Below are 140,430 nucleotides of genomic sequence, written 5' to 3' on the forward strand. Positions count from 1 at the left end.
CTCCATTTTTTCCCCAACATCTCGTTTCATTTTAAGGAGAAGTGCTGTTGATAAAGGAGTGGGACTTTAAAAATTATTTACAGCGCAGTACAACCGGTACTGTGGACTTTAATGCGGGATCAGTGCTGTGAGCCAGCGGTGGCTCTCAATCACGCTGTCCCCCTGGAGAAACATCCATCAGCTGGTGGACAGTGAGTGATGGATTTACTCTGGGCTTGGACTGTTTAGAGAGACAGTCAGGCCCAGATTTATTGAGTGTTATGACAAAAGTTTGAGAGAGGAGATATATAAATATATATATAAACAAGTGCCCCCCTTCTTCATTTAAGCTGAATTAAGGCATCAACAGTCAATTTGTCCCCATTTCCATCTCATCTCATGTAAATTATACCTTCCCTCTGTAGCGAGGCAGGCATTTCAGTTTAGTTCATTATTCTGTTCAGTCAAAAAGTCTCCTCTTTCCCTGATTTACCTACATGTACCTGTGCAGGTGTAGGAGGAAAGGGAAGCAGGAGCCTATCAGTTCCTGCTGATAACATGGGATGGACCAAGTTCTGCTTTGTAAGTTGTAAGTACATTTAATATGAGGCACATGCATTCAAAAAATATATATATTTTTTTTACCCATTAAGAGGACACAGAGTAACATTTTGATTTGATTGAAGGAATGTTTGACTCCACATGATGAATGTAAGTCCAGTATTCTAATTTTACCTCTTGTTTCTAATTACTTGTCTCTTTAGCTGTTGGATGTTCCACCTTCTTTATCAAGGAGCCACTAAATTTGTCTTTCTGTCGTTTGGCCGTGGCCTAGTAGAGTTTGTTTTGCTGAAAACAGCCACCTACTGCTGCTGTAAACTGGGTTAATGAGCTCTGAGACTGAACCATTAAGTGCAGTAAACCCAACCATGGGCAGTAATTCTTTGAGGGTTTGTCGCGCCTGGAAAGCTTTAAGCTTTATCAATACACATTATATCCACAGATGCATTCAGCTAATTAGGTATAAAAAAAGAAGCTCAAAATCAATGTGTTCCTTTGTCTAACATTGTTGTGATCTACACCTACACACATAGCAAGTCTACGGATATTTTGGCAAGACGGGTGCAATATCAAACACTGTTCTGGGAGGCTTGAATGTGTGAGAGTATGAATGTAAAGGAGGGTGTTTTCCTGGAAATCAAGAGTCTCTATGCCCAATGAGCTTTTCTCTGAGATGAAAACATTGCAAACAGTGTAAGTCAAGTTTCACGAATAAGAATAAAAATTAAAACAAATAATAAAATAAAATAAGAATTAGAATGAGTTACAAGTAAAAAATTACAAAAAAGTCTGTCTCTGCTGAGGATTCCTCAGTGTTTAGACATTCAGATCTACCTAAAATGCAACAAGAGTGCTTGTGAGTAGTGGACTTCAAGGATTTTTTTTTATTCTCTTCTTTGCTGAATTTACATGCACACTTGTATTCCACCAAAAGGATTAAAAATATCTCACGTAGCCACTTCAGTTAGAACATACTGTCCAGAAATAACTGATCAAATTGAGAGGGGTGATGTTATATATTAGAAAATATTAGAACCTAATAGCCATGAAAACACTTAATCTTACACCAATCAGGCATAACATTATGACCACTGACATTGTGTAGGTCTCTACACACCTGTGGTATCTGGAGACAGGATGTTGTTAGTGGGGGTCTTTGGGAACTATGGGTTGAGGGGAGGGGCCTCTGTGGATCATCCCACAGAAACTTCTGTTGCTCCTATATTGTTTTTTGTGTGCCAGTGTCAGGCTGTGTCTTGCTCTGGATGGCTGCTGCCATCAAGGAGTGTCATTACTATGACGACAGGGGGGTCTGGTCTGGTCTAGGTGGGTGGTACATGTCTAAGTAACATCCACATGAATGCCAGATTCAAAGGTTTCCCTGCAACACATTGTTTTGTGAGAAGGTAGTCAGTGATATTTATATCTCCTGTCAATGGTTTTAATGTTGTGGCTGATCGGTGTATTGTGTCTCTTTGGTTGGAAGAAATTCATTCTTTTCTGAAGACCCCCATATAGGATAAGAATCAGGTGTTTTCAGGAGAAACGGTAGAACGGGGCTAGCAAAACATCCAGTTGTTCAACAAATGTTAAATTAAAGAGAAATTACGCTACAATCGATGTGAGCAGTAACGTTGACAGCAAGGTTTCCCTGATGAATGAATTCTTCTGTATATTGTCAGTTAAATTGGAAAAACACATCCTTTCTCCTCCTCACATTTCCATCAGATTTGACGCCTCACACCAGACAGAACCAGCTTGTCAAAATAACGTCTGCTCTGATTGACACACATACAAACACACATACCCTATCAGATTGTTTTATTAGGTCCATGTTGACTGCTGGGTTGAATAAGTTCTTCCTGTGTAAACACAGCCACCATTTGGCAACGCAGCTCAGACGTTAACTCAAACCAGAAAACAGATCTGTAATTGAACTGATCGAACACCACTGATAACAGACTTCAGTTAGTGATGTTGTGCTTCATTTTATTAGTATGTGATCTTTTTCAGTACACTTGAATAGTTTGAAAGTATTGAGCCACATCATCTCCACAGTAGCCCTCATATCTACTGATCTCGGTGCAGTGAGGAGTCAAAGTGAAGTCATTCAGATCTGACCCAACCACATCATACAGCCATTCGTTTACAAGTTTCGAAGAGAAGCTTTTTCAAAAAACATTTGGAACTTTTTAAACTGAGTTTGAGTTGAATTCTGATTCAACGCCTGAGGGAATAAACAATCTGTCTCTTCAGCTGCTAAATGCTCCACAGTGTTTGCCAGCTAGCCATTAACAATTTCTTTCTGTTGTTTGGTGCTGGACTGGTAGCACAGTGTGGACTCATCAGAGCCTTCTCATTGAAATCCAAAACACAGAGCTGAAGTTGGTACACAAACATGTTGGAAACTGCAATTTTGGACGACACTAGTTATTTCATCTGTGAGATATTTTTGTAGATTATATAACTTTTTTCTTTGTAAGTTTTTATCATATATTTTTTAGTTCTTATTGAAAGATACATTTTCTTTGTGTGTGTTTTTTTTGTGTGCATTTTTCAGTGCACTACACAGGATTTGCTGTCAAAATAATCATCACCCTGGTTGCTAGATGATCAGATGGACGGCATTTGTTCAGCTCGCAGGTTGAACAGTTCACCTTTTGGATCCGACTCTGGGGTTGTGTGTGTTTGTTTTGCAGACAGGAAACACTGTTGAATTTTATTAATGATGTCCCTTTCCCAGACCCACTCTGCTAGACTGATCTCTGCTAGATCCTAATTTTGTTCCTGCTGTGGAAATGCTTGTTTTCATTGGAGGTAGATTATATGCATGAGAGCCACTAAGTGAAATCCTAGTGAACGTTTTCAGAGTGGATGGCAGCAGCCTCTCAGTGGCTCTCTGCAGCTCTGCTCTTTAGTCCTGTCAGCCCCCCAGTGAGTTTCAGGACCAAAAAAAGTCCTCATGAAGGGTTGAGTAATTACTCCTCTTAATATAAATGTTTTAATGGGATTAAAATGATCCCACATCCTCCGCTTATGAGCTCCTAGTTGAACCCTCAGTGGAAGTCACCCTCTTTCTGCTCACACGTCTGTCCACACTCACTCGAGGGCCAGACCGACAGACAATACATTTACCACGTGACTGTATTTGAATGTTTGCATGTGTGCTGCGTTCGCTGCACACATGCAAACATGTGTGTATGTGTGTGCACCATGGTGCGCGCACACTCCGAGCAGCATGTGACCAAACAACTGAAAGTGGACATGACAGCTGCCATGCCACACAAACTCCCACGCCTTAGATGAAACCCACACACACACACACACACACACACACACACATACACATGCACTTATACTGTTGCTCTTTTGAAGACCTCCCTTAGACCCTTATCCTTAAAATGAACCGTGTTCAAACTGATAGACAGAATGAGTTTATTGAGAGCAAAACTATTCAGAGGTGGATTTAGGTACGGCAGCATATTATCAGGGGGCGCTGAAAAGAGAAAAAAAAAAGAATCTGGACATTTGTTACGTCTGTGTGATCAGTTTTCCGTCACCCTGCAGAAGCGTGATTTGATTTTTACTTTGTGGGTTGCAGTGGGTGCAGCTTCTGTCCCCTCACCCCCTCGGTCACAGACATAGAGGGGGACACAGATGGGGGAGGGCTGGTTTCAGGTCGCCACACTGGGGTGGGGAGCAGGTGACAACAAGGATCTATCAAAGATCAACCTTATCAAAGTTCCCTCAGAGCACTAAACAGGCTCCAACCCCCTCTGGAACTATCACAAGGGATTTTCATAATAGGCAAATTGCCCTAGATATTCATCACAGAAATATACCCCCATCTTACTTCCATACTGTTATAAATCTCTGGCTTGTTGAATGCCAACCTTCCACAGAACAAAATAAAATCATCTTTGAATTTCAGTTTATTAATTCATCCATAAACAACAGATTCATTGATTCAGATACATTGATCAAGTAACTTAATTAGTTAGCTAAGTTTGCTGTTTGCTGTTCAGCTGTTGAAAATAATCATTTTTGATAACTGATTAATTGTTCTTAACTTCTGATGTGTGAGGATGCATTGCTTTCTTTGGCTTATGGGACAATAAATATAATATTCTTTTATTTTGTGTTGGAAACAGACAAACAGTCGAAACAGTAGGTGAGGAGATCATAATAATATTTAATTACGGCCCTGCTTCTACGTTTATGGACTGGTCTTTCAGTATCTCTGAGGCTGATAGTGTACAATGTAGATAAGTGCACATGAATTTTTTTTACCTATATGTTTTTAATCACCATTTCAAATATGCATCATGATAAACGAGAGGAACAGGTTGTCCAGTCTCAGCTGACAGGTCCCCACATAGGAGCTGGGTTCTGCCCAACGTGTCTTCCTTGTAAATGGAAAATATTTTAGAACAACGTTGTTTTTATTGTCATTGCACGTCACCATACAACGAGATAGATATGTTTCATCCATTTCATTGGTGGGAGACCTGGCATTGGTGACAAAAGGGCTAGGGAACAGTAGTCTGTGGGGATTTTTCCTCAGGCGAAGGCAGACGCCAGCCCGGCTTCCACGCTTTTGCCTGTGCTCTCTCTGTCGCCTGCAGCCTGAGGTGATAATCCACAGAGATCCCAGCGGTCTGGTAATCTCTGCTCAGCCCAGGTGTACTGGTTAGCTCCTGAACCGAGCTGATGTGGGGCCGTCCTGATACGGATGACAGCCTGTCGAGAGTGCTGAAATGGGTTTGATGTATCCAAGTGGAGTTTGCAGATTGTAATCCACAACAAAAGCCACAAAAATAGATGTTGACACCAAAATAGACATTGCTTATGAGGGCTCTCAGCTGCTGCTCCTTCCGTCATCTTCTTGCCACCATGGAGTTAGTGCTATGCTCTGGGGATCTCAGGCTCTGGGTTCTGTTAAGTGTCTTTAGACAGCTTGGATTGTTATTGACGCTCTATAAATAAACTTGAATTAAATGCGGAGGTTGTTGAGATTTGGTAAGTGTCCATGTCGGCTCCTCTGCAAGCGTCCGTGGTTGCCCGTGACGCCTTTCTCTGCAGATGAGAAACATTCACTTGCAACGGCACAGCTCTGCAGTGAGGGACTGTAGCATTCTATGATGTAGTCATTTTCTGAAAATGTAATAATGCACATCTGATGGATCTAAACTGGCAGTTTGGGAGTGGTCGCAGTCATTTGTATAAAATCTAAACAGAAAGCAATGTGGGTCCTTTACTGAAAGGATAAATTTCCACGTTCTTGCTGAGGCGTAGATGTCTGTCTGCCATATATAACGATACAAACAAGAGCCACTTAGCTTATGTTAGTGTAAATATATCTGTAAAACCACTACCTGTCATGTTTACACTATGGAGACCGTGTTCCCTGATCGTGTTCTCCCTTGCAGGCCCTCTAGTGGCCAGGATGCAAATTAATTAGCATATCAAAAGCATAATTTTTCTAACGATACTTGTGGCTGTATAATGGAAAATGCGATATAAACATGTTACTGACATTACCAGACATTACCACGGCAATAAAACGAGATTTAAATGGACATAAGACCTTTTTAAGTGGTTACTTTCACCACAAAAATTTTTTACTATCATAGAAACAACATACAACTTCAGAAACTCTGTACAAACCCCAAAAAGGAGTTTGAAAAATAACCATGTCAGTTGTCAGCAAGTTTTGTAATTTTGATGCTGACTGTCAGTATGACAGCATGTCAGATGACCATTATGACACTTGACATACAGTAAGATGTCAGTTTGACCTTGAAAGCTATATAATCACCATTTATGAGTGGATGTGTGGGCCTATGTTTACGTCAGGTGTCATGTAATATGTTTGCAGGTGTTGTGAATGCTTATATATACTCTCTTCAAATGAAGTGTTACTGGAAGGTGATTTGTTGGTTTGTGGTTGTTTTCATGAGGTAGTGATTTGTTGGAAATCTATAGAGTGAAGAGGTTAGTTTAGGGAAGAGTTACCTTATCTGAGCTGGAATTCTGGTCTAGTCCATCACCCACTCGGTAGGACCAGGATGTAGTTGCATGTCCCTGAGTATTTGCACATATGCATATGGCTGTACGGCACTCAAGGTCTGCAGTTTAACCCGATAGTCATTCTGTTGTTTCAAATCCAGTGTATATAACATTCTTAAATTCTCAAAACAAAAATGTAGAACTCTGGACTGAAAATGAACATATATATGACGTTATTTGTCAAATATTACATTCTTAGTCTTAGAGGGTGGTACAGGGACTAAATGAAGTCACACACACGCATTCAGAGGTGTTTATGTCATACTGACTTGTGAGGACACTGCTGTGCTGCACATTGAGCTTGCCTAACCCTGCATGTCTAACCTTAACATTAACACTGCGTTACTGGGCTTTCTGTTCTTCTCTCATCTCCAGTCGACCATAATGAGCAGTGAAAGACTGCTGCTGTCGCTTTGCTGAAAAAAAAAGAAAAATAAAAAGAGCTGGAGATAACTGTCCCTAGAGCAGACATCTACATTGTTATGATGCTGAATCTCGTCACAGCCTTGAGTTTAATAAAAATAACTTTCTGGTGAAACAGAATCTCATCATCGTTATTAGGATTTATAGTCAGTCTCTGTATCTATCTGTCTTCTCAGTCTCGAAGACTGTCTTCACACTTCACACGTTGTTTGCTGTGTCTTTCCGTGTTGCTTCAGCCACCTACAGCCCTCTGCTGTGAGAAATCATATTTATAACTTTGTTAAAAATGAAACGCTGTTGTGTGACAAGGAACTTTGGAGATTACAGCAGTAGTCCACATTTTGATTTGACTTATTTATTTTTAAAATGAGGCAGTTTGTATTAATGAACGTTTACTCGTAAATACGAGAGATTGTAGCCATACGGCCAATTTCCATCTCGATTAAAACTGGCAGATGAGAAAAAAAAATTGCAATTAACATAATAACATAACTGAACAAAAACATACAAACAAATGAGCATGCAGCAATGAATAGTGCACAGACACAGACATTAATTAATGCATTAGTTAATTAAAGCTTGTAGGTTGGTAAGTGGTGATTCTAAATTGACTGTAGGTGTGAGTGTGAATGTTGGTGTCTCTGTGTTTCCTGTCCAGGGTGTACCCCACTCAGTGACAGCTGGGACAAGCTCCACCCTCTCCACAACCGCTTACAGAAAATGAATTAATGTTTTTTTTTTTTTTTTTTTTATTAAATCTTAAACAGTTAGTTAATTGATTATTTTTTTATATATATTTTTATTTGACTGAAAAAAATATGCTCCAATCTCTATCTAATCTATTCCTACAAGGACACACACCTTGTCTTTAGAACATACAGTATATGATATGATAAACTCTCCAAAGAACCTTGCCTGCTTCGTTTATTAGGCGCATGACAGAAAAGGAGTAAATAATTGTGACGAGGACGCGGAGGGCTTCAGTCAGCTCAGTTTGAGGCTCCCTGATGAGGAGGCAGAAAAGCCCGGGGATGGATTTATGAGGGCGAATGGAGTTAAGCTAGCTGATGAGGCCAAGCTAATGGACAGCACTCCACTCAGCAGTTTATACAGCGTTCACATACTGCTGCCTCCTCAACTCAAAAAATGGTGGCGAGCGCTGGTTGGACAAGACAAAACAATGAATGTTCCACTTGTGCTTCAAAGAATAAATTTAAAGAATAGATCACGATGAACAGCTGCTTCATGAAGTGATGTAAAGCTGATGATTCTGATCACTGGCAATTGAGAAACAGAAATACTAGTTCAGACGTATTTCCATTGGATGGGAATTCCCTGAATGGGTGCAGTCAAGCTGCAACATCCCTGCTGAAAATTGAAGGGTAAAGATTTCTGCAGCTCGGAGTGGTCTCTCCATCCACTGCTGTCTTGGCACTGTCTGACTCCTCCTGACTCTCAGCTAATTAAAAAATGGACACGGCGATGATGTTTGAGAGGAGCTGAAGCGGGCGAGCGAGGCCAAGACAGCTGTGAGGACACAGTGAAGTTGTCATAATTTGAGAAATTAGCTTAAGAAACCAGAACCGTTTGTTGTGCCGGGATGTAAACACTTCTGTCTCTGCTGACACGTCTATCACAACACAACAGAATCCACAACCAGTCGAACACTCACCAGCAGGTTCAGGGCTCCACAGCTGCAGGTAAGTTCCCAATCTCAGGAGCCAGGCAGACTGGGAAACTGGGAAACGTGTGGACCTGGCATTCACTTAGACATGTAGCACCCACCTAGACCAGACCAGACACCCCCACCTCATAGCAATGACACTCATTGATGGCAGCAGTGATCGTCAGCAGGATGCAGAATGTCCTGTCTGATCGGGGTATTTTCTCCTTAAATAAAAACTTATTCAGCAAGATGTACTAAGTTTAGGAGGGTGGTAGAAAACTCACAATAATCTTCCACCTCTCTTATCGTGTTGTAGTTAGTAGAACCATTAAGTCAGGACAGACTCGCATAACATTACTGTCTATGGGAAGTTTATCCGGGAAATCTCAGGAAATCTGCATGTGCCCTCAGACGATAGCGTTATAGATTATTTCCCCATCTTTGCTAAGGCACCATTTGACTTGATTTGATGTGATCGGTTTGAAATTTTTCCCACAAACCCTAGAGGCATCCAAACACACCCAACCGATGATGGGATTTCAAACATCCGTGGTTAAAAATACAAAAAGAAGAGATTTTGTGAGAAAGCTGGCATTTTGGGATAGCAGAGGATTTCTCAGATCAGTGAGTACTCGGCAGGCTCCGTGTAATTCTCCATGTAATAAATCACTTTGAAGAACTGACTTTCATAGACTTCCCTTTTCCTCCAGTGACTCTGAGGGAGTTTCTGTTTTGTCTTAATTGTCCGACTGATGTTGAAAGTGCGGGCTGCAGGCTCTTCTGCATGCTTATCTGAACATAAACTCAGGCCAATCAGCCGTGTGCTTATTTAATATGCGCCGTCTCTGTCGGGCTTTCCTTCTTTCTCTGCCATTATACGCTCAATGTCTGTGTCGACTTCTTTTTAGGTTACATTATGTTACAATGTTTTAACAGTGTTTTGAGTTGCGTTTTGAGCTTTTGATCTTTTTAGCTTTTATTCAAGATACTCTATTCTTTTTTTAGCTTGCTTTCTTCCAAGTGTTCTTTCCATCTTTTTTTTCAATTATTTTCCAGCTTGAATGAATTCAGTGTTTCTGTGAACACACTTTAACTTTGATATTTTACTTTCTTTACATGGTTCATACATGCCTCGCTGTAGTTAACATTATGCTTTGTTTGTGACCTTTTTTCGTTGACAAGGTTATGTATGTGTAAGAGTATGATTTTTTTTTTTTAAAAAAGGAGGCGAAAAGGTTTGAATAATACAGTTTGAGCTGAAACAGGAAATGTTGCCATCACAAGGCAAACAACACAAGTAAATGAATATACGGTATAATTAGTAGGTCTGGGTTTAATAAATAGATTTTCTGATTGGAATCTAATATTGTTTCATAAAATCCTTGGATGGATATTTTAAATAAATGTCTTTTGCCAGCCTCTTTGGAAATCTTGGAGAGGTGTCACATGACTAGTCTGACATGCGAGGGGGATCCAAAACAAGACAAAAGCTCCAACGCTGAGAGCACCATCAGGCCTGAAAAGCTGATGCGTTCCAGCATTTTGGATGATAATGGAGAAGAGCTGGACAAAAGCAAAGCCATATGCAACTAGAGGTCGGAACAGACGTCGCCCCAAAACACTCAGCAAATCAACCAAGATGTCCAACCAAACACATGAGAAAGCATTTGCAGTGAATTTTCTGCCAAAAATAAATAAATAAATAAGTACATAAATAACTGAAGCTGTAGAGACGTTCTTATTGGATTTATTTACCTCTTGAGAGTTGTTTTCTCTCTTCAGGCTGCTGGTCAGGCTGCTTTGCCCTTTCAATTTTTGTACAGTTTTCAGAAAAAGAAATAAATAACCGAGGTTGAATGGAATGGAATCGGGACCTTGTACATCACGATCAAATTGTTTCAAGAAATCAGTAGCAATTCCCAGTCCAAATAGCTATATTTGAATTAGGAGATATATTTACACCCATCAGGCATAGTATTATGTAGGTCTCCCTTGTGCTTTGTAAACAGTTGTGACTCATCAGAGAATGGACATGGTCCTGCTGAGGGCGTCCTGTGGTGTCTGGTAGCAGGATGTTGTTAGAGTCTTTGGATCCTATGAGTTGAGGGGAGGGAACTCTGAATGCCTCTAAACATCCTCATGAAAGCCAGGTCCAAAAGTTTCCCAGACGAACATTGCATTGTCACGAGATGATTGACGCAGTGCAGTAAAACCCGTATACACAGATCAGAGGCTTCAGTTAATGTTCACATCAAACATCAGAATGGAGAAAACAGGCTGGTTTGAGTGTTTCTGAAAGTGCAGATCGGTTTTGGATTTTCCGAGAGCACTCTACAACAACTCATCCAGTGAGTTATGTTGATTGCCACATTTCATCCTTCCTTTAATGGTTACCTCCAGCATGGCAATGCACCCTATCACAAAACAAAAGGCAATTCAGTATATTTCAGGCACACTGTACACATATCCAGTAAATGACTAGAATATTTTACATTGTACAGAAGGTTATATCGTCCTTTCAAGACTGCAACATCCTTTCATATGGTGGATATGAGTGTCTTTGGTGGATAACTGATGACAAACTCATCCAATAACTCCTGCTTTATTTGACCAAGAAAACTACGGCAAAACATCATAAATCATTAAAATATTCTTCATTGAGCTCTGTGAGGAATATGTTGGTGAGAGCTCAAAAGTGCCGTTGAAGGACAAGCTTGTTGAATTACCTTGATTATCTGACTCTGCTATCTTTCCTGTCACTCTTCACTGACAATTACAAGCGAATCAAAATGGAAAAAATCATTATTTTAAAACAGTGTTGGACTGGCACAGATGTTTCAGACTCCCTCTGAAGCTCGGAGTCTGCTCGTATTCACCAGAGTGTATCGCTGCAGCGGCACCACTGATCTGAAACCCCTAATTAGCTCCCTGTGCTCTGAAACTCATAATGACCCTCATTTGTCAGGAAATGTACAGCGTGTGAGTGATGCACGGGCAGAACGCGGGTTAAGGTGGAAGAAAAATATGACTCCCGGGAGAGCACTTTGTCGGCCCCGTTGTTTATTTGCAGTTGGTGGTGAGGGCGCCGTGACAAAAGATCAGGCATTTCATTCAACCAGGTCTGATTTATGTGATAATTCATCTTTTATTTTTAGGTTTTAGAACTATGTTTAGACACTGTACATTAGTCTGGTGTAAACTGTATGATATTGAAACGTAAAGATTTCAAACTTAAAGCGATTTATTAAACACTACTTATTGCATTTTAAAATGTAAATATTCTAAGTGGCTCTGCCCGTGCGATAAAAGCTAAGCTCACCCAGTGTGGACCTAAAACTCAGTCACCTTGATCATGTACCAGTTTAAATCACAGGGCTGGTGTTGGAGTCAACCGTTTCCTATTTGCTCAATACAACAACAACAACAACAAAAAAAAAAACTGGCTACCATTGCGGTGGCTTTTTCTTGTTGGAGATCTTGCTGGAAGATGAGAAAGAGCTGAGTGTAGACACAGATGCCTTCGCTTACTGCTTTTAGTTTGGTATTTGTGAAATATTCAGAGCTGCAGCGTTTACTCTGCCTACATGATGGATTATTGTTTTAGAACTGTAGAAGTTTTTTGTTTCTCAACTTTCTTCGGGTTAGAGTTCTATTTAAGTTTTCCTTTCAGAGGTTTCTACATCTTTCTTCCAAACACTCTATCCACCCCTTCATTAATGCTTTATTTCCCAGATTTCCGCGAGCCAGGACCCTTCCAGAGATACTGCTGTTGTGTAGTGTTGGTCCTTGCTTCTGGTTGTGTCTTCTGTGCAACGTTTCACTTTAACCTGCGGTATCAGAAACCTCTCTTCGACACCTCCTTAACTTATTGAACCAAAAGTCCGGTGTGCTCCTAGCTGCTCTAGTCTACTATGCTGCTAAAACAGATGGCTGAAAAAGCTCTGGTATACCGTGAAGTATGGGGAGATTTACCTCCCATAATGGCCTTAATGAGCACTGTGTGAACTGTAAATGCAAGAAATGTTCATTTATGTGTGAAAAACGTCCGCTGTGTACCTTTAAAGAAGCAGAAGCTACACCTTTGGGGCTTAGCTGTTTATGTGGCTTGCTGACAAAACAGTCATTGTTTCACATCTGTTATAATGGGAGGTGTTTAAATCATGTTTTCCTGAACAGAAGCAGCAAAATGTTTGTCTTGAAATATGCGTAGAAAATCCCCACATGCATTAGAAAGTAGAAATGAATGACGAAAAGCAAAAGGCGGCCTTATTTTATTTTCTAATGCTTCCAGTGTTTCCGTCCATAAATGGCCTGTGTTGGAGCTGAGTGGTAAATGGCTGCATTTATATCCAAAGCATGCCTTACCGTTTGACTCTCATTCACATGCTGCTAAATGGCAGCTCCCATACAAGGTGCAATCTGTCTGGTTCAATTTGTGGTTCAGTGTCTTGCACACGGACACTCTGACATGTGGACATGAGGCGCTGGGGATCGAACCGTCTGTGGCTAATGGACGACCCACTCTTCCTCCTGAGCCACAGACACTCAGGTAATTGTTTGTGTTTTTTATTACGAGACAATACGATGTGTCCTTAACAATCAATAATCCTAATACACAGGACTTGCTCTGCATGTGTACTCTGGCCAGTTTTGTCAGCAGTGCTGGACGGACATGCCTTCAACTAGAGATCAGGTGGAAACGTCAAGATATGAAAATGTAATCTCTGTGAGACTGTGGCTTGTATGTCTGTGTCCGACAGGCAGGTTTCTGAGTCTGACGCTCTCCTGACACATCACCACTGTGTCTGGAGTTCATTAAGAACGGTGAAAAACAAAAACCATCTAGTGTCAGCTCTCCAGACAGAAACATCTTGATGATGAGAAAGGTCAGAGTTTGAAGCTGACAGAAAGGATACGGTAGCTTGGATAACCTGTTTACAACCATGCTCAGTGGAACAGCATCTCAGACTCACAGCAGTCTTGAGGCGGATTGGCTGCAGCAGTAGAAGAACGTGTCTGGTTCTGCCCCAGTCAGCGCAGTGGGCACAGGCTCAGCAGTGGACATTTTCAGATGTAATCCCACGGCCTGCTCTGATAAATCCCTTTAGAAATAACCCACCTGGTGTGGTGAACGGTTTCTAGGAAGATTTTTGGACTCTGCTGCCTGGTATTCTGATCTGGATTAACCAGTCAAAGCAGTCCCAGCCACACAAGACCCACTAGAGCCCCAGAGTCAGCTGCATAATTGTTACTGAATGTGACCAACTATAGTAGACAATCAACTAATAAAGGCTTCAGAAGATGGGAGTTTTGGGCCATTTTGTTCCCAGATACACCCCTCCAGAAAATCTCTGGAGGAATACAGCCCAGTCCTCACTCTGTAATGAGATTTGCCCGTTGGGTTTGCTTAATAGTTGTGGGTTTAACCTCTGGGTGACCACATCAGTTCTTTCCCAACAACTGCTAAGAGAAACAAGTCCGCAAGGGCGCGGAGCAGCAGATGGTGTTGGCAAGCAGCAGTAAATGTTGTTAGTTATAGTACTGCAGACAGATATTAAAACAGACTGTTAAAATATTAACCTTTAGCCATTTAGAGCAGTCCTGGTTTCTGAGGTCTTGTGAGGAGATTAATTTAATTCCTTTTGATTTGGAACAAGGATCTTAGTGTTATCCTAAAATGTGTGTTGCATTATTATTTAGAAATAGTGGTCCCATGGCAATTTCTACAGAAACTCTCTGACGGATGAATTGGGCCAGGATAAGGAGCTGTGCCTGGCCTTGTGGCGCTTCACATTTTAGAGGCTAAAGCTTCATCTGAGCTTAAAGGCGATGCTCTATTTGCAGCAGTTAGGTATTTTTGTGATTGTAGAACTATTCATTTTTATAGTTCTCCTTCTGCCATAAAAGCAAGGACTTCGTAACTTAAAGATTTCTTTAAAGATGAGTAGACTAATACATTCTATTTTAAGTGTTTGCCTAGACTTCATGGGAAACTTTATGCATAAAACTTTTAATTTTGGTGCTGTGCTAAGAATGTTTGCTGAGTGTTTTCTCTTCCCTCCAGAAACTCAGCTGTGTTTTGCTAAAGTGTGTCAGAGTCGGAGCCGTGATGATGTGGGATCTCTAATTAGCTCCCCTTAGTCTCAAACTCATAATGGGCATCATTTATCAAAAAAAAAAATATTCAGAGAAATCTGTGTATCTCTAAGATGTGCTGCGAAACAAAGGCCACTGAATTATACTGCACTGAGCCGTTAAAACCATCTGGGTATCTGGTACTTCGTTTACCAAATACTGTATGTTTTACTCTTTGTCAGCCAGACAGTTTGAATGTCTGAAACACGTGGTTGCACAGATTCTATGCTGTTGTCCAAATAGTAACTGAAGCAATGCTCAGCGGAAGTCTGTTTTATTTTTGTTTTGTTTTTTGAGTGGTAGTGAGCCAAAAGAACAAACAGTTCAACTGTTAATATATCTCAAATTCAATTTTGAGCAGAGTTCCTAAATAAAATTTCCATAAAAACCTCAGAAGACCTTTTGAGATTTAGGAAGTGGCGCTCAGAGCTCATCGTGCAGCTTTAGTCAGATCAGTTTAGTCTCCTTAGGGCCAAACAGGCTCAGAACCCACCAATGACTGCAGATGTGACTGCTGTTCAGTTGGTTTGTGAGTGGAGCCGTAGCTTCACATGGACTGAATCTGGGCTTCATATCTTGATCTGCAGATGTTCTGTGATGACCCCGGCTCCGTTAAGCCCCTCCCCGGTCCGAATGTGGAAGCACGGCGGCTGATTTGTTTATCGATGCCGGTGAAGCTCGGAGCAGTAATTCACCAAAGAGTTTTATTGCCTATTCTGCTCCAAGTTTATGGGATCTTTTCAATTAGCATGGTCACTGCTGTAAACAGACCACTTGCTCTGTGTCATGTCAGCTTTATGCTTCACTGCCTTGTTACAATCAGACAAATGCACCTTAATGCCCCTGATACTAAAACAGAGCCAGATTGTGAGGTTAGAGTAGCTGCTGGTCTGGGACCGATTGAGGAAATTAGGAATGGGTAAAACGTTCTTTAACAACCGATGCTGGTAAACACTTCCATGACAAACAAGGTCAGTCTTCATGAAAGCACAATCTGTGTTTGTACACTGCCAGAAATAGTTCCCATTTTCTTCCTGTTTGTGTAATGTCCACTAAAATATTTTTGATATTTATTTATTTACCCCAGACACCAGCCTGGGGGTAACTTATAATAAGAATAAGCACTGTGATAGGGTAAGGTTTGGATCAGAACCCTTTAAATTGGCACGTAGCCAATGCTGGTACGAGCAATTTATACTTGTGCGTTCATCAGTCTGGCTCGCTCTGTTAAAATTTTTACCAGTCACGTTAATTTTTGTTTCGTCTTCCTGCGAAATTTCATACACATGTTCGTTTGTGACCTTATCCTGGATGTGTTCCAAACAGTCAATTCTAAAGTTGCGGACATGGAGCAGCAGCCATAAATACTGACCAATCACAGCCCTGGTCTGCGTTAACGTGGCCCGTAATCACATGTCAGTCTGAAGCTATGGCAACAACTTGGCACAGAAGCCTAAACCTCTTATCAGTGGGATATCCAAGTCTGTCTATATCAAAGGTTCTAGGTCCATATAAAGGTTCTAGACAGATGCTTCATTTAGTCCACGGCAAATTCGGTAAAGACCAAACAAGTCCAAACCTAGACTCACGACTACTTTCAAAGCAAAATAGGAGCCTCTGCATCCATCTGTGTGAAAGGCAGCAAGCAAAAAAAAAAAAAGAAAAGAAAGGAAAAGGAAAGAACAGCTTGCAACTGTGACTCTGCGTCCATCCTTCACACTAAAGAGCCTGTCAATACGTTTGTTTCGTTTGCGAACGTCACATTTCTAATCCACAGATGAGGTGGAGACGTTACGCTGCCCCCACACATACAGACGTGGGGTAATGGACAGTAGTCTCCGGTACTTTGTAATCAGTAGCTGTGTGAGTTTTTGCTCTGAATATGTATTCAACATGATCCATTATGACTGGACAGTTGTTTCTGACACAGCTTCCGTGGCTAGAAAATGGTTCATTTCCTTTTGCACAGTCTGTTCCCTGAGTATAGAAGAGCCTCATCCTTGCTGTTTTATTAATTTGCAGTACGAGCTGTTCATCACATTTTCATACTTTCATACACAAAACCGATGCCCGAATGAGCATGACTTCAGAAACCTCGTGCATGTGTTTGACACAGAGTGATGCATTACAACTCTTCACTGCCATTTGTTTTAGAGGAAACGCTTGTGTGGATCAATTTTCAGAGCTCGCAGGAAATGCAGCAACGCTTTGTTTTGGTCTGAGGCTGCTTTGAAAGACCTCACCAAGCTCAGAACTAGACCAGAAACAAGATAATCTCATTTGTCAACGACATTCTCTAAAACTGAGATCTGCTTCTGTCTGTCTAGGTCTACAGGCGGCATCATTTCAGTCAAGGTGCTTTGAGATCACTGAGATCACTCTGAACAGACATCAACGTGCAGTCTCCAGCTTATTCCCGAGGAGGACAAAAACTGCACAGCATTACCCTGTAACCTTTGAGCCAGCAGAGGTTTTACTCACTGGAATGTATATCTCTGTCTGAATGTGAAGAACAAAATAGTCTCAATCTTTTTGTGGGTGAAACCTGAAAACGTCACTGCCCGCTTTAGTAAAGACCGCCTTGCATTGTCTCCCAGCCTCTTAACGATTAAAGGGTCCGGATTGTGAGTGAACGCACAGGACATTTCACATTGACTGCCTGGAGGCGGATCCATTGTGCAGCATTCACGGTGAAATGACGGGTCCCTTCACTGACACTAACTGGTGTGTAGGAGCTGTATAGAAAAACACCACAAAATGAGTTAACAACAGACTCATCGTCTGCGCTGCCGCTGCCGCCGCCGCTGCGGAGATGGGATAATGAAAGAGGGATAGGTTTAATGATGGGATTAAAATACACAACCCTGCAGGTGTTTGCAGAATTGTCTGCCTGCACGCTGGATGTCCTGAAAACATCATACTGGTGTCATGGTGTTAAAAGCGCTGTTAGTAATGGTGCCTCACAATTAATTGGCTGATGATGAGGCTAGTTATGATGTAATCTCTTGCACTCCCTCTCTCACTCTCTCTCTCTCCCCTGCACAGCCAGCCCCCTCCCATTTCTCTCTTTCCCTCTCTCTCCTGTTTCCCCACCTCTTTCTCTGTCTTTCTCTCCTATCCTAACCAACATGGCCGCTAAGTCGGATGGAGCAGCGGTGTCTGTGGAAGATGACAACACGCCCAGGAGCCTCTCGGAGACGGGGAACCCCGCCGCCCGGCCCCGCTGCACCGCCGCCGGCGGGAAACCCTACACCCTGCTGGACTGCTGCTGGGTGCTATGCGCCCTGCTCGTCTTTTTCTCCGACGGCGCGACCGACCTGTGGCTGGCCGCCGACTACTACGTGAAAGGCGACTACTGGTGGTTCGGCTTGACGCTCGTCTTTGTCGTGGTGCCCTCCGCCGTCGTCCAGGTGTTGAGTTTCAGGTGGTTCGTGTACGACTACTCGGAGCTGAGCGGCGGGGAAGGAGGAGGAGGAGGAGCAGCGAGCGGCAGCGGGACCGGCTCGGCGGCTGCGGCGGCGTCAGGCGCGGCAGGAGGAGCAGCCCCGGCAGGCGACAACACTTTAAGCACCAAGGACAGCGACCAGCGCGGTGAGAGCGCGGCGACGGGGAACGCTGCGAACGCTACCCCGGTGTACACGTCCAATGCCTCGGCTGCGACTGCTGGGAGAGTCGTGGCCCCACGGAGGTGCTGCACCGTCTGCATGTGGGTCTTTCAAACCGTGCTCCACGTCCTGCAGCTGGGGCAAGTCTGGAGGTAGGACTGGGAGCGGGTGAGGGGGGGCGGCGGGGGCTGTGTGACACAAGAGGGGTGTGCTCGCGTGCATGTGTGTCTGTGCGTGTGCAATGTGCGTGTTTTACATGTGAGCATCGCACTGCCAACTCTCAACCTGCTCTGGAGATTGTGTGTGCGTGCACGTGCTGGCAGTGTGTGTCTGCGCGTGCGTGCGTGGCCGTTCATGTGCACGTGTTTTCTCCTTTCTTTTTTTTTTTTTTTTTCATTTTCTACACTGACAGAAATGTGCGGAAAGCGACCAGGAAACAGGGAGATTGTATTCTCCAGAGCTGAGCTGATTGTAGTATCCACTTACAGACAGAACTTGTAGCACTAAAAATATGAACAACTCCTAAACTGAGCCTTTTTGTCCACCTGCACTCTTGGTCCTGGTTGTGGCGGATGCATTCGGTTGCCTGAGCTCTACATGTAGCTCCTTTCCCTGATGCCTCCATCTGTCATATGCTGACAGGGATATTAGAAAGACTGTGTGGTCGCTGCTCCTCTCCTTTGGCTGTTTGTCATTTGCTGATTTTTTCCCCCCCTCTCCTAACGTAGTGTCATTTTGGGTGAGAGTAGGAGCAAGACAGATGAAATGTAAGATGAGAGGACGCACCCACCCACACCACATTCAAAGGAATGTCCTACCCCGTGCTTTTAAGTGTGCGCTCTTTGCTCTCTCTGCTTTATTAAAATTCCTCCAGAGCCACATTCGCTTTATGAAAGAAGACTGGTTGACATGAATATGAGCAATTCACTGCGCCCTAAGTCTCAAGAAGGTAATGCTATTTTTAGACATGGTGAAGCTTAATTAACATTTTGATACCTCAGGGTCTCATCAAGTTGTCAGCTGTTAAACAGGCAGAGGGTGATGATGATGATCTGGTGGAGGTACAGTCCACATAGGATGAATCCGGCAAGAGCATGAAACAGAGCAGATTGAGATTCAGTGTCATGACAAAGTCCAAATAAATATGTAAATCAAGAATGAGACAACAGGAAACCGTAGATTTGCCTAAATGTTTGAGCAAAAACTTTTTAACAAATGTTTATTTATATAATATAATATATATATAATTATGTTCATTCTACACTACACTTCTACTCCACAAAAACTCGTAAAAAGATATAGTTACTGGCGCTAAAAACGTTCGGTGTCTAGTTTGGATTCTGTGCGAAGTTAATTGTATGTCTGTGTGTCTAAAGAAAAGTCCTAAAAAGATGGAGCATTTGTACAGCAGAACTTTTTCTTCTGATTATTTCCATCACTACAAACTGTAAAATGATATCTTCCTGTCAAATAAATTGCCCCGATACAATCTTTAACATCAAATTTGGTTCCACTGAAGGGTTTATTTCTTCATTTAATTTTATGAATATTTGTATAACCTAAAGAATACAGCATGGATTGTTATTTATTGATTACATCCTGAGGCAGCTAAGTAGTTTGCAAGCTCTGACTTTTGAAAAATAAAATAAAATAAAATATATATGAGATACAAACAGTGATGTAATAAAAGTACCATTTCTTGAAATAGCACCTCTGCCGTTGGCTGGACACAGCTATAGCCATTTTACTGATTTACTGTAGGCACAGACAAAAACCAGTAAACAAAACTGAGAAGCTCTGGTTAGTATATCCAGTACAGCCAGTGTAGAAATGGTTAATGTAGAGTAATTCTTCACTCATATATGGATCAGATTCGAAGGAAACATTGGCTTTCAAAGAGGAGTCTTCCGTGTTAAACTGAAATGTTTTGTTGACCCATCCCTCCACCCCAAAGCCCCCGCTTTCCTCTGTAATTGCATTACCTCACTTCGCTCTGTGCTCTCATCCTAATAACTGCTGCCACTAGAGTCTGCTGTCACACTAAAATGCAACTTTGCTCATTATAACCTGCTTGTCTGAATAAGCGTTTGGGTTGTTTCTTATTGGGGGACAGTCTACTGACGGCGGAGCTTTGTGTTGTAAGTGAGCAGGAAAGCTAAAAAATGGGCTACATGACTGAAAGAAGCGACGAGACTTCAGGCTCGAAAAAAGATCCTAGACTTGAATAATGCAGTACAAACGTTGTGCAAACATTTCTGAACTACATTTTTTTTTTTTTTTTGTTACAAGGAAAGAAACAAGAGACCAGGAATGAGAAAACGTTTTTACTGAAAGTGATATTTTTCCAGTACGGCTGCCAGTTCAACAGAGAGGTTGCTTTTCTGTTTGTTGCTGTGACATTTAATTCAATGTTTAGGGGAAACTGTCCTGTGCACAAATATGCACAGAACAGTCTGGTGCTTCCAAGTGACTCTGTGCCATTTGACAAAAAAAGATTAAAGCCTGAACGCAGGAGAAAGAAATGCTTTGCTCTCGAGCTTGTTACGTTTTCTTGGGAGGAACACTTGAAAGGACATCCCAGGTTTTCAAAGGTCTGCAGAGACGCCGCTCCACACACGTGGCTGCGTCTGACCTCGGCCCCTGTGCGAAGGCAGAAGACGGGAATTAAATGAAGATCCACGCTACGTCAACTAATTTTCAAATAGAGGATGTGGGAATTCACACATGAGCATAATTACATGCAGGCTCGGTAATGAACTGCATTAATGAAAAACAAGAAGATGCTGAGAGCAGGAGAATGAGAATTAGTTGGTTTTAATGGGGTAGTTGGAGCCGGGAGAGTTGGACAGAACTCCATGTGCGGTTTATAGAGTGGTCTCCTTTTCTCAAGTCACATCTGGAGAAGTCAGATCTTGCAGGCTGAGACCTTCTGCACGTGTGAATTGAATGAAATCTTTAGTGAAATCAATTGAATCACATTCCCAAATAGCTAAATAGGTGAGTAGGTTGGAGGTAGTTGCAGATACCTGCCCTAATCACAAAAATACACACAATAGTCTTTTGCTTTCAGCAGCAAGGTTTAGTATATTGACCTAACTAATACTGATTTGAGACTCTTTTTTTTGACAGTATGGGTGTGCCTGCTGTGGAGTGTCAAATCTGACGGATTTTGGAAGAGCTTCTTTTTTTTCTTTTTTGATCTCCAATCTTATTAACACTGAATTCAATCAAAAGAAGAAGATGGCCAAGATGTAGTCACATTTTCAGCGTTGCTATCTATATGGATTCTGACTTTGTTCATCTCTTCAAACACTTGTTTGAAATACCAGTTGTTTTGCTCACATACGAGAAAAACACATATTTATTCTAAGCGGAGAGAAGATCAGTGTCAGATCGAGGGTTTACACAGATATTAGGAGCTAATGTGTTCAATTAAAACGATTAAGAAGGGTTTACACTATCCCTCTCAGTTGGATTGAAAACACCTTCTGTTTGGACCAGTCTGCTCTGATTTAGCGGAGTTCGAGTCTCTGTGCAAGTACAGCCCTCTGTGTGTGTATTTTTCCAAAACTAATAAGAATTTAGGCATGAAGGTGAAACATCAGAACTTGTCTGTGTTCGTCTATTTTCGGTCGTTCATACGGGCGGAAGGCAGACTGGTGAGGCTCTGCGTTGATGTGTTTGTTGGAAACGTCGTTATCCTTGATCTGATATGTGACCAGGAGGCGTGTCCTCATACTGTTCACCATGTAGCGTATGCAGGTAGTAAGTTCACTCCTCATACAGTACGCTGCAGTCATTGCTACCAAAAAGCTTCCAGTTGTGGATGACTGATTTTGTGACTGATTAAGCTCAGGATTAATTTTTTAGACTAAAAAAAAAATAATTTAAAAAGAAAATAATTGACACACAAAAAAGACTTCTGACTATTCGCTCTCCTGAGTCTCTGCATTATAAATCAGATTTAGCAAAGATGATAGATAGTGAGAAATATTAAATGCATCTTTAATTTCAATTTAATCTTTCACACCTTGTGCCTCTGTCTGTCTGCGTGCTGCTTTCTGCTGGCTAAGCACTTTTTTCCTCTTTTTTTATTAAATGATGTCTGATAAAGAAAAGTAAACTAGAGTGAAATGAAATTACTTTCATCCACTGTGCTCTTATTTTGTCAGCGTTTCATATCACGGGATTAAATCAAAAGCCCAGTCTTTGCTGACTTTTATCTTCCTCCGTGGTGTTATGTTGGATTTCCCTGTCACTCATCAAAGGATAAACCCTTCTAAATCAGCGCAAACAGTGATGGAGGAACAGATCAGCTAATGGTGATTACATGTGTCTGTCTGGATATTACTGCTACTTAAAATGACTCTTCAGCAGTGGCTTGGGAGCAAATTATTTTTACGGATCTAAGACATGAGGTGCAGGTCAATCTGTCATTTTGCCGTAGTGTCCAAGAACCACAGAACCACTCTTTGGAGATACAGACAAGCATTCACTGCCACTGGTGCTGGGACATATCCCATAATGCCTTGCAGCATCAAGACCAGTTGTTGTGTTGAATGAAGGTCGTCTCACCTTTTCTCAAGTGGAAACTCTCGCTGCGCTGTTTATCAGTGTTTTCCATCTACATTTAAAATCCAGCAGCAAGGTCACATTTCTTTATCTGGCTTTTTTTTGAAAGGCATCTTGGGAAGCACTTTTAGACAACGTGGGCTCACACGGGAAGTGATTTCAATGCTTTATCTTGATTTTGTTTGTCTTGCTTGGAGCATTAAAATGAGGATGAACAGTGTTTACCATTAATTGATATTTTCCTTTCAAAACTGTCACTGACGTCACCATCAAATCTGCATCATTGCTTCAAATGTAATTCAGTTGCTGTTTGATAAATGTGAACAGATTACACAAATAATCTTTGTTTCCCTCTCAACAGTCATTGCAAATGTTTTTTGTCTCACACTGCTGTCAGGCCAAAATTTTTCCAAAAGTGATTGTCACTGTGAGCATGTTAGCATTATCGCTAACATTAGCGTTTAGCTTTTTCTTTTTCTTTGTAACGGTTGACGTGTTCCACAAGGTGAGGCCTTCTCTAATATTTCTGCATCCTCTCATTATGAGAAAAACGTGTCAGCGGATGTCGTGCACGCAGTAAGCACGCAGGCGTTGTGCTAACTACATGGTACCGCATTTTCCTTTTGTCGTTTCCTTAAACATTTCAATAATTGCAGAATAACTGCTGACCTCTTAATTAGAAAGTATTGTCTGCTGTGCAGATAATCCCAGATTTTGGATTATATAGCTACAGGATCTTTACAACACAGCAGCTATTTACAGATTGGGCTGTGGTAAAGCGTGAGGTTCTGCTTTCTGCAGATTCTGTAATGATTCCTCATTGGGAAATGTATACACTCAGGATGGAGTGTTGGTCATAGACCCGTCACCAAGACACATGGCGTGCAAGATGTTTGTAAGGTTTTGACCGTTTCCAAAGGTACAGTTACACACTTGGACACTCTGACAGGCAAACAGAGAGGCTGGTAGACACTGAATCATGGACAGATGGGAAGACAGGTGGACAGACTGATCCAAGAATCAGCGTCAATCCTGCCTGGACTTCAGTGGTCTGCAAGCCTCGCAGTTTTTAGGACGATCCGGTTGGTTCCTGTCGGATCAATCAGGCTCATAGAGTGATTGAATCCGTTCCAAATGGACACTCAGCTCAGGTGGCCTGAGCGTTGGCCACAGCTAATAATCAGCCCAAGTGGCTAACTGGCAGCCTCAGTGTAGCTCAATACGCTGAATCATTCAAATCTATGTTTGGGTGTGTATGAGTGTGCGTGTGCTTATAAGGAGGGCTAGGCTCTCTGTTCATTCACAAATGAAGTGACTCAGGGTGATTATCGCTCTTACTTTTCATTTTAATTTCCGGACCTGTCACTCAGACACTCCCCCACAAGTGCTGGGGGTAATGAGTGATCGGAAGAGGGTCAATAAAGCAAAAGCATATGCACGTCAACAAGTCAGATCTTGCGCATAAAGGATATAAAAGGTAAATCCGCCTTTTCAGACCTGGAAACGTTTCAATTTTTGTTCATTCAGTTAGATTGGAAAGGATTGGCTCAGGCCAAACACAAACATTGAGTCTTCCTTATTTCTACATGTCAGCGTTTTTTTTTTTTTTTTACCTCTTCTGACAGAATCAGGGACCGACTGCAGTGTTTCCTATGGTGAATTGAATTGATCTTTCAGAATCCTGAACCACAGCGGTAGTTCTTGTTCTTCTGTTTGAATCATTGCATCTGATTAGAGTAACTCCTGCTGCACACCGTTGCTTATTTTAGACAAATTCTGATTCTAAGCAGGTTTTGATTTCCAAAATAAAGCATGCTTGGACGAATCGGTGTGTAAAACATTTTAAGCAGTTTTGTTTTAATGGTTGTGTTGAGCACAATGCAATCTTGGTCACAGTAAGACCACCTGCTCTTTCGTATTCGTTCATTCTCTAAAAAACATACAACCTCTATTTACAATGAATGTAAGTGATGAGAGCCTTTTAAACAATTCTGTCCTAATAATAGACTAATCTAAGCATAAACCATTAGATCAAATTTCCCAGGTCCCCCACGGTGTGAACGAGGCAGAAAAAAATCATCATTACAGTCATGATAGATCTAAATAAAGTTGCTGTGTTTTCAAACATGAATCAACCTGTCAGTAACTTCCTACCTTTATTCTAACCTGAGAGAAGAACCTCCTACCTGGAAAGATAATATGTTTCAGCTGACTGTCAGATTGAAGGTTTGGGTTTGTGTCATGAGCTGGTATCATGAGGTTTCTGCTGGGGCAGAGACAGAAGACAAAATGTTATCATATAAATAACTCTGTGCTACCATGAATTACAAATGCCTTGGATGTACTTTTCCATCCTTCAGGTTTCTGCTGTGATTGTTCAGGGTTTCCTTGGTAGAGTCATTTGCTCTGACAGAGCTGGGGAGCTTACATACATATATATATTTCCTCCCCTGTTTCTCTGCAGTTTCTTTTGCCCTTAAGGTATGATCCTGCAGCATCCAGTGGCCTGCAGGGAAAGGAATGAGAGATTCATCAAAGTTGGACAGAAATTTGGACTCACGGGCATGTAAAAAGCCAATCTCAAAACCTTCACTGATGCGTTCGAGAAACTTTGGAGCAGAAACATTTTGTGTGATATAATATTTAACCCCAGAAGCTGGAAATTTAAAAATGCAAGCAAAAACGAGCAACAGTTGTACTTCAGTAAAACATATTGATGTTTGACGTGGACAGGAAACCGTATCCATCTAATATTTATTTTTCATGTGGTTTGAACCTGAATTGGGGACCAGACTAGTCGGTAGCCAAACATTTGTTTTGGCTATTGAGTAGCAGTTTTAGTCTTTTTTCAAAAGCCAGTTGAGTTGAATGTGCTTTGTGGTCGGCATCAATTTAAGTTTGTCTCTGTGGGCTCCATCAGGAATCACTGAGTGAACAATGCAGATGTGAAAATGCCCTAAAACAATGTTTTGCAGCAGCAGTGAGACGGCTCCAGCTTTGTTTGTTATTGATTGTGATGCGTTAAACTACGGGCTGGTGATGGTTGATGTTTGCATGTCAGAAACTTTCCCTTGAGCTGGCCAGCAAGCAGCTGAAAGAACACATCGCATTTCAAAACGTGCCTCTTTAAGAATTTAAAATCCCTGGATGGTAAGTGTACATAGGTTTATGTAAAATTTAATAGACGTATTGATTATGAATAAAAATATGCCTGGAGGGAGGTTTTGATGATCCACAGCCTGCCTGTCTCACCGTCCGCGTCTCCCTCTCAGTCTCACTCCATGCTCTCCTGTCTGTTGGTCCGTCACACCGTGCTGAATAATTCACTACAGTCCTTGAGGGAGTTGTCAATCACATTCCTGGTTCCTGCGTATGTATGTGTGAAGAGATCTAGCATCTCCTGCTAGATGCCCCCGTCATCCCGTCTCTCTCCGTGACTCACGCTTTATCTTTCCCTGTTTACACTTACATCCCTGCTTTCACTTTTAGTTGTGACCCTGAAATCGTCAGAGGGGCAGGTGGACAGGACTGGTTGGTGGGGGCAGTGGACAGATGCAAGTAAAGTTTGAGAAGTCTCCTCTCGGCGCGTAGCTACGCATGCATGTGGGACAGCACATGACGTCTGCTCAGTTAGTGTGCTGCAGGGGATGGATGCTATTAGTGTGTCCCCTGCAGGTGTGTGCATGCACACACTCACATATTGAAGAATGTGACTATGTATAGATATAGCTCACATATTTCTGCAACCAGCTACCATCAGCTTACTTCCCCAGCGCAGCCTGCACACGTTAAGCAGACAGATCCTGTTTTTCCTGGAGCATTAATTAAATACAGATTGAATTCTTGCATACAGAGCCCTTAATTAATTTGTTGATTGATCATTTCAACTTGTTCGCTCTCATTTCATAATGTAGCATCAATTATTTGTTTAGTCATTGGAACACGAAGCGTTGCTTTTCGGCTCAACGTTTCGGCTGTTTTCAGCTGTTAAAAGAGAAACGACAGTCAAACCCAAATTTGCACTGATCTATAAAGCGTACCGAGTGTTGCTTTCATCCACGTTCTTTCAGGAACAAAAAGGTTTTTGCTGTATCTGTTTTATTATTATTATCTTTTTTTTTACCACTTTCCGTCACCCACTACAAAGGACTGTTAACAATAAAGGCCAACGTCGCCTCACGTTGGCCGCGTTCAGACCAAAAAGTTGCATTTTAACACGCCACAAAGATCACAGCCAACAGCCAGCTCACACTTCAGTGCTGCACCTGATTGAGAGGAGAGGAATGTTAATGCCAGCAGGTGCCATTAGTCTGTGTTTGTCGATGAAAACTAAAGAGCTACTCTTAGCTGGGACCTCTCCTGAATTATGCTGATCAGTTGATCTACAGTTTATACACTCTGGATAAGGTGCCCAATCAGCTGAACAGCGGTGGTGATGACACCCTGCTGTTCAACACGCGTTCATAGATGCCCCAACACATGCACGATTATTAAAAATGAAGTAAGAAAAACTTTTTTTTTACACGTTTCTCTAACTTTTATCATTTGGACTAACATAGTACTGATACAGCTCATATTAAATCCACATTATTCCAACTCCTCCAGTGTGTGAGAGCTCGGTGTATAAACCTCCTCGCCATGGTTCTAGCTTCCTGATCAGTGCTGCTCGCCGCTCACTCTGAGCCTCAGAGCTGCTGTAATGACCCAGTTTCTCCTCAGGGATGGAGGAAGTTCATCTCTTTTACAGCCCTTTGCTCTGAATTAACTGCTCAGTCAGAATATCTCCACTTCACTCCTTATCTGCTGATGGAGCCAGGCTGCAAGTATATTTTGAAACCTTTGTTTTTTGAAAACCTTTGCTGTGCCTTGCTCCAGAGGTTTGTCTTTGTTGCTGATTGGTTCTTTTTTTTTTTTTTTAATCTTCTGGCACTCGTGTAGTTCTTTCCGATTTTGTTGTGAATAGTTATATACATACGACATATTTCCCATAGTTCATTCCTCATAACCTTGACTTGCGTTGAACATTAGCAAAAGTCCTTTGCAAGTGCATATATATATATTTATATATAAAAAAAATTTAGCTGTTCATTGGACTGCTCTCTTTTGGACTGAAGCTTCAGGTGTTGTTCCTGTTGGAGCCACTCTCCCACCTGCTACCACGAGGGTTTTCCAGCCATTGGTAGATTTTCTTGATATCAGCCACTTCTTCAATTTGACGGTGGATGTACTCTTGGCTTTTCAATGTTTCATCCTGGACTGTGGCCTTGATGCTCACTAGTCCTAGTCCTACACATATATATACTGTATGTAGGATTTTGGGATTCACATCACCACTATATTTTATATATCTAGATATCTAGATAGATAGATAGATAGATAGATAGATAGATAGATAGATAGATAGATAGATAGATAGATAGATAGTAATCTGGGACAGAACATGGACTCAGGCTTCCACAGGGTTTGTTAGTTTATCTCCATGTGCGCTTCAGTGGTGCATGTTATTAGCGTGTACCCTGCAGGTGCGCACACACACACACACACACACACACACACACACACACACACACACACACACACACACACACACACACACTCTCTCTCTCTCTCTTTTGGCCTCTCTCCTTCTTGTGTTCATACAAACGCATTCAGACACGCTCTCCTCGAGTGTGTGAACTTTATGTTCAAAGCCCAGAGGAACTGTTGTATCGCTGTGGATTCTGGTTTTCTCTCTCTGAGCTCTCTGAACTCACACACTCTCTGATCTGTCTCTCTGGATTTTTCCTCTGTACAAGGGTGCGTGTGTCCGTCCATTCAGGTTTTTATAAATTTTTGGGGTCTTAAAAAACTACCACCCCATTACGTATCACCAGATTGGTGGACTATAGGTTTGGTGAACTTCGTATTCAAGTCATTAAATGTGGAATGTTGGAACTAAACATGTGGATTCTCCTGTATTTGTTGTAGACGATGTTGAGCGTATATTTCAAACTATGGGTAGTAGAATAAGCCAAACACTCAGTACTGCTTTGGCACCTTTTAAATCTTTTTGTGGCAGACAAGTTAGGGGCTTTGGGTCCTATGAGTTGAGTGGAGGGGCCTCTGTGGATCATCCCACAGATACTTGATCAGTTTGGGATCTAGTGAATTTAGAGGCCAGGTCAACACCTTGTGCTGTTCTTCGCAGTTCCTAACGCATTATTGTGTGTGCGTCTGTGTCAGGCTGCATCCTGCTGGGGATGGCTGCTGCCAACAAGTAGTGTCATTGCTATGAGGTGGGGGTGTCTGGTCTGGTCTAGGTGGGTGCTACATGTCTAAGTAACATTCCCATGAACACCAGGTCCAGACGTTTCCCAGCAGAACACTGAGTATCTCTGGCTGTTCACCAGCTAAATCCATTATAATTAAAACAGCTGTCTAATTTCTGCAAACAAGTGACAAGCTTTCCAACTATAAAACAAACAAACAAGCAAAAAAGAATCATAGTTGTTTAGTCAGCTACTGACATGTACATTATTTCCGTAAAAATAACTGCAATCACTCTAATCAGAAATTCCAGCTAAACTCTTTACGTGGACATTAAACAAATTGATCTAAAATCGTTTGATCTTTATCCCATATGGAGCAAATAATTAATCGGATCAGTCGTTTATGTGGTTTTTACAAGCTTTACTACTGAACACATATCAAATGTTTACACGGCCCTCCTTAATCTGATTGACTACTCCTGCCTGATCTGATTGAGGCATTTTAATTCTGATTACTGATGGAATAGTAGCGTCTATGTAAATGTAACATTGTTGATAATATAATATGAACAACACTAACACAATCCCAGTGGATGCTGTAGTGCATTAACGTGGCATATGCATTAAGCTTTAAGCAGCATTTTAGTGATGATAATTTTAACTATTTCATGCACTGGCGGTTATTGATTGCTTGTCCTGTCTCAGTGCCTTAACACAATTCAAGTTTTTTCATATGCTTTGTCGTATAAATGTGTTGCATAATGTGTCCCTTTTCAAACAAAGTTAAGTGACCAGATATTCTCCCTGACAGTGCAGTTATTGATGCAACACACGCAGATGCAGTTCATTTAATTGTTGTGAAGGACGCCCAACATGGACAGGTATCATCTCCCCATGTGATGGGCCTATAACTGCAGCAGCTTGAAATCCCAGTTTCAACCATTGTGTTGCATTTTCTGGCTAATTTCACATCTTTTTCACAGCTCTCGGCCTGCTGTATCCTTCTTTGTGTTCAATAGTGCAGCAGACCGAGAAATAACAGAGGTCTGCAGCCGGCAAAGTCAAACCTGTGGAACCCAGAACCATCTATTAGACCAGATAAGCTCACACTTTCCAAATAAAACATGAAAGGCATCTGATGTTACTTTAACAGCACGACTCAACAGTCTTCTTGTGCACACAGCCTGAAATTCTGACTGGAGTGTTTCGCCCCAGGTCTCTGAGCATATTCAAGACAGTCTAGACAAGCTCGCTTCACAGAGGAACAGTTGTATAAAGAGCTGATCTAATTTTGCATGTCATGTGCACTATAGGGAAGAAGTAATGATGCGGAGTATATCTGACCTCAGTCTCCTGACAAAACTGTTGTGTCTCGCCTCAGATGGAGTCTCCACGCAGATGTCAAGGTTTTATTGGAGTTCACTTGCTTGGATAGGAATATAACTGACTCACAAAGTGAGATGGTAAATAAAATACAATGATCTCATATAAAAGAGGTTGTATCTAGGAATCGGAAAGATATCAAGGAAGAAAAATGTTGGCCAACTGGTTCTTAACTGTACTGTACCTCAGCAGTGATAGGATGTATTAGTATGAAACGTGATACAAACGTTCATGGTCCACAGAAGATGACAGTTAGTCTCGCACCAGCTGCCCTTTTTCCATTGTTCCACTGAAATATTCTAACTTACCAGTTCATTAGTAACACCATGGGAAACAAAGCCAATAGGGCAGTGCTGCGCTATCCTGTTCCCATGAATATTATAATCTTAATCCTAAATTATGTTGAATTACGTGAGAAAGATGGAAACTCAGCTGTATCATAATTTTGGAGTATGTAGTTTGTGTTGCCATTAAATCAAATTGAATTAAACATCAGTCAACACAACACGGTGCAATTCAGTCGTGCTGCAAACTACAACCTCCAGAATGCTGAGTTCTGACCATCATGAAGCTGAGCTTTAGTGCAGGACTGCTACATTGGAATGCATTTATTTTCACTGGTGTACCTAATGAACTGGCTTGTCAGAACTGCTAGATGATTGACAACTTGAAAGACATTCATGTTCTCCATGTGTTCTTGACTGTAATTGAAACCAAATATTAAAACTATAATAATATGCCACTCTATGCTGACCGATAATATTGTCATTTTAAGGCTGATTGTGCTATTTTTAACAAAATTCGAGGGAGCATGCAATATTTGTTGTTTATAGTTTGGCTTGGAACGTTGTGGTGTTTTCTTCTGTCTTGTTTCTGTGCTCAAATCTAGGTGCATAACTTTATGGCTTTCCCAGTGTTAGTGTAAAAGAACTGGCTTTGCCAGGGCCCTGACCTTAATATCTTTGAACTGGCCTTGTCTTATCATCCAGCATGAGCATTGTTGTTGAGGCTCAGTGGTGACAAATCCCTGAAATAAGCAGTCAAAATCTGATGGAAAGCCCGATACCAAGTTAGTTAGTTGCAGACTTAGACTTAGACAGACTTTAAAGATCCACAAGGGAAATGAACTGGTCATAGTAGCTTTGTTGTGAGCTCTTGTAGTATACAAAAAGTTCTGTAGCATTCATTATGGCAGCGGAGCTGAATCTGTTGGAGAATGAGCTCCATGTCCCTCTAGTGTTTGGTGTAGTGGATGCGATGGATTGTCCATAATGGAGAGCAGTTTATCCAATGTCCTCCTGTCCCTCACTGAGACAAATGTGTCCAACTCCCAACCAAACACATCTCCAGCCTTTCGTATCAATTTGTTGATCCTACTGATCTTTTTTACTGGTAGTACTTCCCCAAACCATAGCAAAGAACAGCTCGCTACGACAGACTGGTAGAAAGACTCTAGTAACTCACTGCACACATTGAAAGACCTGAGCTTCCTGAGAAAGTGGAGTCATCTCAGGCCCTTCTTGTATACAGCATCACTGTTGTCCCTCCAGTCCAGTCTGTTTTTCATTTGGACTCCCAGGTACTTATAGCGGTCCACTACTTCCACCTCCGTCCTCTTCCCCCTGAAGTCATTGACCAGCTCCTCTGTCTTTTCCATGTTCAGGTGGTTTTCTTGTACTGCACCTCATCTCTGATACACCCTACCTTCAGAGTCACCAAAGAACTTCTGCAGGTTGCAGGACACAGAACTGTATCGGAAATCAGAGGTGTAAAGAGATCGATACCAGTGACTTTGGAAAGTGATCCGACACTCAAATGGCTGTTCCGTTCAGGTGTTTTCATAGTTATAGTGACCCTCCGTTGAACATTTTAAGATCTAATGCACGGATGCAGATTAGCAGAATTTTGTGGACCGTGGCGTCTCGGTGGAGGTTGAGCTCCCTGCTTTGTAGTTTCTTTTGTTCTGGCTGTTAAACAACAAGCCTAACCCTCCGCTCCTGTCACTCAAGCTGGCTGTAGATTGGAAATCCTGACAAGCAGACAATAACATCAAATCTGACATTTTCATTCTGCCTTGTTTTCCACCGCCTCTCTGCATGTCCATCTGTCTCCCTCTCTTTCTCTCCCTCACCCCTTCCTCCTTCTCTCAGCTTTTCTTTTTGTTCCCTCGTGTTTGGTAGTTGGCTGGGCGAAAGAGGGAGAGGAGACGTGTCTGCAAAAAGAGAGACAAAATACTTCTGCTGACACGTCCTCTTGAAGGAGGCTGCGATCTGAGACACCCTTTCATTTAACGGAGAGAAAGAAGCAATAGTGTGTGAATGTCCCTCTAATGAAGACTTGCGCTGACGCTTTGTAGATGAGGCCGAACAAAAACTGGGGGAAAATGCTCATAATCATCAACGTGAATGACTGTAGAGGAATGAAAAGAGGGCGATATAACGAGAAGAAAGCAGAGAGAAGGCGCAGCAAAAGTGTGTTTTAATACCTGAGCGGAGAGACAGAGCAGGTAAAGGAAGAAGGGGAACAGAGGAACTGAGATGAAGGAGTAAGGAGACAGCAAGAAAGAGGAGAATATGCCTTAACTGAAAGCTTAACCTCTCTGTGACTCTTCCCATGAATTTTCAACTCCACTTCATTCTCTCTCTGTGGATTTAAGGAATGAGGATAGAGGTGAGGTTATAAAGAGGGGAAATATGAGGCTGTCCAAGTCTCATTCTGCCTTTTTATGAGTATATATCCATACACCTTTTTGTCTTTTTTATTCTACCATTTTCGGCTTGTCCATTTGTCTTCTGAAGGTGAAACTTTGAATAAATTCGCCTTATTTTGCATAGAAAGTTTGCTGTGCTTCCCTTGCTGCCATAGAGACTATTGAGAGCAGATAAAGTACAGTCAGAAAACAACAAATGATGTCTAGGCAGTTTTACTCATAAATTAATCATTTTGCAAAGTTTCTGATGTTAATTAACACTATTTACTCATTATGTTAATGTGAAAACAAAATGTAAATATCAAAGCGGCATTGCCATTCCTTCAAAATGTATTTATTGTTGCATGTTGGTTGGGTGGAATTAGTTTCACTGTGCCGGGGCTGCTCCTTGTTGTTTCCACTCTGTCTGCCTAAAACAAGCTTCTGTGCCAGACGCAAGGAATGCAAACTGTTTTGAGTCACTGAAAAGAAAACAGTGGCTGCAGATGTGTTTCTAACAAATAATCAGCTGTTCTGTCATCTCCATGTTTCTGTTTCTCCCGAAAACTTGTTACCTGATGTTTACTCCATGTGTGTCCAACGGAGCGAATATAAACCGATCAGCCACAACATTAAAACCACTGCAGGAGAAGTAAATGACATTGACCATCTTGTGACAATTCAGTGTTCTCCTGAGAAATCTTTGGACCTGGTATTCATGTGGATGTTACTTAAACATGTAACACCCACCTAGAGCAGACCAGACACCCCCACCCTATAGCAGTGACACTCCTTGATGGCAGCAGATTGGGCCAGATTTGTTAGTTGTTCTGATTCATAGAGACCATATGTTTTATTCTAGTGAACCAGTCAGTCAAACTAAAAAACTATAAAATGAATTATTGTTCCTCCTTCCTCTATTTCCTCCTCTCCACCTGCGTGCGTCTACTCAGGCAGGTTTTTTTTTGCCCTTTTCCCTTCATTTCTCTTTTCGTTTTGTCATTTCACTTTTTTCCTTTCCTCTCCCTTCAGGGATACAAGACGAGGCTCTTCTCACCTCCCCTCCTCCTGTTACATCAATATTTCATATCGGGTCATCTTTCCTTTCTTTTGCCTTGATGAGTTTAAGTCTCGTTGTACCTCTTTTTGTTTTTGTTAACCTCTGTCCGTGTGCAGGGAAGCTCCAAATGAAAATAGCAAACACGTTTCAGTGACGCTGGTGTTACACAACGTGTGGCCAGTCCACTGTTTACACACACTGAGACAGGCAAACGGTTACAATGAAGTACACCTGCACGAATGGGGGCTCAGTGATCCATGCGGTGACGGGAAACTCACACAGGTTAATGCAAACCTGCTGACCTGTAACGCCGAGAGTCTCATAAATACAGACTTCCGAACAAACGCTCCTGAAATATCCCCGAAATCCAATTATTTCTAACATCAACAGTCACAGGTGCTTAATGAATTAAAGGCTCAATTCTTCATTCAAACAGACAAACAAGCATCGTCTGTCCAACAAACCTGAGAACAGCAGGAACTGACAATAAGACAGGAAAATACAAAGAAAGGCAATGAAACAAATAACGTTGTAAAAAATAGACAAAAAAGAAAGCGGGAGACGGAGAAAATGAAATAAGGCGGAATGGAAAATATCAACAACAGATTATTTTGGGGAAAAATAAAGCCGTGCAGCTGAGGTTTATCTCCAGTGCTGCAAACAATTACAGCTGAAATCACAAACAGAATAATCAATAAAAACTTAAATTAAGTGTGACGCAACGAGTTCATTGACGGCGGAGCAAAACATCTTCCGTCATATTAAAATCAGAGGTGCAGCAGTCTGTTAAAGAACATGTCTGCTTCACAACCAAAGGGTTCTTCCACGACTGATTAATGTATAGGTACTTTTCTTATGCCTATGCTGTTGCTTTATTTATAAGAGACTGACAAAGTCCTTAGAGTTTTTCATGTTACAAACACGATCTCTTTCCAATCATATAAAACAAATGTGTTAAATATTCCACTAAATCAAAGCAGAAAGAGAACGGCCTGATCAGAAAGAGTCAACCTCCACCTCTGTCACCCTAGTTTATGATCCATAAACTGATCAACAACTAGTTAATCTTTTTTTGTGTTGTGTTAATTATCCAGTTGAGTCCAGTTGAGTATTTCAGTTTTCTGCATGGTCACAGTGTGGAGTTTAAGTCAAGTCACGACAATGTCGCCCTCCAGCAGCATAAAGGCATTAGTCACTTATTTATACATCCAGCAAAGCCACATCCCCATGTCAGACCGTTGTATTTAGCCTCCATGTAAACGGTTAGGTTGGAATCTGTGATCAGAATGACGTCGGCCACCGCTGGAGCAGCTGCAGAGGCTCACGGCGGCGGCACACGTGACTCGACACATTGGGAGTGATGCGTCTTTTGAGCCAACGTAAAGACAGAAGATTGTTGCTTTTCTGGAGTGTCAACATTCATCATGTCGTGGAAGTAGGACATTGGCATGTCTTGACCCAGCAGCGAGCGTCAGTCTGTCGTGACATGTGATTTGACACCAGAGCGGTGGAACGGTGCGTAGGAAGCAATGGGAGTGGGTGCTGCATGTAAGAGAGAGCTGTACGTTGTCTTGCATTGCCTGACACCCTTTGCCATCAAAACTTCATTAGTCTTTGTGTCTCATAATCAAAGTTTCACCAAACGTCCCTCACCTGCTGCTTTCAGGAGTTGAATTAGTCGCATTGTTTAAATGAGAGCGTCCAAAACAAGAGGCGTTAAACACGGTTTCTTTGATTTCCTCCCTGTGGTAGCTGCTGGTATGAATGAATCCTGCTGAGATGGAATGCTGAGAGGGGACAATAGTGTCTACTGTTGACTCTTTTTATGCTACTGCTCTGTTCTGTCCTTATATACACTTCTTACAATAAAATTGGTGCTCACAATACAGCCGGCGGGGAGTCCAGCCTGACAGTGTCCTCCTGTGGGTAGAGCAATTAAGATAGAAGGCGAGGGATGATTGTGATGGAGCGGAGGGGAGAGAAACAGATGAAGGGAGAAAGGAAGACAGAGAGAAGTAGGAATGGGAAAACAATTAAAAATTGGGATGAAGGACGCATCGGAGACAGGAAGAGGAGCGCAAATAAAACTGCAGTAAAGGTAGGAGATGAGAGAGATTAGAGACAAAGAGAAAACGAGCGTGAGGACAGGAGTGGGGACGAGGAAGGCGGAGAGATAAAGAGACGATCGGAGCAGAAACAATAAAATGGCCACTTTTCCCATAATCCCTTTCAGTTGTAAGTGAGTGCCCACAGAGCAATACGAGCCGGTAAGACTTTGGTCTGCGCTGTGGGTCACAGTGTTCCCATTTCTTCTTTTTCTTCCACAGTTCACTCAGAGCGGAGATAACAGAGCTACATTCAGCCTGAGCCCGCAGCCTGGAACGGAGGGAAAAGGCTGTCCATAGGTCAAGGTCACTGGTTCAAATCCTCAGAGCAGTGCTGAGAACACGAATGACTAATGCTGGAAAACTGCCCTACAGAAACATATTAAGTGATGTGAGGTTGAACAGCTTCATGGATGTGCGATCTAACCCAAATATTGCCAGTGTGGGATTAATGATCCCACTGTTTAAGGAAACGTGTCCTAACATAAAGGTGTGCATGTGAGTAAAAGAATAAGTGGCTTCGTTTTACACTCGGCTGGAGCGCAGACATTCTTCTTTCAATACCACAATTTAGCTTAAATTATTATTTTACATCACCTCGGAGAGAAACTACTCGAATATTCAACAAGCGTCTATGATCTACTTCTCAGAGTTTGTCTTGTTGACACCTTATAGCACCGTGGCAGCAGTTTGAATGTTTATTTAATACTTCAAGGTCCATTTAGTATAGATTGTGGAAAATGGAACAATCACATTATCTTCCCGAGCAAATGGATTTTGCACAGTTGTCACAGCAAATATACTGTAAATGTTCATAGTTCTGTTTTTGCTTTGGTTTCTGTTTGACAGACATAATATGCTCAGAACTGTGTGTCTGTACACACCTATAAATGACAGGGAAAACCGAAGAAAAGTTTAATAAAAGAAAAAAATACCAACATGTCACTTCTACACGCTCAAACATTATGATATGTGGGCTACAAACTAATTTTCCACTTCCCTTTCCCTGTGTGAAATATTCATTCTACTTCTTCCTTTTTTGTCTACCACCAGACCAAAATCCAAAAACAACTATTTGACATTAACCGAAAAGGATTCATGTCATAATCAGAATAGTTGCAGATTCATTTCCCGCTGATCAACCAATCTTTGCAGCTCTAGTTTGGTTCTAAACATAAACATGGTGGCATGTTTACACATCATGTTGGCATGCTGACGTTGGCTCGAACCACAGCTGAGCCTCAGTGCCGTCTGACAAAGTCTAGGTCAGGCGCATGAAAGTCTACTCACATCTGACAGTGTGTAAATGACCCTGTCAGTGGCTCATTTCATATGCGCCAAAATGTGCAGACATGTTTGTTTCATTTAGTGCCTCCAACAGGGCAAACTTTGTGTCGTTTGTGTCAGTCCCCATACAAATATAGAAGGTTCCCTACACGCACACACACACACACCGTGTGCGTGTAGCCGTTGGCGACGTCACAGTATTCCCAGTGCAGCTCTCTCCACCCTGGGCGCTTTGCTGTTTAAGCAGTTCTGTATCTCTGGCACATACATACACACAAACATGCACAACCACACGTATATTCGCTGCTTTTCTTGTTTTTACTCAGTGCTCACACACATGGTCACTTGTCCTGACAACACACACGCAATCAGCGATTCAGGAAGCGTGTATTCCACCATCACTAAGATGTCAAAGATTGCGTCTCACCATGTCTGCTTCCTTTCTCCTTTTCTCTCGCCTTTGCCTCCTCACACACTGGTCCTGTATTGGCCAGAAGGCAGATGAGTACAGCAGCACTGCTGGGCGGCCTAGGTGACCCTAGTGGAAACAGTCTAGTCTATTGTAGCACTGAACATCTATGAGTAATTTTAGAAACACTTGTAAGAAGTTAGCTTTTATTGAAAGTTTCATTTTTTAGATTTGTGAATCTCCACTTTCCACTGACAATGTTAACAATAAAACACATACTGTGCGAAACTCCAACGTTGTCCTGTAGCAACATCAACTTTTTATATAAAACAACCCCAAAACAAATTCAGATTCCAATAGAGCTGTTTAGAACATGGCTGAATATTAAAGATAATCTGGATCACACTGACTGTTTGGATCTGGTGAACCAGGACAAGCTGTTCTTGGAGGATCCAGATATTTCTCTAGTTTGACATTGCTGTCAAGCTGATGAATGAATTTAGATCAGATCCCTGCTGGTTCTGTGTGATGATAATATAAATGTCTTAAGTTTCTGTTCTGAGTTGACATTTGGATTCAGTCATACTTTCTGCAGACTTTGGAATTTCATTTGTATTACCAAACATCACTGCCATACATGGAACATATGAATGAAACCAGTCTTTGGCAATTGTAACTAACCCTTCATCAACAGTGTTTATACACTGTAACCACAAAATGTGTTGCTATAGCGTGCATATCAGACATCAGGATGTGGTGTGTCAGGTTCATGGTAAATATTTCTTTCCGTTTGCATAGCTCTGTGTCCGTGCAAAGCGACTCATTTCAACAAATTAGACAGATTTGGAGCTTTTGTTCCAACAGCGCATCACCCCTGGGTCAACTTCTGATTGGTTCAAAGGTTGCCTTGAGTTTACGTAGAAATTTTTTTTTAAAAAAACAGGTTGACGCAACTACGTTCAGTACAAAGGTGGAGCTTTTACTGATGCCATGCTGAAGTATGACAGTGATGCAGGACGATACAAATCTGACTTATCCCAGTAATTTCATTCATCATCTGATCCTCCTTTATCACTTGTCTGTCTCACTTGTCTGTGTATGTGATGAAAGTGCAACAGGATCAGATAAACTGTGACGTCTTTAGTAATTATTTGGTCAAAACAGTTGATGTGATGGTGTGATGTTAGAGGAGTGACTTTTCTGTTTGGGCAGAAGCAGAGAGAGGAGCCCAGGGAAACCCCTTTGATTCTGACCTGAGGCTTTATTAAAGCTAGTATTGTCATGTTCGCTCTGAAGCCCAATTTCCCTGCAGAAACACAACCTGACATTTACATTTCCCTCATCAAACCCAGCTGTCTGCTCGCTGATGAGGGGGAGACGGAGACGGACAGGACAAGACGATGAAGAACAAAATAACAGTCAAAAAGACGGAGGGGGAGGGGGCATGAGGTGGGTGGGGTGGGGGAAGATGTAGAGTAAGAGAGAGATGGAGAGATCGAAGAGGAGATGTGTAGAATACAAAGCAGGAGATCAAACGGGACGACGAATAAAAAGACAGCGAGGAAGCGGGACGGGAAACGAGCGTACGTGATCCACCACATGACATGAAAAAAGAGGAAGTGAGGAGATAGACGAGTGATGAGAGAGATGGAGAGATGAAGTGAGGGAGGAAAATAGAGGGCTATAAAGAAGATGAGAGATGAATGTACAGAGGAGTGTGTGGGAGAATATAAAAAAGATGGAGGCTGATAAAAGACATGGTCAATAGTAGAGTGAAAGAGGAAGAGCGTGATATACTGCATGTTAAATGTTTTGAGTATGTGACTGTGTGAAGAAGAGTTGTGTGGTCTTTTCTTTGTGCAGATGGATTTTTCATGGAATGCTAATGTTATGGGGCCACATTGTTGTTGCGGAGCCCTTTTTGCTGCTAAAACATTGAGGGTCACTTTGTTGTGAGGAATACGATGTGTCAATGTAAGGTCCTCGCACAGATAGAAACACAAGTTTACGTAGGTTTGCAAGTGTGTGTGTGTTTCAGGGTCAAACTCTGACATTTTCAGTGAGGATATGACTCCTAGCTGCAGATACTCTACTGTCAGCAGTATCATACACACACACACACACACACACACACAAACACACTCACACACATGCACACATATCCCTGTACTGTCTTTGTGGGGTCTGTACCCCCTCTGGCTGTAGGTGGTGTTGCAACTACTCTGAGCCTTGTCAGCAGCTTTTCATACTATTTATCAGAGATTTTGTCTTCATCTAGACTAAATAAACTATAGACTAACTGATCAGCGCAATACAAAACACTGTGCCATGGTTTGTAGCTCTTCCTAGTTTCATAGCCTCCCGTTTAATAGTTAATTCTGGCTTCTTTTTTTTATCCCTCTGGCTTCTCTTTTTGAATGAAGAATACAGACTACTGCCACCTGCTGGTGTGAGGAGACATTTCCTTTCATTTAGGCAAAGAACTTAAGTGCCAGCTAGTGTACTTCTTGGGATACTTCTTGCTGAGTGTTTAAGTGCACCGTTTTGGTCCAGACACAGGTGATTTTAGACCTTTGCTGCTGGTAGTTCTGTGATGCAAATTTGTTGTGTCATACTTTTACACTGTAAAGTATATTTTCCCGTAAATATGCAACAATTTTAGTTTTGAAATTAAATGATGATCTGCATTTGATATGTGATGTCTTACCTATCTGCAGCATTTTTTTTCAAAATGGACCTTTAGAAGAAAGTCTAAAAACTGATTTGATTCTTTTATCAACAACTGACCAAAAGACAAGAAGAAATGTGAAAGGTGCCACTAGTATTGACGAATGTGCATAGTTATAATCTAGCAGCAGTTCCTTTAAGCTCTAGACAGCATTTGGATCTTTTTGGATCACTGCTTTAATTTTCATTTCCAGCAGCAGCAGATGCTGTATTATGTTAAAAAGATCTAAAAACAAAGGATGGCTACTGGTGAAGAAAGTGGGGCACTTTTTAGCTAAAAGAGGCCAATTTCTACAGAGCCCTGGAGGTGTCATTTATGTAATTTGTCTTGTTTTGCATGCATCCTTCTCTTTCGCTATGGGTCACTTGAATTTAATTTGTATATATTTTATTATAATATTATTTTATATTTTTGTTTTACTTATCTGTGAGTGAGGTATGTGGACATAATCCTGAGAATATGAGATCCATGATTGTTTTTCGTGTTTGTTTTTTCCTCATAAAACTTTGATGATACTGTGGTCGCGCTGAAGTTCTGGAAAACTCAGCTTCAGGCTTTGGGAGCGCTTCATAAATGTCCTCGTTGTCGTCTTCCTCAGGCTTCCACATGACTAACTGCAATGCACCACAGGCATCGAGTGCCTTCTATAAATATATAAACAGTAGTGTCTCAAGGTCTGATACCACAAGAGAAGCTCATTCTATTTTGTATTTGTTGAGTTGAAAACATTCTGATTGTACAAATGAAAATAATAACTCAACAGTTTGAGTGATGAGTTGTATCACTAAAAAATATCTGTGAATTCCAGGGTATCTTTATATTTGTTTGCCTTCTTTCGCTGTAATGACAGTGGCATCAAGCTGCATAAACTCCATATGTTAATGCACATCTGATGTTTTACAGCATGTGCTGACAATGATTTAGAGACATTTTGTGATGCCAGGAAAGTCAAACTCCATAAATCTTCAGTGGGGTTGATATCAAGTGTACATATAGTTTATCTCATCTCATCTCATCTTCTAATACCGCTTATCCTTACTACGGTCGTGGGGGGCTGGAGCCTATCCCAACTGTCATACTGTATATAGTCACATGTAGTGACCATAAATAAGGAAAGCACAAACAAATCAGCATACTTGCATATACCTTTACTCACATGTACACATGTACCCATATTTACATATTAACAGTGGCGATTTTGACTTTTTGGAGGGGCCATGCAGGAGAATCTTATAATGCAATCCATTATCATATCAGTAGCGCCACCAAACGGCAGTTGTCAAGATCTCACTAGATGAGATACTCAAGATTGAAACATGACAACAATAAAGACAATACACAGCAATCAATGTACGAAGTCACCACACATAATAAACCAAAGCCAAACAACCATTTCAGTCCCATTTGTAGCCCATGACTGGATGGAATGAAATGTGAATTAGCTACCGGTATGTTATGATACTACGTTAACCAAACTAGTGATACCTGTGCAGTCCCAGCCCCCGGCTTCACATTAGCCAATGACAAGCGCTCTGGGGCCCTGAACTTCAGGCCCCACCTCCCAAACTGAAGTGTGCACTTTACCACACTCTATCTCAGCTGTGTCCCACCAAGACGCGCCAGGCACAACAAACTATTCACACACAACTACACTTCAAGAAGTGTATACAGAGGAAATTGTGTTCATCAAATTAGGGTTTAGCACTGCTGTCTGGATGCTTTCAGGTCGGAAAGGCAGTGAGGCTGTTTACAAAGCAGGCGTGTTATTGGACTTCTGTTTAAAAAGTCTCCACATTTTTGATGGGCTTCTGTCTTGGTACATTTTCAGCCAGCAATACATGACAAAAGAACTGACCTTTTATCAATGTACCCAGTACAGTATATTTACAGGAGTCAGTTTCTTAGCAGTACGCAGTGAGTGTGAGACTGTCAAAACGAAGATGCGTTTCACCAGGCAATAAGTATCATCAGAAATGCCGGCGTACTTCCTGGTGTCAAGACCACATAAAGCTGGCACTTTCAGATTAATGGCGGCAAAGCTTCACTAGTTTGTTGGCAGTATGGCGTGAGGATGAGGTAATACAAGAACCAGATGGTATGTTCAGACACAGACTCAGCGACAGACATGACCAGATGATGTGGCCTCTTTGTTGCATGTCTCAATAAGAGTAGGTGCCATGTTTTTTTTTTTTTTTAGTCATGTATTGGTTTAGGTGAGGAAGAGCACAACGCATCTGTTCCTTTAGTCACAAAATGCTCTACTTTCTTTGCCAGCTAGATTTCAAATGTCTGCACCTTCCTGTTGGGTAGGCAGCAGTGAGTTGAAAATGTAGCTGATGATGCAAATCTGCCAGAAACCTGTAGAGCAGATAATGAGAATCTTAAAAAAATAAACCTCCTTTGATATTAAAAGATGGCATTGACTCATTGTTTAGGATAAAACAGTATTGATTTGTGAAATGTTATCTTCCTTTCTGTATGATCAACATTGTTCCATTTCGCCACATTATAGACAAGGTTATTCAGATTAAACTGTAGCATTTAGTCAAGAAGCAGCTCCGCACACGCACACACACACACACACACACACACACACACACACACACACACACACACTTACACACACACACACACACACACCAACCCACCCGTCAAACTGTCAGCTATCACAAAGAAATTCATCCCACTTCACTGTGTTAAAAATGTCTGCAGAGAACTCTGAACAAACAGGACGCCTCAGATATACAAATGTACTCACACACACTCTCTCGCTCTCTCTCTCTCTCTCTCACACACACACACGCACACATGCACGCACACACACTCAAGGGAGTTGAGTCATAGAAGGGGAGGAGTGACTGTCAGAGAGATGGATGGATGAAACAATGAAAATCAATGAACTGTGTGTGTATTTGTGTGCCTGTGTGTACAAGAGAGAGACATGTTGCATCCATACAAGTGTGTATGACAGATGGAGAACTGCAAAGCGAGGCAGAAGTGTGTGTGTGAGAGAGAGCCTGAAATGTGGTGGGTGCGTCTCGCTCTTAACGAGTTTTTCTTTTTAATTACCTTCATTTGACCGCAGTTTGTTTCCTGGGAACACAGCCAGAACAACCCTTAACACACAAACACACATACACTCATAGAGGAATCACATGTTCAGTGTTGGTGGATTGTGGGTTTCCTCTGATCTAAGCGGGCAAAAGCCACTTCCCCTCATGTGTTCACCACAGAGCGTTTCCTGTTCTTCACTATTATTTTATCCGTTCTTGTGTGTATTCTTTCTCATGGTTTACATCATCCGGCTGGTAGCTCATAGGTGTCAGTCTTCTTCCCCAGGGTTCTCTGGGATGCTGTCAACCAGGTGAAAGTAAAACCACACATTAACACAGGGAGCAACCTGATAATGAAGGCAGTGTGAGTCTATTTGCTTCCTAAAATGCAAAACAAAGGAAACTCTGCAAATGTGAAGGCTCGAAAGAGGCATCCACGGCAGAATTTTTCACAAACATTGGTTTTTAGAAGACATTTCTGCGAGGAATTCACTTTTATACGGTGCTGCCAAAGTAGAGCAACGCACAGGCAACATAGATGTGAAGTACTCAAAGAGGATGCATCCCAAACTCAACAAATTCGAAGTAAAGAGCAAACATCGACTCTAGTTACAGAAGCAGGATTATCAGTGGAAGTCTGTGTTGTGCTGCATATTGAAGTTCTATGGACGTTTTAATACATGTTTTTGCCTTGACTCTGAGTTGCAGATGGAATTCATTATTACCGCTTTGATTTCAATCTGACTATGGCTGCAGCTCAATGTAAAAGAGCAGGATTTAAACTTTTCAGAGCCACCGTGTCTGTGGGTGGAGAATGGCTGCAGTCAGCTTGGATTTGTGAGAATTTTTGTATGCGTCAAGTTCATTACAGACTACAGCTATAGAATGGGAAAGCCTTTGGGAGGACAGAGAAACTATCCAACTGATTCAGACTGAAACCTAAGAAAACTCAGAGGTACACTATTGTGGAGAATGAAATTGTTGAATCATTGTTGAATCATGGTTGGATGACTTTGCGTGGCCTTATATGATAATTTAAGAACCTGTTTGTTGCCCGAGTTCTTAATATCAGCACCCACATTTGTGTCAAAATATACTGGACCAGTGTTGAACTAGGAGTCTGCATTTAGCAGCCTCCATAAATTTCCAACACCAGCAGACTGATCCATTTTACCCACCAGTTGGCTATATAGACCACATGATTTACCCATCTCTCTGAAGCCCTAATGTGCCATTCGTCTACTGTGAATGACTTCTAGGAAATACGTGCCACTGTCAGCATTTTTTAATGATTTTGGTGTCACATCCTTTTCTAATACATGTGTCCATTGGAAGGAGCGATGAAGTCTGGATTGGATCCTGTCTCCAACTGCAACTGTCGAATCATGTATTACTCTAAAAAATAGATATTAGCCATGAAAGAAAAGACCTTTAATGCAGGGTGACATCTCTGAACTCTCTCACTTCCCAAAGTTAGCCCCTATATGCACATGCATGTGTTGCCTACACTGCAAATGTGCACTCACATGTTTAGAAAAAGTAAAAAAGTTTTAGGTTATGGTTGGTGCAGTTGAAACAACAGGTACGATCAACACAAGTTGGCAGAATTCACTAAACAAGACAAGAAAGAAACAATCTTGTTGCACACTCAGGTCCAGTCCAGTATAGCCAATGGTAAATTATTTAGTCATAACTAGAGTTAGCATGTTAGCACACTGACCTTTCAATTGACACTTGACCCAGTTGGACTTCCGTGTCCTTCCCACAGTCTACAATATCCAGCAAGAGTCAGAGTTGTAAGGAAGCTCTGGTTTTTCAGCGAAATGATCGAGTCAGTTGGAACCACTGGACCGATCAGTGCTTGTTCAGAAGCAGCTGAACAAAAGAGTTGGAGGGTATTATGGATAGGGGGAAAACAGCAATTAGCTGACTTGTGTGCTACCGTACAAAAGTCTAATGGCACCTCATATCAGGTGGCATAGCTGATTGCGTCTGGTCTCGTGTTATTCATATTGAGTTTTGAGCATTAAGGCCACATATAAATGATTTCACTCTGCGTTCATAACCATGTACCTGATATTTGGTCGTTAGGGGATTTTCCAGGCTCTGGTTGCCTAGGTAACTCTCACATATTTCCTAATGTTTCCAGGTGGAAAAAAAAAAAAAAAAATATGTCTAGTATATGGACGAAGGTAGGTTTTCTTGTCACTAAGCTGCTCCACCTGGATTTAGTTGGTGAAAAGACACCAAAGTAGTAGATGGCACTTTGCTTGCATGTCATGCCAGTCAATAACATTAGATGCCCTCAATCACATGGCCTCAAAGTTTTAATAAGTTTAACTTGCTGACCGCCTACTGTGTGTCCTAAAGGTTTCCATCACTTCAACTCACTGACTTTCATTAACATCAGATGCTCTCTCATCTCCACATTGCTTCTAGTTGCTTTTTGTGTACACGCCCCTTTAGAAGCTCATCCAATATTGGCTGGTAACCTAGTGGGGATGTCAGGAGTTCAGCGCTCTGTTTAAGTGAATGAGGAGGCGTTTCAGCACTGTGCCAGGGTCAGTTTGAATGGAGCCTAGTGAGTACATGAAATACACTGCATCCTGTAGCATCAGAGGACGACAGCTGGTGGACGGATGCGATATTTTATTAAGTTTTGAAATTGGTTGCGTAACACGGGAGGCAAGAACTTCAGCAGCTGGTTAATGAGTCTTTCTCGCGATCGTTACGGCAGCGAGGAATCAGACTCACTTGTTTTCTCATTTTTCTCCCTTTTTGATTATTCATATTCGCAGCTTTAAATTGGTCCCTTACATAACAGGTCGATAAATTATTTTCAGCTTTCGAGTCAATAAGTATTTCAGGTTTTTTTTTTTTTCTTCATAGGTGAAATAGATTTCCTGTGAAGTTAATTTCAGAATCATTCATTTTCTCTGCTGCTCCTCTTTTAGTTACACACTCCCTCTCTCTTCCCCTGATTAGTTATTGTGTTTGCATGCACAGGAAAACACATACGGCGACACACACTACAGCGTTCCACCCTGGCCTTTTTTATTTTGTGCACTACTTATTATACATGCTTAAGCACACACACACACACACACACACATATGCTGAGTGTCATCCTAAGCTATTCATGGTGTGTATTCCTCATTAGCGTCATTCAGAGTTATTATAATGATATGAATGGACTGGCAGCTGCTCCAGCGATAAGGGCTCATTTCCCAGGCCAGTGTGTCTGTGTGTGCATTTTAGGCGTTGTGCTTCAACAAGAGATGGATGAGTTTTTGGGGGGTATTTGTGCACAAGTGTGTGAAGGTGAGGAAAATGTGCGTGGACCTGCAAAGGAAAATCCAGGGTGTGTGCATAAAAGTGAGAAGAGGGAGCGAACGATGCAGACGGTGTTCATGCATATGGCTCATTCTCGCATTCCTCCACATCTGCCGCCTGTCTCTTTTTTTCCCACCGAGTCATCGTTGCATTTCTTCACCTGTTTCCCTTCACGACCCTTTCCCGTTCGTTTCACCTCTCAAATTAGAACCCCCCCTCCCCCACGTCCTCCTCCTCGCTCAACCCTTCTTCCCTTCCTCTGTTCCATCCATCCTGCACTCATCCATCCTTGTAAAAATCTTTCAGTCTGTATTCTTTCAGAGAGAGAACGTTTACCTCCAGCTGTGATCTGGCCGTGGTGATTTCAGCTGGAGCACAGCTCATGGTTCTGTAGAAACACGAATTAGTGTTTTCCAGAAGAGGGGGGGGTCTAAGGGTTGCCTAGCAACACAACTTTAATTATGGCTTCCCTGTCCTCCAATGTGTTTTTTGTTTTTAAAAATGTTTTCTTATATCTACAAATGTTGTATGTTGGTGGAAGTCGAACTTTCAAGGCGAGTTTTCAAGAGGATGCCCAACTAAAATTTAAATTAGATTAAATCCCGGAGAATTAATGGGCATATTTCACCATATTTTAAGAAGAAACTGGATGAATTGGATTATCAATTGATTAAAAAGACAGAGGTACATTTGTGGCGTTGAGGTGAGGTGTGTACAAAGATCACTGCACCCCCGATAAGTTGATCGATCTGTTGCTATTACCCAACGCCAGTGCAGCAGAATATACAGGAACACTGGACTCGGCAGACAAATACACAGCTGACACAAACACAAACAAACAGTTAGACCGGAACAAAAACAACGGAGGAGATGAGCAGAGATAATCAGCGGGCTGTTAATGGTTTAATGACATCTTATATCACTGGACTGTGTTTAGTGCTGGAGCAGAGGGAGCTGATTATAGTGTGGGAGAGTGGGATTTAACTACAGAGAAATGTGTTTGAAAATAGGTGGGTGTCATAAAGATTTAAAACTGTGTTCTCACAAATATGCTGCTTCTGATTCCATGTGCCAGTTGAGCTTTTCATCAGCCTTTGGTTTAGCTCAGTTTTCTTCTTCTTCTTCTTTAATGTGCAGTACAAACCACCCGGTGAATCCACTAAAATGCCACCGCAAATCCTGGCTGAACATTTCATGATTTCACTTCCAAAATTAAAACCACGCCGTTTAAAAAGATGCTGAAACCTCTGCTGGAAGGAGCAAATGTTAGAATATTAGAATAAACGTTCGAAGCGCGTTTTGAAAATACAATAATAACGAAGATAAAATAAAAACCGACGCCGTGGATGAAAAAAAGGGTAAAGAAAAAAAAACAGGTGGAATATAAAGCTGACAGGATGAAAATATAAAGCCGTGGAAACATTAATATTAAAGCTTTCCTTTAAGAAGGGTGTTCAAAGAGAATAAAGATGTAGCCTGCACAGCCTGGAATAACAAGTAGAGCCAGGTAAAGAACGAGAGGGAACTTCTATATTAACATTAGAAACTAACCCAAACAAAGGCTTTACATGGACTTTGCAGTTGTATGACATCTTTCAGAGGTCTGGTTTCATTTTGTCATTGAGAGGTATTTCTGTTGGTCAGAATCAGAAATGAAATCTACTTTGAGTCACTGTGGTGAAATGAAAAAAACATGATAAAAGGGGCGGGTGTATTTCGTAGGTTTCATATGGAAACCCAAAATTTTTTAAAAAGGGTAACAACAAGTCTGTTCTGGTTAGTGATTTCTGTGAACTGAAAAACAGACAAACAAACAAACAAACAAAAAAACATGAAGAACAACGCAAGGTGTTGAAGGGTTGCGGGATGATCCACAGAGGCCCCTCCCCTCAACCCATAGGACATTTGCTCAAGGCTCATTAAAATCCCATTAAAATCTTTACTTCATATCCATTATGTTTGACCCTCAGCTTTAATATAAAATGAAGCCATTCAGGCCTTCAGTCTGTATGCAGCATGCACACAAACCTCTTCTGCAGAAATCATTGATCCGTATCAGGCCTTAAGCAACAAGCCTGAGCAAAAATAAATAAATAAAATGAGTTCCATTTTAAAAACTCCTGAAATAAGGTAATTTCTAACACAAGATTTCAAATGAAAAAAAAAACAACAAAAAAAAAAGATATCTTCACTCATGAGACACGATGAAAAGGTCTTTTTCAATGTGCTGACAAACATTTCAGACTCTCTGATTCGTCTCCAAAGCCCAGACACTGCAGGTTCATGGCTTGCGGATTCGTTTTAGGTGAATGTAAATGAGAAGCAGATCTCCTGGAATGTGGGTCAGTATCCATAGCGACTGTTTGAGGGAACCTAATCGACATTTCGCGATACTTAAAGCATTACACGGTGAACGGTGGGTGTAAGTGTGGTCTTCGATACGTGAGCAGCTCATTTCATTTCAGAGGGCTGTGTGTGTGTCTATGTGTGTGTGTGTGTGTGTGTGTCACAGCCTGAGCTTATTTCAGATATCTTCAGCAGAGACTTATGTCTGCAAGAGATTTATGTTTCTGTCGATGAACAAAATGTGAATGTGTTTTGAGGCAGGAAATATGACTAGTGCTTGAATACTACAGACTTCCCGAGAGTACACTTACATATTTAACTCGTCATTTATCTGCTTTCAAACTGCCTCCCTCTGGTGCTGCCAAGCTCTCGGCTTCAGAACGGTAAATTCACACTTTCCTCTTCTTCTGAGGTGTCTTTACAACCCCATTTAAGAGCAGCGTTTTCAACTTTTATCCCTTTTGAAAAGCGTGCCGCAGGCAGGTTGTGTGATTGTAACTGACACCTGCTCTGTGGTGCATTCGGGGGCTGTTGGAGTGTAGAAGTGCCGTCAGATTTGTCCAAAGGTGTCATGTGATGCTTTTCATAGGGACCTGGTTGCAAAGTTTACTGCAGAGCGCAATGTTTCCTTCTGAGGTTTGGACATCCAGAGATTCCTAAGAGCACATGGAGCCGCCACACACAATGCACAATTGCAAAATAATAATAATAATAATAATATTTCAAGCAGCACCAGTCTGATCAGGATGGAGACGCTTAAAGGGTGGTTCAACCGAAACACAGAAGCCTTAACTAATATAGAGCTGCTCAGAGCATTTACACCAAAAAAAAAAAAAAAAATCAATTTGAAGAAAAGGTTGTTTTTTGTTAGAACCCTACTGCAACTTCTGGGCCTCAGTAATGAAGCCAGTGGGGAAAGCTGCAGTTCCTCAGATGTCTTCAAAAGTGAGTCAATCCAAGTAGATTTCCAGGTTAAAATGTCTGACTTTACAACAGAAATCAACATGTTTATGATATAAATAATTTCTCCGTTCATGCCAGCTGTATGGTTTACACGACTTACATGTTCATACATGATATCAAGGCTTACAGACTCCACCTCCTGGACAATTTTGAATACGTGTTAGGTGGAGCCAAGATGGTAACGATCAGAGACGCCACACTAAGCTCTAAAACAGCCTACAGGTATTCTACAGGTCACATCACAGCTGTGATGGTGTCATCAGCAAATATTTGTGATTTAAAATGAAAGGGTCATCTGCATAATATACATACGTGATTCATTTGGATCAATTTTAAATGAAGTAAATACTAGAAATGAGTCCAGTATACTAGTGGCGAAACAGTTCAGAATGGTAGGAGAGTAGATGTTGCCTGATTTGCTATGTGACTCCAAACAATTATGATAAATTGCTCTTAATAGTTCTGCCATGAAGCATCATTTTAAAACTCCTGAGTTCCTCAGCTTCTCTGTTAAATGACATATACTCAGTATATTAACAAACACACAATACTACTAGTATTCCCTACTAGCATTCCAGTTCAATATGAATAATGTAAACTCACTCTGTTTCATGTGACAAGTCACTGTGGATTTGACTCGTTTCACCACAGCCACAATTTTTCCCTTGAACCAAAGGAAGACATGGTGTCTTTCAAGTTTTTAAAATGAATTTCCACTTATGCTATGTTTCTGTCTGAATGTACTTGCTGCAGATTAGCACCATACAAGCATAAAGAGACAGCGATGTAATGTAGTGGGTTGTAATATCTGACAGTTTCTCATTCTTCCCATCAGCAGATTTCTGTCTTTGGATCTCAGGTGAAGAGAAAATGGTAGAGTGCAGAGCCTCTCTGAAATACGACCTGGAGCCTTGCCATGAGGTGAATTAAAAGTAATCAATAAGACTTAAAGACCAGTTCTAAACAGGCAACCAATGCAGAGGTGGTTAAAGTGAAGATCTAAAGATCTCTTTAACTGGTTTTAATTAAACAGTAGCAGCAGCATTTTGTGCTACATGTGGCCGGTTGTCTAGGTATGCCTTAAGGATGACAAGACCTCATTAACAATTTTTTATTATTATATTTGTCATCAGACTCTAAATAACAAGGTTTGTTGTTTGGTTAATGGATTTAATACTATCAGTTTTAATACTAAAACTGTTGCTTTTGTTGACTCCATTTTACCTGAGAACTCACTTCAAAGCTCTGACTGCAGAACACGATGCAGATCTGTCCTCTACGTGCAAGACCTGAGGATGCCACAGAGGCTGCCAAGGAGCTGGATATGAGAGAGGTACACAACAAGACCACTGACAAGGAGGAAAAAATAACATTCATCATCTTGTGACAATTCAGTGTTCTGCTGGGAACCGTTACTTAGACATGTAGCACCCAGCTAGACCACACCAGACACTCTGACACAGACACACACATACAAACTCATCAAGTATCTGTAGGATGATCCACAGAGGCTCCTCCCCTCAACCCACAGGACCCAAAGACTCCCACTAACAACATCCTGTTTCCAGACACCACAGGACGCCCTCAGAAGACCCATGTCCATTCACAACTGATTTGGAAACACAAAGGAGACCTACACAATATTTTGCAGGCGGTCATAATGTTGTGCTTGTTTGGTGTTGGTGACACCAAATCTGAAACCAAACTTCAAAATTTCAGATTAAAATAAAGTTACAGAACTCTTTATTAAACCACTATATAAGCTACAGATGTTTTTAATGTATTTAGCAAAAGACACAAAGAAAAATGCAGGCTTCTACTAGAACAGGCTTCTTCCTGGTAAAATGTAATATTTTTTGCGTTAGTTGCTTGCTCTGGAGGTTTCAGACTCTAGGTTTTGTAAAACTTCTTGAGATGATTTTAACTGCTACGGGTGATATAAACAAACTCAGACTGAATTATGAACTGCACTGAATTTGCTAGGAGGTGATATGGGTAGATGGTGGGCGCACAAAACACCTGTTCACATCTGGACTTTGGTCTGTGGCAACATAAAGTCGCTGGTTAAGGAGGTGGAAAGATGTAGTTTTACTTAAATGTTAATGCCTCATCCCCCATAGACATTTTCTGTTAGTAGATACCAGACCAGGTATTTCCCAGTGTCTAAAAATAACAGCACCGGACAAGTCAAATAAACCTGTAATCAGTGCGAGTGGATTTTGTTCCACGGGACTGGATATTTTAGCGGAAAATAAATACACTGAGCATTTGATGCACGATGTGATTTTGATGTTATTTTAGTTTGGAAACATAATCCTGTTGGCGTTGTGTTTTCTGCATCGTTCTATACAGCTGTATATCAATGTCATTTCTGATAAACTAGACCGCTCAGTGTGCACTAATCCCCTGGTGGAAATTGACAACAACAGATTCATTATTTCCCCTCTTCAGTTACTTTTGTGTAACATATCTGTATGGCAGCACTCTGCTGTTAGGAAACCACTAAGCCCTTTCTTCTTCAAATGAAAAAATATTTACTGTTATTTTTAAAATATTCATATATGAAGTGGAAAAAGAAATGCCTACAAGCAGTGGAGCTGTGTTAGAGATTAGAGAGGTCTCTCAACACACATTGTTGATTTTTGTCTTTTCATTTTATGAAAAAAAAAATGAATACAATTAACAAAACACCAATCAGAATCAAAGTCCCCAGTAAAAAGACTTGCTCTGAAACACCAGAGAATCGTTTTTTAATTATTATTTATTTTTTCAGTAATAGTAGGATATTTTTTCTCTGCTATGTGGGCTTAAATCTCCAGCGAGTGATGGTATTTTTTTTTTTTTTTTTTTTTGCCTGCAGTGGCGCCACAGTCCTTTGTTTAACTGCCGTTACGTCAAGCAGTTTATCTCAAACTTCAGCCTCGTTCTGACTTCCTGCTGGCTTTCCTAAAGCTCCACTTGCTGGCCTGAGGGGGGCGCTGCGTTTGTTTACTCGTTACCGATGGGCCCAGGGGCTGCCTGCATCACTTGCAGGGGGGATAAAATGCTTATTTTCACACGCGCACTAACACACACACACACACACGAGTTGCAGCCGCAAAACATACACACTCTTCCTCTGACGCACGGAGATGCTCTCTTTCTTCTTCTCCCTGGATGTCTACCGCTCGCTCCCTCGTTCAAACGCACAGCTTAAAATAACACTTTAGCGCACTCTCTCTCTTTCTCATACACACACACACACAGAGCGTCTCTCCTGACACACACAGCTCAGTTGAATGGCTATGTGGGACAGCAGCTTGGGGATAGACAACTGATTCACGTTGAGTGGCACATGGATATTTATAGCGCGTGCGTGTGTGACAGTAGGTGATGGGTGCTGACTTCGTAATTGCTGTAAATTTGCCGTATGCTGGTTTGTGCGTTTCACTTGGGAAGGTACAGTGTAAATGTGTGTGTGTTTGTATGAGACAGAGTGACAGCCAGCTGTGAGCATGCTCAGATGTCCCTGCTTGTTTCGGTGGCGTCACATATTACTGTGTAACCATGGTAGCGGTGTGGTGGGAAAGGCTATGTTGGATAGAAAATCGCACACTTGCACACAGACAGACAGTTTTTTTTGATTGGCGAACAAGCTGATACACATATACACTAATCTGCCATAACATTATGACCTAATACTGTGCAGGTCTCACTTGTAACTCCAAAACTGTTGTGACTCATCATGGACGTGGGTCTTCTGAGGGTGTCCTGTGGTGTCTGGATAAAGGATGTTGTTAGTGGGGGCCTTTGGGTCCTATGAGTTGATTTCAAACTTGATCAGTTTGAAAAACTAGTGAATTTGGAGGCCTTGTGAATGCCAGATCCGAAAATTTCCATGCAGAACATGAATTGTCACAAGATGGTCAATGTTATCAACTTCACCTGTCAGTGGTTTTATTGTTGTGGCTGATCGGTATATTTCACCTTTAAAAACACCTACTGTACAACCTGCAGGTCTGCTAATGTCTCTGTTAGGTCTCTGTTGACCAACAGACAAACACAACTCCCACTATTAAACTTTTAAACTTGCATTCAAACCTCATCATGATTAAATATGTTCCTAAGATTGAACAACTCATTTTCAAAGTGTTCACCAAGTTCCTGGGGGTGCACTTATCTGAGGACCTACGAAGGTTCAAACACTCCTCTACTTCCTCCGCAAATTGAAGTGGGCATGAGTCCCACCCTCCGTCATGTGCACTTTCTACTGGGGCACCGTTGAGAGTGTCCTCACTGTGTGGTAAGACAATGCATAGTGAATACAGTCAACAAGATTACTGGTGCCCCCTTCCCTTCCTCACAGACATTTTCCACCCCCCACCTCACCCATGGAGACATCAACATTGCTGGTGACACTTCACACCCCTCACACTTCTTCTTCAGCCTCCCGCCTTCAGGGAAAAGTTACGGGAGCCTCCAGGCCTTGCTCCACAAGACTGTCAAACAGCTTCATCTACCAGGCTCTGAGGATGCTGAACTCTGCCCGCTACCTCCCTCCCCTGGTCCCTGGACTCTAACACACCCATTACACACAGAGGGACTATTTTTCAGTTGATTTTACATACAGGATACTCACACATTCACCACAATACTACAATCTGCAATCTGTCCTGCTCCTTATTGTACCATTGAACTTCTGCCCATGTACATCTGAACAAGCTAATATATTGCACTTCCGTCACTGTTATACATAGGTTGATTTTATATTTTATAATTTTTTCTTCTGTATGTCCTGAAGAAAAACATCTTTCAATCTTATCAATCTTTGAAATCACTGAATCGAAAAATGCTTCAGTTGCTAAATTAGAACATGATTTACAAGTGAAATGAAGCAAGATCTGGGTTTTGTTTTTTAGTAGTGCTCCAAAACTTATAAATAAATAAATTCAATCAGATTAATCACAGTGTTGCTGTGGATTCATTTTGATTAATCGCGATTAAATATAATTTATTTTTAATCTATATGAATCGGGTTTCATTTTTCATGAGCAAACAGACTCAAGAAAGAAGGGAATATATATGCACTTAACATTTTTATTAAACGACTTCAACAGTTTCAGCAAAACTACTTGAAACAACTTAACAACTTTTTGTCTCTTTTTTTAAACAAACATTTAATTTTAACCTAATTTAATTTAATGTGTCTGACTGAAATGCTCCTTGGGAGTGGCACTCAGCTTCTCCCCTAAAGATTTCATGTACACAAGCTTGTAGCTTTGACTTTTATCAGAGAAGCAGATATTTTGTGATGTAGCTGTTAATCATTCGGAAGCTGGTGAGATACGTGCTGATCAAAGCCGCCGAAGTGCTCCAGCTGTGAGGTATCAAACATTTTCTTTGGGAAAAATGAAAAGCAATTTTGACAGGCTCCTGCAGCTACAGAAGTGAATGTATAAAACTGTGAGCTTGCAGTGAGTCACGAAAAAATTCACCCCCGTACTGTGGGGAAAATTAACTACAGAGGCCAAAGGTGTTTTTGTACCAGGCGTTTAACATTTTAACATGGAGGTCTATGGGAACTGACTCGGTTTGGGAGCCGTGCCTCAAGTGGACATTGAGCAACTGCAGTTTTCATCTTCTTTATGCATCCTGGATTGGTTACAAACAGCCTTGCCCATATTATCACTTAATTGTTGTGATTTAATCAGTGTGTTGATGCACTTAGTGAGATGTTTGGGGAACAATCAGCCAATCAGGGCTTTGCTAGTAGGATTCCAGCGAAGTGTGGTGTGGGGAGGCAGTGCTCACCTGTCATCAAGCAATGTAATAATAATAATAATTTAAGTTGTCCATTGGTCTGTGCTATAAGTGTAAGTTCTGTACAATTAACGTTATTTCGGTAATTTTATAATCAAAATCGCTGAATTTGCATATTTTCCGGTTAAATATGAACATTTTGTATTTATGCGTGAATTGAGCCTCACCTTGAATTGTGCAGTCTCTCACAAACTATGCTGGACTTGTGTCATTGGTGTGTGCCTGTGTCTGTGTTTCTGTCTGTCATCAGTATAATGTTTGTACACATGTTTTTTATATGTCCTGACTTTCCATCTGGTAATGTGTTTTATGTGTGAGTGTAACACGTGTAGTCTTTTGTCACAGCCCACTGATCTCACATAAAAAAAGCACCAGATGAGGCAGCAAGTGCTTCTGCCTCCTAGAAGAGGGCACTAGTGAGCCACGGGTTAATGCTTGTTCTGCTGTTGCTCTTCTTCTACACTGTGTGGCTGGTGCATGGTTGCAGCCCATTTATTTTTCATTCTTTCCCCGACAGACTGTTAATTCACAGGAAGTGATGAATAATGGAAGAGCGTTTGTTGTACAGTCTCTATTTTGGAATAGATCCACTCATCAGAATAGAAAGCTTTAACAACTCAGTAGGTTTATTACAAACTTTAAATACCTTACTCAGCAGCATCACATGATCTACGTTGTTCACGTGTGGACTTAACCATTAGTATATTCTTATTCATGAGGTTAACTTGGTCTACCTCCATTTTTCCTAAAATATCATGGACGTTACGATCTTTGCACTTCACGAAGTCTGTACACTCCCTCTCTGCTCAGCATCTTCTGCAAAATAACCTGCATTTTCCAGAGCGGGTCTCATTAAAATTATGTAAAGTCTTTAAATGGCTTGGAGGCACACAAATCTGGCTGCGTATGTTTTGCTTGATTTGTATTGCCCCTGTCTGACCCCTGGTATTGGTGAACTGAGACAGATTCACAAAAATAATGAACAAAAGTAATACTAAACAGAGAGCTGCTATCATTAATGGGACCAGAGGCATCAAATGAAATGGCAATTTAGTCAGTCGCAATAGAAAACTGTTAATTAGAGTCATTAAAAACAACAACATTTACAATTTATATTGAAGACACTTTTAGATTAGGTAAATTAAAGACCTCACTTCAGTTTTGTGAGGTGGTGCCACATTGTTTGTGTTGCACTGCGGTCAGTATTCACCTAATAGCCATAAGATAACTATCCCTAACAGGAAACTTAAAATGTGAAACATGGCAATCTGCAGTAGTCCCCACTCTTTACGTCAACTCTGGAACAACAGTAAAATTAGCTAATTTATCACTCATTCGACTCAATGACCCAAAAGACTTTTTAATCGCATAATTCCAGAGAATGTCCTCATGAATGTTTTAATTTCCTTCTGTGACACTGACAAAAACAGTACTTGCAGTTTGTTAAAACTCTTTGTGTCAGATTTCCACTGCCGAAAACATCTGGATACCACCAGCATTCATCAAAGCGAGCCGAGTGCTTCACGAACGTCAGAGGTCAAGTGCTTTCAGGTGAATTTCCTCCATCAAAGTTAAGTGATTGTCAGCGTGTGTGTGTTCGTTTTGACGAGGAGAAAACTGGGACAGAGTCAAGAAAACAAGTTTGACTTTGAAAGCTTTGGCTGATTGAGTGTTCATGGTTTCTAACACGTTAATTCAGTGTTTCATCTTTTTAATTCTTTGGACCCTCGTGAGATTTGTTTAATTACATTTGTTCCCGTTTTTTCCTCATCCTGTGTAAGCTATGTAAGATAAACGAGATCAGAAAGAACAGATCTCAAACGCTGACGGAGCAGCAGCAGGAAGTGAACCCTCAGCTGGAGCCTTGTTAATGCCTTGCTCTCTCAGCCGGCTGCAGAAGAAGAGTAGGACCAAACTGGGAATGACTATTGAAATTTTCTGGGCTGACCCTTCGCTGCTGGAGGCCGAGCAGAAACACGGCTTCTTGCTGTGATTAAATGTTCTGAAAGTAACGACCTTCAAAATCTATGGAGACACAGCAGAGGGATGGGAGGCGAGGGAGAGCGCTGTGCTCCGAAAAAGGACGGATCTCAGAAGTTCCTTGTTAAACCGAAACATAAAGACAAAAGGAAGGATATGTGTAGCAGGTTAAGGTAGAAAGGAAGGACTACTGAAAGAGAAACATCAAGATGCTAAAGAAAAAGGCCTGGTGATCAGACTTCCTCTGTTTTGCTTTATCAAATCCTTTCCACGTTATATTTCTGTTTTAAGAAGTGAGGGTTCTTTGAGTTATTTTTTTGCTGAATAATATGTAGTAGTGCTTATAAGAACGAGTTAAAAAAAAAAAAAAAATCATGAAGCTCAGTTTAGTGAAAGTAAACCAACCTGTGAAACGCACCAGTGATTTGTTTCACAGTCAAATCTTTGACCATTTCAATCACCATGAGCACGACATCCAGGTAGAGCACTGAACATTTCTACGGCATTATGTTAAAAAACAACAAGTGTGAGACAATGGACACACAACCTCAGAACTGCTCCTCAGGAATCCAACAGATGACCTCACAGAGGGTCCTCCATCTTTATATATACAATCTTTATATACGGGAATGTAGGTTTGTGGTTAGAAATGCAGCTCATTGGGTTTTTCCAACCCTTGGGTGCAAATGGCAATGTCTCAGCAGCACTTAGTGGATTGTACAGACATCCAGGACTAACCTTGGCTGCTTCCCTAGCACCACAAATCATTTCCAGTCAAAGTTTTCTCTTGTCCTGTAAAATATCCAAAGGTCTAATTGGTGCAATATTTTGTCTTGACTCGGCTCCACTATGAGGTAAATCTTCATGGTTTCTGGAATCCCATCTCAGCAACTATAGAATGGATTGCCATGAAATTTAACACATCACAAACTTTCAGTCTTAATACTACATGATGTATGTCAGGGGTCTTCAATGTTTTTCAGGCCAGGGACCCCCAAACTGATGAGAGATTAAGTAGGGACCCCCCTACTGCTATATGTGTTCTCTATTAAACTCAGCCTAGTGCTATTTATAAATATACATTATTATTAAAATTTTGGATAGACTATCCCTCACCCCTTTACTAAAATATGTTGGATTCATATTAATGTGTATTTAAGGAAATTTAAATTTGTAGGTGGAACAAAAAATATATAATAAATGTCTAATCAACCAAAGATTTTGTAATATTCCCTGTAGTATCTCCACGGACCCCCCAGGGGTCGCGGACCCCCTGTTGAAGACCTGTACTGTATGTGATTCTCCTCCACACAATGCGGGAAAAAGGACACCTGGAAATTGAAAGTGCTCAAACCGCAATTGTGCAATGATTATTGAGAAAAATGGGGATGAAGACTAATGGGTCGCAGCATGACACTGGAGTATTGATTAGCATAGATGCATATCGTTCCATGTAAGACTCTGAAAGGCTTTCTGTCTGCTGCATTGATCGTGGCCACTTATGGAGCCTTTACCGTTTTCCCAAATTCATAACCGCGTGATAGAAAATCGCTGGCGGCCCCCGTTCGAAGTTTAATATTTGATAGTTTGGTGAGCTGTCATACGACAACATGCGTATGCAAGATCGCCCACTTCCACTCTCGGTACTCTTTATTTTCTGACACAGAAACAAGATGGTTACGCTGTTAGCTTCTTAACCCCTACTCACAACATTAGAGGAGCAGAGGTCAGTTAACACAACAGCAGACACGTCGGCATCATGCTCCGAGGTCAGAGATCTGATATTATCTAGATAAGGAATGTGGAAAGAGAAGTAGAAGAAGAAAAGGTCGTGAATTAGAAGAAAGAAGAAAATGGACAGAGAAAACTGAGACAAAGAAAGAAGAAGAAAAAGATTTTGAGTCTTGGCATTCATCTCTCTTTCGCTTCCCCATCACCATTTATTTCCCTCTCTCCTGATAATAAATATCTTTCCCTCTTCAGCCACCCATCCATCCTCCCCTCCGTCCCTCTCTCTTCCTCTCTGATCGTTCCATAAACAGTGATTGATCAGCGGCGGCGGCAGCTCACCGATCACCTCCTCCTCCATGCCTCTTTTCTCTCTCCCTTCATTACCTTTTCTTCTCTCCCTTCATTACCTTTTCTTCACGCCATAAATCTCCCCACCTCTCCTCTGCCTCCTGCTCCTCTTCACCTCTCTCCGCCTTTCTCTGTCACCTCCTCACCTCTTTCTTTGACTGTTCTCTTATTTTCTGTTCTCACCAGTCTGTCCGGGATTACTTCTTCTCGTTTTATACTGGTTCTTTCTACTTCCTTTTCAGTGCTTTTTTTCTTTTTTTTAAAATTTGTTTTGATTTTCTGTCTGTTTTCTTCCCCTTTATTTTCTTTATTGTTTCTTATTTTCTTTCCACTTTTTTATCCTCCCTCTTCTGTTCTCCTTCGTTTGTTCACTCTCTCACCCCCTTTTCCTACCCTTTCCCATTGTATTCCCTTTCATTTTTTACTCCTTCCCCCATTGTCTCTCCCCCCCCCCCCCTTTAATCTTGACGTGTCCTTCTCTCTTTCGCTCTTCCTTCCTGTTTTCTTATTTATGGGTCGATTTTCCGATCCTATCTTTCGGTCGCCATCCCTTTTTTTTCCATATCACCTCCTCTCCTGTCTGTTTTATGTTCTTCTGCTCCTATTTTCCCCCATTCTTCTTTCTTTCCTCCTCATTAACCTCTTCTGATTACTTTTCCCCACAACGCGCCGATCTCCGTCCTCTCCTCCCCTCAGCTCCTGTTTCCTCCTCCTCCTCCTCCTCCTCTTCGGCTTCCCCTTGAAGTCGTTACACAGCACAATGACGCTCTGAATTTTCACAACTCCTGAATGACGGATGCAAAGACACAGAGACAGAGAGAGAGAGTGTGTGAGAGCGGCAGAGTGATAAAAGATCAAGCTTAAGCCCTTGAGTTAAATGATAACATCACACACACACACACACACACACACACACACACACACACACAACACACACATAATTCCCAATTAAACACTTCAGTGCTCGGCATGATCGTATCTGATCAGCAGCTTGGCAGCTTTGGCAGCGGCGATCAATGCTCCCTCACCTTACACACACACACACACACACACACAGGCATGCATAAACACACATTTAGTGCACATTCCCATACACACGACCATCATGCCCTCTCTTGCTGTGTCACTTTTTTGCCCGTCACTCTTTTGCATTTTTCCATTTTTCAGCTCTCCTCTCTTTCCTCACATCATGCTCCCACTTAATCTCTTTCTCACACACACACACAAACGCAGCATGGCGTACTTCTTCCTCGTTTTGCCTCCTCCTTTCCTTTACTCCTTCTCCCCTCTCCGTTTTTCTCCCCCGCCGCATTTTCCTCTCTCCCCTCTCCTTCCACGCGCCCCATAATCTCACATCCGCCTCTCTCCGGGTTTCTCAGTGTGGCAGTCTAAGTAGGTCGGTGTTGACAGCTGAGCTCCACGCAGACAGAGAGGAGACATTATTTCAGCTCTGTGTGGGCTTCCATACAAACATTCGCTCACTGCTTGTGGCTCATCCCGGCTGCACTCTACAGCGTACAGAGACACTGTGCGGCCACATCAAACTCGAGCACCCCGTGACCTGGATATCAGGTCCACACTTTGTCGTCTCCCCTGACTGCACAGCAGTGTGAACTCCGCGGGTATTGTATGTAAAATCTGACAGGACTTGTCAGGGCCTGCGTGGAGCTGCATTTATTTGTGTCACGTTTAGTGACTGATTGGGCTGGATGCATCAAAATCAACAACCTGTCCTGACATGCTCCAAGCCTGAGAGAATAAAAAAGCCAACCTGCTTTACGGTTTATATCGTTTAAAAGGTGCTTGTCTCGATGTGGGATTTGTTTTTGCTTTTATCGAGTGTATTTTTTTTTTCGAACCAGGCCCTCTATCGATTGTAGAAGTTTTTAAACTCAAAAATGTTTAAATATTAATGAAGTTTAGTTTGTATATCACTGCCATACAGCACACGGAAAGAAAAACAACCGCCTTTCAAAATCAAGGTGTGAGATGCTGCTTTAATAAAAGGAAAAAAAAGCAGAACAAAGGAATGTTTTTATTCCTCCATCCTGACGACAGTCATGGCCACAGGCGCCATGTTCTTGTTTTGACATTGTGTACGTTCGCGAGTGCTGGTCACGTGGAAGCCAGTATCCCAAGAACAACTTCACATCGTTTCATCACAGACTTTCACTTGGATTAATTTGGCTGCAAAGGACCTCAGAAAAAGGGGTCAGAATGAGAAATGCTTTCACACAAACATCAACAGTTTATGTCAAAAATGTCAACTTCACTGAGACATGAAGTACTCCTCAAAGACAGCTTTTTAATGTCTTCACTTACATATTGTATATGAGTTTGGAGACACATGAAATACTTATGTTAAAATAGCATATCGGGACTAAATCAGTGTATCGTGTCATTATATATAACATAACAGTGATTATATTCAAACACCTGATGCTTATTTGATTTGTATCTGAGTTTGTATGTGCCCACATGCAGCAGTGTCTCTAAATGTGCCTGATAGTTGGGTTTAGGTGTCTCTCTGTGTGTAAACAGTGTTTGAGTGTACATACTGTATATGTCTGGCTGTGTGTCTTAGAGAAGGAGCGCTGCAGAGTGGAGCAGAGCCCTGGGCTGTCCTGGGTGAATTCAATGTGTTTAATTTTGAGCAGTTTGACAGCTGCATTATTCACAGACTAGCAGCATGCTGACTGTTCTAACCTCCATCCACCCACGGCAGGGGGGCTTTTCATCTCTGCTGGGGGTGAAACCGCTCTGCCATGATGCTGACACACTAACGTATGCCTGTGAGGCTCCAAAATGCCACCTCATTTTTAAATATTCGCTACTTCGAAACTGCTCTGTGTCACAATTTATAGATGAAACCAAACCAATTATAAAACACGGAGCGAGGAGGCAAACGCAGGACCATTACCGAAGATGTAAATAAGCCTAACATGTCAGATTTCGATTGCGTTGTTTTGTGCTCGTGACAGAATGTGTTTATTCTTGTTGTTAAATGAAACTATAAACATCCATGTATCATTAGAGCATGGGCTCTGGGTCTACATGGTAACTGCATATACAAAACTACTACTCCAAACAAGAACGTGCGCCAAGGAAATTTTAGAGGCTCACACATGTGAATGTACAATGAAAACGTAATACATGTCTGTAATTTATTGCTGTTCTTGCCACGGCTACCGGAAATATCCATACTTCCGATACCAGGTCTTTAGGCTCTGAAATCGATTCTCAAATCAAAATATTGATACTTTCGATACATCGGTCATTTAAGGTAACGTAGGAACACAGTGGAAAACAACTTAACTATTGAGATCTGGCAACATTACAAACCTCGTGAAACACCTCAGGTTAAACCACAACATAGAATATGAGGCATTTATGATGAGGAGGACAGATATTATGTATGATGGTGTCCTCTGTTTTTTCTGTTGTATCAGCAAGGCTATATAGTAAATAAGGCCACTACCTCAATATAGTTCATTTTGAAATAAATAAATAAATTACTCTGATCTCTTGTATTCTTTATGAATCTCTCACTTGAAATTCATGACTTTTTTGGGTTTACCAGCCACATTAGGACATGGGGCGAAGGGGTAAGGGATATTTTAAAATTTAATTCAAAATGACAATAATAATGTATATTTATAAATAGCACTAAGCCGAGTTTAATATAGAACACGTATAGTAGGTAGGTCCCTACTTAATCTGTCCATCAGTTTGCGGGTCCCTGGGCTGAACAACATTGGAGACCTCTGCATTAGGGTGTATTTACACAAAGTATTGATATCAGATTGGTATCGCGATACCAGCCTGAATTTTATTCAGTATCAGATCGGAAAGGAAATCCGTGTATCGAGCATCACTACGCTGCACAGACTGGAGAACGAAAAGCCAATTCAGACAGTGTGAGACACGCTGAGACTGAGATGTTTTAAAAGAGCCAGAAACGAAGGTACAACTGCCAAATGTTACAATTTGTTACATGTTGGTGTTCCTTTACAACATGGTCTTCCTTTTAGGACCACCCAGAGCAAATACTCTTTCCCCCCTAGCGATAAATACTTAAGGAAGACAAAGTTGCATATCACGCATCTCATTTGGAGCCATATTTCATATTTCACTGTCATTCCTGTCTCCACCAACTCCTGAAAGAAAATATGTGGCTAATTAGCTGTGGAATGTTTCATTGAGTTCATTAGCTGCTCAAAATCAATTTTAGAGCTTTTTCACAAGAAAAAGCTGCTGCTCCCACAAGTGACCCTATGAGAGTAGAGCGGTGTGGTCATTATATGTCCACGGCTTCTCCCCGGGTGCTGCAGTCCAGGCTGCCCACTGCTCCAACGGTGCTCACTGCTGTGTGTACGAATGGGTGGGTTAAATCCCCATGAAGGATTAATAAGGCATAAAGCAAAAAGACTGGACAGGATGCACAATGAGCAAAGTCATCAAACTGGACAGTCATTAGGTCATAATTCTCTGCAGGTTCCTCGTCCACGTTTGTCATTAATTACACACTGTAATATAACTGAAGAAGGATTTTACTGACAAACCTCACAAACAGGATGCAACCTGAGAGAACTTCTGCTCAGCAGCCTGAACATCAAACTGTATAACACAGGGTGAGCTGCAGGTCTGAGGCCACATTCCAAAGGAAGGAAGTCAAACAAAACCCCCACACTATACATGCTTTATTTATATATTTCATCATTGCACAACAGGTTCCGTCCAATCAGAAGTAAGAACCTGCACTGTGTGTTTCATAAGAGGCATTTGATCATGGAGTGTGTGTATGCAGACGCACACACACACACACACACACACACACATAGAGAGGTAATAAATGTCACTGATTGCTGGCGTGATAATGGGCAGGTTGAGAGTCTCTTCAGACAAGTGATGAAGGTTAAAGAGCTCGCTCGCTCTCTATTTCCCTCTGCCTCACTCCTTTTAACAGCTGAAAGATTTGCAGGATGTACAGAAATGTGCTGTGTGCCAGTGAGTCGGTTCCAATTTATCGCCATGGAGACTGATGAGGGGGCAGGTCCCAAGTCTTTGATGGACAGCAGGGGCAGTCATTAATAAAAGTGTTTTTTTTTTTCCTGTGTTGTTCTGTTCTTTCAGTTTCTTGAACTATTTAAGGCAGACGTGTCAAATGTAAGGCCGTGCCATAGGGTCTAATCCAGCCCACAGGATGAATTTGTGAAAATTACACAGAAGAAATTAACTGCTCTTAACTGTTCTTCAAAAACAGGCAACTGCTATTCTTAATTTGTCCACTAGGGGTTGTGCTCTTTTAGCAAGAAGAAACCGCTCAGAGGAAGAGTCCGTCTTGTGCCCATTAAAATGAATCTGTAGGAAATAATTGAGTGATTGAAGATAACGCCCTCCGAGGTCAAACGACCCACTTCTGTTATCATCACAGTTATTATTAGTCTCATTTGTTCCTTTAGGTAAACAAATCATTAATTACTACTGACTAATATCTGCTTCCTGTCCTTTGTTTATAGCCTCCAAATGTGTCCTGAATGTGCGTCTGTTGATCAATTTCAAGCCAATGAGCCGTAACGATGAGAAATATGCGCCTTGAGAATTGACGCAGCGACAGTTATTGTTGTCATGACAAAACACAAAGTCTCAGACAACAGGGGCATGAGGATACTTGAAGCTCCCAGCCAGATGTGAATCTCACACCCAAAACCAGGGGTTTTAATCTGGCTTCATTGTTCTGGTCTGAGGCGTTCCATCTGGCTGCAAGGATTTACTCCCATTCACCCACAAGAGCATTCAGAGAGATCTATCACCGATGTTGGGTGATAAGTCCTGGCAGTTTTCCAGTTCATCCTAAGTAGTTTGACGGGATTGAGGTCAAAGCAGCAGAAGGTTAAGTTTTTCCATCACAAAATTGTGCAATTATGTCTTTGTGAATCTGGCTTTGTGTGTTTGAATATTATCATTTTAAAACTTCCTACCCTGCTTTAATAAGCCTCTGTGGATAGAATATATGTGGCTCGCTCACAGATCCAGACATAATTTAAAACATTATGGTCTGCAGCACAAATCTGCATTTTAATTGTTGTGGGCAGTGTGCAGAAGAACTACAGCATCTGTCATTTAAGCAAATCCCTCACCCCGGAAAAAAAATAAAAATCTATCTATGTGATGTTACAGGGCAACAAACGACACACAGGAGACATCTGGTCTTCTTCATAGCAGTCGTCATGGGTTTCTCTGTAGCTCTGACCAGGGCTGTTCCCATTCCCAAAGTAGTTTTCCTGCTGCCAAATCAGAAAAATATATCTAACATTAAAGGACCTAAAACTGCGTCTGAGTTAGTCCTCATGGAAATTAAAAGCAGAAATAAACACGTGTACAACCAATATAATACTATACTGTGGAAGACCTACGCTTCACTTGGAAGATTTTTTTTATACAATTCAGCTTAAATCATACCAAGGATCAGAGTGAGGCATGATTATGGGTGATATCGATCAGTGATATCGATCTCCCTCAGTTACACTAACACTCTGTCTCACCATGTTTCACTTAGTTACAAGGGTGGAGTCAACGTGGTGTCGCCCTCCATGGTGACACCATGTTGGGTAGATCTATCTTCATATAGAGTCAGCTGTTATTACATATAATATACAGTTTTTAATTTAGCTGTATATGCAGAATCCTTAAGGCCATGATGTAGTAACATCAGCAGACCTCCTCATAAGGTCGGTCTCTTCTGTCACTAATACAATCGGCTGCAAATAACTGCTCTGCTGCTGCTGCTGCTGCTGCTGCTATGGATTTCTATTCTAATACCACACCTTCTGTACTTCTATCACTTTTCATTCTGCCTCTTTTACATTAGCTAGTGTCTACAGGAGTCTGGCGTCCTGTAATAAGAATCACCAGAAGTTCGACCCACTCCTGCATTATTAGCAAAGTCCACAAAACTCAGCTTCAACAAAACCAACTATTTTGTGATTGGTGCAGTTTCTCCCCTCGTCTCCTCCTCAGCAGAACTTGGAGTTGTTCAAGGTTTTGCATCACTTTCAACCAGCTCTACCAAGTCAGACTTCAGCACACTGTTCCTCACCCCCTGTGCATCCAGACCATCCTCCACTTTCAGACCTCACAGTAAAAACTCACAAACTAATCTTCACTAAACTCTTCACTATTGCTGTTAAAGAAAGTTTTCGCAATTTAATGTTTAGATTTTGGACTTTGTTGTACATGTTGGAGCATTTATTCTTTAATAACACTTCAAATTCTTAGGTATTATGTACATGATGATTTACAGCGTCCACACTGGAATGATCTAAAGATTGAGACTCTGCTGCTCCCCCTAGGGATTTTGGCAAATTACCAAATCTGTGCCCGTTTCTTTTTTGCTGCTGGTCGCTGTGCTTCCTCCCTTGACCTGCAATATTCATTTGAAAGAGATTTAAATGAAGTATGTGTAACAATTTAATTTCTCTGTACTTAATCCTCTCCTTGGGTTTATTTGTGGTTCGCCATTAGACTTGGCAGCAGTTCTCTAGTGCTCTAAACGCACACACACGCACACAGGCTCTTTTCACAAACGCCCAGGGTCTCAAAGGCATGACTGTGGCCTTGTAGATAGTACAGTTTTTGGCAGAGAGGAGAAGAGCGGTAATACAATGATACAAGGGAGGTGAAGAGAGGGATGGAGGTACGAGCACAGAGGAAGAGGAGAGGATTCATATAGATTTGATAGATTGGAAGCTGGAGGCAGAGAGATCACCTGAGAGAAGAAGAAAATAAATTGGATGGAGAGAGAGAGAGAGAGACGGGGTGAGAAATGAGAGGGAAAGACAATAGCTGCATGAAATTGGATTGAGAGAGGACCAAAATGAGAGATAACAAGCGGAGGAGAGGAGGCAGAAAAGGAGAGGAGACGAAGTAGAGAGAAAGATGAAGATGGAGGAGGGAAGGGGAGAGGAAAAGAAGAAATTCAGCATCACAAACTGGAATAAGGAAGAAGTGAAAGAATTAAACAAACACTGTGTGTGTGACAATGAAGGTATAATCTCAACCACATTCACTGTTTTTAGTGAACCTAGAGCCTGACAAACTCTGAGATCACAGTTCGTTTTGAGGAAGGAATGAAGAGCTCAGATCAGAGATCTAGCATTCAAAGGAACAAACGCTAACCTCAGGGTTGTGCTAGAGGAAAAGATCACTAAAATCAGCAGGATTTATTTTTTAATTAAACAAAATATGTGTACGAAATGTTATTGGAATCCATCCAGTAGCTCTTAAGATATTTCATTCTGGATGAGTCACAACTTTTTGGACCGAGTGACCCACTAAACCCCATTCAGAAAAGAATAAAGGACAGGAGAAAACAGGAAGACTAAAAGACTAAGTGAATTAAATTAAATCTAAATAAGATAAAGACAAATGTATAGGCAGAGAGGGAGAGAGAGAGGTTTAAATGGAGGAGTGTCTGCAGTGCTTGGCCAGCAAATTATTTGCAGAGCTACAGATTTCCAGGCTGCCTTGTTGGCCTTCCTGCCTGTCTGTCACTTTGTGTATGTGTGTGTGTGTGTGTGTGTGCGTGCGTGTGTGTGTTAAGGTGTGTTAACCACATACACATGCGTCTGTGCTCATCTATATTTTGCAGGATTGAACCTCGTCACATATGCTGACGCGTGTGTGTGCGTTTGCGTACGTGCGTGCGTATACACTCCAGGGTTATTTTTACCTCTCCGTTTAAAATCTGCTTGGGGATGCAGAAGCGCATTAAGTGAGTGTCGTCTCACTGTTCCTCCAAGTGAGCTTCGCTTTCTCCTCCAAAACCTGTCTGTCCTGCTGCACTGCTACGACTGTCTGCCATCCTTTCCTTCCCATGATGCATCGTGGTGCTTGATGCAATTTGTGTGCGTACTTTTGCATGATGCTGATTTATCAGACAGTACACTGTATTATTTTTGTTGTGCCTTTATGGCTCATGCTAACTTTGCATTTGGCGGTGGAGTCGGGGTGTTTCCCATTCGTCTTATCAAATTATTCCCAATAGCCTGTTCTTTTCAGTTTCATGTTATGGCTTGTCTGTCTCTCGGCTGCAGTGTAACTTTGTTCCTTTATCCAATCACAATAAAAGTTTGTATTCTCAGGCTGTGTTCTCTTTTCGTACCCTCTGATTGGACGGTCAGAGTCAGAGAGCCGCTCAGTTTAAGCTAAGCTAGCGGTAAATGTTCATCTGTTGTGAGCTACGCGAAAAAATGGTTCCTGTTAATGGTTTGATTGTGATATTGGTATTTTTTCAACCCACGATGGTGGAAGGAGGAGAGGCTGTGGATTTGGTTGCAGATCTTCCTAGAAAGACATTTTCAGTGCAGACTTTGGAGGAAAAGCTGGATATTGTGAGGAAAGGACACCCAATTTCTGGAGCTAGCTAATGTGACCCAGCCAGGGAAAGGCTGTGTATGCCACTTTCAGGACATCACAATGAGCACTAAATGGTTTCTCAAGTTCTGGTGACAAAAATGAATTATATTTACATATTTCATGTATATCTATGCCATTTTATTGAGTCGACATTGATGCTTCTGTTGGATTTTGACATATGTGGCACTGGCTGTAGCACAGCGGTGAGTTTCTTGGTTTATTGATGGCATTCATCTCACTATATGAGATACCCACCTATGATGTGACATCCTATTGTAGTGTGTTTCCATGTGATGGTGATGGTTTGTGTTGCAGTGGTGTCATAATAATTGTATTAAGATTTGTTTTGAATGAGGTTAGTTGTCATTGAAGGCCTAGGTGGAAAATTCACGGCACACAACTGTAACTTTGTATTTTTCACCTCCATAATAGAGATTCAAGAACACAAAGTGCAGCTTTCTAAAAAAAAAAAAAAAAAAAACTGAATCATTTTAAACATTTGTTTTCAAGCCTAAGCAAAAGTTAGCACAGAAATTAGTCAACAGGAGCAAACATTCTGATTTGCAATACCCTGCTGACGGATGTAATTACCGGCATATTCATGTGTGCACAACATCAGATGTCTGTCTGGCTCATAAAACTAGCTCATAAAAACTGATTTATTTGTAAACCATAAAACTCTGGTCTGTTTTCCATAAAGCCATCTTTGTTTTTTTCCTGTCAAACTCTCAGAAGCGTCTCCCATGCTGCAGGTGAAAATACAATCTCCAAGAAACACAAATGTCACCGATGTTTGTGACAAATTTTGATGTGAAGAAAGAAGAGGGATTGCTCAAACACACACACACGAAAAAAAATGAAGCTACTCAGCTGTATGCACCAGTTGACCTGCTACAACCCGGTCACCAATACCTTCACTGACCCCAAACAAAACAGCAGCAGTCGGAGCTGAGCGGTGACAGCTCAGGGTGAAGATGTTTCCTCTGAGGTGCTTTTTTTTTCCCCCAGGAGAACCACATGTTTGAGGGCTCACATTGTCTCCTTAAAGTTTTTACCCTTGTCTTGACTCTGTTTGTGTTTACATCACATCAAATACATTTATGTATGTGCTGTTTTATGGGAATCAGGAAGCACACACCTGAAAATAAGAAAAGACAAAAAGACTCAGAGATACAGGAATAAGAAATGATGAAGCCTTTTCTGCAGGTGGACCAGGCTGTACGGCAGCAGGGCTGAACGTGACACATTCAGTCATTGTACTACTATGATTGATGAGTGCGAATATGACGATATGATGAAAATAGATCCAGAACTGGTTGTGCTTCATTTGTGTTGCATCAGAGTGATAGAGCTGCAGACCTTTCTCGCTGGAGTTTTTCAGCTTTCACTCTTGCATGGTGTTAATGATGAGGAAACTTAATGGTGAGTGTCTCTGACTGATTGTGTCCGGCGTCATTCATTCTTGGCCTCACAGTTTTGCAACACCGACTGAATAAAATTTTTGCATATGGCTCTTTGAAAGGTTCATCAACATCCTTTGTCATTAATATGCTGCTTCGTGACTCTTTCTCAAAAGAATGACAAGAGAAGAACGGCAAGAACGCACAAAATTACAACTTAACACTGTCCTGAGTCCTCAAGAAAACACAAAACTATTAAAAACTGGATTGAATGAAATTCCATCAGGGATGGGTTTTAGATTTCTTGTTGATTGGCAGTTTGGTACAATTAGAAATAGTTCATTTACTTTTTGTGGACTGGGCCCTGCCATTGGTCTGTGTGGAGTTTTAACAGTTAAAAGAACTCTGTATAATATGTACAGGTGGTTGCCTCGAACTGCTTCTTGATGGACAAATAAAGAACAGTGAAGTGATGGGGTTAAGAATCATACACACAAGCTGTAAAAAAAAAACAAAAACAAACCCATATGTTACAACATATGGCACAAACACAGAGTTCCCTGGATATTTACCACAAGGTAACAGCATCCATGACATGCTACCATGCTGATAGCGGGTTTGGAGAGTTACCTAGGTACCCAGAGTCTTGAACATCTACTACAAAGAGATAGAAGATGAGCGAATCTCTTTTTATGTGGACGGGTCTTTAGGCAACGTGGGTCCCTATTCTAAATCCTTCTCTCTTCCCCTCAGATACATCCATGCCCTCTACCTGGGCGCCCAGAGCCGCTGGCGCAGCAACGGCCCTCGCCGCCACTTCCACTGGCGGCTGATGTTTGAGAGCGCTGACATCACCATGCTCCGCCTCCTGGAGGCCTTCCTGAAGTCGGCTCCACAGCTCGTCCTGCAGCTGAGCATCATGATCCACGGAAATAACGTCCTCCCTCTGCAAGGTGAGACACACACTTAGTGGAAGAAGATCTACTGCAATTCTGTTTATTAAACACTGGGCTGTACTTTTGGCGTTTTAGCCATCATTTTGCTTGGTTACACTGTACGCACAAGTAATCTGATGAGATTTGGCTCTTTATGAAGTCAGTTGGTAAGTTATGGAAGGTCATGGCTGAAGCAGAAAACTGCCCGTAAACTGTGACAGTCCGCATTTTTTTGACGTGTCAGATCTTTTCACTGTGGTTCTGAGTTTCTGGGATCTGAGCAATATCTTTTATTTTTACAGCGTTGTAACCGTCGCTGATAAAAAATGATTGAAACAGTGTCTGACCCAAGTGGTAATAAACCAGAAAACTGATGTTTATCTCCTTGGTAATGACTCCAGGATCTGTTCGTTACTGAGATAGGGTTTAACGAAGGCTGCGTTTGTGGGTGGGTGGATTTGGATGGTTATTGCTAATGTTGTGGGGACCTAAATGAATTTCCTCAGTCCCATTATGGCGATGTGTTCTTCCTGTCAGGAGAAAAACAAGTCCCATACATCATTAAACTTTGAGATCAAGACATGTTTTCAGGTTAGGTTATGTTTAAGGTCAGACTCAGTCTCCACGACATGAATGTGAGTCAACTTAATGTCCCCTGACTTCACAGATACACGGCTGTGCGTGTGTGCGCACGTGTGTGTGTGCACGTGTGTGTGTGTGAGAGAGCAGATATCAGTAGAGAGTCTATACTTTATTCATGCACCTCTTACAAGAAGCAGATTGGCCTTTGATGAATAAAACAAAAGTCTCTCTCTCTCTCTCCCAGACTCAAATACACTTCACACGCTACACACACCCAGAAGCCAAGTGTCAGGAACATATTTAAACACACACGAGGCTGACACGTCAACCTTAAACTCCACCATTGATTTTTGCTTGCCGACAGTTCCTTCCCAGTTAACGGTTCACAAATGAACAATAGAGCAGCGGCGGATAAACATCTGTACACACCGACTGATCACGGCCTCTCAGCGACATGCATTGTGGTGACTGCACCGAGAGCTAATCAACCAGGCGCTCTGTGTCTCGGCTGGAAATACAGTAAATCTGCTCTGACAGTCTCTAGAAGCACACTTGAGCTCCTTTGAGAGTGTTACTGTGTGGGCTCCGTGCACGGCTAGCAGCTCTGCAACCAAACACTCTCCTCGTCTGTGTGGAGGAGTGCCAGCACATTATCCTGCTGCTACAGTGCTGTTTATTGTGGCTAAGTTAACGCTGCCGTTCGTCCGGTCTGAGCTGCAGGCTCGTGTGTTGCGGCTCCAGGAGAGAAATGAGTGTCCTGTTCATGTTTAGTGGTCTCTCCTCTGCAGCATCTATAAACGCCGCATTACTTATCCGGGCTAAATTGGATTAGAAACAAGTTTCCGACCACAGTTCAGACCCACAAGGCTGGCTGTAACAAGAAAAAAGGCACTCAAAGTGATTGAAAACGAATGGAAAACACCACTTATTAAATCTGCCGTCTACGACTCTCTTGTTTGCCTAATCATTTTCACATTTCACCATGCAATGGATCACATGTTAAAATGATAACACCGCTCCTTGAGTTTATTCTAAAATTATTCTGGTACACCAAAACTGTTTCAAATTTCCAGCTTTTAATGATCCGAATGTAGTTACTGTCTGCACATTTGTCCTTCTCATGCTCCCCTTCACACAGGTGTAATCCTTGCAAGTGGTGCAGGAATTATTCAGAACTTCCCCTGCAGTAAATGTACTCAAACAGTACTGTAAAAACACTCTGTTACAAAACAAAAGTCCTGCGCTGAGAACGTTACGTAAAGATTGTGATCTAAATAAATGTGTTTTCGGTGAACATCTATCATTGAGCGAGATAACATAATAGTGACTGGGCCTGATGAAAGTATTGCAATATTTATACATTTGCATCGTAATGAACTTGGTTTCTGTGGCGACACCATAAAAATGATGTATTAAGTTGCTGCTAATGTAATCATTATAATCTGAATGTGAACGCAGAACGCTAGCTCAACATCAGACCATATCTAATGGGTTCAGAGATGAATGCTGAACACCACCTGATCATTTCCATCTGCCACGGCCTCACATTAAAAACATTTAACTGTGTCCTGTTTGTCACTTTTGTCCTTTTTGACTTTTATTATGAAGGAGACAGGAAACGCTACAAAACAAGACAAGAGGGAAGTAGAAGGAAAAAAAACATCATGATCACTATAATAAGTTCATACCCAAGTACAACATGCTAAATAAACTAGATTATATTCCACCACAGATCCTAAGCCTTAAATTTGTGTTTTTAACCTCAGACAAAATGTCCCCACTTACCAAAATGTGCTTCTTCTCATGATCCAAGTCCTCACAAAGATAGTGCAGAGAACACAGACGGACACGTACACTCGTCTATTTCAGTGACCCGCCATCTGTTAACAGGCATTCTTGTTCTTAGATTTGGACACATCTACAGTCTCTCCCACACAGCCTACATCACATCCTACAGTCATAAGATTCACTGATCGTTGTTGCATATAGTCAATCGATCAGAGGAGTCCGCTGTCAGTGTTGCCAATTAATCATTCAAATCATCTGTTAAGTACAAATCCCAAACTCTCACTGCATGCAGTTTCTCCAAATGTTGGGATTTACTGGGCTATCCAAGCATAACAAAATGCATCTGTCACTTTCTACCCATAATCCCCTTTGTTTTGGGTTCATATATTGGACGGCTGGTTCCAGGAAACTCGTCATATTGTTGCTCGGGTGGGTTTTATATCAGAGCTGGTTGTGGACTGGGTTAAATGACTGTAGTCAGGTTTATGCAGCTCAGATTCCAGTGTTAAAATTGTCATGTTGAGGTTGTGTTTTTCATCCTGTGAGACTCTACTGGCTGGTAAGATTGAGCTCTAGGTGTGACAATGCTCACTCCTCGGAGTGATCCTTTCCACACAAAGACAAGAATCATCCACCATGGTGGTAATTACATAGCCCACTACGCTAGATGTTTTAAAACAAAACAGTGCAATGTGTTGTGCACGGCTGTTGAAAAAGTTTTCTAGTGCAACTACACTTATTAGACATTAGTTGTTTTAGTTATTAGACATTTAGCTTCTCTACAAGGAAAAGACTTCAGAGATTTACTGCCTGGCTTCATTATATTATCTTCATGTTATCACAACACGATGTGAAGCACTATTAAATGCTATTGATATATTGTTTTGTATGGGCTAAACATATCTGTATAAGCTCATGTATTTATGCTCACTTTTGTTGCGTTCTACTTCTTTTGTTGTTGTTTCCATCTGCATATTACAAGTGTCAGACTGACGGTGTCTATGTCGTTGAGCCTTTTTAGCTTCTTTTGTGTAAAACCCTACAATATGTATTCAGGTCAGCAACATCGACTAATCGTCTCAACTTTCATCACATATTAGTCGACTTTAAAGAATCTGAAGTCACATGTGACACAGCCTCTAATTTACATTATTGAGGAGTATAATGAAAAGTTCAAATGGTATGAAGCTCAATTATTACGTCTCATCAAACGTGACTCTTTTCCGCTGTGCCACACTGGTTTCTTTCACTGAATAGCAGAGGCTGAGCATGTGTGAATCATGTTTCCACCCTTAAAGCTACTTAAAGGGGGATAAAAAGAGGAAAACTGGATCCTTCATACATCAAATCAAAGCCGTCAGAGGTTTAGAGTTTAAAGAAAACATTTTTATACACACGTATAGCATTCATCTGGTGAAGCCAGCCAACAATTTACTCTTCTCTTGCTGTGGATGAATCCTCCTGAGACGGATATGATTTCAAGCAGGCTGTGCAGTACTTGACTGACAGGCCTCTCCTTTAATCAGACCTCATTAGAATCCACTCTCTGAGCTGTCAGCGATCGTCATGTCTGATTTCTAAACCGCAACAAAATTGTTTCTGTTCTGGTGAAATAAATAGATAAAGATTTTATTTTTTTTCCCTCCAAAATCATTCAGCAAAATTAGAATCTGAATGAATCTGACGCACACAGGCACCAATCATGCAGTGATTAATCATGTTTCATTTAATGTCAGCAACACTCTATGGAGTATTAATGACACACATTTCAGCAGTTGAGGGGAGAAAAAGCAAGTTGATGCCAAAAAACATCTAATTAGTCTAACCGCATTCTAATGAAACAAAACAAAGGAAAAGTTTTTTGAAATTTTCTTTATGATGCAGATTTGATGCAGATGTTTGAAAATATTTTTTTTTCCTTAGTTTTAATGAATTCATATTTTGTTTAAAATGGAATTCATCAAGTAAAAATTGTGCGGAATGTTTTTTAATATTAAAAACAGAAATACTGCAGAACATTCAACTCTGTCAAATTAAACCTTAACCTTCTCTTTTCAACAACATTCCTTTTTTTTAATACTTTTGAAAAGAGAGAAACATTTTAAATGACATTAAAATGCTAATTCAGTGTAGCTCTTTCACTGCTTAAATTTGAAGCCTTTCTCTGACTGATTTGTAGTTAATGTGAGACCAGACTGAATGATTAACTCGCATGAATGTTTCATGTGTTAAACTGTGCACTGGGCAGCTGGCAGAGGGCCCGAAACTTATGAGTGCAGGCTGATTACCATTCGAGTTCAGTTGTAACTGGATCAGGTCAAACTCAGTGTGTAGAAGCAATAATATTTTATACTGGAGCCATATATTGATCTGAAGTGATCGTTTTACTGTTACTACTAGAGCATGTATCAATACCACCACCTGTGGATGAACATGATCTGAGGGGGAAATACCCAGCAGGTGGCAATAGTCTGCACTGGTTCAAGTTCGGCAACATGTCTGAATGGTGGCAACAGTGCAGGGCCACAGACACACTTAATGACAGTCTAGTTTGTCACCAAAGTGGCCATGATTCTTGCTATAACTCTCAAACTGAACTTTACCTTAGTGTGTGCTGTAGGCTTAAATTTCATTCACTTGTTGAAATGTCCTTGGTCAAGACCCTTATCCCTATTTATGTGTGTGAATGTGTCAATGAACAGAAGGTACAAAAAATGTAACAAAAGAGTTACAAAAAAGAATTCTTTCAATGACTAATATTTATTCTAAATAGTAAGAAGAGGGGTGAATGGTTCCAAAACCAAGTTAACCTTTTTGTTTATACCGAGGACATTCAGTTTGTACTTCAATAAGCTGACTTTAAAATCCCTCTTACAGTATCACTGATGTTAATTATGAGCTGATCAACTGAACAACTGTGCACTGAGACATTTTTGCACAAATATTGCATCAAAGTATCACTGTTAATGTGTCATGAATACTATATATTAGTCTTTAAAATGTGTGTTTGCCTCTTCCTTCCCTTCCTCCTGTGTCCACCTCGCTTTCTCTCCTCTTCCCCTCCATCTTTCCAGGACTCTCGGCCTCGGCCTCCCTGGTCTCTCTGGCCTGGATGATCGCCTCCTACCAGAAGGTCCTCCGGGACTCCCGTGACGACAAGCTGCCCATGTCCTACAAGGCCGTAATCGCCCAGATGCTTTGGCACTTCTTCACTATCGGAGCGAGGACCGTGGCCTTTGCCCTCTTCGCTTCCGTCTTCCAGCTGTACTTTGGCATATTCATCGTCAGCCACTGGTGCGCCATATGTGACCTGATGCTAATAGTCTGAATTGCTAATGAGAAGCTGGGCATTTGACAATTTTGACAGAAATTACTGTTTTAAGAGTTGTTAGAAGAGTCCGTTGTGTATTTCTCTAATAATTACCTTTCAGCAGCTGTCTGCCTCTACATTTAAAGGATTATCTTATCCTCTAATTGTGTAATACACAAAAACTACTCTTTTAGAAAGTGATACAGTACATTAAGTATCATTTTAAGTATTTTTCTAAACATCTAGCTTAAGTCTTAATGCCTTTTAATCAGCACAGGCTTAATCACTAAATCAGCGTCCTCTGCACTGTGCAGGTTCTTCCCCCAAGGAGTGACACTTAGTAGTGGCTAATTTATAAATTCACCATTCATTGTGATTATTTATAAGTTCAGCAAATTAGTGATGGAAGATGAGGTGACCTTCTCTGAGGATAAAAACAGTATTACTGTCTTGTTGAGAATTTGGTTTTGGGTAAGTCTGTATGCATTCACCGTATTTTGATGGAATATCCTTTTATAGCCACACCATTCATTTAAATCACAGGAAACTGACTGGATGAAATTACATAACTCATTATCTGAGTGCTTGTGGAGGCGTTTTCAAAAGCCTCTATAGAACAAAGTAAGAGATTTTGTTATGTGTCTTCTATGGAGACTTTGCCTTAGTATCCTATGAACGGATGTCTGAAAGTGGTTACGTGTGGTGCAGAACTCACAGAGAACTATCACCTCTGTGTGCAGCATTTCCCTGCTTTAAAGCAATTTTCATCCCATCATTCAGCTGTTAATTTTACTGTAATGCACCAATTCTTGTCCGCAACTGGCAGCTTTATTTAGTCTAAAATCCCACCATACAGATCCTACTCAAGAGCAAATCTAATCAGTGAAAATGTTGTTTCTGTCGCCCCCAAGTGGTCACAAAGCTGTTATGCTATGTTTAAATAATTATTTGCTTGTATCTGCAAGAAACGATCGACTTAAATCCAAGACGAATTGAGTCTTGGTCACAAATATATTGACAGCTAAGGTCTCCTTTACCCATAGTCTACTGAAAAGATTCACAGCGTAAAGCACAACGTTATTCTCCATCAACATTTTAACAGTATTTAACAGTACCTTCCAGTAGTTAGAAGAAAATGGAGACCACATAGAATTATGAATGTTTTGCAATCCTCAAAATCACCACACAGCACTTGTTTACTTTCAAAATAGCGTGAATGATTTTTTGTGGTAGGGTTCCCAGGTGTTGTAGAGCTTTTTCTAGCTGTGTTTTTTATTGTCTTCCAGGTGTGTGATGACCTTTTGGATTATTCAAGGTGAGACTGACTTCTGCATGTCCAAGTGGGAGGAGATCATCTACAACATGGTGGTGGGGATCATTTACATCTTCTGCTGGTTCAATGTCAAGGAGGGCCCCAGCCGCTTCCGTATGACGGTCTACTACTCTGTGACACTGGCAGAAAACGTGGCACTGACCGCCGCCTGGTACACCTACCGCGGCCCACACACCTCTGACTCGTATGCCCTCGTTGTGGTGTGCCTGGTGGCCTGCAGCTTTGCCCTGGGAACCTTCTTCATGTTGGTGTACTACTGCTGGCTGCACCCAGACGGGCCTGTTCTAGGCTCACAGTGGGGAGGATGTGTGGATGAGGGTGTTGTGGGTACAGGAGGAGTGGCAGGAGTGATTGATGCTTGCCTCACTCCTTCCCAAGGGTCCCAAACGGACATGGTCATTACCAGTCCTCCGAGGACTCTGCCCAGGACTAAAGATACAGGGGAGCCAGTGCCTGGGGAGCGAGAAAGGGACAGGGACAGGGACAGTTGCTTGCCTGTCTTCCAGGTTCGTCCCTCCCCGTCATCCTCTCCTGCACTCCTTCATAGGACCTCCTCCACCTCCCGTGCACTGGAGGGCCCTGTGATCCGGATTGACCTCCCAAGAAAGCGATACCCGGCCTGGGATGCACACTTCATTGATCGCCGCCTCCGCAAGACCATCCTGCTTCTGGAGACCACATCTGCTGTCAGCCCCCGGATACAGTACAGGAGTAGCATGATGGGCAGCAAAGAGGTGTTAGAATATGAGACAACTGTCTGAGCCATTGGGGGCTCTTAAACTTGAAAGTGCAGTCTGGGACCAAGGCTCAGCCTGAGATCAGCTCTCATCCCAGGACTACCTTCACCAAGAGAAGCATGAAAAGAAGACACAGAGTGTCAAGCAGCTCTTCTGAAAAAAGAGGTTGCCAAAAATTGATTGTAAAATGTGAAGCGCAATCTGGGACCAAAGCAGTCCAGGAGTAAGTAGCATGAATGAGCCGTGAGACGTTAATGGAGTAATACTGAACTGGGATAATCTTCATTCGTTTTCTAAAAGCTTGGGGGTGGGAAATTTAATCCCTCATCCTGGGACCAAGGACTGTTAGATTTTGTTTCATCCTGCACGATCAGCCCAAGAAGTAAACAGATTTGTGAGATATTGAGTTGAGGAGTTTGAGATAATGAACAGTCTCCTGCATGAACTTGAGCCTCGGATCTCAGAGACACAACAGAGACTTACTGGGTGATGTTTGAGAAACTGGTGGCAAGAGTATGCATGGGACATGCAGTCATTTTGGTTCGGTTGCAAAATTAGACTTTGTCGTAAAAAAGAGGACTCGATATCCAGTATACAGGTTTATAGATCTATTGATTTACCAGTCGACATGAGCCAAGACATCTATCAAAATGTTATAATATAGATACAATACATTGCTACTAAATTGAGCCTCCAAATCACCAATTCATCGCTAACTTGGTATGCTTCATATTGAGAGAAACACAGTAAGGAATGCATAATGAGGACGATATGAATGGTAGGAGATGTGTTTGTCTGATCATGTTTCCAGAAGGTTGCATGTCCCTCATAATCATTTGGTAACCATCCTCTAAGCATTCTGTCTGTGGTGCTCAAAGGGACATATAGTCTTGCGCTGTGCTGGGCTCCAATCTGAGATTCAGGCTCACAACTTGGTGTAGATTCAGATGGTTTCAAAAAATATAGGCTGAGGAGTGATAACAAGTCACCCATCCATATGTGTCAGACAAGCAGCCATGGCAAAAGTCTCACTGTTTACGTCACAGCTGCACTGTCACTCCCAACCAGAAAAAGGACTTTAGATGTAAAGCGGACGACTTCTGCAATGGCTACCGCCGTACGGCCGTAACTCACCACAAATACGCCAGAAATGTACAAATGTCAGATATAAGCTGTTATAATAAGCTGTAGTTAGGCAAAGGATGACTTTTGATGGAAGAAGCTTCATTTACTCATAAGAGTCTAAATGTCATCCAGCTTTTATTTGGAATTCATAACATGTAGGATATGAGGGAAGTGAAAAGCAAACTCGTTGTGTTATAAAATAATTTTGCTGGGTTGGGATTTGTGGAGAACAGTGTCTACTAAATACATTTGAAAAGCAGTGAATGGAAGAAACAAAATATATGCTCAAAGCAAATAGTCGAAAATGCAAAGTACCATGATGTTTTTGCAGACTAGATAGATAGCATTAGGTGCTGTTTTTCTATTTCTTTCTTTTTTTTAAATTACATATACAATGTTAAAAATAGTTTGAATCTAGTGAAAGGTAGTGTTGTTTACAAAATGAAACCATCTACAGGCCTTGATTTAAGCAACCTTTTGTCAGATTTAAATTCTCATCTCTGGACTGAAGGGAAAGAAGCTAATGAAATGGTAAGCTCTGATGTGAAAACATTGTTGCGCCTTGAAACTGTTGATGTGATGCCCTGAAGCAAAGAAGCCACTGCTTGTAAGCAGTAAGCAGCTTCGGAGGTCAAGTTTGAACGCAGCAGCTCCCAGGTGTGAACTGGTGTTACTTTCAATTAGAAGCCGCTGAATGCTGAATAACTCAAGCACGGTCAGCAAAACCACCTGGAGGAAGAACGGCTAACAAAAACACTAGCATCAAAGCTAACTTCTGTCGTCTCTCGTAACACACAACACATTTCTCTTCAGCAGTCTCTCTTTGAAGTTCTTATCACATCTTCTAAAAACCTTTAGGGTTAGTCTTTACATTTGATTTGTTACAAAGTGGTAGTCCTTTATGTCCATCTGAGAAAAATTGAAACCTACGCTGTGATTTGTTTTAAGGATTTGTTTTAAGGACCCGAATGCGTTTCATTTTAATGTATTTTAATGCATTTACCTAAAACAGCATCATGTGACCCAGATGCATTTTAAAGCGCATGTTCATGAAGATGCATTTGGTACACTGTGAAGGGATAAACAATGTGGGTCCATAGTGTGTGCTTTTTGCTTCTGGAATGGTTTAGTAGTCTTTGTTTGATGTTCGAGCGTTTAGAAGATGCCAGGGGGTCGCCCATTCATGGATGACTGAGACGAGCACAAAAACCAACATGATGGCACAGCTGAGATGCTTATTAAATGTAAACTTGTGCCAAATTTCTTCAGTTCTAGTCGCTCAATAAGCGGACTAGACGGAAAATAAGAAATAAGAGCAACTCCTGACATGTGATTTAGTTTGCATGTAGGCTGAAAGCGTGTGTTTTATTTTTTTTTTACTTTTAGAGCAGTTCCCATCTGCTGCCACCTGGTACCAACACAACATTTTGTTGCTGCAGTATCCAATGTGGCAATAATTAATTCAAGTACTGAAAGTAATTACGACGGAAACATTTCTGGTATGTGGAGAACTTGACGTCAGCGGGTAGACCAAGACACCAAGAGCAGCAAATACTTGCTTTTTAACAATGCTGATTGTGGCAAATCAGAGTTCAATGATCCACATCACAATCCCGAATATCTTTCTCTGTAGTAATCACTGACTGTATATAAAGACTGAAAAACTCTTTTTAACCAATAGATTTCCTCCAAAGCCGCTTTGGAGCTTAGTGTAGTGTCTCCAGCCGTCGCCACTTGGGCAGTGCCTGACTGCTCCTAATTCCAGACTAATTTGAAAATGGTCAGGTGGAAGGCAAGTTGAGATGGACCGACGCCTATGGAGACAGCAGCAACCTGTGAGGGCATCCGACTGTCACTCAAATCAGCCATGCCCTAATTGTTCTCATCTTTAAGCCTTTATATAATTTAAATTCTGTTAATTGTGAATTGTGTAACAGGCCGTAAATGTTTATTTCGGCTTGTCATTTTAGCATAAAGGTTTACGGAGGCTGACCCGCTCTCGGAGCCAGCCTCAAGAGGACATTAGAGGGACAGAGTTTTTGGGCCTTTCAGGTTTGCTTCAATTTTTTTAAGCCAGGAGGTTGCTGCTTGAAAGAAAAAAGTACGGGCAGCACATATCAAGACAGAATATATGAGGCATCATGTCAATGCAAGAGCTCCTCAGTATTGCTGCTGCTACTTGTACGTCACTGACTGCAACATTTGCATCTTGCGTTGTGCCAGACATTTGGAGGAATCAGAGTACACGTGGAGTCGCCGTCATCCAAACTATACTTTAAGAAATGAAACGTTGGATTAACTTAATCTAGTTAGGGCAACTGGTCCTACAAGTCATGGTTGTTTGAGTATGGAACATAGTACGCAGTTAATCGTAACAGCGTGGTTTAAGCTAATCTGATCAAACTGTGTAAAGAAAATGAGAAGTTGAAGTTGAATTCACATCTAAAATAAAATTTGCTAATGCCTAGTTAAAGCACCGTGATTGGGCTGAATTTACTCAGCACGATGACACATCTCTCTTTGAACTCAGCAGTGACATGGCAATGAAGTATTCCTCACATGTTTCAAAGCTGCTTCTCTAACCACTGCGCCACAGCTCCCCCATGACATTAGCATTATAATGACTGGCATGTGAGACAAGAATATTAAACAACGCACATGCAGGTATGGGAAACTCTCACAATACCATGTTAATGCTATTTCAACTGTCCAAAATGAAGTAATGGTAGTATTTAGCCACAAAACAGTTATTTAATTCAGCAACACCAGTGTTTCATTTCTTAGAAGTAAGTGCTCTGACCCTGACGTGGCTTGTGCTTGTTTGTGGGTCTCCTCTACTGGGAAACTGAACCGCTGGCTCCAAAGATTCAGGAATGCGAGACCTGGTACTGATACAGTTTTCTTATCCAGTCAGACAGTGTGGTTGAGGTCCTGCCTGAACGTGTGGATGCTGGAACAGGTGGTAACGGTCACGGCGATGTTAATGGTGCTGAAAACAATGACTCTCACGTCACATGTGACCACGTCACGTTGAACACGATAGGCCAATGTACAGATGATGCATACGTCAACCACCCAACTGCGGGGCGAGAGAGCGTGGCTTCGCTCCCTCTCATCGGGTAATGAATTGTCCTTTGTCGTTAAGGTAAAATAACAGTTAATAGTGGTGCGCTGATTATATATCGACTTGAACAAAAACATGTTAAAAAAAAACAGCGAGTTTAAAAACTCCAGTCATCTTTTATTAATTAATGCAAGTATTTATGTTTATTTATTTTTGTATTTGTTTTATATCTATTTATCTATTGTTTACTCACTCAGTGGTCTTTGGTATGACTCTTATATTAAGATGTAAAAACCGAAAATAGATTTTTTTTTTTACTCATTCTATATATCTGTATATATCAGAGTGACGCTATTCTAGGACGTGTGTGTGTATGAGTATGTGTGCTTTGGTTTGTATGTGTATATTGTATGTACAGTATGTATGTAAGGATGTGCTCTAAGAACTTTTTTTTTTTTTTTGATAATGCTGCTTAAACATCCTCTGAGTGAACGAGCAGAAAAATAAACCAGTGGTGATAATATCTATGATGATGTTTAAAAAAAAAAAAAGGAAAAAAAAAAGAACTCAACAAGCTGTGCTGATAACTGTAGATGGGATCAATACTGTAGTAAACATGGCTGTTCAGCCATTAAAATAAACTCCCTGACTGTGTCTGAGTCTTCTTTGATGTCACAATGGTAGAAAGTTGCTTTTCAGTTTATGGAACTTTATTCTTCTGTTTGAGTCACGAGCAAGATTTTTTGAAATCTTTTTTTCAATGCTTTGAATTCCACTTCACTGCATTTACACCGATCCGCCACATCATTAAAACCAAGCGGAAGTAAATACCATGGAGCGTTTTGTGACAATTCAGTTCAGTGTTCTGCTGGGAAACCTTTGGACCTGGTATTCATTTATGTGGACGTTACTTAGACATGTAGCACCCACCTAGACCAGACCAGACACCCCCACCCCATAGCAATGACACTCCTTGATTGCAGCAGCCATCCCCAGCAGGATGCAGACTGACACAGACACACACAAAAAAGCTTTAGGAACAACTAAACAGAAGAGATATGAAGAACAACACAAGGTGTTGACCTGGCCTCCGAATTCTCTAGATCCCAAACTGATCAAGTATCGTTAGGATGATCCACAGAGGCCCCTCCCCTCAACCCATAGGACCCAAAGACCCCCACTAGCAATACTGTTGCCAGACACTACAGGACACCCTCAGAAGACACAAATGTATAGCGTGTTGTCACTGTATGTTGCTTTGTTTATTTTCCCCTGCAGTGTTCAGAGGAGGCTGGCCTTGATCTCTCACAGACTGAGGTTTGCATCATTAGTTGCACATTAGTTGTCCGTGGAACAGAGCACATCGGTGAAGGTTAGGACTGAGTTGATTAAACACAGCTCAAATAGACTTAGAGAAAACACATCCAGAAACATAAATGAAAAATAATATCAAGCAAATAAACGATCTTATGTGTTACTCCCAGGCAACTTAACTTAACTTAACTTACCTTAACTTAAGCCTGTCTGTGGACAAATGCCACTTCCTTTACATTGCGGCTGGTTAGAGCATTTTAGTCTCTAACTGTAAATATAATTGCATTGTTTTCACTTTAGGCCAACCCCATGGAACGCTATACATAAGAAGAAAGTAGTGGTATGCATCTGGTCTTATCGTTGCTATACATTAGAACTGGTTAACGTGCTAAAATATTTGACCAACTGTAAAAATAAGCGTCACGTTTAATATTTATTACAAATAATTAACATTTTTTTTAAGAGTTTTTCAGTAAAAGGCGAAACCAAACAAGTTGTCTACATTTACTGTTAGAACACCTTTCGCTTCTTTAATGACATTGTGAGCATCATTTGCTAAATAGCTTCTAACTTTCTTGTTAAATACCCCCGTGAGTTGAGTAGCTTTCACTTCCAAACTACTGAAGTCAGATGTAATAGATAAAATCATTAGAAAGATCAGCCTGTTACTTTGGACTGTACAGACCGAGAAGGAGCTGAAACTGGAGCTGGAGCTCCACCAACCTTCTTCCCCCGAATCCTCCGCCTTGTTTCCCTGGTGTCTTCTCAGTTCTCCTCCGTCTTTCCTCTCAAGGCGACATCCTTTGATCTCCACTCCTCTCTCTCGGATCACCATCCCTCCATCGTGAGCATTTGTTACTTATTTGGTCGGGGTCTCCAGAGATCCACCGACCAAACAGCAAATCCCTTCTCCTCCTTCTCTCTTTCTCTTTTGATCCAGACTGTAATGTTTGTCCTTCTTTTCTTTTTTGTGTGTTTTTGTGCCAACTGTTTTTTTTCTTTTTAACATGTACTCAACAGCAGACAAAAGGGACAGGTGTGAGTATATTTATTTATTTTGTATTTCTATCTCTCCTCCATTTTGTCCCTCCTTATTTTCTCCCTTCCTTTCTTCTTATTCTCACTGTTTTCCAGCTCCTGTCTTTCTTGTGCTTGTCTTCCCTGTGCCTTTTTACCTCGGGGCATTCTGTGCTATTTTAATAAATTGTTCATCCTTCAGTTTTCCTATTTTCCCTTTCATCTTTTCACATTTTCTATGTTTTTACCTTTTCATTCATTCATTTTGCATCACCCTTTACCCAGAGCTAATAGTTCTTTTAAACGTGTTGTTATTTTATTTCCTTGTTTCACATTTATCTTTACTTTATTTCCTTCTTTCTGTCCTTCCTTTCTTTTCCGGTTATGTGCTTTCCCTCATTGCATGGTGATATAGAATTTTTTCTTTGTCACCTTCATTCACTTTTTTTTCTTTAATGCGCAGTTCATACTACTGTGCAGGGCTTCGCAAAGACCTTACACGCAGACCGTCCACCAGTGTCAGTCAGTCAAGTTTTGTTTCTCCTGATTTTCTTTCTATTTTCTGCTTCACTTTCAACAATGGCGGCTAAAATTTTGCAATTGTGACTACATTCCGCCAAAATTTAGCTGAACACAAATGTCAGTATCTCCAAACCTCCTCAGTTAACCTTTGTGATTCTTTGTTGAGCCAAACAAATCAGTTCAAAAATCGTAGAGATGGAGAGGCAGTTAAAAATACTAAAGCGGAAACACTCTACTACCAATCACAGCTCTTGTGTTCTGCACTGTCGTGTAGTTACGTTTCTGGGAAGGTAAACGTTAGCTACGCAGTGAGGTCCATGCAGGGTCTGTGTAGGGGCTGCGTTAACGCAGAGAAGCATAACTTACACATAAGTCTGTTCATTTTCTCCTGTTCTTTCTATCACTTCCTTCCTTTCAATTGCTTTTCATCTGTCATCACCACAATTACCATTTTGAGCTTCTCTCTCTTTTAATTCTTTTCCTTCTGTTCTTCCTCATCACATTTTTTATGCTTATTTTTCTCCTCTTCTCTCCTGTCTTCTTGTGCCATACCTTGTGTGTGAAGCAGTTTCTCCCTCACCGAAAAGTGCATGAATAAGATCACAATCATACACCCAGTACGCGCAGTCACCAAAGACAGACAGGCAGACACGCCTTTTTAAGAGGTATGGAGCTGATACACCACCGAACATATCAAAGTCTGATGTACTTTGAAGATCATACCAGTACAATTGATGTGAACATGTCAAAGAGAGAGCGAGAACATCAAGTGCAGGTGAGTCTGTGTGAATTCAATACATTCTTTTGTTTTGTGTGACTCTGATGTGTGCGTTTGTTCTTTATCATTCACTTCACAATGATAAAGAACTCTTGAAAAAGCTAACAATGAGACCAGATACATAGGAATGGCATGTTTGAAGATTCACGATCAGGATTCAGATTTCATCATAGCAAGAAACAGCACTTGGTGAAAGTTTGAAGTCAATCCTGGCGTTCTACAGGGTGCTGTTCTAGAGCGTCTTGAATGGTCCCTTATATTTATAATATTTAAATACTTCAAGGACTACACAAATGTAAACATGGACATAACATTGCATGGTGATATACCCAGTTATATGAAGACTGATGATCAATCAATCCATGTCCAATATATCACAGTTGAGTTTACCACTGCTTCAAATTCTTCCTTTTCAGAAAATGAAAAGGAAGATTTATGATCAAGGGAGCTTAAAAGCTTCTCGGTGAGGCTTTGTGATGGTGGCGAGACTTCTGAGATGAAGATGGATGTCAGCTGTGTTTCTCAGAATCAAGACAGTAGTAACAAGCTGTTATCACTGTCTACTGTCCATCACTGTCGTGCTGGTTCTGGTAAACCATCATGTCCTCTCCCAGGGAATGGAGTGACATGTTTCTTTAGTAGTAGAGTTTGAACATTAAAAGTCTTTCTCAGGACTGGTGTACTCACATTTTAGATTGTAATACATATGTATGAGGGTAGCTCTTGAGGATCAGACTGTTTCCTTTCTGCCATGCTGAAGTACCCCTTGTCTACTATGACACAGTTAGGCCTCCAGGCAAGTTTTTTGGGGTTTAGAGAGAGAGAGTGATAGAGAGGCAGAGGGAAACACAGAGGGGGAGAGAATGAGAGATTAGGACAATCAAAAAAAGAACATAAATAAAAAGATAAATGTCTCATCTTTGTCTCCCGTTTCCAAGGCAACTGGACGGCCATTAAGTTGTTACATTAACACTCCAGTCACCATGGAGTAGTTAACCTGACAATAGCTGTGTGTGTGTGTGTGTGTGTGTGTGTGATAGAGAGCGAGAAACGTCACAGGTTGGATGTCACTTCTTGTGCCTCTAACAGCTGTGTGTTATCCTTCCTCTTCCTCTTCCATAGCTGACTCTCTGTCCCAGTGCTTCCACCTTGTGGCCAAACCTGCTCAAAGCAACTGTTTGGTGTCATAGTGTTCATCACCTGTAAATTAAAAAAATAAATAAAAAAAATGCAGTCACGGCATGCGTTTTGTTGTGTATTTTAAATTAACCTTATTAAAGAAAGGGAAACACCAGCTGTGCCTGACTGACTGTCATTTCAGTAATTTACTGTAAATATTCGACATCTCTACTAGGGTAATTCGCAGTACATACTGTACAAGTAACACCCCTCAAATTTGTTATAAATTGTTCTAGAAGATGAATTATTGTATATTGCATACAAGACAGAGATTAGCCTAGGTTGCTAATCTCTGTCTCTGTCTCTCATCTAAAACCTAGAAAAGACAAAAAGCAGAAATTCTCACAAATTTCACAGGAACGCTACTAGAGAAGCTTTATAAAATCTTTTCTCTCACGGGAATGTGTGACATGAATTAAAATGTGAACACTGAAGACACAGGCCCAGGCTTATTTTTGTTGCTAACTGAAGGCCTACATTAACAGACTTGCAGCTACATTTGAGAGTACTGTGAAAGTTAAGTAAAGCTAAAATTCTGAGTCATAATTAGCAAAAGAACAAGAGGAAACCACACACTAACTGTTCTCATGATTGTTCCCTAAACTGAGCTGTCACACGCATCACAGAGAAAAATAGCACACATGGTATACCATCAGAAACAAGCATACAACTCAAAATTTCTGAAGGCACGAGCTGCAATACTTTAAGTTTTCATTTCATCTGAAGTTCTGAAGAGAAGAGAGATCATACAAACTCCTGTTAAAGAGATTTTTGCCCAATAACTGCATGCATGGTCTACATTCAAAACCTTGAGATATGGACACACCAAACCAACCTTAAAGAATTACCATCAATGAAAGCAAATAGAAACCATTTAAATAAGGTAAAATGCACGTTTAATTAATGGTAAGTTGTGTGTATGTGTGTGTGTTATCAACACAGAAAGGATTGGATGTTATCAGTCCATGGTGGAGTTTCCTCTCGGACAGGAAGTAAGCTTCCTCTGCTTCCTGTTCTCTCCTGCTGTGTGTGTGTGTGTGTGTGTGTGTGTGTGTGTGTGTGTGTGTGTGTGTGTGTGTGTGTGTGTGACCCCAGGAGAGTTTTCAAAAGAACAATCAGTGTAGAAAGAAAGAGAAAGAGCAAGAATGGAGCAGCCAAGAGCGAAGCTAAAATAACTTGAACAGAGAGAGGCACTGAAGCGTCGATGGAAAAAACAACTGTTAGACGGACGCAATGACACCAAAAGACAAACTGACACAAAGAATACATCCAGGAAGAGTGTGACTAGGACCAGGACTCAGCTGACCTGTAACAGGACTGAACCACCATGGACTATGAACCAAAGAAATCCAAGAAGGTACAGTAGCTTCAGTCCTGTGTTTCAGTTTCCATGTTTGATCTCGTTCAGGTCTTTGTTGTTGATGACCTGATTCTAATTTTGTCACATTTCATCACCCAGCTGGTAATGGGGAATCTACCATTTTTAGACTGATTGACTTGATGTTGTGCTTTTCAGTTTGTCTCTAAATTATCTTTAATAAGACCTGCCCCTTCCAACAAACCCTTTACAAACAAATACATGTTTACAGCCTGGTCACACTTAAAACCCTAACGTTGGTTATATAGTCAATCCCAACAAACAGTTTACCCCTAAATGCTGAAAAAAATCAATGAATTTGTCACCATTTACCATGAAGATCAAATTTGGTTAGCACAGGTCTGTGTAATCTGTTGGCGCAAAAGACTTGTTTAAAATAAAATGTGCGAAGGTATTGTTTTAGTTGCCAAGCTGAACTAGATTTGAGAGCTTCCCCATTTATTGTTTACTTTACTCAGAACTGAGATCTACTATCTTGGCAATGACGGAAAGAGTTTTCCTGACGCTGAGGTTATGGAGACACCACTGGGTGAAGTGAGATACCACTGATTACAGCAAGAGCCTCGTTCTTGTCTTATGTTCTTTACAGCTGGCTCCCACTAAAATACTGGTTGGACATTTAGAGTGACAAAGCAAAACAATACAAAATACACAAAAAACAAGAAAAAGTTCTTTGGGACTAGTTAAATAATGAATGCTCTGACAAAGGCAGGTTGTTACATTAATCACATTCATTATAAAATCCAGTTATTTCTATCTGTCCTCTGAAAAAGAAGAACCAAACTCATTATAACCATCCTCTGCCTTTGTCCTAAATTTCAGCTGACAACAGAGATGTTCATCAGAAATCTGCCCACACAGAGATCTGTCCTTGTTATTATTCAGGAGGAAAGACAAGGCAGGTTTCTGACTGTGAAACAAGCTAGTGTCCTCTCTTCTGTGTGTGTGCGTGTTACAATGTCCACTCTCCTCATGGCTTCAAGCCAGAGTATGGTAATGGGTGTTTGTGTGTGTCAGTGGGTGTCTAACAGTGTGTGCTATGTTGTCAGTGAGTCTCAACAATGAGTTGTCAGAGATCACTGCTCACCTGTCAATCACTGTCGGAACAGCCGAAGGGATGTGCTGCATTAACGCAAACACACTCACACAAACACACAAATAAACTTGTGTTTCTATCTTTGAAAGGACCCTCACCCTAACCCTAATCATCCCAACTAAGTGCCTGATCCTAACCTAATTGTAACCTTTAGCTCCAATTCTGTCTGAAATTAAACTCATGTCTGCCTCTCTGGGACTAGAGTCTTGTGTGTTCACAGCCAGAATACTAAACTCTAATTCAAACATACTGATGATTTAGCTGTTCCTACAGGCTGAAATGAAACGCTTGCCCTTTGGATAGTACTCGACTGATAGTACAGTCAGTAAAATCATGAGAGTTAACTTCCTGGAGAGTAGAAACGTCACAAGATCATTAGGATGTATCCTCTTAATACCATGAAATACACAGTGTATTGTGGGGCAGTCATGTGTGAATATATCCTGGGGATAACCTGGTGTGACACTGAAATACTGTGTCAGTATGCAGGCTACAGTCCCATAGCACCATCTGTGCTGGCTCGGCCATGTCATCAGGATGCCCAAAGACCGCCTGCTGTGCAAACTCCTATATGGCCAATTGGGCTGCGCTCAGCAGGAGGCCAGAAAAGGTGATATAAAGACCAACTTAAAATCCTGATGAAAAACTGCAGCCTGAAAACCTATACAACTGGAGAATACTTCCGCCCAGGGCTCCGCCTGGAAGAAACTCTGCCAACAAGGAGGGCACAAACTGGAGGAGGACCGAGGCAATCGTTGGAACAGGAAACGACTAACGAGACATGAAGCCAGTACCACATCTACACCCCCAGTCTGTGGCTTCACCTGTTCTGTGGCAAACAGTGCAGATCATGGTTTTGACTCCACAGCCACAACAAAACTCACTCATCATCGGACTTGATGGACAACCTAAGCAGAGTAAATAAATTCTAAACAGAATAAATTCTGTGCTTGTGCTTGGTTCAGTGTATCATGCCCTTGAAGAGGTGAACCCAAGTAAGTTTTGTTCAGCGTGAATGTCGACAATGCCCAAGCATGGACCATGACACAAAACAAGGTAACTAAAGTCATGAACTCCACTCTGCTATGTGAGTGTGCTTTTCTACCGTACAAATAGATATGGACTGTGATAACCTAAGCACACACGGGCACGGTACAAGGCAACCAACTGTCAACTGTGGCTAGTGTCTGTCCATCTTTAAGCGCCTGTGGCCCTAGTTTGTGTGGCATGACAGCCACCGTTGCCACTGATTGGATCTCTGTGGGATGCATGTTGAATCAGCATGTTGAACGACCAGCAGAGTGTATCTGGTTGGCTGATCAGCTCAGCAAACCAGCGCACAGGAAGCAAAACAGAAGTGACGGAAGTAAATGAAACAATAACAGCACACACAGAGCGCTCTTCTTATGTTTCAGGGAAACACCACTGCAATTATATTTCATCCAGAGAACATGAATGTTCGTAGAAAATTCCGTAGCAACCCATCCAATAATTGCGGAGCTATTTCATCAAAAACAAATGTCATCATCATGGTGACGCTATAGGAAAGGTAAAGTAATCATCAAAATCACTGTGATTCTTCATGTAGAAACATGAGCAGATATTTGTTAAGCGAGCACTTTGACCTCCTCAAACATGCTAGACACATACTGTATATCACCGTCATAAGTAGCAGCATTACTACTGAGTTGCATGCCAATCCATGCAGTATTTGTCTCTCCAGGGTTTTGTCTCGCCCATTAAGCGACTCGTCTGGTCCAAATCCGGCCGCAGGCCGACAGATCGAGGTTGCGTTTACCGCCGCCCCCTGCACACCGTCCCCCTCTACCCTCCTGACTACCTCATCCACCCTGAGAGACTCATATTCGACTACGTGGAGAAAGAGGTCAAGGTAAGACCTGAAATCAGACGCAGTACAAGGCAATAAAACATACTTAGGTTGCCACATGACCCCTCTGTAACCATCTGCTTGACCTTTGATCTGTCCCTTTAGTTCCTTGGTCACCTGACATGGGTGTCGGTTTCGCTGAACCCTTCCAGCCGAGACGAGCTGTTACAGCTACTAGACACAGCCAGGGTTGGTAATCAATCAGTTATCTGTAACTCATTACCCTTAAGGTAATGGGGGAATAAGCTTATTATCTGTATGCACATACTACATAATCACCTGTTTAAAGCCAGCCACTGTTGATCTGTTGGTCAGTTGGCCATAACATAGTAAGTCCCTAAACAATAGTCCATTAACTAAGCTTTCATGATCAATTAATCAACTGGAAACTGCTAAGGTGAGGAAACAAACATTCAAGTTCTACCAAGACAGTTTCAGTATTGTCTTTCTCGCTAATCACTAATCTATCTATAATTACCACGGCTGTGTGTTGGTCAGTAGCAGTTGAAGGTGCTGCCCCTGAAGACCAGCGTGGATCAGGACTGTATTCTGAGTCTGTCTGCTCGCTGCTTGCTGCTGACGTGGAGAGACAACGAGAAGCTGCTGATGAGGATCCCCACACATGAGATCGCTGCTGCCTCCTACCTGAGAGACGACGCACTGCACCTGCTGGTTCTGAAGACAGGTGAGAAAACACCTGATGAATGAATAAAGGAGAATGACGCAGTGTTAGAAAGGATGCTTTCACTTACAACACTGAATGATATCTGTTATGAAGTGCCATTGTAATGTGTTGAAATCAAGACCATTAAACTGTTATACATATTCTTTCAAAAACATGAAACAGGGCAGTTACCATGCTTCTGTAAACGTACTGATTATATAGGACACTTGAGGACACTCCCCAGCAGGATTCAGCCTGACAGACACACACAGAAAAACACTTTAGGAACAACTCAAAAAACATGAAGAACAGCACAAGGTGTTGATCTGGTCTCCAAGTATCCAAGCATCTGAGAAATATCATAGAACCCAAAGCCCCCCACTAACAACATCCTGTTACCAGACACCACAGGGCACCCTCAGAAGGCTCATGTCACAACTGATTTGGAGGCACAAGGGAGACCTACACAATATTAGGAAGGTGGTCATAATGTTATGCCTGATGGGTCTATTTAGCAGGTCGTATTTGAGCTGACAGTTATTAAACATGTCTTTTTTTTTCATGTTGACAGTAATTTACTTGAATTATAAAGTTCTGTAATTTTTACATGACAAAGAAGTCATCTCATCTTTTTCTACCAATAGAAAATGTTAATTTGCTTTCTAAATAATATTGTGATATTTTTGCCTAGTTTGTGTATATGGGAGGTGGTTTTTAAGTGAAGGAGCTGTTCTATCTATTGTTTTGCTTCTTAGTCATAGGAAGGTGCTCAGGGTGAATAACGGGCATACAGAGCAAAGCACTTAAACACAAAAAACTGAGCTGAATATCAAGTGCAAAAGTCCAGCAAAAGCAGAGTCGATGGGTCATCTCTTTTATTGCTGAATATGGCAAATGTAGCCAACAGTTTTTTCTTTAATCTGCAATGCACAGGTCTAAACGTGGATAGTGTGGTTGCCGGGGATGACAGCCTGGACAGGAAAAAAACATCAGGCATCGATGGCCGACGTCAGACCATGAGCTGCAATGCGGACCCACGACCCGCAGGGGGTACAATGGAGCGACGACACACTATCTGTGGAGTTGACTGGAGGCCGTCCCTGTCCAGGAGTAACCACGACAAAAACCAGAATGTGGACAGAGGAGGGGGTGGAGGAGGAGGAGGAGAGCGAGGAGGAGGAGGAGGAGAGCGAGGCGCAGGAGGGAGCTTGGAGAGAAAGAGAGTGGGAGGGAGCTGGGAGAGGAGGCAGCAGACACGTAAAACGGGAGGGAGCTGGGAGAACCGCAGAGCGAGGCCCATGAGCGGCAGCTGGGGGGTGGGAGTAGGAGGAGGCGCGGGAGGGAGCTGGGAGCGGAGGCATGGAGGAGGTGGTGGAGGAGGAGGTAGCTGGGAGAGGAGGGGAGGGGGTGGCGGAGGTGGTGGCGGAGGGAGTTGGGAGCGGCGACAAGCCTGCACAGGGAGCTGGGAACGGGGTAAGAGCTATGGAAGCTGGGAGAGGAGGAACCACAACCCCCTGGAGCCCACGCCCTGTCCGGACGCCTACTGCAACCTGGTCATCCTGGCTGTGGAGAACAGGGTACGAGTCCAAGAAATTACATTTCAAACACAGCATCTACCTTGTTGCAGCTGTCCACTAACAATTGCTGACACTCTCGAAATGATGTCAGCAGCTGTGTTGTTATTGGTCCTTTAACTTTGCCCATGCTGCAGACAAAGCTGATTAAATACTTTCTGTGCTTAAGATGTAGCCACTGAGCTCCTGCTCATTTTTCTTTTTTCTCTCATTCCCTTTCTGGATCAACCCAACTTTTCATCCAATCCAAACCCTACCTACCTACGCACACCATCCTCACCCAGGGGCAATGTGCTGTTGGCTTGCTAGAGGACTGCACACACGTGCAGCTATGAAGCCTCTGCGTTAGTTGAATTCCCATCATCCCAGCATAGAGCTGGAGACCTACATAAACATGCCAATATATTATCATAAATCTGCCTTAACATGAAAACGTGATTCTCCTGTGGGTGCAATATAAGCAACATGAAAGGAAACAGACCAACCAACCAGTCTCTGAACAGACTCAAAGATATTGCTTGGGACATTGAAACAAACACAGGAAGATAACTCATTAAATAGTCTTATACTTCACCGCTTCAAATGTTCAAATGATCTTTCACATCAACAAAGCAACACACCATCAAGATACAGTATTTCACTCAGAATTTCCATCCCTCTCGCAATGTTGCTTTCAGTGAGAGGACGCCAAATAAAACGAGTACGCTGGGCGTGGATTTCTTGTGAATACCGTTGGGCTGTTGGGTGATGAAAAGTAAAGTTATAGTGACTGGAAAAAAAATGCAAACGGAGGTCATTCGCAAGGGTTCACTGATCATCTTCCTGTCATGTCAGAGCAGGGGAAAGTAGGGCAGTAATGCTGATGCTCACTCATCTACAAACACACACACAGACTGGTACTGATGCGGCGTTGCATAATCTGAACAATTACATCACATTTACAGCAGAGTACCCAGAGTTATAATAATTAGTTTGGATTGGCAGCAGTAGGGTGCCATTGTTTAATTTGTTCAAATTAACCTCACATTCTCCACTTGCATTTCATCACAACAGCAGACTGCTGCCCTGGCTCTGGGCGGCTGCTGGTTCACATAGCAACACTTATGACACTAGAGGTTATGTTAAAGCTGCAGCATGATTCAGCTGATAGGATGAATGACGCTGCATTAGGGGCCAGGGCCATTTTAAAACATGTCAATGGTAATTTAATATCTGAAGAACACGTGCAATTACTGTTCTGAAATTGTGCGCCGCATTCTGCGAATGTGAGCAGAAGGGAACCTCGTGGTTCAAAAGATGATTGACGGGACTAATCCCTTGGGACCATGACCTTTGTGTGTGTGTCTGTGTGCGCAGGATGCTGCAGAGGAGTACTGTTCTCTGATCTGTCAGATGTTCCAGATCATTTACGGCCATCAGACCATCGAGTGTGTCGACAGGGCGGGATTTCACCACAGCATGCCGGACCGCTACTGGCTACAGAGGAGTGAGTGACAGATTCTGTTTGCCAGAAGTAGAGCAAAAAATGTTAGGGGTGATGGTCATCTCCGCAGAGGCAACCGTACTCCGCGGCTGATTGGAGAGTTCTGGTCCACATGTTGTCCATTAATTCCTTAAAGTGGTCCACTTGAAGGTAATATCCTGCTTATACCAGGATCTCATAATTAAATTAAACCTACTACTAAGACTATTAATGCATGTTTTGCATATAATCTGTTTTTCACAGGACTCAGTTTACATGTCAACAAATGAGGGTTTGACTAATACCGTAAACAATCATGACCACTCCAGAGTGGAAACGTCGCTCACTTCTCCAGTGAATAGAATGAACCTAAGATACGACTTGATAGTCAGAGTTTTCTTGTCTTTTTTTGGCTCTGCCAAAAGTTTGCAAGATTCAAAGTAAAAAAAACATTGGATATGATTTGAAAGAATGTGTAACAACATAAGAAGCTTTGTATAATGCCCGCAAATCAATATCTAAATTTTTACAAATGAATGCAGCCTTTTGAATAATAAATGGGACTGAGAAGATCTCTTGGTAAATACAGATTCTCTAAGTTCAGTAAGCTACGCCTTACATCTTGTGTCTTACAATCTTAATCCAGTGGTGAAGGATATAAAGATTTAATAATTTATTTCTGATGTTGAGATATCGGCTGCCAGCTGATGCTAATACGGACAGATGTTTGTAGGCAGGATAACTACATTTCAACAACTGTGCTATTTAAGTGCATTGCATTATAAACAGAGGCAGTCAGTTTCAGTAGGGTTATATAGCAGGTGTCCTTATCCTGCAGCCAGTCTATTGGCCAGATTGCCTTATAATTAGATTAGGAAACTGGTGGTGACCAGAGGATGAATGCTCTTCCCTTCCCTTCCCTTCCCTCTCTTTCCCCACCACCAGGTCACTTATCCCCTTGGTGCACAGGAAATGCAGTTGTTTTGTCTCCTTGATACTTAAATTTATCATATCAACTATGTCTTTAATGCTCTGACTGTTGTGTTTTTACAGGTGACAGCTGCCTTACTGACATGTCCTACACTTATGATCCAGAGTTCAGCTGCTGCAGCTCTTAGTAAGTATGCTAGAGGTCATAATACTCAACTATTCTACCGCGATACAGACAAATGCCATATGAGACAATATCAGAGCTGCTTTGACAAATTCAGATTAATAGATGTATCTTCATATCAATAAAAGAAATGCTAATTTTCCAAAAACTAAATGCTCAGCAAACATTGATTAGAATACTCCAAACAGACAAAACATTACGACCACCTTCCTAACACTGTGTAGGCCTCCTGTGTGCCTGTTTTTAGTGGAGGCCTTCAAGTCATGTCACTGTGAGTGTCACTGATATGGGGTGGGGTTGCCTGGTCTGGTTCAGGTGGGTGATACACGCCTAAGAAAGATCCACATTCTATACCAGGTCCAAACGTTTCCCAGTAGAACATTGAATTGTCACAAGATGGTCAATGTTAGTTTCTTCTTCTGACAGTGGTCATAATGTTGTGGCTCACACTTGTCTTCCTAGATCTACATCTTACGTCTATTAAAGCTTTAGAGGACCAGTTCAAAGTGTGTTTAATGACAACAGGTATTCTTTTCTGTGCCTATTGTCTTTCCCACATTTTAATACAGTATATGTCCGCAAATATAATTTAATATTAGAGCACTTTCGCCAACACATCTTCAGTTTCCAGTTGTCCCAAAAAAAAAAAAAAAAAGTTCTGTAACCATGAAACTTGTACAAGGGGCAAAACTGTATCTTGTAACTTTGAAGGGTGTGTATTTCCACACTGGTGTTTCAGAGCAGAATTTTTAATTTGCGCTTTTCAGAGATTTAACCGTTTTTGACAGCCTTTGGCAGCTCGAAGCCCCAGTTTGAAACTCTCAACTGCCTAATCAAACACATTTCCAACACTTTTCAATACTCTTTCCAGTTTCAAATTATAGCATGACATTGGTCACAAAAACACAAAAACTCCAATTAAAACAGTGACTGGCTGAGCTGCACCTTTGATGTTATCTGTCCGTCTGTCTGTCTGTCTGTCTGTCTGTCTGTCTGTCTGTCCGTCTGTCTGTCTGTCTGTCTGTCTGTCTGTCCCTCAGCGATGGTTCCCAGGATGCCTTTGAGCTCTACTACAGTGAGACCTACAGTGAGAGTTCGTCCCTCTCGCTGCAGGACTCCCATCGCAGTCTGGCGTCCGTCAGTGATGGAGGAGACAGTAACCCTGCCCTGCTGCTGATGCAGGAGTACATGATCACTGTGAGTGTTGTGATCAATATTGAACAACCATCATTGTCTAGTTGGTAAACTGTCCTTGAGCTAACTGCTGAGATGCAGCCAACAGGGAACATGCCATTCAGTTACAGTCTGTTTTCTGTGCTGTGTTGTCGATCCAGGATTGTGAATCACTGAGAGGTGAATCTAACAAGCTTCCTAACTGACAGTTCACTGTCTGCAAGCAAAATGCCACTCAAGAGCATCATACAGTACAGAGACTCCACCATGATCAGGTTTCCAGGGAAACTATTGTGCATTCAAAAACGTGACACTGTCACAAAGTTTTTAGCGTGGGCTTTATGAATCGTTTGTGCTGCAGCTACAGGGCGGCATTTATAATGCAGCCTAGAGGACACGCTATGCATGCAGTCTGTAGGAAAATGACGTAGATACTTTCTGAATAATAAATCAAACTAAATTCTGTGATATCCCATCAAAAGACGGACCGACAACAAAGGGAATAAAGCGACAAAGATGAGAGGTTGGGATAGTGATATTATTGGGAGCAGCAATATGTGGTTGACAGTCTGCAACTATTTTATTGGTGTGTGTGTGTCTGTGTGTTTGCGTGTGTGTAGCTGCGTAACAAGCTGAGTCCAGTGGAGCTGCAGCAGTTTGCAGTCTTGCTGAGAGAATACAGGCTGGGATCAAACATCGACCACTTCTGCTCCGAGCTGCTGCAACTGTACGGAGACAACCGCAAGTTCCTGCTGCTGGGTGAGAGAGGCATACAGAGAGAGAGAGAGAGAGAGAGAGAGAGAGATCATTTATCATTTACTGAAACTGTGTGTGATAGTACTGCAGAGGAAGGAGGTGTAATAAAAGGAGATATAATCGTTTTTTTATTGGCTTTTATTTTGCAATATTGTTTTTTGTTGCAAAATGCCCTTTTTAAAAAGTTCCATTATAACATTCTCCTCCATTTCCTGCCTTTTCTGCCTCACTTTCAGCAATTCATATCACCTTGTTCTTAAAAGCTGCCGCTAAAAAGAACTTACATTGTCAAAAAAAATAAATAAATAGACTATTCCATTGAAAACTGGTGCAGTAGCATCTATTGCCTTTGGCCTTCAATTGCTTTTTGTTAAATTCCTTAAGTAAGAAAATTTTCGTGCATGTAGCAGCTTTAAAACTCTCCTAAATGCATATTCTTAAAGAATGTTTGAGAGTACTGTATATGCTGTGGTTTGCAATACACTGATGCTTGAAATTTTGTACTGCAGAAAGCAAAGTGCACAAAACACGAACTAGTGGCACAATGCAGCCACTTTAGTGTAGAAACAACTCTGCCTGAAACTCCCTGAAGGATTTTATGCATCACTTATCTTCTTTTGTGTGTTAAGTATTAAGAAAGTTGGGAGAATTGATAGTCACACAAGAGAAAGTGGGACTGTCAATTCAGTGGGACATTGAAAATTGTAATGTCTTAATTGTTAATTGTTAATTTGTCTCACTTTTGTATTAACTTTTGTATCGACATGCAAAGTCATTTTTATTTGTCACGTTTGTCCTTTGTGTCCCAGGCATGCGTCCGTTCATCCCAGACAAAGATGTTGGAGCATTTGAGAGTTTCCTGGAAAGTATTGGGATTCGGGAGGGCGGGATTTTAACTGACAGCTTTGGACGGATCAAACGCAGCATGAGCAACACGTCGGCCACAGCCATGAGAGGGTATGTACTTGGGTCAGGGAGAGTAGACTGGTATTTGTGATAATCTCGCTCATCCCTTCTTTGTTTAACATTATGCCTGAGAGCTTGGCTACGTTTTACTCACGGTTCTGTATTTTAGTCCACACAAACGGCTTGTGTGAATATAGAAGATAAACTGTTTGGTCGTTTTTATTTCCCAGCAGGTACGACAACTGTACCTCCTCAGGATCTCAGGAATTCAACCGACGCATCACTGACATCACCCATGACATCCAGGCTCTCGGCTTCCAGGACACACACGGAGACATTGAGGAGGAAGACTACTACCTCTGACGGAGAGACAGTAGAAACTAAGTTAGCCAGTGTTCTCTCCACTGATAGAAAATAGTTTGACAATTGAACTTTTTAATGTTAAACCAAAGCTGGCATTCACCAGTTGAAATGATTAAACCAGAATGAATAGAAAACTGTTGGTCATCGCGTGAAACTCTAAGTAATTTCCATGTATTACTACTTGGTATTTTCTGATGGGACTGTAATTCCTGCTTGTCACCACAAGGAGGCAAGCTAATATACAGTAGATACATTGAATAGCTCCACTCTTGCATAGATAGATAGATAGATAGATAGATAGATAGATAGATAGATAGATAGATAGATAGATAGATAGATAGATAGATATTTCGTTTCTCTCTCCCATAGTGCTGCATTGACCCGTTGTCCTGTAGTCGGCATCATGACCTTCCCATGGTGCACTGCTTCTCTCCCCTCCAGCCCCGCAGCTTCTATGCCAGCCTCACTGAACATCAGATCCACAGAGAGTCAGCACACCAAGGGCCTTCAGCCGAGTCACATTACTATTCTGTTCCCATTATGTAACAAACAGTGTTAATTGCAGTCATTTTATTTGCATCAGTAGTGATTAAATACACTGAACAGACGATCAGGGAAAGAGAGAGATTTAGTTATGGGTCAGTCAAAATACTAAATGTATGTATGTAAAGGGTTTCCTTCATAACTCTTGAAAATATTGAAAAGATCTGTTTTCTGTTGGGGTAAAACTAAGGTGTCTTGGCTCAACATATTAGGGTTTATAAGTGTGGAAATTTTGAAACTACTGACAGTGGTCAGTTCTGTTATCACACTGGTGTCACTTGAGCTGCAGTTTTAGTGTGCCTGTGTGTGTGTGTGTGTGCCTGTGTGTCAGGGAAACCAAACACACTGTATAAACATGATCCTCATCATCAGATTACAGCGCCGTAATCTCCGCAATCATCCATGTGGGGTGGCATTTATGATCATATCATCGCTGTATTCATCCTACTGATGGAGACACACATACGCGCGCACACACACACACAAGCCCATCATCTCAGTGGTATTAATCCTGGGTCCGGTATTATTTTTGTTTTTTTTTCTTTTACAGTAGAACAACCATCGAATATATAATATGTGTTATTGTTTAGTAATATGTAAATTTGGCCCACACCCATGTTAAAATCTGGATTAGTATTTATTTAATGGCCCAGTTTGGTCTCACTTGGTTCATCTAAAAATGTATTATGTATAATATGTAAGAGATGTTGTGCATTCACCTTTATTTCTGTGTAATAAATTTAATTTTAAAAATTAATATGGAAGAAGAGAATGTTTGATTCAATATAACAGGTTCTCACTGGCATGCTTATTTTCATGCTTAAAATGCCAATTTGATTTAATAATGTCGATCTTTACATGGTATGCATGTACGTACAGGTTGACTAATAGCAGGGATTTAACTTTAAAGTCTGCATGCCCTGCAGCGAATACTTCAGTTTGAGTTGCCAAAGGTGCAGATCAGTTGCCAACTAGTGGCACAATGCAGTCACTTGTGCATGACACATCATGATGCCTGACCACACCTACCATAAACCAATGTGTAACAAATACACCTTCCAGTGCGTGGAAATTAGTGCAGCAACATCTTTTTTGTTAAAGCTTTTTGGTACCAACACATTATTAAAGAGGAATTTCTGGTAATTGTTTCTGTCTCTAATCTGTTTACCAGCCACATTGCTGAGCCTCCTGACAGCTGCTCCACATAAACAAAAACATGTGTTAGAATACATAATACGTCATGACATCATGCAATTTCCCAGTGAAATCCAGCTGAATTAAAATGAAGACATGTTTTGGATTTCAATCCTTGCTCTGTTTAAGCTGAGCTGGAAGGTCAGTTGTAGTTCATTTGTTGCTGTGCAGGAACACGGGATCAGGGGGTGAACGTACGTTAATGAACTCCAAGCCTGGATTACAGTTCGCTGTATCCTATACAGGCTATATTTAGCAGGCAACCAGTCATTCTGCACTGAGAGTGGTCATCCCGCTAAACCAGCGAGGTCCACTCACCCCAGTGCTGGTGTCACTGCAGGGATCAGTGCAGAGAAAATCCACTGAGGTTTCATAACAAAGTACCAGCAGCCAATCAAAGCTACAGTCAGACAGAGCTGCAGTGACAGCTCAGCTAATGCCTCAGCAGCCCCAATACTCCAGAGATGTGCTGAGGAATTACACAGACACTGCAGGAAACGTGACTTAAATAAAAAGACAAGAGACGGCTAACAAGTCAAATCATGACATTCAGCTTTGAATCCTATTCTTCTGCTGAATGATATTGAGTCACACAGCCTGACTAAAGAAATCATACATAACTTAACTTTAACTAATATAAAACAATTTATCAATAGAAATTAACACACGAATATTAAGAATAAATTTAAGTGCGCATTTTTTCCCCCATTGTCATTGTTATGTAGTATTGTACAGTCAGTCCTTCCTGACATTCACTCTGTTTACACCGTGACCAAACTCCTCCCCGTAGGCTCTCTCTGTAAACGTCATTACGTATGTCGGTTTGGACCAATGAGAGCAGAGGAAGGCGTAAAGCGCTCTCGCGCCGGGTAAAAGGGATTTGACAGTTGCAGGTCTCGAGCTGATTCTCCAGTTGACTTCCTCAGTGGGACAGAGACCATGGCGGCTGCGGCGGCGTGCGGCCAGCACAGCGCCGCATTAACTGCTACCGTTAACAGTAAAAAAACGCACAACAACAGGGAATACAACCGGAGAAACCGGGAGAACTCTCGCCGGAGACAAGCTGCTCTTTTGTTTCTTAGTAACATCTCCCTGGACGGGCAGCCGGTCCAGAGTAGTTCAGCCGAGAATGGAGGAAGTCGCCACCACAAAGACACTGACTTGGACGGAGTCGACTCTGCGGCGGCCGGTCTGTGCCTGGAGCCCGGGAACCCCAGCACCTACGGGACATTCCACAGTTTATCCACGTCCGTAAGCTGCGGGAATGTCACTCCCTCCCCAGTACCGAGGACAGGGCTCCTCGCCGTTCCTCCTATTCTCGTCCTGCCGTCGGACACAGGGTTCGACGATGCTGGGAGCGCGGAGGTGCTGCTGGACTGCCGCAGAGGCTCGTTCCCTCCCCCGGGGTCCACTAACCTGCTGTCAGCGTCCCCGTCCAACACCAGCCTCCTACCGTCCCCGCTTGCACCGCGGAAGTCTTCCACGCTGCTGTCGGTTCACAGCTGTAACTCGGTGTCCTCCGAGCCGCGACACAGGTGAGAAGGAACACGGCATCTCTTCTGCTATGATGATCGTGTTAACCATTTAAATGTGCGTGTTTGTGGTCCGTGTTGCCCTTGGACCAACACCCTTAAAGTTAAGAGATAATCTGTGCTTCACACACGACACTTCACAGGTGGACTGGAGCTGGACAAGTTCGGTTTGACGAGGTTAGAGCTGATGGTTGATCTTCACTCGTGTTTATGAGACAGTTTTATTTAACAAACTACAGAATACGAGTGTGTCACTGCTTCTGATGCAGCGTTTCCCCAAATTCACTGTTGCCCCCATTGCCTGGAGATGAAGTGAGCTCAGATGTTGTAAGTTACATGACTAATATCGATTCAATATGGGGCGTGTATTATTTAAAGTTCAGGACTACGTTTTCTCTCTTTATGGTTCCAAGCCTCCTTTCAGGTTTTGGAAAGGTGACTCAGATGAATTGTTGTAACTTTGAAAAGTTTCTCCGTCAGTGCTGTTGGGTTTACGTGCTTGGAGCTATTTTGTAGAAAATTTGATTTAAATTCAAGGTTGTAGGCACATACTGTAACATGAAGTTTTAGTTTAAAAATAATAAACAGTTAAATCCCGGACCATTGTATGAAGTCTATTATGGGTACAGATGAACTTTACATTTTAAAATGTATACTTTGTCACTGTTTTATGGGTTTGTCCAAGTTTATCATAACATTCTGATTAGTGTCAGTATTTAATAAGGAACTTCGTCTGAATCAGATTTTAAACAAACATTTTTTTCAGATGTGTGATGAACATGTTTTTTTAAAATCTCATTATGCAGTGAGTGCAGTTGCATGTGTATTCTCATTCTAATTAAATGTTGTTTTCATTTCATGGCACACATCATTTCTGAGGTAGTAGCCAGCTGGAGCAGGTGGTGGGTTTGTAGACAGGAAGTGAACCCAGCGACGGTTGAATACCACTAACCGACAACATGAAGTCGAGCTGCTCTCTGTGGCACAGTAATTATTTTCTTCAAGGGTTCACTACTGTAAGAGAAGTGAACCCTATTGTGAATAATAAGCGATGGCGAATACGTGTTTATTAATGAAGCATATTCATCTGGCAGTGGTTCAAGGCTCAGATTTAGGTTTGTTTGTCATGTGCAGGATGACAGTGCAATGAAAACTGGTCAGCCCAGCCATAAATACTTAAAGCAAAAACAAAACAGTATAAAACTCAAATGTAAGCACAAAAATGACAGCATAATATTTCTTTTCACACAAGGTGACGCAGTGGCAGGCATATTTTACATTGTGATGTACCAGCAGCCAACGTGTGTGTTTAGTGTCCAGAGAACAGTCTATTCTGAGTTGAGGAGTCTGTTGGCCTGGTGGTTGAAACCGTCCTTCAGTCTTTCTGAGCCTGGGTGAGCGCTGATGGATGGACCAGCTTCGTCATCATGTTGGCTGCGTATCAAATCTCGAGAATGTCAGCCACGCAGCGATAAACACCGCTTAACCTATTTGCATCAACAACAGGCTGGGAAATTACCAGCAGATAAAAGCTCATCAGTCAGACAGCTGCACCAGACATCAGCTGTCACATACAGCACCTGCTCTATGACCTGCTGATTTTTTATTTCTCTGACATGCTGCACATACAGTATTTTATTTTCATTCATGCCATAATTGTTGTGGGTATTATTTGAGTATATCATTTATTATCCTCAAACCCTCTGTATTCTTGCAACTTTATTAGATGCACTGGTGAAAATGAATGAATTCCAATTACAAAAATATTTGTTTCCACTAGTGTACATAGGGAATTTTCCTGTGAAGGTATCTGTACTATTCAGATTCTCATTTGGCTCCTTCTTTCTTCAGCCACATCATTTTTAGATACTGGAGATCCAGTGAAGCCATGAATGCTTGTTCATCACGCTGCCTCCATTGTGTTTTATGGATGACGTTCCAGAAGTGTTTTGGCTTTTTTTGTGCGAGGTCTCATCTGGTCCTTCTTTTCTTGAGGTTTATGAATGGCTCGCATCTTGTGGTGAACTCCCTCTGGCTTTGTGAAGTCCTCTGTTTATGGTAGAAGTGGATAATGATACGTCTACCTCCTGGACCTTTTCACGCAGCTTGATGTTTTGAAGGGTTGTTTTTGTTTTCATTTACCATAGGCAGGACACTGATATTATCCGGCACAGGTTTCTTCTGTGGATGCCCAGGTCTGTTTGTGTCGCTGAGCTCTTTTTGTGCTCAAACTGCTGATTTGGCCACTGTTGCAGTTCCATTCTATTTCTCTGATCGACACGTTTTGTTTGTGAAGCCAGCAGCAGCAGGGATCACAGCAGCAGTTTGAAAAATGCAAATGCTACACTTGGAATTCATTTAAAACTTTTGCTTGCTTTGCTCTTGAAAAAAATAAAACACATCTTACCACAAAACAGATTTTGAGCTTTGGTAAACAACTGAAATAACTAAAAATGATGTCAGTGTCCAGTTATTTGTGATTTTAACTGCGTTGTAGTCGGCAGAAAGTTTTCCAGACAAAGCTCTAAATCTTTGCAGACAAAATCTGTAATGGTGACATTGATCCTTCTCTAATAACCATAAAATACAATACCCATATTACAATAATATAACATTACTGGGCAATTTTTTGTCATTTCATCAAAACTCAGAACTCTGACACTACTACACAATGCTCAGCTTCTCTAATTTATTACAATAATTATTTATTAATGCTGAAAAACTTCTCCACAAGCAAGCAGCAAGGACCCAGTTTTCTATATTAGTCATAAAATTTTGATCTGATCCCCGCTAATAAAAGAGCAGCTGAACATATATACATGTTGAGTTTCCTGTGGTGACTGCTGGCGGAGACCCAATTTAAACACAACCTTTTCCTCACCTACACACTTCCTGATGTGATGAAGTTGGCCGTCGTCAGTTGCAATCGTCAGTCATGTTCTGTTTAGCCTCTCTGTCTGCATCGAGGGTCCGTGTGTGAAGTCCTGCCAGATAGCAAACCACCTGGCCACCGGTTCATTAGCCTACTTAACGAATATACACTCTGACACAGTCACTCAGCTGTACAACCATACATAGCTGTTTCCTGCATTTCTTCTATACGTGACATCTTGTCTTCTGCAAAGAACACTTTTGTGCATAGACGTAAACTGCGACTAGTTGGCAGAAAGGCATAAAGCTGTGAGACTGTAAATCCAGTTGCTTACCTCTGGTTGTCTGTTGTTCCAGCTTTTTCTGCTTAAAGTTAGCTCACTGAAGGGACTCTAAGAACAGTGGTTCTGTGATCATGTCAAGTGTATAAAGGCAAAGGGCCTCAAATGATGTTGATGTTTGCAGATATTTGACATTACTTTTGAGCTGGCGTGGGTTCTCGTTGGGTTGGTGGCCCACTCGACTTCTGCAGTTAGTCTGGAAACACTGCTCACTGTGTTTTCTTGACAAGGTTTAGCATCCTGTGACTTCCAGCAGCATTTAGTCCACTTCGACAAAGTGCTTTGTGGAAACTAGGTAGCTAGCTGCCTACTACTAACAGCTCTATACCTCAGTAAGAGGATCTACTGGTGCATTATACTGACATATTCTACGACTCTCTCTTCATCAAAGTTCCATTTAATTAAATGCTGTTTCAGTGCGTGGACCTGTAATCAGTTTTATAGATCAAACTCACAGTTATTGTGGTGATTTGGGTGAGTCAGGTTAGTAGCGGCTTATCTGACGTCAACACACAATTACTTTTAGAAGCAATGAAAGGCAAGTTACAGAAAGATGGCAAGCTCACATTGGAGCATCTTATGACAGTTGATACCGTACCAAATGTTATGCAACATTGTTTATTCCAACACATTTCGGCTCATTTTGTTTGTCTGACTGATTTTAGCTTTGTAGACTAACTTTACCCAGACTCCAACTGAGATGTTTGGTTGTGATCAACAACCTGTGTGTGAGTGTTGCATGATTAAGTACAGCATTAAGAGACAGTCACCCCGGATACTGAGCATTCCCCACGATGTGCTGAGCTCAGTTTGATTTTACTGCACCAGGATCCCAGCTGCATTGTTGTGCACACATAACAACCCTCCAGTGATACACGACTTCCAAGAATCTTTCTGGATCAAACAGACAAATGACAAACAAAAAATGCCAGAAATTAATATATAGCTACATTACTTGCGTTGTGTCATTTCATTATTAAAGGGAGGAGTCGATTGTTAGTCCTGTTTCATTGGAACTATTTGCATCATTTTTTATTACCATTTACGAGTCTGCACTCTGTCACTGTATAAAGACACATAGCAGACCTAGAACATTTTATAGTCTTGGGGATAATGTGGATAAAAACACTGAAGGTTGTTCGTCTCAGTGTACATTTGATCTGGAACTGTTGCAGCAGGTCAGTTGTTGTGCCAGAGGGAAACCCTAAAACTCTACTGACCTACTTATAAGCCAGGTGAGGACACACAGGTCATGCTATGCATCCAGTCCCCTGGATGATTAATGTTCCCTGAATGTGGGACTTCTACTGCTATAAGACTTGGCCTCAACTATAGAGGGTGGTTCCCATCCTGGTTTAAATTATGACTGGCGCTTTCCCTTATGACATCAGCTGGTACAGTCTGCAATACTGGACAAGTTTGAGGATCTCTTCATTGACGTTAGTCTGAAGCGCTTAGTGATTCTTTTTCTGCCAGGAGGGATGTAAGAGCAGTTAGTCACTGACAAACCTGACAAAACAAAAAAAAAAAAAAAAAGGAAGAAGTATAGGTCAGCATGGATAAATGTCACGGTAAATAACCACCACGCGAGAAACTGAGAAGTTGAATGATTACTGGACTATTGTTGTAATTAAGTTAACTCAGCAGATCCCTTAAAATGTGTTAAGTCACTCTAACTTACAGGAAAATGTGTAAATCTGGAAAAGAAAAAAAATTATAGTTCTATTTAAAACAGCAACATAATCTTGTTTGTACTATAAACTTAGCCAATTGTCTGTCTGATGTAATGTGTTGATTTGTTTTGGGTTGCTTGCTTCTTACCTAGTTGTTCCTGTCAGCCGACTCTCTGAAACTAGCTCCCACCAGGTGAATAAGGTAATGTTCAGAGGGGTGTGGGAGTTTTTTGATGACTCTAGTGTGTGTTGTAAAAATCATCGAGTCCCTCCCTTGCAGAGTAAACATATTTACAGGGTTTGGCCTGGTGGTTAATCAGCTTTTCTTTTGAGATTTTTTTTCTTCTCCTAATCCCATAACATTTATCTGCCTACCTGAAAATATTGGCATAGAAATGGTTGAAGTTTGATGCTAAAAATGCTGACAAGTGAAGCAGCTAAGTAAAGGAAACTTCATTGCAAAAATTGTACCATTTTCGGCTAAAACTGCCTTGACATGTCTGAAACGATGACTGGATACCACCAGCGCTACAGTACCTGCATACAGCGAAGGTGTTTGTTCTACTGAAATCCCAATATCTGTGTAGTTGATCAGCAAACACCAGCAGATATTTTGGTCCTTGTGTTTTTTACTGAAATTCTTTCTCTCTCTCTTTCTCACTAAATATATTGTGGAGCAGTGTTTCTCTTGGTTGCTGAATTTGATGCCTGAAGCACTAAACTTATCAGATTGAGCAGAAACACTGATTAATTCAGAGGCAGACACGCCTATACTGGTCTAACACACTCATAGTCACAGTCATGCATACACACACAAAGCCGTACATGCAAACACACACAGGGAGATGGAATCTGACTGACATCATTTGTATGTCTTGGTGTGTGTGTGTGTGTGTGTGTGTGTGCGCGAGAGCCTAACAGAGCTAAACCCCACACCCTCAACACACACAGAACACACATGCTTTCTTTTAGTCTTTCCAACTTTCCCACACTTCGCTCTTGAGTGATGATGACTTTAAAGCCAATGGCAACACAAATTATGGTCTTTGCCGGTAGCTAGATCAACTTTGCCTTTTCCCAATTTTTTGCCAGATGACAGTAAATGCCATAAAATATCTTTCCCGTCACTCTACTCATAATTTAGGGCTGGACTCTGTACAATCTGTACAAAGTTTCTTTTGTAGCTACTGTTACATGTGGGAGTATTGCCTACGATGCAAAACAAACAAACAAAAAGAAAAAAATACAGGGCTTTCCCCACACTGTTAACTGCTAGTCATGAGATGCTGACAGAGTCAGTTCAGTGGACTGGCAAGTGAAGTAAGTCACTGAGTGGGTGACCTGTGGACTGATTAGAGATGCCATCCACCTCTCATTTACCAACACTGGTCCCTTAGTAGCTAAGTCAGTGGCTGACTTGGACACAGACTTATGTTGACTTTTATTTTTGCCATGCCATAAAAATATAGCTCTCTACATTTTCTAAGTGTGTAGTTTTTGATAGTGAAAAAAACAGATTTGTTTTTCTCAATCTTCATTGTGGACGAATTTAAAAATTCTGAAAAGTGTGGATTGTAAATATGCAAATGTTGGAACTATCAGTGTAAACACAATCAATCCTCCTGTGACCTTTGCAAAATGAGGTCGAGTTAGAGGACAGAGGCTCATCACTTCTTCCTCAGACACGTTCTGCCTTATCAGTCACATCCTGTTTGTAGATCTGTTCTCTTTTAAAACCAGCGACGACTGTTGAGTATTTCACCACAACTTCTCTTCTTGTGTGAGCTGGTTTGGCTTTTGGTCCAGTCCTGGCTCCATATAATCTAACTTTACAACCATCAGACATTACAAGTAGACAACCTCTAACTAATTGCCAGTTTTTCAACCTGTGCAGAAACTTTGACAGCTGGTGAATATTTCACTGATGTCTGACATTATGCAAGTGTGTGTGTGTTTTTATTAGCAGAAAAGAAACCACAGCAAATCCACGTATCATGGAATCTTTTTGGTACAGTTGGTGTCATTTTCTGCACTGAAAATGTATTTTGAATTATCCAAACGAGGTCAGTGCACATGTTCATTTATACAACCATCTTATTGAATAAATCATATAAAGCCATTGCATTTAGTCTGAATTAACATAAGATTGTGTCCTTTACTTGCCAAGCTTATTCAGTACTGCACACAAATTCATTTTTAAGCTTTTAAAATTTTAAAGGGGAATCCATTTCAGTGAGTGTCATCAATTCTGAACTGTAAAGAGCAAGAAAACAAAATATTTCAACAGGAATCATCAGTATCCACTATAAATGTTATATTTTTCGTTTTAAAGAAGAAGGAGAATGGGAATGAGAAGAGGGATGAATTTTGGGGTAAATCAGGCAGAAGGATAAGGAGGAAGGGGTCTGTTAATCTGGTGATGTAAGACATACAACAAGCCTGCTGGATGACCCTATGTGTGCGCATGCGTGTGTTTGTTGCTCAGTAAGAGGTCCTTGCACTTTAGTCTGTGGAGCAGCCAGTCTGTCACTCTGTCAGAGGTGTGAACAGACTGTTCGTAACACTGTTGCTTGCTTCGTGTGTGGCTGCATAAAGACTAAAGCAGCACAACGTTTAATCTGTAGCTGGTTGCTGACTTAATGTATACCTGCGTCTGTGGTGAGGATTTAGTGTGGAGTATTTAAGCCTGTGTGTCACAGGCAGATTTGAAAGCTTGTGTGATCTCATTCTCCACAGCTAACTTCCTTTTCAATTGTTTTTTTTTTTTTTTACATTTACACATTGTGTAAAGTCAAACCAGATATGTTGTTGCACAGTGCATTTCTAAATATCAGCTGTGAAGCTCATTAAAAAAAAATCTGAACATTATATATGAATCCACTGCACTGACAAAAATGAAAGAAACACTTTGACAACACATCGAATCACAGTGGGGGAACAAATCTATGTGAATACCGTCTGGCTAGTGTGTTAGGAATGAAAAGATGCAACTTAAAATGATACTCACGTTGGGCCGTGCTCCTAACGAAATGACGGATGATGTTCCCCTCCAAGATCTGGACCAGGGCATCACTGAGCTAATGAGAAGTCTAAGGTGCAACCTGGTGGCATCGGATGGAGTGAAACATAATCTCTCCAAGATGTTCTCTTGGATTTAGGTCAGGCGAGCATGGGGGCTAGTCAATGGTATCAATTCCTTCGTCCTCCAGGAAGTGGCTGCACTCTCTCCACATGAAGCTGAGCATTGTTGTGCACTAGGAGGAACCCAGGACCCACAGCACCAGCATAGGTTCAGACTATGGGTTCCAGGATTTCATCCAGATACCTTATGACAATCCGGGTGTTGTTGTCTAGCCTGTAGAGGTCTGTGCATCCCACCATGGATATACCTGCCCACACCGTCACTGTCCCACTACCAAACCAGTCAAGGTGAACGGTTTTACAGCCAGCACCACTTTCCACAGCTTCTCCAAACACTTTCACATCTGTAACATGTGTTCTGGGTGAACCGGCTCTCATCTGAAAACGACAGGGCACAATCAGCAGGTCTCCCATTTCTGGTGCTCTATGGCAAATGCCACTCGAGCTCCATGGTGCCAGGAAGTGAGCGCATGGCTCACTGGAGGACGGCGGGCCCTCAGGCCCCCCTTATGAAGTCTGTTTCTGATTGTTTGGTCCTAGACATTCCTACTAGTGGCCTTCTCGAGGCCATTTTGTAGGTCCTTGGCAGTGTTTATCCGTTTCTTCCTGAATAAACAAGTAGATACCAGAACTGCTGATGGGTTGAGGACCTTCTACTCGCCCTGTCCAGCTCTCCTAAAGTAACCAGGAGTCTCCTGGAGTCTCCTCCACGCTCTTCAGACTGTACTGGGAGACTCCGCTAACCTTCTGGCAATGGCACTTATTGATGTGGCATCCTGGAGCAGTTGGACTGCCTGTGCAACTCTGCATGGTTCAAGTATTGCCTCATGCTAACCATAGTGGCACTGACCCTAGGCAAATGCAAAACTAGTGAAAAACAGAAAAGATGAGGTGGGGGAAAAAAGCCGTGGCCTTCCACTTGGAAAACCATTCCCGTTTTGGGGGTTGGCTCACTGTTGCCCCTCCAACGCATGTGAAACTGATTAACCACCCCTCTGCTACTTTACCGACAGACCAATATTCCAGAAGTTTAACTGACTTGATACCATGTTCTGATTAAAACTTGTTCCTTTCATTTTTGGGCAGTGTATTTAGAATAATTTTAGAATCTGACGAAATGGTCAGAAAATAGAGACTGACAGATTGAGGTCTGCAATAGCTCAGTGACTGTGGGTTAATCACCGTTGTCCTTTTTAGGCTGTATATATTTCGAGCGCGTTCCTTAGCAGTAGATGTGCACGTCCTGAAGTTGCCACAGCAAACAAAATGAGCAGGTTGGATGTTTCTACCTGATATCAGATGCCCTCAGTGCGGTCAGTGTTGGTGCGACTGTATTTACAGAACTGTTTCTAGAAAAGAAACTATGGACAACTATAATCTACGCAAAGCAGGACACACCAGACAGGAGAAACACACGACAGTTCATGCTATTGTTTATCAAGCCATTCTGTGACTTGATGTGACTTCATTTAATATATCCTCGGCCCTAACTGCAGGAATCAGTAAAGAAACAGATGCTTTATAAAAGATTTATTCAAAGAATGAAGACAGCCCTATATTCATATTTGTTCAGACCATGTTGTTGTTGTAGGAGCTGTTTTAAATGTATTGTGATGTATTTAAATGTATTGCTTTGCATAAACTCAAGCATAATGTTGGAGTGACAGCAAATATCTTTGGATCAATACAAAAGAGGGAGAGTGAGGAGTGAAATGTGGTGCCGCTGACGATGAGAAGATTATAGCTGTGTTCAGACTTCTTGGATAATCTGACATTTCCTTTGTAGTGCTGTGACTGACTGTTCAATGGACCTTTGGGTAAAAGCTCACAGCTGAGACAGACAAAGAGTTGTAGGTGTGACGATATGAGTTTAACATTTCTACTTTGTATGTTACATTTTTAAATTGAATTACATGGGCATCCCTGTCCCAACATTTAAATTTAGAGCACACCAAATAAAACCAGAATTGAATTATGGCAACATGTTGTAGAGACCTCATTCCTCCCACGTGTGACCGCACTATTCAGCAAGCAGTCTGTGACGATGCTTTCTACGGGATCTGTGATAATTGTAGCTTAAGTGGCAGAGTAATTACAGTGAAATTAGCCATCATCAAAGAGCTGATTTCCACCACATGGCCCCGAGTCACACAGAACAGACTGGCAAGACCAGCTGAGAGAAATGTGAGCGTGTCATAAAATTGATAATAGAAGTATCCCTTTTCTGAAATGATAAGAAATACAACAATGTTAGATTGTAAGAGTGAGAAAGAGAGAGATGTCATGAGGGAGAAATGATTTATGCCAGAAGATAAAGAGTAAAGAAAAGGAAATGTAATAATTAAAAAGTGACGGATGAATGAAGGAACAAAGAGACAGCAGAGTAAAAAATAATCAGCTTGTTCATATGATTCTAAGGAATACGTGTCCCAAAATAGTGTGTTTGCAGTAGTTATTTTCAGCTTGAATAACAGAAGCTATTATTAGTGCGACTCCAGTGTTCATGAGTCAGACTAAATAAAATGAATCTGTAGTCTAGTCAGTTCCATCACTACAGTCCCTTAGAACAGGCCTGCAGCTGATCCTGGGCCCTGACCTGCACAGCCACTATTTCCTGTGAGATTTTTATATCAATATTTTAATAAGTAAAATTCAACCAAAGCTATTCGGGGTATAGTCCAACTATAGCCAACAATGTTTTTGTATATTTATCTTGCCCTGAAATGTTTGATATCATTGGCTAGTAATAAACTGTCCTGAAACACAAAACCATTAAAGCCATAGTAGGTCATATATTTACTCCAGGTTCTCGTTCATTTTCCACTTCACCACAGTCTGTTTTTGGTTTGGCGTTGAAGAGGCTTAAGTTGGTTAAACATTTTCATAACAATACAAGCCTCAGGAGTATTTGTTTGAATCTTGAAGTGTACATGGTCAAGGTTGAAGACAAATGTTCAGTTGTGGAAAATTCTTTTCAACAAGGCACTTAAGGCTCTTAATGCTTCTTGTCTTTGTGTGGTGGTCAAATGAAGAAAATGTGCTGTTTTTATCCAGTTACTCATTTACTGTGTTCGTGATCAAAACATTTTCTGAACCATCCTTATTTTTTGTGGAAACATGTGGTCAACTTGCAGCCACTATGTGTCTTTTTTCCTTACCATCATCATCATCATCATCATCATCATCATCATCATCATCATCATCATCATCTTCCTCAGCAGTAAGGGAATTATCACACTGGATTTTTCCGTTCCCACAGAACAGGAAGTTTCCACAACATCGCAGAGAGATGAAGCCAGCTGGTTCTCATGGAAGTGGGCCGCTGGTCAGACTGTTGTGATAATGAGCCTGCAGATCCACGGCTCAGATACTGGGGCAGACTGGGAGAGTCCTGGCGTCAGCTATCTCGCTCTTAGCGTATATCATCCACGTTTGTTGTGACAGTGCAACATTTGCTGTGATGAACTCATCCTGTTAAACGCCAGCCACACTCCTGCTGAAGGCCTGTGATAATAATTGTGCGTGCAGTTTTTGTTTGCGCTCCATCTATACTGGTTGTTAAAACCAAATTGTCATTTGCAGCTGCCAGTTAGAGATGAGTGGAGTGCTGTTATTACTGCAGCATTAAAGAACAACGCACATTATTCAGCCATGGTCGTGAGATGGATTGGGTCTCAAACATCGGGAGCTTTTGTGTCATTACCTTCAAACTTGTATTAAAAGTAGGCAGTGACTGTTATACAGGTAGGATTGTCATGTTCTTAACATGTTACTTTGAAAATAATTCAGCCAATTTTGTCCGATTATTAATTAATTATTTAATAATTAAACGCAAATTTGTAGAGAGACGTGTTTCCTCAAAGCAAGTTATCCCACTTTAGTAGTGAATGGGTGATAGTGTCAGAGAATTTCGAAAGATACCCAGCCTCACTCTTGGGCTATTGTTAGCGGAGTTGCATGTGCTATATCGAGTATCGTGTCCTCCTCAAAGACACTTTAAGGCTACGACTAGATTCAAACATTTGATTTTGATTCTATTGTGGCCTTGTCATTTATCGCAAGTACCTGTCACCTGCCTCTATCATTGTGCTCATCATTCTCACCATTATCTTTGTTAGTAGAGTTTGTTGATCAGTCGGATTTTTCCATTCCCACAGATTGGAAACATTCCATGACCTTCCGGAATGTTGCTCAATAACTGTTCCCATGGAAATGGAACTCTGAGAAGATTCCGTCTAGTGATCATAGATACAGTAGATGCCAAGATAGAGCCCTCAGAAATAGGCACTATATTTAATAATGGTGGATAAGCAAGACGGAGTGTTGTGGTCTGGATAATCTTTATTTAGATCAAGAGGAGGAGATCGATCAACATTTGTAATGGATACTGGGACTGGGTGACATCATGTTGGTGATGTATATCAGGATCTGAAGGACTTAGTTAATCGTTATTGATGCTGTACTCAGTTTTATCAGCACACATCTGTGGACGATATGATTGTTGCTGCATAATAGCTTGTTAGCTGGTAGCTTAACATGTATCCGTATGATCCACTGGATGGAAAACTGGATTGTCACACTGCGCAAACTGAATGATTCTAAACTGGGGTGATTTTAGACCACATGTTAAAATGTGGTAACAGACTAAACAAACAACCAAGACTTTTCTGTTTTAATCTGGTCAGAATATATCAGTGTTTGCTTTGGTTTGGACAGAGAGAAACAAGATGAGCTTAGTGCAGTGCTTCTGCAAAACACATCTGGACAACATGCATGCAAATGTAGAGCATATTTATTTAGGTTTGTACTGAACCATCTGAAGATTCTGATGACATTAACTTAAATAACTAAATGTAACAATGTAAAATATTGCTGTTTTAAAGTGATTCAGAGAGAAATGTTTGTATTTTGCTTATTGGTGGGGTGGTAAATGACCAGCAGAGGGCAAAATGTTCCAGTAAATCAATATACTCAAGGCATTATAATGAAGAAAGTCATCAAACTATCCAGATGTAACTACTGAATGATGCACACAAGGACTCTCATCTCCCTCAGACACGTATCCCTGACATGGAACAGCAGTGATAACAGTGATTTAAATTCCGTGTGGAGTAGAATCAGCAGGTCAGCCATAAAAAAACAGTAACAGATGCTGCGTGCGTGTTTGTGTCTGCATGCGTGTGAGCATGCGTGTTTCTGTATATGTGTGAGTTTGCAGTTGTGTAACAGCATGTTTCTCAGCAGAAGGTCTTCCCTCCAGGGGCTCCTTGATCAAATCTGCTTTGGCTGCGTGTGTATAAAATGTTCTGCTCATATTGTCCTTTACACACACCGGCTATATGCACTGATCAGCCGTAAAATTATGACCATATATCCTAATATTGTGTAGGTCTCCCTTGTGCCTCCAAATCAGTGTGTCTCATCAGACAATGGACATGGGCCTTCTCTGGTGTCTGGAAACATATGTTGTTAGTGGGGTCTTTGGGTCCTATGGGTTGAGGGGAGGAGCCTCTGTGGATCATCCCACAGATACATGATTATCTTGGGATCTAGTGAATTTGGAGGCCAGGTCGACACCTTGTGCTGTTCTTCATGTTTTTTTTTTAGTTCAAATTGCGTGGACGATAATATTCAATTAATTTACTGTTTTTTGTTTATTTTTCTAACAGTGAATCACAAAATGCATAAAATGAAATGTATAGATTAACGATCAGAGGATTAGATACTAATATCTCGCTATAAATGTAATATTTTCATTTTCATGCCATCCTCAGCGCACTGGTTTCTGTTTGCAGTACAGTGTATGAAATCCCCTAGTGTGCGTTGTTAATGTATGTTTGCAGAAAAGTGCTGATGGACCGTGTGTTGAATGTTCTCTATGCATTCGTGTGAGTCAGATTAATTATGTACGCAACCCACATGCTAATATAGAAACTATACGTTTTTTATATGCACACTGGATACAATTTTGCAGGTGCAGTGCGTACGTGAGTGAGACTAATGCTGATGTCAGTCCGTAGTGTTATGTAACTGCTGTGATGTCAGCTATCTCAGTTCCTTGGCCTGCTTTCATGTCGAGGTCTGTTTTTTTAATCCACGAGGTCAACACAGCAACGCAATCTGACCTTCAGCAGACACACTGTAGATAGATACACACAAGATTAGATTGGCATCACAAATCAGGAGGTTTTTGATAGAACAAATAATAAATGTGTGAAGTAATATATTTTTAATATCCCATAAAGTCTTGCTCTGCAGTTACTTGATTTTGTGAGTTTCTAAGTGTGTGTGTGTTTTAATAAAGTGGACAAAATGTATGTCATGGTGAACTGTTTTGAGAGCAAATCCCCTCATCAAAATGTTTCTGTCTCTTTCTCTCAACAGAACACGTAACCTCTCCGGTGGTTCTCCCAGACCTCGGCACGCCAAGAAGATCCACTTCATCAAAAACATGAAACAATACGACACAAGAGGCAGCAGGTGCGACGCACACATGTTGTTCTGTATTAACGTTGTTCTGTATCATCAAAATATCCAATTAAATGAAATGGTAATTCAACACTACATTTTATTTTATTTTATTTATGCTTTGTGTATTAATACTTATTAATAGGCAGAAGTTAGAGTAGGTGACATCACCACTGTTCCACTGCTCCAGCCAAGTCTTTGTCCAGGTGTGAACAGTTTTTGGCAGCATGTTAAGTCCTCCTGTCCACAGTTACAGAACAACATAACATGGCAAGGTCAGGACGGACTCACACTGTGGTCGCACTACCTATGAAAATTTAAAGGGCTGCTTGTCTTTTTCAAACTGGAGGCCGACTTCTGCATTTCTTCAGTGCTGTAATGACAGGGTGATGCATCAACCAGTCACATGTCTTTCATTCACCAGTTCACTTTTGAAACGGAATAATGACATAACATTAACAAGCTCTTGAGCAACATTTGTGCTGGCCACCTTCAGTGTGATTATGACATTGAGTAACAGACACACAAGACCAATGCTGAAGAATCTGACATTGCACCATCACATTGCATGTCTGGACTAAAAAGTTCCACTTGAACGTAGACTACAGCTAAGGCTCTAGCACAGACAGCATGTTCTCCAGCTGCATGAAAGGAAATAACTATTAATACCAGCAGGTGGCAGTAGTCTGTATTCATCATTCCAGAGGGGAAACAGAAGATCTTCTATTAGCTGGGAGGCTACGATGTTACAAAGGTCTGGCCTCACCTGAATCATGCGCCTCAGTATTTATTCTAGATTATTATGTTATTGTGAAAATATTTGTGTATTTGATTGCTGAGATGAAGAAGAAACCAAAAACAGCCTCTTGTGTGTCCTTTGCACTCACTTCTCACTTCCATTTCTCCTCTTGGTCACTGGTTCCTTGAGCTGATCTAATCAGAGTAATCTCTGTACTTTATATCACCATGGGTCATAGTTTTGTTCGTTCCATTATGACTCAGTCTCTGAAACCTGTGTACTTGACACACTCGGCTAACATACAGAATTGTGCAGCTATTGCCCTATTGTAGAGGGGAAGTGAGCTTGTGGTTCAACTAGAGGCGCCTGGACAGCGTCATTCTTCCACGTCCATGTCGTCTCCTATTGTATTCTATTCTTGTCCTTCCTTGCCAAGTGTATAAAATAGAGCTCTGGGTCACAGGGCTCCCCGTCAGATAATAATAGACTGACGCATGGTCGTTTTTGAATAGATCCAGCTGGAAGCACCAGAGCTATTTGTAATGCAGCCAAGTCATTACGTTGTCACAGAGAAAACTAAGTGATAGAGGTGTCCTCAGAACTTGTTGTTGAGCCTCAGAGTTTATGTTAACTGAGTGAATTTGAATGCGTCGTAGTAAAAGTGGCCATAGTCGCGTTGCTTTGGAGATTGACAACACACCAACCGCACTGAAACTTTTGGCTTTGGAAAACATGATTTCTGTCTCACGTAGTGAGAGTTCACATTTATGGAGCCTATTAAAAGATTACGTTTAAAAAAAACTTCTGGAGGTTTTGATTATAGTGCAGGTCATGTAATCCATTTTCAAGCATGAAACTAGGAAGAATAAAGAGGAATGAACAAATGTTATCACTGTCACGTGCAGACTACACAATGCATGATTCTACATGCTCTGTGTGCATGTAGAATTTATTAAACATGAGTTTTATCTATATGCGTTGACTGTGGCCATGTAGGTTAACACAATTCATCATGTTTACTCAACAACATATTGGTTTACTCTTAAAAAGTTGTTGTCCTTAAATGTGTCATTGTGACCTGCATACGGTACATTTGTCTCTTCTTACCAGCTTTCAGGAATCATTCATACATAGGAATAAGAGCTAAGGAGCATTTCATTATAAATTGGTTGTTTCACCCTTTTACATTTGGTGTTTTCATTTTTCATGGATGCCTTTGTTTCATGACTTGTTGATTCTATATGTAGTTCATCAGATTTAACCTCAGGGTTAGTAGTTCAGTTCTCAGTAGGAATCTTGTTTTTCTTGAAGGTGATTGTGGAACATTGTGTGTCCAGTGTTACGAGGTGTGTGTGAGTGAGTGAATGAATGAATGGATGAGTGGATGAGTGGAGGACGACCCAGCAGTCACGTTTGCAGCATCCCTGTTTTGATGCCTCTGCTCTTTCCACTGAGCTCCCTGGTGACTTCCTGCCCTTAACTTTCCCATGCATCATAGGAAACAAATTGTGTGTCTGTGTGTGTGTGTCAGCGGCAAACACAACCAACAACTGCAAAACAAATTCAAACTCAGACTTTGTCTCATCGGTTGATTAAAAGAGGAGAAGCAGCAGTGTCCAAGTTGAATTGTCTAGCAGGTATTTAGAACTAAACTGAACCACTGAGCCCCTTCTCCAGTTCTGTCCCATTTATTCAATAAATTACTTTTTATAATGTTATGTCCCAAATCATGAATCATGGCCTCATGGCATGACTCCTTATTGATCCGAGAATAGTCTAGTGAATGATGCACCCAGTTCTGAATATCGATCACTTTGTTCCTGTAAAAAAATAACCTAATTGTTTGGATGAGCTGCATTTCTCCCATTTTGTTTTTTGTTTTTTTTGTGACTTTCAAAATAAAGTGCAGCATATACGCCTTTAATTCGTAAGTCCTTCAGTCTAATATCAAAGACTAGTGTGAAAAGCACTTTTAAATGAATTCTTGTTAACATCTTGTATTTCTGTTGCAGTCTAGCTAGCAGTAAATTCTACTTCTCTTTTCTCTCTCTATTCTATTCTATTTGCTAATATTGTTTAATCCAGATTATGTAACTTCTTTGGATTTGCTGCCCTCTCTGCCAGGATTCTGATTAACTGGACAGCTGGATGGTGTCTTAGTCTGATTTGGCTCAGTTTTAAATTGGGAGCATTTGCTTCTGTTCTATCCGACGGCCTCTTGTATGTTTAAGCGTTGACTTCATTGTGGAATTCAGACAGTGTGTGGTCTTTGTGTGTCAAAGAAGCACAAGGTTAGTGATTTGAGATCTCCCAGTGGCTGTTTATAGCAGTAAGTGATCCTCTCGGAGATAAGTGTGTGTATGTTTTCACACAGCATGAATCATTTTCCAGTCTCTTTGGTTCCTGTGCCAAACATAATGACTGTAAATGTTTCCCTCTTGAGAAAAACCGGGACAGCAATACTGTGGTGTCTGCTCCTCGTGGGTTTATACTCCAGAGGAGCTGCAATATAGAAACAACAACACATGCTCACTGTGTTCCAGTGAAACCCTAACATGTCACTGTTATGAGAGCCGAGGGTAAAGATGCTACCCACAGCTCAATTAGGAGTGTGTCAAGTGTGCATGTTCTCTTTATCCTGCTGTTATTCTCACTTTATAGATCCTTGAGGTACAAGCACAGGACTTCAGGTTCCAGCAACATTTACTTGGTGTGATCCTCACAAATAACATGGCTTTGTATAATAAACTTTTCCTGCTCTCTGTACTTCTTTTCATTGTTTACATCATATTTCTAGCGACAGGGTGAAATGTTAAAGACGATCTTTAATGTGAACTCTAAGAGTTAAGATTGGAGCACAGATGAAGACGGGAAAACAGATGAATTGATAGGAGTGATAAAAACTCATTCAGTGTTATCACATTTGTTCTTTGTTGTGCAATAAGAAGTAGGCAATAAAAGTTTGGTATACAAACACTGGGCAATATACTGTTGAGCCAGTATGTTACAGTAATAGTAATATAACAGTAGTTTAACACTCAGAATGGGAGTAAAATAAACAGACTTTATGGTGCAATATTCAGTTGCCTGTATGTCTGCTGAGGTAGAGTAAACCTTTTACGCTTAACAAGCTTAATAATAGTTGTCATAATTAAAGTTTACCTCAATAACAATTATTTAATAAAGGTATCTAATAAAATGCTAATGATCTCCAGATTCTCCATGGTAACAATGAAGCCTTCATTATTTATGCTTAAAGTAAACAGACAATTATGCAGCATGACTGAGTAACGTAACATTTACACTGATTAAGACATTTAGTCTTCACAGTTATATACATTTCACATTTGTTGAGACTATTGGAACAGCATTATATTACTAACAATAGATTTAACATTTATGGCTTTTTCACACAGTGACATTATTCTAACGAACCCTTTCATGCCCCAAAAGTAAAACTGTTTAACTTCTGCCCAACAGTTGTTTATATTGAACACTCACAACTCCTCTAAGTTTTGGTAATATTTACATTTACTGCAGCACTGTAGTGACCGAAGCCACTGCGTCTTGACTGTCTTTTTGTACTTTACTCTATTTCATGCATGACTCAGCACAGGTTTTGAGGTAAGAGGGTAAGAGGGAGAGTCACCTGTATAGATGTGATAAGTTCATAACCACGGATGTTTGTGTGTTTGTGTTTCAGGATCGTGCTCATCTGTGCCAAGAGGTCTCTATGTGCTGCCTTCTCTGTTCTGCCCTATGGAGAGAGCTTCTACCTCAGGTTGGAAACAAATACACACACTTACACTTTTTTTTGGCTCAGTGTGAGCTAAAGATGAGAGTGAATGAGACAGACAGAAGAAAGAGAGCACAATGAAGTTTCTTCACTGAGACAAAGCGAAAAGAGAGACGCTGTTGCTCAAAAAGTCACTTCTTAGGAAGGGGACAAAGAGGAGGAGGAGGAGGAGTGGGAGTGGGAGAGCTTTGTGAGGATTTTCCCATGTGCCTCAGAGCCCAGTGACTTGACCTTGGGCCTCACTGACTAGTGACTCAACTTGACATAATCACAGAAAAACATCCACATAGATACACACTGAGGTTTTGCTGGACATTTACAGATAAGCACTGAGCAGAATATACGTTTATCATATTTTCTGTTCTGTTACTTGATTCATTTTTCTCAGTCCACACGCACGGTGTTTCATTTCATTTATTGTAATCTGTTGTGTACAGTCAGATTGTTACAAAAACACGTGCTTTCAGTTCTCTCTCTGTTTCTCTGTTACACACACACACACACACACACATTCTGAGGCTGAATCTCTACGTTCTTCTTTTTTTCCATTGGACCTTTGACTTTTGACTCACAGTTCAAAGCTGCTTATTCGTCAGTTATTACATTTTATTGAGCTATTTTTAACTCTTTAATGTATTTGTTGTTTTATGTTGATGTCTATTAGAATCTTGCTGTGTAAAGCACTCTGGGCTACATTCTGTATTAAAGATGCTTTAAAAGGGTCACACCTGGCAGAAACCCATGGATATGAAAAACAGATCATTTCAAGTTCTAGGGCTAAAAATATCAAGTTCTTCTTGTAGATGGCATCAGAGTAAACCAGAGTGGAAAGAACAAATGAATTGGTTGATTAACAGAAAATGAACCAGCAGCTATGGTGATGATCAGTGTGAGTGCTTTTCTTAGTCAAACAGTGTGAATTAGGATTTTAGATATAAGAATAATAGTGACACCAAACTAGCAACTTGAAAAGGTCGTCCTGAACAATTTGGCACCTGCTATTTTCTGTGTATTTGTGTGCAGTTTTTGGTGCCCAATAAACGTATTAAAAAATAATAGGTAGAGTAATTGATGATGAAGTAAATAGTAAGTTTCAGCTTTAGAGAAAGTCAGGAAGTTTCAAATAAAAAGGATGATCTCCTGGTACGAGGGAGACGTTTAGAAGAATAGTGTCTTTGTCATATGTACAGTCCCAATGGAAACGGTGTCAGTGCTAATTTATGTAATGTTTCAGTTGTTCTGATATTTGTGATGTTTTGCTCTGTGGCAGTGACTAATAGTAGATTGTTCCAGTGTTTCTTGTGTCCTGAAGTAGTTTCTGCATATGTTAAGAAGAGATAAAAACCAGTGTGGACATTTCTAAAATGCACTCAACAAGATATGTTTTTCTAAATCCTGTGACTTGGGATTCAATTCAGGCTGCTCCAGTGCTTTAAACATGACTCCTCATGCTGTGAATCTTTGTCTTGAACTATGAATTTGAATCTTTGGAAATAAGCAAAACCTTTTAACTCTAATTTGACAAGTTTATGTGATTGTTCTATATTTCTTGACGTCTGTGTTGGTGAGGATTTAGCCAGTTTTGTCTCACGCTCAAATCTCATCTCTGTCTCTCTTTTCCTTCCTGTCTTTTTCAGTGATCCTACATTAAACCACCCCAGGAGGAGGCACTCCTCTGGAAACATCTCCACCACTCTGGAGATGCTGCCAGGACTTGAGGGTTTCCAGCTGGACACTTATGGCAGGGTAGATATAACCAGCCGTCCACACACATTCACATGCACAGATAAAACCCTGAGAGGTCTGTTTGCTCAGAGCATATACAGTGGATGTATCTCCTGCCTCCATCTTCACCTCTGTGTTTCTTTGCCAGTCTGTGTCGTACGCTCAGTTCCTGTACCCCACCAACGCTCTGGTGAGGCACAAGCCCTCATCGACCAGCGACCTGACGCTGCAGATCCCTGTGTCCAGGAGCACACACAGCATGCCGGGCAGGAGCTACCCACCCAGCCGACTGAACAGCACTCTAGGACTCGACCTTGGTAATATACAACAATCAGACTGGTTACAATCACTTCTCATTATATCATTACCATGGGTGACTGTGAATGGCTGTGGCATTAGATCCTAATGTGAGCATCAGTGTTGTTCAGTTGGGAGATTGTGAGTTTAAATGTTGTGCTGATGGTTGTGCTTGTTCGGTCCTCAGAGTGATGTGTTTTCCTGCTTGTCTACCAACACACATGCTGATGTGATCAGTTTAAGCTCATTATACGTATATGCCTCCCAGGCCAGTTTTCTGTTCGTGCTGTGCGACACATTTTGGATTAATAGTAATATAAGTCATTTTCCATTTTAAGCTACAGTTACACAGCTGGTTAAATCAGAATAGTGTGATTTAAGCATCAGCGCGTCATGATGCATCAGTATGAAGGTAAATCCAGGAAGTAAAGGCAAAGGGTAGGACTGTTACTGCACGGACACAGAAAAGAAAACAAACACAGGATGGACATGATGAGATGAAACGAGTTGTTGCAGCTGTGCTGGACCATCATCATTTTTATATTTTAAACATGTGTGCGTGCACCCTGTGTCACGTCGTTCGTGTCGGTGACAAAACCCTGCATTAGTTTCTAAACCCCTCTCTCTAATCCCAACCCTCTCATTAACACAACACAGCTGTGTGTTCGAGTGTGTGTATCATGGTATCATTGCCGTGTTAGTGTTCACACTAATATCAGGTTTATATTTTTAGTCGTCCTGTGACACATTTTAATATTGTGCTCTTAAGGCTTCTGGATTTGCATGTCATATGATAGTTAAATAGAAACAGTCATTGGAGTTGCTCACAGTGATGACTCCATCATGCAGCCTTGCATGCATGTCTAGCATTATTAAAGGTATGCTCAGATATACCTATGTTAATGCTATAAAAACAGTGGGTTTTTCTTTTCATAGTGGACAGCAAGAATGCAGGAATGAAGATGACTGCTAACATTTCAAAATTAAAAGCAACTAAGTGATTTCTGCAGGAAAACAAATGCATAAGTAGGTAAACGTGATATAGATTTAGCTCCATCTTCTCACCTGACTCAAAAAGACAACCAAACAAAGACACTATGTCGTAGAATTGTTATGATGTTTAGCCTGGACAACCTTGTCAGTGGTTTGTGTGTCGTCGTATGTATCATTTATATTTCGGGTGTTGCAGGCCGATACCTGACCTCAGTTTTACACTTGACAAAATAAACCGCGTTATTTCTGAATGAATACGTATCTAATTCTAGTGAGCTGAATGTGTGTGTTGTTCAGGTGTGGAAGACGTGACCGATTACGACCCCAGCATCCTCAGTGACCCCCAATGGCCTTGTGGGAAACACAAACGCGTGCTCATATTTGCATCCTACATGGTAAGAAAACCTCAAATATTATTTTTACTTGACCCCTTTGATTTTAGTCTGTTATCAGACTTCAGTGTTCAGGTCTGCAGGACTGTGAATTCTCTCTGCTGTTGCAGCTTGATGCTTGTGATCTGAGAGGCTGTGATTTATCAGTGTTGTCATAGTTGTTACCTTGCAGCTGTCTCCTAAAAATAGACACACCGTTTTTATCATCCAGCCTGTGCTTGAGTGACCTCAACAAGACACTTTTTAATCAGACATTTGGACTTGGCGCTGACATATTGAAATCCAACACTCCAGCCTTAATCTAAATCACATTTTATAACAGCATCATCAGGATTTATCAGCAACATCACAAAACTGTAATCTAATGTGGCAGTGTTTCAGGAGAACTAATTTGACGTATTTAATCTAATGCAGGCTCTTTTTAGGATTTTTTTTTTATTATTTACAAAAAAAAAGCCTAATGACGTGGAAAGTGTGGCGGACAACTTGTTGGTTGGCCTTTACATTTCTACATTTAATAGTTTGACTCCAAGCACAAACTCTTTAGTTCCACTCTAAAAGAGCTTTACGTACTCAACGGCGTCATTTACTTCATCTGTGAGTTGCCATAATGTTTTGGTTCTCTTCTCGTAATATAAATTATATCACTGAGTCTAAAATGTCAACTACGTAGGCAGTTTTAACAAGTAGCAGGATGATGAAGAGAGCAAATAAGGCAGTGTAAGCAGGACGAAGGATGGAGGATTGTAGAACTTAAAGTAATTACACACTCACTCACAAAGCTCCTTCACAACAACAACATAATTATCCTATATACAGCAGCTTAGATTTATCCCTCAGAGAGGAATTCAAATTTATGGGCACGCACACACTCAGACTGTATCATCCTGTTCAATACATCATGAAAGATTACAGCTGTGTCACAGATCATACTGTGAGTGAATGTGTGTGTGTTATTAATACACAGTGTCATTTCACCACCTACTGTAAATGTCACCTCTCACCTAAAACACGCCCTCAGAATAAACACGGTCAGGATCACACAGGCTTATGGCCTTGCTTTAGGATCCCATCTTCGCTTTCATGCTCTGTATGCAAATAAACCCCAACATCATCTGGGCCACAGTCGATTATTTTAACTAGCTGCTGTCTCCAATGGACCTTTAAAGCTGTGACAGAACAGAGAACAGTGCTGTTCTACGTGTGTGCGTCGTGACTTTGACACATGTGCCAAGTTATTATTTACTGATCTCTTCATTGATCCCTGAGCTTAGATAGAACAAAACTCAGATTATAACTCCAACCCTGGACGCCTCCATATGCACCATAATCTCCACCCATACAAGGAAACGGAGAAATCTGTGATTTGAGGAAATGTGTAACTTAAGTGGCATTTTGATGACTGTAAATGAAAGCATTATTGAGTCTATCGTGGAGATATTCACAGAGAAAAATATTTACTCCTTTAGTGTTTCCATCTTCATGAGAGCATTTACATTTTCTGACCATTGTTTGACTTTTAAATGTCTGTGCTTACACTTCAGCCTGATTTTAGATCTCTTCTTTCCTTTGTTTATGCATTCTACGTTTGTCTTTTTCTTTTCCCTTTCTTTTTCTTTGGTCACTCTATAACTTTTCTGTTTCATCCTCCAGACGACGGTTATAGAGTACGTCAAACCATCTGATCTGAAGAAAGACATGAACGAGACTTTTAAGGAGAAGTATCCTCACATTAAACTCACCCTCAGCAAAATACGCAGGTGTGTTTTTTAATAGACTAAATACGTTCTGCTAACTCTCAGAAGTGGAACCATCATGACAATAGAATACAGTTGAACGGATGTCTCTGACTTTGTGACGTCTGCTCCGTCTCAGCCTGAAGAGAGAGATGAGAGTAGTGGGGGAGGACTGTGGTCTGCAGCCTGTGACCATTGCCATGTCGTTCGTCTACTTTGAGAAGCTGGTGCTGCAAGGTCGCCTGAATAAACAGAACCGGTACGTTAAAACCTGATCCTCATAGAACTCAACAGTTGCATTTGTGTCGTTGCTCATCATCACTGGTCACAGTTTAGATAAAGATGGATCACAATGAACTAAAGTAATTCTTACCACAGTTAGGCTCAGGAGTACAACTTCTACACTAAGAACAACATGTTGTTGGATGAATGTGTTGAGCAATTAAAAGCTGGATATGCCAGCATGCTTTAATGCTGAGTCTACAGTGTTCGATGCAGGAGAGGCCCCTCTGTTTATTTTTAGCAGCTTATTGGTGAGGCAGGAAAAACAATACGCTTTCCCATTCCGATCAATATTGTTTTGTTGATCATCCCCGTTTGTAATAGGCTGTAATTCAAACACTTGTGCTCTTCATTCTCCATATACCACACAAACCAAATCAGCAGTCTCTCTGTGGCTATTAAAGTCCTGGACATCATGAAAAACACAAATAATTATTATTCAAAAAAAGTAATAATGTGCAAGTGAGCTGCAGTTTAACCCATAATATTGTTTTATCTGAGTCTACTCTAATGAAACTGTTGAAATTAAACATGAGTTAGACCTTTTCTCCGTCTAGCAGTAATTATTCTGTACTGTATTTGCTGGGAATCCTGTTTAATTGTGCAGCTGCAGCACAACTCTTCACGTTTGTTTGAAACGTTGTTGTAGTCGGAAGCTGAAAGCTCAATAATTATCATTTAAACTGTAAAACTACCATTGCTCTGGTCACGGTTTATTTCTGTCTCTCGTTAGAACTGTACATCACATTCATCAGGACTCAAATTTTAATGAGACTCCTGTGAGCCCTGCCCTTAATATGCAGAGAACTCCTGTCACCTAAATGGTTGTTGTTGTGTTACAGGAAGTTGGTGTCAGCTGCCTGCATCCTATTAGCTGCTAAGATCAGCAGTGACCTGAAGAAACAGGAGGTCAAACACCTCATTGATGTAAGTCACACACTGTGTCATGGCGGTGCCCTCTGCCTGTCGCCCGGATCACGTTGCTCTCACTCAGGTGTTTGTGAGACTGTTCTACCTGAGCAGGTGGAAAAATACCTGCATGTGTCTGACCTTTAGTTTCTGGCCTTCACAGTTGAACTCATGACTCTCTTCACACACAGTAATGAACAATGTTTGATAGTAATAAATGCAGACTGGTAGAGCAGCATGAAATAGATAATTGGCCAGTGAAGATGATAAAATTATTTTCAGCATTGGTGTAAATTTGAGTGGCTGTATTTTAGTTAATACATTAAATATTCCTGAATCACCTCACGACATCTTTATACAAGTCATTGGAATTGTGTGTTAGAAAGTGTTTGCCTTGTACCTCGGAGCCTACACAAGGAAGTGATGTCGCACCAAGGCACTAAAAACTGAGATAGAAAATGAGGCTTATTTCTTAATTCATTTTATCAGGAAGCCTTTCTGCAGTCTCATCCTTTGTTGTCTGTTCTGACTCTGTAGAAGCTAGAGGAGCGCTTCAGGATCAGCAGGAGGGAGCTCATATCATTTGAGTTCACCATCCTGGTTGCCCTGGAGATGGCGCTCTACCTCCCTGAGAGCAAAGTCATGCCACATTACAGACGACTTATACAGCAGCAGCAGTTGTAGCAGCACTGCGGCGCACTGATGCTCCTCTCCAGAGACACTCGCACCTTCTGGCTGCAACACTGTGAAGGACGGATCCTCATGATGCCTGGTTCAGAGGCTCAGAACATCATCCTTCAGCTCCACACTGTGTTGGAGGTAAAGCCCGGGCTGGCAGTATGTGGCCCGAAGGCATAGCAGCACGAAAGCACCTTTGCCTTCTCCCCTCCCTCAAGCACCAAAGTGATGACACACTAAAGGCTTTTTGACCAGCAGATGAACGGTTCAATTGAGAGACCACAGAATAAGTTGTCTTGTAGCAGATTAAGACATTTCAGCTGCAGCACCAGTCCAGCAGATGGCTAATCCTGGACTGTGCCTCACTCTTTGGAAAACTTCTTCTCAAATTCAGCAGAAGTGCACACTGTATTGGCATTAAAGTTCCCTACTTCTGGTTAACCAGACACACTTCTGCATTTGTTTAGTTTAGTTTTGTGGCAAAACCTCTGTTTTAGGTCCAATTCATTTTTCTGTGACCAGGAACTTTGCTCACAAACGAGAACTAAACTGGTAGCATCCTATCATCACAATCTCTCCCAAAAATGTCTCACCTTATTATTTTTTTAACATTATTTCTTCATGTCTCCGTTCTCTTATTTTTGTCTTGTTTCTCCGTCCTCTTCTTTATCTCTTTCTTCATCTTCTTCTACTTCTCCTCCTCTTTCTGCTCCACGGTTGTTTCATTAATGCCAGAACAGGTGCAACAATTAGTTGATGAATGGAAAATTATTCTGCAGACCATAACATTAATCCATTTACTGTACTGCCCCAGATGGAGAAACTAAACACTGACACAGAGAATAAGAGTTAGTGTTGTCTGTGAAGACGTTAATGGAACAGAAGGAACTCTGAGATTTCCTCATCCTATCTGCACTGTGAAGGAACATCACAGATACCAAATCCTTTTTATTTATGGACGATTTTACAAAAACATGTCATTATTTATTATTTGTTTTCACTGTATTATGAAGGGACAAATCTATAACAAAACAGAGGTTTCTACGAAGATGTTTGACCTTTTTCCCTTCATACCTTCATGTTACAGCAGTGGAAACTCTGCTCTGATAAAAACAACCATTGGAGGAAAAACAACAACTGCACAAACACTTCCTGTAGAGCCTCTGTTGATTTTTGCACTTTGCCTTTTAGCTTCACAATCCTGAATCTTTATTTTGTCACAAAGTACCAATGCTCATATTTTTATACTTGTGGAGTATCTTATTGTAATGTTGTACATTGACAACTGTAACTGAGATTTATTTATTGCTACTAATCCTCCAGATGAGGAACTATGAATGGCAGTTGAGTGTCAGACCTGCAGATGTTGTGCTCTCTTACTAGATAATGTAACTCCAGATGTTTGGACATGATTCCTCGTCTTGAAGTCCCTCCACAGATGTTCTTTTCTCTCGTGTGTTAAAGAACGTGCGTTCTGCGGTTGGAGTTCACCTGCATCACGTTGGAGCAGGAGAGCTGATTGTGTTTGTGCCAGATTTATATGATGAGTTCTGTACATGACCTGAACGCATCTCCACAAAGATGTCAGGTGTTGGATTCTGTTGTGTTCCAACGTACGTTTTAGATATCTGTCTTTATAGCAGTGCTAGTTTTTAATGATGATGCAGCCATGTCATATAGCACACACTCTGTATATACACGAGTTCAACTATAATGGCTATGTAGATTATATTCTTTGACAGTTTTATCAGGTGGGAAATTATGTTGTTTAATTTTAGGCCTGTTAGGCCTAAATGTTCAGTAATAAACGCTTTAAACAATAAAAATAATAATCATAATAAAGAATAACAACACAATGACCACCAACCAAGAATCTGACAAAACTGATTGCAAAGTTGTCCAAATACTTTCTGTTAGGTCTCACTTCAAAGAGTTTGTTCATTTCTAATGACCTAGTTGTGGCCTTTTCAACCACTATTCAGGCTGCCTGGTAACCGAAACCCTTGTCATTGTGGACAGATAAAAACATAGTGATCCACTTTCAGTTTATTTCATTGGTTGAGTTGATGCATCGTGGCAGCCTTAATCTGGATTAGAGCTCATTACCATGCAACATAATCACAATAATGTAACCCTGGAAAAACTACATATTTAACTGCAATCAAGAAAGAAATGAAGTCAGCTTTAAAGTGAAGGCAAGACAAAATAAAAAGCACGTATTTGGAAGGAAAACTGGAGTGAGTTTCAGGTCTGTGCAGAACGTAGCTCTCCAAGATGTAGTTGTTTTCTCTCCTGCTTTAACAGATGTGATGCCGTAGAATCCATACTGTACAATTTGCACTGACGCAGCTCCTAACAGGAACTAACTGTTGGAGCAAAGCTCTGCAGAGACCTGGAGGACGTCCTCTGTTTAAGATGAAATATATTGAAAGAAGCTTGTCATTAGACAACATGCGAAATATAATCCTCTGCTTGGGAGTAGGAGCAGCACAGCGTCTTCTAAAGTGGTTTTCTCTACATTAGAGATTTGTGATATTGACTCTATGCAGCTTTTTATTCCGTCCTCATCCTCTTCTTCCTCCTCAGTGCGTTTACCTATAATGTGCCACAGTGTTTATATTTGACCTGTCACTCTTATTTAAAAATCACATGTACACATTTTATCTACTTTTTGGTTTTGTATGAATGAATTATTTGTATTTTATTCTTCTTGTGCACTGTAACACTGTAAAGGGAAACATTTACTAACTGTCTGTCTTTCATTTATAGCTATTGTTTTTACATTTTAAGTTAAGTTTGTCGTTAATATTAGATTTTTATATTGTGTTTGCTTTTTTTGACAACATGGACGAGCGGCGTTGCAGTCCAGGCATCACGTGACGGAAATATTATTAATGTTTTGTGTGGTCTGTTGTTGCTACTGTTGTTCACAACACATTTACACATTACAGGTGGCTAAAGACGCATCACATTAACTTGTGTCAAGAGCTGAGTTTTTTACTTTTTTTTACATGAAATTGAAATGCAGTAGCATAAACTGTCTCTAGTGTCATCGCTGTACCTGCAGTGTCAACAGGCTACACTGCTGGAGGTCAGTATGCAAAGTAGGAGGAAGTGAGTGACTGAAAATATTTATGGAAATATTTTGTAAAAGATAAAGACCGTATACTGTTAAAACTGCCAATGTTCAATTCAGTGTCAAGTTTATTTTCATTAAAATATGTAAATTACTGCTTTTTATTGTGGTGTTTTGTTACACTTGAATACTCATGTAATACATAAGTAAGTACATATCTTGACAGAGAAACATTAATCCTATATTAAAAAGTACGTGTTCCAACACATTACCAAACTACAGTATTTGCAGCGCAACGAGGCGTAAATAAAGGCTATAATCAACATAACAAAATAAACATGTTCATTTTACTTGGAAACGAATACAAGAGCTCATCGTCACTGTTAACGTTTTAAACCCATATGCACATTACATAAATACTTAACATGGAAACCACCTCTACCTGTCTATCAGCACTGGAGGAGCTGACGAATGAGCAGATTTATGGTGCACTGGAAGTGAACAGGAAGCTAGCACATCATCGCCATCTCTACAGGTAACAGTCAGTGTTTTGGGCTTTCACTGGAACCAGTGGCAGACGGCTGGTTTGGAGTTAAGGTACAACATCTACAACGGACAGTCTACAGTTTATGGCAGGCCTATCCAAACAGCAGCCCACAGGCCACATGCGGCCTGGGACCAACCCCTGAGAGGCCCCGCCTGGTGTCTACATCACCTGAACTGAGAAATGTAGAGGGACGTGGATATTTTTAGGTGTTGCTAGGGGTCTAAAATGTGTCCTCGTTTAACACTGAAACGTAGACATGACGATGAAGACAACACTCACTTATTTTATCATGAAGTTCAAACGCCAAACCTGTGTTTAATTTGCTGGGAGGGTGCTGGGGTAATAAAAGATTTTTATTAAGTTAAATGCACTCTGCAATGTACCTTGTTAAATATGACCAGGAACAATTCATTCTTTTTATTTTAGTTTTATTTAAGTGAGAAAGTATTTCTAATTCTGTTCCATTACAGCTCTGTTATTGTGTTTATGCACTTATTGGTGTGCCTTTGTCATGTTAGCAAATTTAAAAGATGAGATAATCCTTTGAATTATGGATAAAAAGTTCATATTTTCCATCTCATGGATCTGTAGTGGTTTGAAATTTGTCAGTGCCAGCTACTTACTGGGCACAGCTACATTTCTTGACCTTAAACTTTGACCCAACAGAATTTGTAACTGAATATCCCTGGTTTACGGGTTACAAACAATGGCATTCTGCAAACGTGAAAAAAAACTTCTGGTACGTAAAGATCTCTCTGTGACCGTACGAGATTTTCCCCACTATGCTGACGTGTAGCATGAGCCACTTTTAGCCACATTAATATAGAGTAGAGTACAGAGGAGGTGACGTGTTGTTGATATTATCAAAACAACCACGGGGAGCACTGTAGAGCGAGTCGGTGCCAGTGTTGGAAACATCCTCTTCACAGTAGTCGAGTTTACTCAGGGCACCGTCATCCTGGAGGAAGAGACAACACATTTCAACACATTTCTAATGTTTGTCATCACACATATGGAGAATGTTCCTACATCTGAAAACAAGTCTGTCTCTATGTATCAAACATTCACTATTTAAATATACTAAATACTAATGCTGCACAAACAATTTGCATGTTGGACAGTGAGACATGACAAATACCAAGAATTGTCTCCACCAAATGAAAGCACTGACAGTTTACTGGTTTTACCATAAATGTAACAGTGCTCAGGACAGATCTTTGTCGCTGCTACTTATGAGTATGAATCTGAATCAGAGAACGCACATTAAAGCCCTGGATGGAGGTTTTGTCCTCGTTAAGTGACCATGTTACTCCAAACGGCCATTTTGGTAAAGCTTTCACATACCTTTAGAAAATGGTGTGAAAGGTTTTTGTGCTGTCGTTATCACGTTTGAACTGAACAAAACTCACTGTCAGGCTGTCACATGAAAACTGAAGTTTCTCAATCCTGGACCACACTTCTAATTACCCCTTCAGAGGACAGCTGACAAAGCTGTAGTCATCTGTGTCTGATACTAATAGAAGTTTGTTCCCCAACAGTTCTAACTGGTTTTAATTTTAAGATCAATTGGCTGGAAAATATAACAGGTCCACAGCACAGAGCTTCACCTCGTCCAGTTCACAACTGATAACACTACCATAAAGAATGTTTTCCTAGAGCTGAAACTGTACCACAGTTCTACTGACTCTCTCCTGAGGACTCTGGTTGAGGCTGTAGTCATCTGAGCTTTCAGCTCCGTTTGGTTTGACGTATTTAGCGCAGGTGTAGACTGTAGATATTCCCTCAGGAGGTGAACTGCTCCGTTTGTCCTCTCTGATCTCCTCATACAGCCGGTCGGTCTGCAGGAGGAGGAACAGAAGTATGTTTTGTTAAAATCTGCTGGTTTCACAAACACAATGAAGCTCTAATATCTGACTCAGACTCACCCATGCGACGTCAGTGTACACTGATTCTATGGGAGACACTGGAAAACATGCTTCAGAAAATAATTTGACATGAAGAGACTTTTAGACACTTTGTCGTAACCAGAACCAAACTTCCTGTTTTTGCTTTTTGCATTGCATTTAATAACACAAATAAGAAACAACATGACTGATTAGAAATTAAAATGAATGGAACCACAATACAGACATCCGGTTGTCTGTTGTAGTGCTACTTGACTTCACGTAATGAATTAATGAATAAGCAGAAGAAAGGAAAAGAGCAGATTGAAAGCTGATGCCAATATGTGTATGTACATCTCTCTCTGTATAGATAGATAGATAGATAGATAGATAGATAGATAGATAGATAGATAGATAGATAGATAGATAGATAGATAGATAGATAGATAGATAGATAGATAGATAGAAAGTGATGGAAGTATAACCTCACCTTTAGGTTTCGTGGTCCTCCTCCACTTGCAGAAAATCATCAAAGCCACAGATAATATGATGATCATGAAGACTAGAGTCAGAGCCACGTAAAGGATTAAACCTGATAACAGATGGACAGTGAACAGTAGAGCAGTTTATTTTACCCTCAACCACTGTTTCAATCATTCTGCATTTGGAGACTTGAACGCCTCCTCATTCCAGTTATTGCTAACATGGGTTGTCCACATCCTGTGAGGGGCTGCAACTGATCTTTATTTCATTATGTTGTTTAGCTATGTTTAGAGGTGATGCTTTTAACCATATTGCCAAATCCTGACCTTTAAATGTGATTAGTGACTGTAGTAAGTCACATGTCATTCAGTCAGCTAACCAAGAACTCACCTTTCTGTAATTTTATCCTTCACTCAGAGGAAACCTGTTTTTTCAGCTGTATAAATAGTTTAAGATCAAATAAGTTTGGATGTATTGCTTTGGGTGTCTTAAATGAAACATCATAGTACTTCTTCCACTACTGTTCAGGTGTCCTTCATTGATAAATATGTACACTCATAATGTACCTGAACCTGCAGATGATGACGCAGGCTGCACTGGGCCTTCAGAGAAGGAGGAGGAAGTGGAAGTGAGTGGTGTTGGTGGAGTGGAGGATGATGGGAAATATGTTGATGTTGAAAAAGGTCCAAGACTCAGTGTTGGTTTAGGAGGCGTTGAAGCTGTGAACAATGAAAGTTATCATCAGTGCTCAGCTATAAAACTATAAAAGTGTGTCTGGTTGTTAGGAACAGTTTGACTTATTTGGTGTTTCACATCAGAGCTGATGAAAATACTCTGAACATATTAGACTCAGAAGAAGAAGCTTCAGTGAAACAGACATGAAGCAACATTTTCATGACTTTCAGTAGAAACTCACCTTCTGTGACAGTGATCTCAAAATCCTCAGATGAATCTTTGGACCAAGTTCTCTCTCTCAGATAACACCTGTACCATCCTGAGTCAGACTTTTTCAGCTGTGTGATGCTCACATACAGAGTGTCAGCTGATAGGACACCTCTTTTTATATATTCAATGCTGTATCTGTCTCTCTGAGCTTTGACCTCAGTTGTGTCAATGAGAATGTTTCCTTCTTCACATTTATTCCTACAGAACAACCTCCTGCCTCCAGAAAATGTAAATGAACATTCAACTGTGATGTTTCCTCCTTCTTTTTCTGTATAGATTCTTCCATTAACGAGACCAGTGTTTCCATCCTGCAGAGCTGTTGAAAACATGAACAATCATCAGTTACTATCTTCATAGAAGCTGCTGTTAATAACATTTACAGAGATCAAAATAGTAAGGTGATAGGACGGAGCGATGAGATAGTCGTGATCATTTATTTTAAATGGGCCCATTTTGCAAATGAATCCATTTTATTCAGTTTATTAACTAGCCATTACTTTTACAGTTTGCATTTCAGAACACCACTTCCTGTTTCTCTGTGACAACTAAACTGAAAATAGAGCATTCACAACCCCTCACCCCCCAACTGCACAAACAACCGACTCTCCTCCACCACAGTTTTTTTTAAAGTTGTTCTACTTCTTTTTTTAAGCACCTTCACGCGTCTTTTTTCTCCTTCAACAACCTCCTGTTGGTTTTCTTTGTTATTTATTAGTCATACTACCTCTGCAACAACATGCAAAACATATAATCCCTGCAATTCCTATTTACATTTGCACTTTTATTCACTTCACTCTTACAGGTACTTTTACATTCTCCATGAACAGTTTAGAAAAAGTTCAAATATATATATATATTATTTTATTTATTTTTAATATACTTGTATTGTTACATTTTTTTGTACCTTAAAAGTGTCTTGTTCTTGCATGTCATGCTGCTCATATGTGCCTTAAACGGGTCCACGGGAGCCAAATACATTTTTCTGAATCTGAAAGCAAACACTAAACTAAACTCAGCACTTCACCTTCCTATCTAACAGGTACAGGAGAAAATCAGAATAAAAAAGAAAAAGGACAGCCCACCCCTAACTGGCATCAAAAAACTCAGAAACTTGAAGAAAAAGTGGTCAGTAGGAAGATGGATGAAAAAGTCTACGCTGGAGGACTGTATCATCCAGGAGCCAGTGACACTCCTTGGTCCTGCAGGGCCCAGAGCAAAGACACACTTCTCGATTCATCTCAACATATTAAATATGGTTGATGCAGTGTAGGTGTCATGAGTTTAAGGCGGTTGATTTACTTTAGTTACTATTTCTGAAGGCTGGTTCCTGTATCTGCAGTGTGTGACAGAAGAAACACAACTGGCCGCACTTCTTTAACAGTCTACCCACAACAAAAGAGAACTACACATCCACTGAGCAAGATGAACTTAATTGTAGTTTCAACAAAAGTGAAGATTATCTATTGGAGAAGAAAAAGTGAAACAAAAAACTAGACTGTAGAATTAAAACATTTTCATTTCATCATAGGTTTATAGTTTAAAGCACTCTCTGCTACTTTCAGTGAACTCTATGATTAAGAGACTCACCTCCAGCTTCCAAACCGAACTCCCCATTAAAACATATTAACAAGAAAACTGACAATAATCTCTCAATAAATGAAGACAGTTCAGTTGACAACAAAGAACATGTCACAAGATGAATGAAAAGTGAATGAACTCACCAAGGAAGAAGAAGAAGAAGAAGAATATCCAAGTGTTTCTGACTTTCATCTTGAGGCTGAATACTGCTTCTCTTCTTTCTTCACTAGCAAACCAGGAACTTGTCACTTCTCTAAATGATGGAGTTCCTCCTCTACAAACAACACTCACTCAGCTCTACACTCCTCCCATCTCTTTGTTTCTACCACAGAGTAAAAAACAAAGAGTCCATTTTAACCCAACATTTTATTTGAATCCTTCTTCTTAACTGAAATCATTTCAGACTGTTCATTAAATAACTATTTCTTTCTTCATGAGTTGTGTTGCCAAAGTATTCGCTCACCTGTCTTTACACACATACGTCTGCGCACACTTTGAAGCTGTAACAGCTTCAACTCTTCGGCAAAGACTTTCCACAAGGTTTAGGATTATGTTTATGGGATTTTTTTTTTTATTATTCTTCTAGAAGCACTTTTGCCAGGTCAGACATGAGGCCTGGCTCTCAGTCTTCACTCTAATTCATTCACAGGTGTTTTCTGTTGGACTGGTAGCATCCTACCACTTCACAGAACTTTTACCTGAGTGCTGCTATTTTAATTCTCCTTGGACATCTGGCTGAGGAGGAGGAATTGCGACTGTTTTTAAGAGTGACTTTAAATGCAAATAGATATCGCTGTCATCCTCCTTCACCAGCTTTGAACTGAGCCTGCTTGAGCTGGGGCATTCTAACACGGTGTTGCGTGCTGTGGTTTATCAGCCTCCTAAATACAAGAGACACTTTTTAACAGATTTTTCTGTGTTCTTGTCTGATATTATGCCTAAGTATGACCGGGTCCTTATTGTTTGCAGTATTCATGTGTGTTGCCCTGAAAATCCTTTGGTGCAGGACTTTTTAAACATCACTGACTCTTTTTAATCTTGTACAGTCTGTACTTGAGTCTACACATGAACGTGGTCACCTGCTTCATCTTGTTTTATCTTATGGTTTGCCTGTTTTTAACCTGGAGATCTGTGACGCTTTTTTCTCAGATCATATGCCTGTACAGTTTGAAGCTGCTGTCTGCTGTCAACCAGTTAAATCTCGCACTGCTGCTCCTTGCACATGTCGAGTTATTAACACTTCCACTGCTGCTCACTTCTC

The 140,430-nt window shown here is 41.2% G+C and overlaps 4 protein-coding genes across 5 annotated transcripts; 3 read left to right on the forward strand and 1 right to left on the reverse strand.

Moving 5' to 3' along the window:
• The first annotated feature begins 17,819 nt into the window (after window positions 1–17,819).
• On the forward strand, window positions 17,820–84,817 carry xkr7b (XK, Kell blood group complex subunit-related family, member 7b). Its single transcript, XM_047570218.1, has 4 exons — window positions 17,820–18,590; window positions 72,043–72,242; window positions 77,669–77,888; window positions 79,191–84,817. The coding sequence occupies exons 1-4, from the start codon at window positions 17,962–17,964 to the stop codon at window positions 79,996–79,998; spliced, it is 1,857 nt and encodes a 618-aa protein (XP_047426174.1). The 5' UTR covers window positions 17,820–17,961; the 3' UTR covers window positions 79,999–84,817.
• A 5,277-nt stretch (window positions 84,818–90,094) lies between these two features.
• On the forward strand, window positions 90,095–102,644 carry ccm2l (CCM2 like scaffold protein). Of its 2 annotated transcripts, none has more exons than XM_047579167.1 (11): window positions 90,095–90,330; window positions 93,171–93,338; window positions 93,441–93,524; window positions 93,837–94,020; window positions 94,933–95,576; window positions 96,930–97,059; window positions 98,089–98,152; window positions 99,190–99,346; window positions 99,943–100,081; window positions 100,888–101,035; window positions 101,215–102,644. In XM_047579167.1, the coding sequence occupies exons 1-11, from the start codon at window positions 90,301–90,303 to the stop codon at window positions 101,345–101,347; spliced, it is 1,881 nt and encodes a 626-aa protein (XP_047435123.1). In that variant the 5' UTR covers window positions 90,095–90,300; the 3' UTR covers window positions 101,348–102,644. The 2 variants fall into 2 exon arrangements, with proteins under 2 accessions (XP_047435123.1, XP_047435202.1); XM_047579246.1 differs by having other exon boundaries at window positions 101,218–102,644.
• Window positions 102,645–103,955: 1,311 nt separating this feature from the next.
• cables2b (Cdk5 and Abl enzyme substrate 2b) lies at window positions 103,956–133,888 on the forward strand. Its single transcript, XM_047582362.1, has 10 exons — window positions 103,956–104,619; window positions 119,027–119,122; window positions 123,553–123,630; window positions 125,283–125,391; window positions 125,519–125,687; window positions 126,958–127,055; window positions 128,706–128,812; window positions 128,928–129,047; window positions 129,913–129,997; window positions 130,517–133,888. Exons 1-10 carry the CDS (start codon window positions 104,024–104,026, stop codon window positions 130,661–130,663), a joined length of 1,605 nt encoding a protein of 534 aa, XP_047438318.1. The 5' UTR covers window positions 103,956–104,023; the 3' UTR covers window positions 130,664–133,888.
• A 133-nt stretch (window positions 133,889–134,021) lies between these two features.
• LOC125006418 lies at window positions 134,022–139,664 on the reverse strand. The gene is made up of 7 exons (XM_047582421.1): window positions 139,313–139,664; window positions 137,563–137,907; window positions 137,213–137,365; window positions 136,654–136,755; window positions 136,206–136,255; window positions 135,966–136,118; window positions 134,022–135,238 (listed from the first exon to the last, which is right to left on the reverse strand). Exons 1-7 carry the CDS (start codon window positions 139,359–139,361, stop codon window positions 135,098–135,100), a joined length of 993 nt encoding a protein of 330 aa, XP_047438377.1. The 5' UTR covers window positions 139,362–139,664; the 3' UTR covers window positions 134,022–135,097.
• Between the last annotated feature and the right edge of the window lie 766 nt (window positions 139,665–140,430).

This window comes from Mugil cephalus, chromosome 1, assembly GCF_022458985.1.
Source record: "Mugil cephalus isolate CIBA_MC_2020 chromosome 1, CIBA_Mcephalus_1.1, whole genome shotgun sequence".
In the NCBI taxonomy this organism is placed as follows: Eukaryota; Metazoa; Chordata; class Actinopteri; order Mugiliformes; family Mugilidae; genus Mugil; species Mugil cephalus.

Bases quoted from the DNA above. Each gene is read 5' to 3' on its own strand.
- xkr7b (XM_047570218.1), top strand. From the start codon at position 17,962: ATGGCCGCTAAGTCGGATGGAGCAGCGGTGTCTGTGGAAGATGACAAC. The intron at 18,591-72,042 runs GTAGGACTGGGA...TCTTCCCCTCAG, and splicing joins CAGCTGGGGCAAGTCTGGAG to ATACATCCATGCCCTCTACC. The intron at 72,243-77,668 runs GTGAGACACACA...CCATCTTTCCAG, and splicing joins TAACGTCCTCCCTCTGCAAG to GACTCTCGGCCTCGGCCTCC.
- ccm2l (XM_047579167.1), top strand. From the start codon at position 90,301: ATGGACTATGAACCAAAGAAATCCAAGAAG. The intron at 97,060-98,088 runs GTGAGTGACAGA...GTGTTTTTACAG, and splicing joins CCGCTACTGGCTACAGAGGA to GTGACAGCTGCCTTACTGAC. The intron at 100,082-100,887 runs GTGAGAGAGGCA...TTTGTGTCCCAG, and splicing joins CCGCAAGTTCCTGCTGCTGG to GCATGCGTCCGTTCATCCCA.
- cables2b (XM_047582362.1), top strand. From the start codon at position 104,024: ATGGCGGCTGCGGCGGCGTGCGGCCAGCACAGCGCCGCATTAACTGCT. The intron at 125,392-125,518 runs GTAGATATAACC...TTTCTTTGCCAG, and splicing joins AGCTGGACACTTATGGCAGG to TCTGTGTCGTACGCTCAGTT. The intron at 129,048-129,912 runs GTACGTTAAAAC...GTTGTGTTACAG, and splicing joins CGCCTGAATAAACAGAACCG to GAAGTTGGTGTCAGCTGCCT.
- LOC125006418 (XM_047582421.1), bottom strand. From the start codon at position 139,361: ATGAAAGTCAGAAACACTTGGATATTCTTCTTCTTCTTCTTCTTCCTT. The intron at 136,256-136,653 runs GTGAGGTTATAC...TATTTTCTGAAG, and splicing joins GAGGACCACGAAACCTAAAG to CATGTTTTCCAGTGTCTCCC. The intron at 136,119-136,205 runs GTGAGTCTGAGT...CTCCTCCTGCAG, and splicing joins TGTACACTGACGTCGCATGG to ACCGACCGGCTGTATGAGGA.